The sequence below is a fragment of the Hypanus sabinus genome, chromosome 1 (assembly GCF_030144855.1).
Source record: "Hypanus sabinus isolate sHypSab1 chromosome 1, sHypSab1.hap1, whole genome shotgun sequence".
Classification (NCBI taxonomy): domain Eukaryota; kingdom Metazoa; phylum Chordata; class Chondrichthyes; order Myliobatiformes; family Dasyatidae; genus Hypanus; species Hypanus sabinus.
In genome coordinates, this window is record NC_082706.1 from 213,169,134 (window position 1) to 213,298,491 (window position 129,358).

The window sequence follows — 129,358 nt, forward strand, 5'->3', positions numbered from 1 at the left end:
TCTTGAAATGAATGCTAACACCCTATTGGCCTTCCTCGCCACAGACTCAACCTGCAAATTCACCTTTAGAGTAAGTCCATAAGACATGGGAGCAGAATTAGGCCATTTGGCCCATCGAATCTGCTCTGCCATTCAATAATGGCTGATCCTTTTTATCCCTCTTTAGCCGCACTCCCTGGATTTCTCCCCATAACCTTTAATGCCATTTCCAATAAGGAACCTATCAAACTCTGCCTTAAATACACCCAACAACCTGGCCTGCACATCTACCTGTGGTAATAAATTCCTCAAATTCATCACCCACTCTCCGCATCCCTGTTTTAAATGGATAACCCTCTATCCTGAGGCTGTGCCCTTTTGTCCAGACTCCCCAACTGTTGGAAACATCCTTTCCACATCTACTCCATATAAGCCTTTTAACATTTGAAAGGTTTCAATGAGATCCCCCATCTTTCTAAATTCCAGCGAATACAAATCCAGAGCTATCAAACGTTCCTCATATGATAACTCTTTCATTCCCAGAATCACCCTTGTGACCCTCCTCTGAACCCTCTCGATACCAGCAGATTTTTTCATAGATGAGGAGCCCAGAACTGCTCACAATACACAAGGAGAGGCTTTACCAGTGTCTTCTAAAGTCTCAGCATCACATCCTAGCTCATGTATTCTAGACCTCTTGAACTTCATGCTAACATTGCATTTGCCTTCCCAACCACCACCTCTACCTGCAAGTAAATCTTCAGGATGTTCTGCACAAGGACTCCCAAGTCCATTTGCGTCTCAGATTCTTGGATTTTCTACCCATTTACAATATAGTCTGCACATTTATTTCTTCTACCAAATTGTGTGACCTTGCATTTTCCAACATTGTATTTCATTTACCACTCTCTTGCCCATTCTCCTAATCTAAGGTGACCCCACCTGTTTCCTGAACACTGTCTGCCCCACCACCAATCTTTGCAAACTTGGCAACAAAGCCATGTATTCCATCACCTAAATCATTGATATACAGTATAAAAAGAAGTAGTCCGAACACTGACCCCTGTGAACACCACTGGTCACTGGCAGACAACCAGAAAAGGATCCTTTTATTCCCAGTTGTTGCCTCCTACCAATCAGTCAATGCTCTAACCACGTTTGTAACTTTCCTGTAATAACATGGGCTCTTAAGTTGGTCAGCAGCCACTTAAGTGGCACCTTGTGAAAGGTTCTGGAAGTTAAAAACATGCTACATCCACTGCATCTTCTTTATCTATAATATGTCATCTCCTCAACAACTTCCAACAGGTTTGTCAGGCAAGGTTTTCCCTTAAGGAAACCATGCTGACTTTGTCTTATCTTGTCCACTGTCACCAAGTACTCCATAACCTCATCCTTAACAACTGACTCCAACATCTTCCCAATCACTGAGATCAGACTAACTGGTCTATAATTTCCCTTCTGATGCCTTCCTTCTTTCTTCAAGTGTGGAGTGACTTTTGCAAATTTTCAGTCCTCTGGCACCATGCCAGAGTCCAATGTTTTTTGAAAGATCATTACTAATGCCTCCACAATCTTTACCACTACCTCTCAGAATCCTAGAGTGCAGTCCATCTGATCTGGGTGACCTACGTACTTCTAGGTCTTTCAGCTTTTTGAGCACTTTCTCCTTTCTAATACTAACTCACCCACTGCTCTACTTTTACACACTATGACATCAGGCACACTGCTAATGTCTTCCACGATGACAACTGATGCAGAATACTCAGTTAGTTCATCGGCCATCGTCTTGGCCCCTGTTATTATTTGTCCGGCCTTGCTTTCTAGCGGTCCTATATCTGCTCACATCTCTTTTATTTTTTACATAATTGAGAAAGCTTTTATAATCTCCTTTGATATTGTTTGCTACCTTGCTTTCATATTTCATCTCTCCCCTCCTAATGATTCTTTTCATTCCTCTTTGTAGGTTTTTAAAAGCTTACCAGACCTCTGTCTTCCCATTAGTTTTTGCTTTGTTGTGGGACATCTCTTTTGCTTTTACATTAGCTTTGACTTCCCTTGTCAGCTATGGTTGTACTATTTTGCCATTTGAGGATTTCTTTGTTTTTTGGAATACGTTTGTCCTGCTCCTACCTCATTTTACCCAGACACTCAAGCCATTGTTGCTCTGCTTTCATCCCTGCCAGCATCTTCATCCAATTTACTTTGGCCAACTCTCTCTCATACCACTGTACCTAACTACTACATTGAAATACTGTTACATCAGACTTTACTTTCTCCCTATCAAAACTACCTGACCCTCCAGCTAGCCTCATATTATCTACAAAATTTGCAACAGAGGTATCAATTCCTTTATTCATAATTCTGTTCCAACACAGAGCCCTGTGGAACATCACTAGTCACCGGCAGCCAACCAGAAAAGGCTCCCTTTATTCCCATTCTTTACCTCCTGCCAATCAGCCACTGATACATCCATGCAGAATCTTTCCTGCAATGCCATGGACTCGTAGTTTGTTAAGCACCCTCATCTGTGGCACCTTGTCAAAGACATTCTGAAAATCCAAGAACACAACATCAGCTGATTCTCCTTTGTCTATCCTGCTTGTTAGTTCTTCAGAGAATCCCAACAGATTTTATCATGTGCCTCCATGTACCCCAAAACCACAGTCTTAACAATCGACTCCAATGTCTTCCTAACCACTGAGGTCAGACTAACAAGCCTATAATTTCCTTTTTTCTTCTGACTCTCTTCCTTCTTGAAAAATGGAGTGACACTTACAATTTTGCAGTCTTTCAGAACCATTCCAGAATCTAGTGATCCTTGAAAGATCATTACTAATGCCTCCACAATGTCTTCCACCACCTCGTTCAGAACGTACAACATCTGGTCTAAGTGACTTATGTCCCTTCAGACCTTTTAGTTTCCCAAGAACCTTCTCTCCAGTAATGGTAACTTCACACACCTCATGACCCCTGACACCTGGTACTTCCACCATAAAGACATGCATAATATTCAGTTCATCTGCCATTCCTTTGTCCCCCATTACTACCTCTCCAGCATCGTTTTCCAGTGAATTGATATTCACTTTCACCTTTCTTTTACAATTTATATATTTAAAGAAGCCTTTGATATCCTCTTTAATATTATTGGCTAGATTACTTTTATAATCTATCTCCACCTTCTTAATGACTTTTTAGTTGCCTTTTGTTCTGTTGGTATTTTAAAGCTTCCCAATCCACTAACTTCCAACTAATTTTTCTCTAGGGCTTTTATGTTGTCTTCAACTTCCATTGTTAGCCATGGTTGTGTCACCTTTAGAATACTTCCTCCTCTTTGGGATGTATATATCCTGTGCCTTTGAAATGGTCTCCAGAAATTCCAGTCCTTGCTGTTCTGTAACAATCCCAGCCAGTATTCTTTTCCAATCAATTCTGGCCAACTCCTTTCTTGTGCCTATGATTTACTGATGCATCTGATTTTAGTTTTCTATATACCACATTTATTGCAGGCATTCACAGGAAAATGAACCAATCTTCAGGAAGTTTGAAGTACTGTTGAGGTCCCCACATTGATTTTTTTTTATTGCTTTTTCTTTCCATTTTGTTTAATATTTGCTCTGTTGTTCAAGTCAATGGTGTCTGGCTTGCAACAAAGAAAAGACCAAAGAATCTGGAACCTGGGGCAAACAAATTGGTCATGGAACTCAGGGCAGCTGGCAGGATTGAGTTGGGTTGGGGGAGAGAATTGTTGATGAATGGGTTGGAGATCCTGCATCAGGACAGAGTTTGCTTTGAGCCTTATATTTTCAAGTATACAGGCACTTCATTATTTATATTTACCCACTCATGATTTCTCAGCCATTTAAGCAATGGAAGAATTGCTCAAAAGCCCATTATATCTGATGGGTCATAGCTACCAGTGGTTTGGAGATGGAGTTTGAATCTTCCTTGACCACGGACATGAACAGATTGTATAGCTAATTAGTAAACTCCAAATCATTCATCTCAGTTAGTCTGTACAGAAATTCCTCTGATCCATTGTTACAAATTGGCTGAAAAATGCAGTGAAATCTGGCTGTTTTATCTAATCTGAATTCCTGTTACAAGGTGATGCCCTGCATATTAAATCTGGACATACAGGTAAATGGGTTCATGGTGGCCTTGTTATTGGACATGCTATTTGGTTGGTGGAATGGGGATATGTCTCTCCCTGAGGAAGTCTAAGGCCCTTCTTTCCTACAAGTCACAATTAGCATTTGCTAATCTCTCCCCATCCCAGATAGGGTTGCATGAAGACACGGGAGCAGGAGCAGGATGGCCTTATGAGCATCTGATCCATATTACAAGTTATGCTACCACTGACACCAGGCAGACAATCTGGAGTATTGATAATGGCTGGGCTAACCTGTCTTGTAAAGACATTGCCCAGAAGAAGGCAATGGCAAACCACTTTTGCTGAAAAAATTTTCAAGAACAACCATGGTGATGGAAAGACGATGAGCACCCATGTCATACAAAATGCCACATAATGATGATGATGATGACCACACACAGGAAATCTTGGAAGCTGATTCTCCATTGGCTATTAGTATACGAGGGGCAGGGCTTTGGGAATGGACCCAAATGCAAGACAGAGACACTGAAGTACTGGGAACTGGACTGGACTAGAGTTAGGGATGAGACTGGACACAGACTAGGAGCTGGAGCAGAAACACGGACTTGGGCTAGGAAAGCAGGACCAGGATGAGGAACTGGGAACTAGGAGCCTGGGCGTGGACTCCAAGCCAGAGACTGGACTAGGACCCAGAACCGGGGTCTTGACAGGCTCGGACTCCGGAACTAGGCGAGGACATGATAAGGCTTGGGTTCTTCGAGACTCAGCTAGGCCCTTAAGTACAGAGCCAGGACTCCTTAGAGCACTGGGCCAGGACCGTTCCTAGGACACAGGGCTGGGATGTTTTTGCAGAGCCAAGCCCCTGCCTTGGATACCGGGCCGGGATGCTTACTAGGCTGTGGGACCTGGATGACTGCCGAGGTAAACTGCTGAGGAAGCTGTCAGGGATTCAGATGGAGAGGGAAAGAGAACAGTCCAGCCTCAGGGTAATGGCAAAGATGGCCTGGCTTACCCAACGGAGGCAAGGACAGAAAGGGAGCTCAATCTGGGATGGCTCTGAGTCTTGGGGCAGCCAGCAATCTTGGCTGGCTAAGGAAACAGCCGAATCCATATCTAGCTCAGAGTGGCAGACGGCCACTCAGCTGGCCCCAGAAATGGCCGAATCCATACCCTGATAACTACTCCGACTATAGACAACAAGGCTTCATGAAGCAGTGATCCTTCAACCAGGCCTAGAGATCACGGAGGGCTGCTCTAGCCTTCCACTGGCGGGTTGCTCCAAGGGGATACTGATGAGACAAACCAGCCACCACAATCGACCCCAGGGCCACTTATATTCCCAGCCCCAAGACGAGAATCAGGTACCTATGATTAAACCCAACTGAAACCAGGGACAGCCAGAAGACCCGGAGTCCAGGGTCCACGGACCGGACCATGAACTGGAATGCATTTTTCATGGACCAGACCATGACATTCAGATCCTTATGGAACCTCAATGGCCCATGGACATCAGAGGTGCCTCTGTACATTTAGGCTGTTAGTTCAACCACAGACCATAAAATAGAGAGGCAGAATCAGGCTATTCTAGATTTTATTCTAAAATATTCTATTTTAGGTTTTTATTCTTTGGAGCGTAGAAGGTTGAGGGGGGGGACTTGATCGAAGTATTTAAAATTATGAGGTGGATAGACAGAGTTGACGTGGATAGGCTTTTTCTATTGAGAGTAGGGGAGATTCAAACAAGAGGACATGAGTTGAGAGTTAGGGGGTAAAAGTTTAGGGGTAACACAAGGGGGAATTTCTTTACTCAGAGAGTGGTAGCTGTGTGGAACGAGCTTCCAGTAGAAGTGGTAGAAGCAGATTCGATTTTGTCATTAAAAAAATGGACAGGTATATGGACAGGAAAGGAATGGAGGGTTATGGGCTGAGTGCAGGTAGGTGGGACTAGGTGAGAGTAAGCGTTCGGCATGGACTAGAAGGGCCAAGATGGCCTGTTTCCTGCTGTAATTGTTATATAGTTACATGTTATATGGTTATTCAGCCTATCATTTCTACTCCACCATTCCATTATGGCTTATTTCTCCTGGGAGTGCACATTGCACAGTATTTCCCATGGTCCCAGAACACATCTTACACACTTTCTGAGGAGGCTAAAGAGAGTTGGTCTACACATATCTATGCTGACATCATTCTATGGTTGCACCTAACGAACGGCATCAGTGGATGATATGGAAGGCGCTGCGGCAGACAGGAAGGCTTTACAACAGGTAATCAAAACTGTCCAATGCATTACTGGCAGCAACCTGCCCACCAGTAGGGACATATGTACCAAAAGGTGCTGGAAAAGGGTCAGTAACATTACTAAGGATCTCACCCACTCCTGACGAAGGGTCTCGGCCCGAAACGTCGACAGCGCTTCTCCCTATAGATGCTGCCTGACCACCAGCATTTTGTGTGTGTTGTTATGAGAGGATCACTGCTTTCCCGCCAATACCATTCACGTGTGCACGCCTCGCAGTCTCACCGTTGGGATGGAAAGCACCCCTTTCCCGCCAATACAAGTCACGTGCGTGTGCCTCACAGTCTCACTCACGCCGGTCTCGCATTGGTTTTAGCAAGGTGTGGATGTGCGATCTTGCTCTCTTAAAGTTTCGTTGGTTTTACCTACGGTGCAGGGATTTTGTGCTTGAAATATTTAACTATGCCTCATAAGCGTCTTATGTCACGTCCTGGGCCATCAGAGCACCGCCATCAGAGCGGCAGAGCACCGCTTTAACACTCGAAAAAGTTGGAAATTATAAACAGCGCGGCATCAGCTGAAGGTAACACAGCTCTGGGACGCTACTGCTGGGAACAGAATCTTGCCTTTAAAGTTCTTTCGTTGCTTGACAATGCGCAAGCCCATCCTAAACATTTAGACAGTATTCCTCCTAACATAACAGTGCATTTCCTGCCGCACAACATCGCTGATTCAGCCACTCGACCAAGGTGCGATCCACATTCAAGGCGTATTTTGTTTTACGGCGAACTATTTCTCAGATGCTGCAAGCAACTGACGATTTTGAAAATCCCGGGAGTTTACTAACGGTGAGGGAATGGTGGAAGTTGGAACACTTGGCACAAATGGCGATGGGCATGGACCCAAGTTTAGAACGGAGTCAGCATTTCAGTCGTTCCCTGCTGTCAACCCTTCTTCCCTACAAGCAAATTTATGTTGAAAAACAAAATGCTGCCAAGCAAACAACCCTCACCGTTTTCTTCAAACGGGTGTCATCTCCTGCTGCCGGGAGTTCTAAGAGTTCTGTGAGTCTTCCTTCACCCCTTACTGTGCTTGATGATCCTAACGACCACAACCATCCACCTTATCCTTGCGAAGCTGCCGGACACCACAACAGCCGCTCATCTCCCGGAGCCAACACACCTGCCACTGTTGGTGAGTACAGTACACCCTAGTATGTTAACTTTCTGTGATCTATTACATTGAATATTACCTAAAATGATGAAATATAATGCAAGTGTTACCTTGTGGTATTGGTTTTGTGTCGTATTGGTATGAAAATGTAAATAAATTACAGATAAAACATATTTAGGAAGCCCTCTGGAAAGTATTCCTATTTTCTCCATTTAAATAATTTTACACATTATGCGTCGACTGCGAGGAACGTATACCCCGCATATAACGAGGATAGAGTATCTTAGCACATGATTTATCTTCACGATTAATTGTGTTTGGACTGAAGAAACCCTCAATTTATTTTGCTGATGAGGTTTCACTGAGTGGGAACAGAGGGCGCAGCCTCAGAATAGAGAGGGATCTATTTTGAACAGAGAAGGGGAGGAATTTCTTCAGCCAGAGGGTGGTGAATCTGTGGAATTAGTTGCCACAGATGGCCGTGGAGGCCAAGTCATTGAGTATATTTAAAGCAGAGGTTAATAGGTTCTTGGTTAGTCAGGGTGACAAAGGTTACACAGGGGGAAGGTAGGAGAATGGGGATGAGCGGGATAACAAGCCAGCCATGATGGAATGGCAGAGCAGACTGGATGGACCAAATGAGCTAATTCTTTTCTTATGGTTTTATGACATTAATTACATTTTACTAGTTGTTTTCTGAATAAGGAAGAATCAGCAGGCTCTTAAACCAGAGGAGATAACTTCACTAGATCCATCACTGAACAGTTTCCACAACCCATACACTCACTTTCAAGGGCTCTTTCAACTCATGTTCTCTATATTTCTCATTACACACCAAGTTATGGACACATGGAGCAAGCTATATAGTTGAGAGTAGTACCTTAGGGACTTACACATCTAAATTTGATAGTTATTTCAACACTATTTGAAAAGGAATTTGGCAAGCTTTGTTGGACCAAATGGCCTCTTCTTGTCAACAACTTTCTAATGTTCTAATTTATTGCTTGTTTATAGTTAGTAGTATGTTTTCTTTCTTTCGTTTTATATTTCCACAGTTTGTAGTCTTTTGCATGCTGGTTGTCCACCCTGTTGGTGTAGTTTTTCATTGATTCTATTGTCATTATTGATTTTATTTAGTTTTCCCACAAGAAAATGAATCTCAGGGTTGTATATGGTGACCTACATGTACTTTGATAATAAATTTCCTTTGAACTTTGAAGTTTCTGCTGGATTCTTGGTGCATTTTTTAGTGACTGTCTTATTCTGAAAACATTTGATTCTGACAAGCACCAAAAGTAGAAAAATCTTCCCTTGATATGAGTAACTACAATATAATTCAAATTATAAGGAGTAAAACCAGAAATGCATGGAAATCATCAGTACTTGAGGCAGCATTTGTAGAGAAACAATGTGATTGATTCTGAGTAATTATTACTCGGGTTGAATTCTCGTTTAAGCCTGCACTTCAATGAGGTTCATTAAACCAAGTTCAGTTTTAATTGTCATTCAACAATACATGAACACTCATGAATTCATCCAAATGAAACAGTGTTCCTCTGAGGTCAAGGTGCAAAACACAATACCAACAGTCACACACAGTGCAAGGCATTTGTAAACTACAGTCACACAGGAAAATATAGTCTAACTCCTAGGGCCATGAATGATGCAGCCGTCTGCAGTCAAGTGCCAGGAGGCAGCACCGACTCCAACACCTCTCTCCTGGGTGGCTGCAAACACAACAGCTTGAGGCTTAGTCCTTGCAACAGCCGAGAACATGCAGCTCCCCTGCCATCTGCCCTTGCCGTCTGCCTATAAACCAATGAATCCGACTTGCAGCATTCCACGTTAACAATGTCCAACAAGGTTTAGTGATCACAAGAAAATTGGCTAAGTCACCTTTGTTTAAATAGTATTCATACACACTGATTTAACCAGGGTTTACTCGAGCTGAAACATTATCATGTGGCTCTTGAACTCAATCCCCCAACTAATGAAAGTCAAAATACTCTTGCATAATATTTATCAAATAATATCTATAACATATTGGCGATTTTCCTTCCTGAAAGACCCAACCACTAACCACAGCCACCATTTATAGTGCTGCTAAAATGTTTATGAAGCCTGTATAATTTTCTCAATTTCTGCATAAATGACCTAAAATGTTGTCATGTCTTCACATAAGTCCTAATACTAGTTAATGAGAACCCAGTTAAATAAATAACACAAAAATATTATACTTGTTTGTTTGTTTGTTTATTGAAAAAATGATCCAATATGACATGTATTTGTTGGGAAAAAGTAGTGAACCTTTGCTTTCAATAACTGGGGTGACCCCGCCACCTTGTGCAGCAATATCATCAAGCAAATGTTTCTGAACTGTTGATCAGTTCTGCACCTTGGCTTTGAGGAATTTTAGGTGATATGACTTTACAAAACTGCTTCAACTCTGGGATGTTGCTGGACCTCTTTGTATGAACTGCTTCCTTCAGGACCTCCACAACATTTCAGTAGGATTGGGTCAGGACTGTGACTCGGCCATTCCAAAACATGAAGGTTTCTTTTGTTTTAAACCATTCTGTAGTTGATTTACTCCTGTCTTTCAAATCGTTGTCTTGTTGCATTATCCAACTTCAGGTGATGGACAGCCACCCTGACATTCTCCTGAAAAGATGTCTTGATACAATTTTGAATTCATTTCTTCCTCAATGATTGCAAACTGTCCAGGCCCTGAGGCAGAAAGCCGTCACAAACCGTGATGTTGCTCCCACCATGCTTCACAGTTGGGATGAGGGTTCATTGTTGGTGTGCTGTGCCCCTTTACCTCCAAATATAGCAATGTACAGAAACTTTAACAAATTCTGGAGATTTCTGTAGGTCTTTTGTCATTACCCGTGGTTTTTTTCCACCTCTTTCAGCATTGCACATTGTTGGTATGATTTTTGCAGGATGCCTTCTCCTCTGAGTTTGCTTCATTTACAGACAATTTCTCTTTCTGTGAACTGATAAACACTCAAGTCTTTAGAAATGCATTGACCCTTTTCGAGCTCATGCATCTCTACAATTCTTCTCCTAAGATCCTCTGAAAGTTGTTCTGATTGGGGCATGGTGCACATAAACAGATCTTTCTTGAGAAAAGCAGGCTCTGAGAGTAACCTGACTTGTTGTGTGTTTTTATAGGGCAGGGCACATCTACAATCCACATCTCCAATCTCATCTCTTTGATTGCAACACCTGACTCCAAATAGCTTTTGTGGAAGGCATTACCCCAGAGGCTCACATACTTTTTCCAACAAATACATAGATAATTTTTCTTAATAAATAAATGAACAAGTGTAATGGTTTTGTGTTATTTATTCAGTAAGATACTCTTTATCTAATTTTAGGATTTACATGAAGATCTGATAACATTTTAGGACATATTCATGCAGAAATAGAGAAAATTCTACAGGGCTGGCAAACTTTCCAAGCACCACTGTACACTGCAGCAGAATATTGGATCTCAGATTGGCCATCTGAGGACCCACCAATAGACAACCCCTTAGGAGGACTTCATACTCGACTTGAGATATCTCACTACTACCCTTAAATGTTATCAAATGAAATTGATGGGTTAACTATCCCAATAACTATTTTGCAAGAGATAATTTCCTTTGAAGATGTTTATTTCAATTGAAGTGTAAGGAAGGGAAAACATCAGATAGTGGAGAGCACCCCTATGGTCACCCACCTGAACCATATGTACTCCATTTTGAGTACTGTAGCGGGGGTGATGAAGGAAACATGGAGGTAGTTTGCCTCCCACGTGCCAGGGTCCACAACATTTTTCAATGCAGCCATAACATGCTTTAAAAGGAGAGTGAGCAGCAGAAGTCCTGGTACATATTAGTACCAATGTCATACATAAAAAAGGGAGGAGGTTCAGAGAAAAGAGTACAGGGAGTTAGGAAGGAAGCTAAGTGTCAGGACCTTAAGGATAGTAATCTTGCGAGTGCATCACCCTGGTTTCCATGGCTGCATAAGTCCAGGGAAAACAACCTTTGGCCACGCCAAATTCATGAGATTGAGGTGTGCTTGATCCCACCCGAAACCTCGGTTTGTCTCCATGCTGTGTCATTTGCTACCCTGTTACAAATTAATGCATGAAATAGCAGACAGAACACTGCATACGATTAAAGGAATTATAATTATGAATCTCAACTGAAGGGTTGGTAATGAAGAACAAAAAGAAAAGGGCCCATTCTAATTAAACAGTCAAATGTGCTCAAGTTGGAGCTCATCTTGAACTTCTCTGTCACTCACACGCTGGGCCCTCAGTCAACGTGATAGCTCACATCACTTTTCCAACGTCATTTGGAATCCATCTCGAACAAACAGGTCTCCCACTGGATTGTATGCTACGACTGGTTCTTCCCAGTGTCTTCTCTCTTCATCTACTTTCGAACAAAAAAAAATCCTTAAGCCAAACCTTAGTGTCCCTCACCAAGGAAACCTCCCGCTAATTGGATGGCACACATTCCACATCATCCCAAAACTTCAATAATAACCCAAACAGGCTGAAAGCAGAACAAGCATCTCCTACAGAACTACTAAATGAGATAGCTACAGCACAACAGAAAAAATGTGAACCAGGGCATTACTGGAGGAAAAGAATAGGCATGATCTCAAGGGTAGTAATCTTGGGAGGATAAGAATAGAATGGGGCGGCAGTAAATGTGTGGTGGAAGAATTGGAGCAGGGGGCAGGGATTCAGATTTCTGGATAATTGGGACCTCTTCTGAGGCAGGAGTGATCTGTCCAAAAAGGGTGGGTTGCACTTGAATTCGAGTGGAACCAATATTCTTCCCGCTGGTTTACTGGAGCTGCTGGGAGCGATTTAAACGAATATGGCAGGGGGATGGGAACCAGTATGATAGAGCTGAGGATAAGCCAGCAAGTTTAACAGGAGATGATGGATGTAACTTGAATGTAAGGAAGGACAAGCCAATAATTGGGTACAAATGCAGACAGAGCAAAGATTATACCACAGAGGCAAAATTTAAAAAGGTGAAGAATGTAGGATTGAAGGTGCTGTATTTAAATGTGTGTAGGATTCAGAATAAGGTGGACAAACTTGTGGCGTAATTGCAGATTGATCGGTATGACGTTGTAGGCATAATTGAGTTGCGGCTGAAAGAAGGCCACAGTTGGGAACTTATCATCAAAGGATATACTTTATATCGAAAGGACAGGCAGGAAGGCCTAGGCGGTGTAGTGGCTCTGTTGGTAAGAGATGGAATTACCATAGCATTGGAGAGGGTTAGGAACAGATAAGTTGGGAAAGCGTTTAATTGGAGTAAGGAGAAATAAATTGGGAACAGATGTTCTCAGGGAAATGTATGGCAGAAATGTGGCAAATGTTCAGGAGATATTTGCGTGGTGTTATGCATAGGTACATTCTAATGAGACAGGGAAAGGATGGTAGTGTACAGGAACGGTGGTGTACAAAGTCTGTTGAAAATCTAGTCAAGAAGAAAAGAAAAGCTTATGAAAGTTTTAAAAAAAAACTCAGTTATGATAGAGATCTAGAAAATTATAAGGCTAGCAGAAAGGATCTTAAGAATGGGATTAGGAGAGCCAGAAGGAGCCATGAGAAGGCCTTGGCGAGCGGGATTAATGAAAGCCCCAAGGCATTCTACAAGTATGTGAAGAGCAAGAATAGGACCAGTCAAGTGTGACAGTGGAAAAATGTGTATGGAACTGGAGGAGACAGCAGAGGTACTTAATGAATACTTTGCTTCAATATTCACTACGGAAAAGGATCTTGGCGATTGTAGGGATGACTTACAGCTGATTGAAATGCTCAAGCATATAGACATTAAGAAAGAGAATGTGCTGGAGCTTTTGGAAAGCATTAAGTTAGATAAGTCACCAGAACCAGGCGAGCCTTACCCTAGCCTACTGTGGGAGATGAGGGAGGCAATTACTGAGCCACTAGCAATGATCTTTGCATCATCAATGGAGACGGGAGAAATTCCAGAGGACTGGAGGGTGCAGATGTTGTTCCCTTATTCAAGAAAGGGAGTAGAGATAGCCCAGAAAATTGTAGACTAGTGAGTCTTTCTTCACTGGTTGGTAAGTTGATGGAAATGATCTTGAGAGGCAGGATTTATGAATATTTAGAGAGCCATAATATGATTAGGAACAGTCAGCATGGCTTTGTCAAAGGCACTTCATACCTTATGAGCCTGATTGAACTTTTTGAGGATGTGACTAAACACGTTGACGAAGGTAGAACAGTAGATGTAGTGTATATGGATTTCAGCAAGGCATTTAATAAGGTACCCCATGCAAGGCTAATTGAGAAAGTAAGGAGGCATGAGTTCTGAAAAGCCATCCCTTAGACATTCTACAAATTATCTGGTTTGAGGTCCAATACTGGCCTGGTTTTCCCAGTCCACTTTCATGTTAAAATCCTCAATGATTATCATGAAATTGCCCTTCTGACACGCCTTTTCTGACTTCTGCTGTAATTTGTAATCCACATGCTGGCTGCTGTTTGGAGGCCTGTATATAACTGCCATTACGGTCCTTTTACCCTTGCTATTTCTTAATTCAACCCATAGAGACTCTATACCTTCTGATCCTATGTCATCCCTTCCTACTGATTTAACATTATTTCTTACACACAAGGCCACACCATCCCCTCTGCTTTCTAACCTATCTTTCCGATACACCATATATTCTTGGACATTCAACTCCCAATGGCAGTCATCCTTTGTGATTTTTATAAATGACCTGGTTGAGGAAGTGGAGGGATGGGTCAGTAAGTTTTCTGATGAACAAAGGTTGGAGGTGTTGTGGATAGTGTGGAGGGCTGTCAGAGATAACAGCACGACATTGATAGGATGCAAAACTGGGCTGAGAAGTGGCAGATTGAGTTCAACCCAGATAAGTGTGAGGTGGCTCATTTTGATAGGTCAAATATGATGGCAGAATATAGTATTAATGGTAAGACTCTTGGCAGTGTGGAGGATCAGAGGGATCTTTGGGTACAAGCCAGTAGGACGCACAAAGCAGCTGCACGGTTTGACTCTGTGGTTAAGAATGTGTATGGTGTATTGGCCTTCATCGATCATGGAATTGAATTTAGGAGCCGAGAGGAAATGTTGCAGCGATATATAGTGACATGCAAAAGTTTGGACATCCCTGGTCAAAATTTCTGTCACTGTGAATAGCTAAGCAAGTAAAAGATGACCTGATTTCCAAAAGGCATAAAGTTAAAGATGACACATTTCTTTAATATTTTAAGCAAGATTACTTTTTAATTTCCATCTTTTATGGTTTCAAAATAACAAAAAAGGAAAAGGGCCCGAAGCAAAAGTTTGGGCACCCTGCATGGTCAGTGCTTAGTCGCACCTCTTTAACAAGTATCACAGCTTGTAAGAGCTTTCTGTAGCCAGCCAAGAGTCTTTCAGTTTTTGTTTGGGGAATTTACCCGCATTCTTCCTTGCAAAAGACTTCTAGTTCTGTGAGATTCTTGGGCTGTCTTGCATGCACTGCTCTTTTGAGGTTTATCCACAGATTTTCAATGATGTTTAGGTCAGGGGACTGTGAGGGCCATGGCAAAAACATGAGCTTGCGCCTCTTGAGGTAGTCAATTGTGGATTTTGAGGTGTGTTTAGGATCATTATCCTGTTGTAGAAGCCATCCTCTTTTCATCTTCAGCTTTTTTACAGACGGTGTGATGTTTGCTTTCAGAATTTGCTGATATTTAATTGAATTTATTCTTCCCTCTACCAGTGAAATGTTCGCTGTGCCACTGACTGCAACACAAGCCCAAAGCATGATCGATCTACCCCCGTGCTTAACAGTTGGAGAGGTGTTCTTTTCATGAAGTTCTGCACCCTTTTTTCTCCAAACATACCTTTGCTCATTGTGGCCAAAAAGTTCTACTTCAACTTCATCAGTCCACGGGACTTGTTTCCAAGATGCATCAGACTTGTTTGGATGTTCCTTTGTGAACTTCTGATACTGAACTTTGTGGTGAAGATGCAGGAAAGGATTTCTTCTGATGACTCTTCCATGAAGGTCATATTTGTGCAGGTGTTGCTCCACAGTAGAACAGTGAACCACCACTCCAGAGTCTGCTGAATCTTCCTGAAGGTCGTTTGTAGTCAAACAGGGCTTTGATTTGCCTTTCTAGCAATCCTACAAGCAATTTTCTTGGGAAGTTTTCTTGGTCTTCCAGACCTCAACTTGACTTCCACCATTCCCGTTAACTGCCATTTCTTAGTTACATTATGAACTGAGGAAACGGCTACCTGAAAACACTTTGCTATCTTCTTATAGCCTTCTCCTGCTTTGTGGGCATCATTTATTTTAATTTTCAGAGTGCTAGGTAGCTGCTTAAAGGAGCCCATGGCTGCTGATTGTTGGGCCAAGGTTTGAGGAGTCAGGGTATTTATAAAGTTTTGAAATTTGCATCACCTGGCCTTTCCTAATTATGACTGTGAACAAGCCATAGCCCTAACAAGCTAATTAAGGTCTGAGACATTGGTAAAAGTTATTTGAGAGCTCAAATCTCTTGGAGTGCCCCAACTTTTGCATGGTGCTCCTTTTTTTCACTCTAAAATTGTAAAAAACAAAAATAATACACTAATCTTGCTTAAAGTGTTGAAAAGATTGTTTCATCTTTAACTATATGACTTTTGGAGATTAGTTCATCTTCTATTAACTTAATTATTTGCAGTAACAGAAATTTTGACCGGGGGTGCCCAAACTTTTACATGCCACTGTAGGACCCTGGTCAGACCCCTCTTGGAGTACTGTACTCAGTTCTGGTCGCCTCACTACAGGAAGGATGTGGAAGCCATAGAAAGGGTGCAGAGAATTACAAGGATATTGCCTGGATTACGGAGCATGCCTTATGAGAATAGGTTGAGAATAGAACTCGGCCTTTTCTCCTTGGAGCGAAGGAGGATGAGAGGTGACCTGATAGAGGTGTATAAGATGATGAAGGGCATTGATCATGTGGATATTCAGAGGCTTTTTTCCAGGGCGGAAATGGTTGCCACAAGAGGTCACAGGTTTAAAGTGCTGGGGAGTAGGTACAGAGGAGACGTCAGGGGTAAGTTTTTTACTCAGAGAGTGGGGAGTGCATGGAATGGGCTGCCGGCAATGGTGGTAGAGGCGGATACGATAGGGTCTTTTAAGGGGCTTTTAGATAGTTACATGCAGCTTAGTAAAATTGAGGGCTATGGGTAAGCCTAGTGATTTCTGAGGTAGGGATGTGTTCGGCACAACTTTGTAGGTCAAAGGGCCTGTATTGTGCTATAGGTTTTCTATGTTTCTAACAGCTTGTTGTTGAGCCAAATAAGGGATTGGCTGTGCTGGATTGGGTGTAGTGCAATGATCTGGTGGTGATAAGAGAGGATAAGTTTAAGGAAACCTTAGGGAACATTGATCACAATATGATCGAGTTCATCTTGAAATTTGAGAAGGAGAAACTAAAGTCCAATGTGCCAGTATTTCAGTGGAATAAAGGAAATTACAATGGCATGAGAGGGGAACTGGTCAAGGTTGACTGGAAAGGGACACCAGCAGGAAGGACAGCAGAGCAGCAATGGCTGGAGTTTCTGCAAAAAATAAGGGAACTGCAAGATAGATATATTCCAAATAAGAAGTAATTTTCTAATGGAAGAAGGACACTATCATGGCTGACAAGTGAAGTCAGAGCCAAAGTAAAAAACAAAAAAGAGGGCGTATAAGGAGGCCAAAGCTAGTTGGAAGATAAAGGATTGGGAAGCATTTAAAAACTTGCAGAAGGGAGATTTCCTGGTGGTGGCTGATGGAGTAGCAGCAACCTTCCATTGCTCCAACTCTAATTATCTTACTATTTCCAACCTGTCTTGAAACCTCCTTTTTAAGTGTGATATTTTTTCATTATGGCTACATCAAGGGGTGGCAGAGGTACTAAAAAGGATGATCCCCCCTGCTTCTTTGGATTCTATTATGGATTTGCTGCAAAGTCACACATGAGAAGCTCTGAGAAGTTTCAACAATTCAGCTCTGAACTTAAACAAATAGAGGGTAAATTGGACTCAAACTCTTAATGAACACAATAAACATATAAAAAATAATGATACAATACCTCTGGAAATGGAAGTGGATGAATTGCAAAAGCTTTGTGAAAAGCAATCAAAGTCCAACGAAAAGCTAAGACAGAGATTATCAACATAGCAAGTAGAAGTAGAAGGAACAACCTATGGGTTCTGGGTCTCGAAGAATTAACCAAAGGTAATCATCCTATGGAATTCTTTGCAAACTTTCTGCGAGAATTATTTCTGGAAATTTTAGGGTCTTTGCATATGATTGACTGAGTTCACAGGTCTCTAGTGTTTAGACCTCCTAACAGACATAGACCAAGATCGGTAATAATTTGTTTTTATGAATTTAAAGCAAAGGATATGTTAATACACGAATCTCATTGAAGAGGCATGATTCCCTATCGTGGTGGCCAGATCAGAATTGTGGAAGGCAAGCTGCTGGAGATTATGCAGGAACGTGCTAAGTTCAAAGAAGTCATGGCCGAATTTTTTAATAAGGGATTTAAACCCTCCCTTCAGTATCCAGCCCATCGCAGAATCACACTTAAAAATGGATCTTTCGAATGGTTCCGTTCGATTGCTGAAGCACAAAGGTTTTTAAAATCCAAAGGCTAGCTGCTTAGTCTGTCCTTACATGAAAACACAAGATTAAATGGGAAACTTTCAATTCGCAAATCACATCGAAAGGGCATGATTTGTTATAACTATATAACATATAATCATATAACAATTACAGCACGGAAACAGGCCATCTCGGCCCTTCTAGTCCATGCTGAATGCGTACTCTCACCTAGTCCCACTGACCGGCACTCAGCCCATAACCCTCCATTCCTTTCCTGTCCATATACCTATCCAATTTTACTTTAAATGACAATACTGAACCTGCCTCTACTACTTCTACTGGAAGCTTGTTCCACACAGCTACCACTCTCTGAGTAAAGAAATTCCCCTTAAACTTTTGCCCCCTAACTCACAACTCATCCTCTTGTTTGAATCTCCCCTACTCTCAATGAAAAAAGCCTAACCATGTCAACTCAATCTAGCCCCCTTATTAGTTTAAATACCTCTATCAAGTCCCCCCTCAACCTTCTACACTCCAAAGAATAAAGACCTAACTTGTTCAGCCTTTTCCCGTAACTTAGGTGCTGAAACCCAGGTAACATTCTATCAAATCTTCTCTGTACTCTCTCTATTTTGTTGATATCATTCCTATAATTTCCTATAATCTATATATATATCTTTCCTATAATTTCTTTAGAAGCTAACTCTGTTAATAAATTTTCTACTATTTCTCTCCTTGGATCTTCACTTGCTTTATCTGTAAGTAAACTAACTGATAATTTAAAAGTAATTGAAGCAAGAGGCAGAGGGGGAACAGGTAAAAGAAGCTTGGAAAGAAACTGTTTTGTTTTAACTGATGGGGGCAAAGAGGCTAGACTGCGCAGGCGCGTGACATAGCATGCCAAAGGTTTAAAAGAAAGACCGCCATATACAGCGGCCATTGCCGGAGTGGACTGAGGCAGAGTGGGATGGCTTTGGCTCAATCAGGCTTCGGTGAGAACAGGCAGAGGTGAGGTTGAACAGGGCATGACTGTGCAAGTGCGTGAAGATTGGCCTCTGAGATCAGCGGGGAAATTTGAAAAGCGAGCAGAGGCTGAGTATGAGCTTCACTCCAGGTGAGGTAAGGCTGGGTAAGCTCCTTTAATTAATCTAATTAGATTAGGAGTAGGTAACGGAGGCAGGAGTTAGGGCAGTTGAGTGCTCCGTTTGCAGTATGTGGGAAGTCAGGGACACAACTGTCCTTGATGACTACACCTGCAAAAGGTGCATCCAGCTGCAGCTCCTGATAAACCATGTTAGGGAACTGGAGCTGGAGCTGGAGCTGGATGAACTTCAGATCATTTGGGAGGCAGAGGCAGAAATAGACAGGTGTTTCAGGGAGATAGTCACCCCTAGGAGTCAGGAGACAGATAGTTGGGTGACTGTCAGGAGAGGGAAGGGGAATAGACAGGAAGAGCAGAGCACCCCTGTGGCTGTTCCCATCAACTGTAAATATACCATTTTGGATTCTGTTGGTGGGGACGACCTACCAGGGACAAGTTGCAATGGTTGCGTCTCTGATACCGAGACTGGACCCTCAGCTCAGAAGGGAAGGAGGGAAAAGAGGAGAGCAGTAGTGATAGAGGATTCGATAGTTAGGGGGACAGATAGGAGGTTCTCTGGAAGAGATTGAGAATCCTGGATAGTCTGTTGCCTCCCTGGTGCCAGGGTCCGTGATATCTCAGACTGAGTTCTCAGTATTCTCAAGATGAAGGGTGAGCAGCCAGATGTCATGGTTCATGTAGGGACCAATGATGTGAGTTGGAAGAGTGAGGAGGTCCTGAAAGGTGAGTTTAGGGAGCTAGGTGCCAAGTTACAGGACAGGACCTCCAGGATAGCAATCTCAGGTTTGCTACCAGTGCCACGTGCAGGTGGGTTTAGAAATAGTAAGATAGTGCAGACCAACACGAGGCTGAAGACATGGTGCAGGAGGGAGGACTTCAGATTTATAGATAATTGGGCAGTTATGGGCTGAATGCGGGCCAGTGGACTAGGTGAGAGTAAGCATTCGGGACGGACTAGAAGAGCCAAGATGGCCTGTTTCCGTGCTGTAATTGTTATATGGTTATATGGTTGCACATACTCTGAGGATCTGTATACAATTTAGGAAATACTTTGGTTTATTGAGGTTTTCCCTTTCAAGACCTGTTTATTCTAATTTTTTTAAGCCCTCTATAATTGATTTAGTTTTTAAGGAATGGAACAGATTGGTTATTAAATGTTTTTGGGATCTGTTTGTTGGAGGAAACCTTTGTTCATTTGAGCAATTGTTGGCTAAATATAGTTTATCCAAAACTCGCTTTTTTAGATATTTACAAATTAGAGACTTTTTAAGATCTCAATTATGTACATTTCCTATAAGATCAGATAATAACTTACTAGATGTAATTTTTAGTCTGACATCTTTTCATAATGGTTCAATATCTAAGATTTATGGTATATTACTGCAGACGAGAAATGTTCCTTTAGACAAAATTAAGAATCTTTGGAAACACGAATTACAGACATCAATATCTGAGGAAACTTGGAATTAAATTTTTAAACTGGTTAATACTTCATCGCTATGTGCTAGTCATTCCCTCATACAATTTAAAGATGTACATAGAGCTCATATGACTAAGGATAAGCTATCTCGTTTTTATTCAGATATATCTCCCTACTGTGACAGATGTAATAACGGAGAAGCCTCATTAATTCATATATTTTGGTCCTGCCTGAATTTTGAAAATATTGGAAGGAAGTTTTTCAAACTTTTTCCTTACTTTTTGAAGTCAATTTTAAGCCTCACCCTCTGACGGCCCTTTTTGGTGTTGTTGCAGGACAAAATATTAAGCTGAAGGCATCTGATTTACATAGTTTGGCCTTTAGCTCTCTTATAGCTAGGAGGACACTTTTGTTTAAATGGAAAAATGTTCTTCCTCCTGCTCATGCTCAATGGTTATGTGACGTAATGTCATGTTTAGATTTAGAGAAGATTCGTTGTTCAATTTCTGAATCTCGTCAATACAGTCAAACATTATGGGGACCTTTTCTGAATTATTTTCAAAACCTTCAATCCACTTTTTAAACTCAGATGTTGGCTATTATTAATTTTTATTATATAAGAAGGTATTTACCTTCTTTTCTCCTCAATGAGCAGCTTCGGTCTTGGTAGGGGTTAGATTTGTTTTTCTTTTGTAATAAATTAGTATAGTTTAATATAACTATTGATTAACATATGAATATGGGGTAATGTAATTGTTATTATGAACAGATATAATGTAACTGGTGGCTTTTTTTACCTTTTCTGACCTCTTATATACACTTTCTTGTACGCTGTATTCCTCTATGTAGAAATTAATAAAAACATTGAAAAGAAAACTTGTAGAAGGAAACTACGAAGGTCATTAGGAAGGAGAAGCTGAATTATGAAAGGAAGCTGGTGACTAATATCAAAGAAGATACTGAAGGCAGTTTTTAAGTACCTAAAGTGTAAAAGAGAGTTGAGGGTAGATATAGGACCAATAGAGAATGACATTGGAGATTTTATAATGAGCGATGTAGAGCTGGCAGAGGAACTGAATGCGTATTTTGCATCAGTCTTCACAATGGAAGACATCTGCAGTATACCAGACATTCAAGAGTGTATATGCAGTGAAAATTACAAATGTGAAGGTGCTCAGGAAGCTTAATGGTCTGAGGGTGGATAAATCTCCTGGACCTGATGGGATGCATCTTTGAGTTAAGGAGGAAGTAGCTGGAGAAATTGCAGAGGCATTAACGATGATCTTTCAAGAATCGATAGGCTCTGGCTTTGCTATGGATGTCTGGAAAATTGCAACAGTCATTCCGCTGTTTAAGAAGGGAGGGAAGCAGCAGAAAGGAAACTATAGACCTGTTAGCCTGACTTCAATGGTTGGGAAGTTGTTGGAATTGCTTGTTAGGGATGAGATTACAGAGCACATGAGGCACATGACAAGATAGGCCAAAGCCAGCATGGTTTCCTGAAAGGAAAATCCTGCCTGACGCACCTACTGCAGTTTTTGAGGGAATTGCAAGCAGGGCAGACGGAGGAGATGCAGCAGATTTGGTGTACTTGGAAAATAAAAGCCCATGGAATTACAGGGAATTTACTAGCATGGGCGGAGCATTGGCTAATTGGCAGAAAACAGGGAGTGGGAATAAAGGGATCCTATTCTGGATGGCTGCCAGTTACCAGTCGAGTTCCAAATGGGCCACTGTTAGGACCACTGCTTTTTACAAAGTATGTCAATCATTTGGATTACAGGATTAATGGATGTGTGGCAATTTGCCGAAGATACAAAGATAGGTGGAGGAGCGGGTGGTGTTGAGGAAACAGAGAGCGTACTGAGAGACTTAGATAGTTCAGTGGAATGGGCAAAGATGTGGCAAATGTCATTCACTGTTGGTCATGCACATTGGGAAAGAAATCAACGGGCAGAATATTATTTAGATGGAGAGAGAATTCAAAATTCAGAGATGCAAAGGGACTCTGGAGTCCCGTGCAGGACATCCAAACATTTGCCCTTAGGTTGAATCAGTAGTAAAGAAGGCGAATGCAATGTTGGCATTCATTTCTAGAGGTACAGAATATGAGAGCAGGGATGTGATGTTCAAGCTCTATAAGCAACTTGTGAGAACAAAACTATCCGCCAAAGAAAGCAGGATCTCCCAGTGGCCACACATTTTAATTCCACGCCCCATTCCCATTCTGATATGTCTAACCTCTACTGTCAAGATGAAGCCACACTCAGGTTGGAGGAACAACACCTTATATACTGGCTGGATAGTCTCCAACCTGATGGCATGAACATTGACTTCTCTAACTTCCGTTAATGCCCCTCCCCTTCTTACCCCATCCCTGATATATTTAGTTTCTTTTTCTCTCTCTGCCCATCACTCTGTCTGTTCTCCATCTCCCTCTAGTGATCCCTTCCCCCTTTCTTTCTCCCTAGGCCTCCCGTCCCATGATCCTTTTCCTTCTGCAGCTCTGTATCCCTATTGCCGATCACCTGTCTGGCTCTCAGCTTCACCCCACCCCCTCTGGTCTTCTCCTATGATTTCGCATTTTCTGCTCCCCATCCTACTTTCAAATCTTTCAGTATCTTTCCTTTCAGTTAGTCCTGACGAGGGTCTCGGCCCGAAACGTCGACAGCTATTCTCGCTATAGATGCTGCCTGGCCTGCTGCGTTCCACCAGCATTTTGTGTGTGTTGCTTGAATTTCCAGCATCTGCAGATTTCCTCGTGTTGGAGTATTGTGTGAAATATTGAGTAGTAGGGGACACATTACAGCTTAGGTGACTATGCAACTTCAGGAAAGCGCCGCATTCCACAGTGTGATTCCGTGTCTGTGTGATGAATTAGTTCGACGCTGAATGTCATTCGATACATTCAAATGGAGATATCTATTCCAACTACTAAAAGAAACAGTTGTAAAGATACGCTGAAGGATAATTCTATTTATGCTGGATAATGAATTGCAGTTTGAGGTCATGCATATTGACAGTGGCAGAAAGCGTGAGTATGTGTGTGTGATTGGTGGGTTGATGAGTGAGTGAGTGAGTGAGTGTGTGTACCTGTCTGTGAGCTACTGATTGTGAGTTTGTCGGGGGGAGCAAATGATAGGAGGATAGCGCGAATTGCTGGGGAATTAGCTCAAACGGTAGAGCGCACGCTTTGCATGCGAGAGGTAGCGAGATCGATGCTCGCATTCTCCATGGACATTTTGTATTCGGAGCAATTCGTCTCATCAAGTGCCTGCGAAGCTTGGAATGCACAATAGATGCGGCTGTCGGAGATGGAGCGGGAAGTGTCTCAGTCGAAGGGCAGAGAGAAAATGTCGTAGGTTTGCTGCGTTGAAAGCAGATAGGAGGAAAAGTTAGCTCCCATCAATAATGCATGAGCTGCAGGCGACGATTGAGGCATAAATCAGGTGAGTGGCTGGAAGGACATTGCTCTGGTGAGAAGAGAAAGCTGAGTCACCTTTGATTTGAACGAGCACAAGGAAGATGAAAGGGCTGTGTTGGTATGGTACTGTACCTAGAATTGTCAGAAGCGCGGAGATATGCATCATCCCGTGTCCTGTGGCCCCCAGTGCTGGAAGGACGAGATAGTTGCAATAAGCAGGCTTTTGCCATCGGTCGACAGATGCCAGGCTGAATTTTGCATAACGATTATCGTTAGGAGCCAACGTGGAGAAAAAGATGTCGCTTTTCCTTCGATAGCTCAGTTGGTAGAGCGGAGGACTGTAGAGGAAATGGAGTCATCCTTAGGTCGCTGGTTCGATTCCGGCTCGAAGGATCAGCTCTTCTTTTTACTGCGCCCATCATCAATTACATACCACAGAACTTTTCGCTGGCGCGCACATGAATGCATTCGCTACGACTCTTGACGGGACAGAATAAACAGGCATTTCATCACATGATAGGCAAGGCCAGCAGATCACTCGCTCACATTTCATAACGCAGTTAACACGCAGGCTGCCCTGACAGTACCACATCTCTCACTGCTCCCTGATTAACAGAACGATCGAAATCTTCCCTTCGCAGCAAGTGTACAGAGGAAGAGACTGACACAAAGACCCAGGGGGAACATCGGTGACCTCTTGGGTGGAAGACTTTTTGCAGTCACTCTAGCTTCAGCCATTCCAAAGCGCCAGAGCAAGGGATCCCAGAATCTGAATTTCGGCACATCGTTGGAGGGCACCGTATAAAGCGATGCTAAGTAGCCGTAGTGTTGTCGGTGTGTTCCACTTTACATGTATCAGGTGAGGGGCACGTCTGCCCATTTGTGTGTGGCACAAGTCGGAAGCAAATTCTTCGTATTTTTCCAAGAGGACTGAAGTGTGAGCTGCGAAAGAGAAGAGGTAGCTGTACATGAAGTGACCGGAAGAAGACGTTATGTCTCTCTGCACAAGTGAGCTCTTGTAACAGGTTTGCGGTCTGGTTATTTACACACTGTGTTCTCTTGCCCATCATCCTTCCATGACAAAGGCATATGCTCCGGTAGTTATCGACTTCAGTCATTCCGCTTTTCAGCTGACTAGACATTTGGCTGCAGTTTTCCGGAAATGTCCGAGGATGCTGCAAAGAAATAGGCGGCGATGGGAGATACGACGAAGCTCTCTTTGACGGCAGTATATATTTCCAACAGAATGCTCAGTTGGAGATGGAGTTGTACAATCTGTCAGAAGTGGATGACGCCGCCAACTGAATAGAGAATAGGTGCAGGAGGAGGCCATTCCGCTCATTGAGCCTGCACCGCCATTCTGTCTGAGCATAGCTGGTCATCCACAATCAGCACCCTATCTCTGGTTCCGGCCCATATCCCTTGACTCTGCTATCTTTAGTAGCTGCATCTAACTGATTCAATCGAGAGAATTGGCCTGCTGAGGCGGAGCCTTCCATAGATCCGCAGCTCTCGCGGTGAACAAGTTTTTCCTCAACTACGTTTGTTAGGTGTGTTGTTGTTGGTGAAACCTTGTTTTTGAGGTGTTAGATTTCAGTTGCGGTGACTATGGATGTTCACGACTGCGACAGATTACTCGGTACGTGCCGATGTCTCTGTGAGGAAGCGATGGTAAAGCGAATGTTAGTCGCTACATTGAACTGGAGAGATCATTCGAAACTGCTGTTAACAACCAGTTGTATAAAGGGATGGAAGGATAATAGGTTTCATGGTGGATAATGAACTGCAGATTGAGGTCATGCATATTGACAGTGGCAGAGAGCGTGAGTATGTATATGTGATTGGTGGGTTGATGAGTGAGTGAGTGACTGCGAGTGACTGTCTGTGAGCTGCTGATTGTGTATCGGTGAACAGTGGCAGGCATGCAATGGTGTTTGTCTGGGTGAGCAAATTATAGGAGTTTATCGTGACGTGCTGGGGAATTAGCTCAAATGGTAGAGCGCTCGCTTAGCATGCGAGAGGTAGCGAGATCGATGCTCGCATTCTCCATAGACATTTTGTATTCGGAGCAATTCGTCTCATCAAGTTCCTGCGAAGCTTGGAATGCACAAAAGATGCCGCTGGCGGAGATGGAGCGGAAAGTGTCTCAGTCGAAGGGCAGGGAGAAAACTCGTAGGTTTGCTGCGTTGAAAGCAGATAGGAGGAAAAGCTAGCTGGCAGAGTCGTGTTTTTTCCTGCTTCACAAATGACCAGGAGACGCAGAAGATTCTTCAAGAAGGGTTAAACTTTAATTTGCAAATCATAGCTGAGACAGGCATTGAGCTAGTCGCTGATTGCCCACCGATCCTCGGACACGGCATTTTTTATAGCAATCTCCCGGTCCAGGTGCATTAGCATAAGTAATCGGTCTATAGTTGCGCATTACACGTTCTATACGTACATCATGTCCCTATTTGAGAGAAATGATTCTTAAGGAGTCCATTTAGAATGTGCTGACACAGAAAGAGCGTGGAAAGCAACTTGCAGGGCAACGTATAAACCAATTTGCAAAATCAGGATGAAACAATAGCTTGCTGATTAAAGAAGCGATACGGGTAACGGGAAGACATGCTTAACGGTTGAACAATAACGGTGTTAATGCGCTGAGGCTGATAAGTGGGCCAAAGGGGTAATCACATTTGTAATTTTGTAATGAGATTAAAGAAGAATGTAGGGTATAAAAAACTGTGCAAAGTGTAATTCGGCACTCAATCTAGCAGGAGCTGGTTGGGTCCGATTCTGCAGACTCGAAAAATAAAGTTTACCGTTCTGCAAATTGCTGAGACTCAGTGTGTTTCTGACACTATTGTTCCTATCAATTGGCTTAATCATGTTCTAATCTACATCTCTTAGCTACCTCTCATTAACATACCATTGTCTTCTACATTTTTAAGACTTCAGTCTCCTACAAAATTGGGTACATGCATAGCAAATAATAAACTCAGAACTGAGCAATATTCTAATCTGCATTTCTTTAGCTACCTCTCATTAACACACCATTGTCTTCAACATTCCTAAGATTTCATTCTACTAAAATCAGTACATGCATAGCAAACTGACTACATAGTTTTGGTTACACAGCAAATGATACCAGTTTTATACTCCATAAAATTTTTATACTCCAATATCAGCTGGTGTTTCAGTAATGCAGGAGCTGCAGGCGACGGTTGAAGCATAAATCAGGTGAGTGGCTGGAAGGACATTGCCCTGGTTACTGGGTGAAAAGAGAAAGTGAATCACCTTTGATTTCAACGGGACCAAGGACGATGAGAGAGCAGTGTTGGTATGGTACTGTACCTAGAATTGTCAGACGAGCGGAGATATGCATCATCCCGTGTCCTGTGGCCCCCAGTGCTGGAAGGACGAGATAGTTGTCATAAGCAGTCTGTTGCCATCGGTCGACAGATGCCAGGCTGAATTTTGCATAACGATTATCGGTAGGAGCCAACCTGGAGAAAAAGATGTCGCTTTTCCTTCGATAGCTCAGTTGGTAGAGCGGAGTACTGTAGAGGAAATGGAGTCATCCTTAGGTCGCTGGTTCGATTCCGGCTCGAAGGATCAGGTCTTCTTTTTACTGCGCCCATCATCAATTACATACCACAGAACTTTTCGCTGGCGCGCACATGAATGCATTCGCTACGACTCTTGACGGGACAGAATAAACAGGCATTTCATCACATAATAGGCAAGGCCAGCAGATCACTCGCTCACGTTTCAGAACGCAGTTTCATCACGCAGGCTGCCCTGACAGTACCACATCTCTCACTGCTCCCTGATTAACAGAGAGATCGAAATCTTCCCTTCGTAGCAAGAGTACAGAGGAAGGGTCTGACACAAAGGCCCAGGGGGAACATCGGTGACCTCTTGGGTGGAAGACTTTTTGCAGTCACTCTAGCTTCAGCCATTCCAAAGCGCCAGAGCAAGGGATCCCAGAATCTGAATTTCGGCACATCGTTGGAGGGCACCGTATAAAGCGATGCTAAGTAGCCGTAGTGTTGTCGGTGTGTTCTACTTTACATGTATCAGGTGAGGGGCACGTCTGCCCATTTGTGTATGGCACAAGTCGGAAGCAAATTCTTCGTATTTTTCCAAGAGGACTGAAGTGTGAGCTGCGAAAGAGAAGAGGTAGCTGTACATGAAGTGACCGGAAGAAGATGTTATGTCTCTCTGCACAAGTGAGCTCTTGTAACAGGTTTTCGGTCTGGTTATGTACACATTGTGTTCTCTTGCCCATCATCCTTCCATGACAAAGGCATATGCTCCGGTAGTTATCGACTTCAGTCATTCCGCTCTTCAGCTGACCAGACATTTGGCTGCAGTTTTCCGGAAATGTCCGAGGATGCTGCAAAGAAATAGGCGGCGATGGGAGATACGACGAAGCTCTCTTTGACGGCAGTATATATTTCCAACAGAATGCTCAGTTGGAGATGGAGTTGTACCATCTGTCAGAAGTGGATGACGCCGCCAGCTGAATAGAGAATAGGTGCAGGAGTAGGCCATTCCGCTCATTGAGTCTGCACCGCCATTCTGTCTGAGCATAGCTGGTCATCCACAATCAGCACCCTATCTCTGGTTCCGGCCCATATCCCTTGACTCTGCTATCTTTAGGAGCTGCATCTAACTGATTCAATCGAGAGAATTGGCCTGCACTGCCTTTTGAGGCGGAGCCTTCCATAGATCCGCAGCTCTCACGGTGAAAAAGTCTTTCCTCAACGATGTCTGTTAAGTGTGTTGTTGTTGGTGAAGTCTTGGTTTTGAGGTGTTAGTTTTCAGTTGCGGTGTCTATGGATGTTCACGACTGCGACAGATTACTCGGTACGTGCCGATGTCTCTGTGAGGAAGCGATGGTAAAGTGAATGTTGGTCGCTACATTGAACTGGAGAGATCATTTGAAACTGTAATAACCAGTGGTATAAAGGGATGGCAGGATAATAGTTTTCATGATGGATAATGAATTGGGGAATGAGGTCATGCGTATTGACGGTGGCAGAGAGCGTGAGTATGTATATGTGATAGGTGTGGTGATGAGTGAGTGAGTGCGTGAGTGAGTGAGTGTGAGTGACTGTCTGTGAGCTGCTGATTGTGTATCGGTGAACTGTGGCAGGCATGCAATGGTGTTTGTCGGGGTGTGCAAATGATAGGAGTTTATCGCGATGAACTGGGGAATTAGCTCAAACGGTAGAGCGCTCGCTTTGCATGCGAGAGGTAGCGAGATCGATGCTCGCATTCTCCATGGACATTTTGTATTCGGAGCAATTCGTCTCATCAAGTGCCTGCGAAGCTTGGAATGCACAATAGATGCGGCTGTCGGAGATGGAGCGGAAAGTGTCTCAGTCGAAGGGCAGGGAGAAAATGTCGTAGGTTTGCTGCGTTGAAAGCAGATAGGAGGAAAAGCTAGCTGTCAGCTGCTGTTTCAGTAATGCAGGAGCTGCAGGCGACGGTTGAAGCATAAATCAGGTGAGTGGCTGGAAGGACACTGAGTGGCTGGAAGGACACTGCCCTGGTTACTGGGTGAAAAGAGAAAGTGAATCACCTTTGATTTCAACGGGTAGAAGGACGATGAGAGAGCAGTGTTGGTATGGTACTGTACCTAGAATTGTCAGAAGCGCGGAGATATGCATCATCCCGTGTCCTGTGGCCCCCAGTGCTGGAAGGACGAGATAGTTGCAATAAGCAGGCTTTTGCCATCGGTCGACAGATGCCAGGCTGAATTTTGCATAACGATTATCGGTAGGAGCCAACGTGGAGAAAAAGATGTCGCTTTTCCTTCGATAGCTCAGTTGGTAGAGCGGAGGACTGTAGAGGAAATGGAGTCATCCTTAGGTCGCTGGTTCGATTCCGGCTCGAAGGATCAGGTCTTCTTTTTACTGCGCCCATCATCAATTACATACCACAGGGCTTTTCGCTGGCGCGCACATGAATGCATTCGCTACGACTCTTGACGGGACAGAATAAACAGGCATTTCATCACATGATAGGCATGGCCAGCAGATCACTCGCTCACGTTTCAGAACGCAGTTTCATCACGCAGGCTGCCCTGACAGTACCACATCTCTCACTGCTCCCTGATTAACAGAACGATCGAAATCTTCCCTTCGTAGCAAGTGTACAGAGGAAGGGACTGACACAAAGACCCAGGGGGAACATCGGTGACCTCTTGGGTGGAAGACTTTTTGCAGTCACTCTAGCTTCAGCCATTCCAAAGCGCCAGAGCAAGGGATCCCAGAATCTGAATTTCGGCACATCGTTGGAGGGCACCGTATAAAGCGATGCTAAGTAGCCGTAGTGTTGTCGGTGTGTTCTACTTTACATGTATCAGGTGAGGGGCACGTCTGCCCATTTGTGTATGGCACAAGTCGGAAGCAAATTCTTCGAATTTTTCCAAGAGGACTGAAGTGTGAGCTGCGAAAGAGAAGAGGTAGCTGTACATGAAGTGACCGGAAGAAGACGTTATGTCTCTCTGCACAAGTGAGCTCTTGTAACAGGTTTTCGGTCTGGTTATGTACACATTGTGTTCTCTTGCCCATCATCCTTCCATGACAAAGGCATATGCTCCGGTAGTTATCGACTTCAGTCATTCCGCTCTTCAGCTGACCAGACATTTGGCTGCAGTTTTCCGGAAATGTCCGAGGATGCTGCAAAGAAATAGGCGGCGATGGGAGATACGACGAAGCTCTCTTTGACGGCAGTATATATTTCCAACAGAATGCTCAGTTGGAGATGGAGTTGTACAATCTGTCAGAAGTGGATGACGCCGCCAACTGAATAGAGAATAGGTGCAGGAGTAGGCCATTCCGCTCATTGAGTCTGCACCGCCATTCTGTCTGAGCATAGCTGGTCATCCACAATCAGCACCCTATCTCTGGTTCCGGCCCATATCCCTTGACTCTGCTATCTTTAGGAGCTGCATCTAACTGATTCAATCGAGAGAATTGGCCTGCACTGCCTTTTGAGGCGGAGCCATCCATAGATCAGCAGCTCTCGCGGTGAAAAAGTCTTTCCTCAACGATGTCTGTTAAGTGTGTTGTTGTTGGTGAAGTCTTGTTTTTGAGGTGTTAGTTTTCAGTTGCGGTGTCTATGGATGTTCACGACTGCGACAGATTACTCGGTACGTGCCGATGTCTCTGTGAGGAAGCGATGGTAAAGTGAATGTTGGTCGCTACATTGAACTGGAGAGATCATTTGAAACTGTAATAACCAGTGGTATAAAGGGATGGCAGGATAATAGTTTTCATGATGGATAATGAATTGGGGAATGAGGACATGCGTATTGACGGTGGCAGAGAGCGTGATTATGTATATGTGATAGGTGTGGTGATGAGTGAGTGAGTGCGTGAGTGAGTGAGTCTGAGTGACTGTCTGTGAGCTGCTGATTGTGTATCGGTGAACAGTGGCAGGCATGCAATGGTGTTTGTCGGGGTGTGCAAATGATAGGAGTTTATCGCGATGAACTGGGGAATTAGCTCAAACGGTAGAGCGCTCGCTTTGCATGCGAGAGGTAGCGAGATCGATGCTCGCATTCTCCATGGACATTTTGTATTCGGAGCAATTCGTCTCATCAAGTTCCTGCGAAGCTTGGAATGCACAAAAGATGCCGCTGGCGGAGATGGAGCGGAAAGTGTCTCAGTCGAAGGGCAGGGAGAAAACTCGTAGGTTTGCTGCGTTGAAAGCAGATAGGAGGAAAAGCTAGCTGGCAGAGTCGTGTTTTTTCCTGCTTCACAAATGACCAGGAGACGCAGAAGATTCTTCAAGAAGGGTTAAACTTTAATTTGCAAATCATAGCTGAGACAGGCATTGAGCTAGTCGCTGATTGCCCACCGATCCTCGGACACGGCATTTTTTATAGCAATCTCCCGGTCCAGGTGCATTAGCATAAGTAATCGGTCTATAGTTGCGCATTACACGTTCTATACGTACATCATGTCCCTATTTGAGAGAAATGATTCTTAAGGAGTCCATTTAGAATGTGCTGACACAGAAAGAGCGTGGAAAGCAACTTGCAGGGCAACGTATAAACCAATTTGCAAAATCAGGATGAAACAATAGCTTGCTGATTAAAGAAGCGATACGGGTAACGGGAAGACATGCTTAACGGTTGAACAATAACGGTGTTAATGCGCTGAGGCTGATAAGTGGGCCAAAGGGGTAATCACATTTGTAATTTTGTAATGAGATTAAAGAAGAATGTAGGGTATAAAAAACTGTGCAAAGTGTAATTCGGCACTCAATCTAGCAGGAGCTGGTTGGGTCCGATTCTGCAGACTCGAAAAATAAAGTTTACCGTTCTGCAAATTGCTGAGACTCAGTGTGTTTCTGACACTATTGTTCCTATCAATTGGCTTAATCATGTTCTAATCTACATCTCTTAGCTACCTCTCATTAACATACCATTGTCTTCTACATTTTTAAGACTTCAGTCTCCTACAAAATTGGGTACATGCATAGCAAATAATAAACTCAGAACTGAGCAATATTCTAATCTGCATTTCTTTAGCTACCTCTCATTAACACACCATTGTCTTCAACATTCCTAAGATTTCATTCTACTAAAATCAGTACATGCATAGCAAACTGACTACATAGTTTTGGTTACACAGCAAATGATACCAGTTTTATACTCCATAAAATTTTTATACTCCAATATCAGCTGGTGTTTCAGTAATGCAGGAGCTGCAGGCGACGGTTGAAGCATAAATCAGGTGAGTGGCTGGAAGGACATTGCCCTGGTTACTGGGTGAAAAGAGAAAGTGAATCACCTTTGATTTCAACGGGACCAAGGACGATGAGAGAGCAGTGTTGGTATGGTACTGTACCTAGAATTGTCAGACGAGCGGAGATATGCATCATCCCGTGTCCTGTGGCCCCCAGTGCTGGAAGGACGAGATAGTTGTCATAAGCAGTCTGTTGCCATCGGTCGACAGATGCCAGGCTGAATTTTGCATAACGATTATCGGTAGGAGCCAACCTGGAGAAAAAGATGTCGCTTTTCCTTCGATAGCTCAGTTGGTAGAGCGGAGTACTGTAGAGGAAATGGAGTCATCCTTAGGTCGCTGGTTCGATTCCGGCTCGAAGGATCAGGTCTTCTTTTTACTGCGCCCATCATCAATTACATACCACAGAACTTTTCGCTGGCGCGCACATGAATGCATTCGCTACGACTCTTGACGGGACAGAATAAACAGGCATTTCATCACATAATAGGCAAGGCCAGCAGATCACTCGCTCACGTTTCAGAACGCAGTTTCATCACGCAGGCTGCCCTGACAGTACCACATCTCTCACTGCTCCCTGATTAACAGAGAGATCGAAATCTTCCCTTCGTAGCAAGAGTACAGAGGAAGGGTCTGACACAAAGGCCCAGGGGGAACATCGGTGACCTCTTGGGTGGAAGACTTTTTGCAGTCACTCTAGCTTCAGCCATTCCAAAGCGCCAGAGCAAGGGATCCCAGAATCTGAATTTCGGCACATCGTTGGAGGGCACCGTATAAAGCGATGCTAAGTAGCCGTAGTGTTGTCGGTGTGTTCTACTTTACATGTATCAGGTGAGGGGCACGTCTGCCCATTTGTGTATGGCACAAGTCGGAAGCAAATTCTTCGTATTTTTCCAAGAGGACTGAAGTGTGAGCTGCGAAAGAGAAGAGGTAGCTGTACATGAAGTGACCGGAAGAAGATGTTATGTCTCTCTGCACAAGTGAGCTCTTGTAACAGGTTTTCGGTCTGGTTATGTACACATTGTGTTCTCTTGCCCATCATCCTTCCATGACAAAGGCATATGCTCCGGTAGTTATCGACTTCAGTCATTCCGCTCTTCAGCTGACCAGACATTTGGCTGCAGTTTTCCGGAAATGTCCGAGGATGCTGCAAAGAAATAGGCGGCGATGGGAGATACGACGAAGCTCTCTTTGACGGCAGTATATATTTCCAACAGAATGCTCAGTTGGAGATGGAGTTGTACCATCTGTCAGAAGTGGATGACGCCGCCAGCTGAATAGAGAATAGGTGCAGGAGTAGGCCATTCCGCTCATTGAGTCTGCACCGCCATTCTGTCTGAGCATAGCTGGTCATCCACAATCAGCACCCTATCTCTGGTTCCGGCCCATATCCCTTGACTCTGCTATCTTTAGGAGCTGCATCTAACTGATTCAATCGAGAGAATTGGCCTGCACTGCCTTTTGAGGCGGAGCCTTCCATAGATCCGCAGCTCTCACGGTGAAAAAGTCTTTCCTCAACGATGTCTGTTAAGTGTGTTGTTGTTGGTGAAGTCTTGGTTTTGAGGTGTTAGTTTTCAGTTGCGGTGTCTATGGATGTTCACGACTGCGACAGATTACTCGGTACGTGCCGATGTCTCTGTGAGGAAGCGATGGTAAAGTGAATGTTGGTCGCTACATTGAACTGGAGAGATCATTTGAAACTGTAATAACCAGTGGTATAAAGGGATGGCAGGATAATAGTTTTCATGATGGATAATGAATTGGGGAATGAGGTCATGCGTATTGACGGTGGCAGAGAGCGTGAGTATGTATATGTGATAGGTGTGGTGATGAGTGAGTGAGTGCGTGAGTGAGTGAGTGTGAGTGACTGTCTGTGAGCTGCTGATTGTGTATCGGTGAACTGTGGCAGGCATGCAATGGTGTTTGTCGGGGTGTGCAAATGATAGGAGTTTATCGCGATGAACTGGGGAATTAGCTCAAACGGTAGAGCGCTCGCTTTGCATGCGAGAGGTAGCGAGATCGATGCTCGCATTCTCCATGGACATTTTGTATTCGGAGCAATTCGTCTCATCAAGTGCCTGCGAAGCTTGGAATGCACAATAGATGCGGCTGTCGGAGATGGAGCGGAAAGTGTCTCAGTCGAAGGGCAGGGAGAAAATGTCGTAGGTTTGCTGCGTTGAAAGCAGATAGGAGGAAAAGCTAGCTGTCAGCTGCTGTTTCAGTAATGCAGGAGCTGCAGGCGACGGTTGAAGCATAAATCAGGTGAGTGGCTGGAAGGACACTGAGTGGCTGGAAGGACACTGCCCTGGTTACTGGGTGAAAAGAGAAAGTGAATCACCTTTGATTTCAACGGGTAGAAGGACGATGAGAGAGCAGTGTTGGTATGGTACTGTACCTAGAATTGTCAGAAGCGCGGAGATATGCATCATCCCGTGTCCTGTGGCCCCCAGTGCTGGAAGGACGAGATAGTTGCAATAAGCAGGCTTTTGCCATCGGTCGACAGATGCCAGGCTGAATTTTGCATAACGATTATCGGTAGGAGCCAACGTGGAGAAAAAGATGTCGCTTTTCCTTCGATAGCTCAGTTGGTAGAGCGGAGGACTGTAGAGGAAATGGAGTCATCCTTAGGTCGCTGGTTCGATTCCGGCTCGAAGGATCAGGTCTTCTTTTTACTGCGCCCATCATCAATTACATACCACAGGGCTTTTCGCTGGCGCGCACATGAATGCATTCGCTACGACTCTTGACGGGACAGAATAAACAGGCATTTCATCACATGATAGGCATGGCCAGCAGATCACTCGCTCACGTTTCAGAACGCAGTTTCATCACGCAGGCTGCCCTGACAGTACCACATCTCTCACTGCTCCCTGATTAACAGAACGATCGAAATCTTCCCTTCGTAGCAAGTGTACAGAGGAAGGGACTGACACAAAGACCCAGGGGGAACATCGGTGACCTCTTGGGTGGAAGACTTTTTGCAGTCACTCTAGCTTCAGCCATTCCAAAGCGCCAGAGCAAGGGATCCCAGAATCTGAATTTCGGCACATCGTTGGAGGGCACCGTATAAAGCGATGCTAAGTAGCCGTAGTGTTGTCGGTGTGTTCTACTTTACATGTATCAGGTGAGGGGCACGTCTGCCCATTTGTGTATGGCACAAGTCGGAAGCAAATTCTTCGAATTTTTCCAAGAGGACTGAAGTGTGAGCTGCGAAAGAGAAGAGGTAGCTGTACATGAAGTGACCGGAAGAAGACGTTATGTCTCTCTGCACAAGTGAGCTCTTGTAACAGGTTTTCGGTCTGGTTATGTACACATTGTGTTCTCTTGCCCATCATCCTTCCATGACAAAGGCATATGCTCCGGTAGTTATCGACTTCAGTCATTCCGCTCTTCAGCTGACCAGACATTTGGCTGCAGTTTTCCGGAAATGTCCGAGGATGCTGCAAAGAAATAGGCGGCGATGGGAGATACGACGAAGCTCTCTTTGACGGCAGTATATATTTCCAACAGAATGCTCAGTTGGAGATGGAGTTGTACAATCTGTCAGAAGTGGATGACGCCGCCAACTGAATAGAGAATAGGTGCAGGAGTAGGCCATTCCGCTCATTGAGTCTGCACCGCCATTCTGTCTGAGCATAGCTGGTCATCCACAATCAGCACCCTATCTCTGGTTCCGGCCCATATCCCTTGACTCTGCTATCTTTAGGAGCTGCATCTAACTGATTCAATCGAGAGAATTGGCCTGCACTGCCTTTTGAGGCGGAGCCATCCATAGATCAGCAGCTCTCGCGGTGAAAAAGTCTTTCCTCAACGATGTCTGTTAAGTGTGTTGTTGTTGGTGAAGTCTTGTTTTTGAGGTGTTAGTTTTCAGTTGCGGTGTCTATGGATGTTCACGACTGCGACAGATTACTCGGTACGTGCCGATGTCTCTGTGAGGAAGCGATGGTAAAGTGAATGTTGGTCGCTACATTGAACTGGAGAGATCATTTGAAACTGTAATAACCAGTGGTATAAAGGGATGGCAGGATAATAGTTTTCATGATGGATAATGAATTGGGGAATGAGGACATGCGTATTGACGGTGGCAGAGAGCGTGATTATGTATATGTGATAGGTGTGGTGATGAGTGAGTGAGTGCGTGAGTGAGTGAGTCTGAGTGACTGTCTGTGAGCTGCTGATTGTGTATCGGTGAACAGTGGCAGGCATGCAATGGTGTTTGTCGGGGTGTGCAAATGATAGGAGTTTATCGCGATGAACTGGGGAATTAGCTCAAACGGTAGAGCGCTCGCTTTGCATGCGAGAGGTAGCGAGATCGATGCTCGCATTCTCCATGGACATTTTGTATTCGGAGCAATTCGGCTCATCAAGTGCCTGGGAAGCTTGGAATGCACAATAGATGCGGCTGTCGGAGATGGAGCGGAAAGTGTCTCAGTCGAAGGGCAGGGAGAAAATGTCGTAGGTTTGCTGCGTTGAAAGCAGATAGGAGGAAAAGCTAGCTGTCAGCTGGTGTTTCAGTAATGCAGGAGCTGCAGGCGACGGCTGAAGCATAAATCAGGTGAGTGGCTGGAAGGACATTGCCCTGGTTACTGGGTGAAAAGAGAAAGTGAATCACCTTTGATTTCAACGGGTAGAAGGACGATGAGAGAGCAGTGTTGGTATGGTACTGTACCTAGAATTGTCAGAAGCGCGGAGATATGCATCATCCCGTGTCCTGTGGCCCCCAGTGCTGGAAGGACGAGGTAGTTGCCTTAGGCAGGCTTTTGCCATTGGTCGACAGATGCCAGGCTGAATTTTGCATAAAGATTATCGGTAGGAGCCAACGTGGAGAAAAAGATGTCGCTTTTCCTTCTATAGCTGAGTTGGTAGAGCGGAGGACTGTAGAGGAAACGGAGTCATCCTTAGGTCGCTGGTTCGATTCCGGCTCGAAGGATCAGGTCTTCTTTTTACTGCGCCCATCATCAATTACATACCACAGGGCTTTTCGCTGGCACACACATGAATGCATTCGCTACGACTCTTGACGGGACAGAATAAACAGGCATTTCATCACATAATAGGCAGGGCCAGCAGATCACTCTCTCACGTTTCTGAACGCTGTTTCCTCACGCAGGCTGCCCTGACAGTACCACATCTCTCACTGCTCCCTGATTAACAGAGAGATCGAAATCTTCCCTTCGCAGCAAGTGTACAGAGGAAGGGACTGACACAAAGGCCCAGGGGGAACATCGGTGACCTCTTGGGTGGAAGACTTTTTGCAGTCACTCTAGCTTCAGCCATTCCAAAGCGCCAGAGCAAGGGATCCCAGAATCTGAATTTCGGCACATCGTTGGAGGGCACCGTATAAAGCGATGCTACGTAGCCGTAGTGTTGTCGGTGTGTTCTACTTTTCATGTATCAGGTGAGGGGCACGTCTGCCCATTTGTGTATGGCACAAGTCGGAAGCAAATTCTTCGTATTTTTCCAAGAGGACTGAAGTGTGAGCTGCGAAAGAGAAGAGGTAGCTGTACATGAAGTGACCGGAAGAAGACGTTATGTCTCTCTGCACAAGTGAGCTCTTGTAACAGGTTTTCGGTCTGGTTATGTACACATTGTGTTCTCTTGCCCATCATCCTTCCATGACAAAGGCATATGCTCCGGTAGTTATCGACTTCAGTCATTCCGCTCTTCAGCTGACCAGACATTTGGCTGCAGTTTTCCGGAAATGTCCGAGGATGCTGCAAAGAAATAGGCGGCGATGGGAGATACGACGAAGCTCTCTTTGACGGCAGTATATATTTCCAACAGAATGCTCAGTTGGAGATGGAGTTGTACAATCTGTCAGAAGTGGATGACGCCGCCAACTGAATAGAGAATAGGTGCAGGAGTAGGCCATTCCGCTCATTGAGTCTGCACCGCCATTCTGTCTGAGCATAGCTGGTCATCCACAATCAGCACCCTATCTCTGGTTCCGGCCCATATCCCTTGACTCTGCTATCTTTAGGAGCTGCATCTAACTGATTCAATCGAGAGAATTGGCCTGCACTGCCTTTTGAGGCGGAGCCTTCCATAGATCCGCAGCTCTCGCGGTGAAAAAGTCTTTCCTCAACGATGTCTGTTAAGTGTGTTGTTGTTGGTGAAGTCTTGTTTTTGAGGTGTTAGTTTTCAGTTGCGGTGTCTATGGATGTTCACGACTGCGACAGGTTACTCGGTTCGTGCCGATGTCTCTGTGAGGAAGCGATGGTAAAGTGAATGTTGGTCGGTACATTGAACTGGAGAGATCATTTGAAACTGTAATAACCAGTGGTATAAAGGGATGGCAGGATAATAGTTTTCATGATGGATAATGAATTGGGGAATGAGGTCATGCGTATTGACGGTGGCAGAGAGCGTGAGTATGTATATGTGATAGGTGTGGTGATGAGTGAGTGAGTGCGTGAGTGAGTGAGTCTGAGTGACTGTCTGTGAGCTGCTGATTGTGTATCGGTGAACTGTGGCAGGCATGCAATGGTGTTTGTCGGGGTGTGCAAATTATAGGAGTTTATCGCGATGTGCTGGGGAATTAGCTCAAACGGTAGAGCGCTCGCTTTGCATGCGAGAGGTAGCGAGATCGATGCTCGCATTCTCCATGGACATTTTGTATTCGGAGCAATTCGTCTCATCAAGTGCCTGGGAAGCTTGGAATGCACAATAGATGCGGCTGTCGGAGATGGAGCGGAAAGTGTCTCAGTCGAAGGGCAGGGAGAAAATGTCGTAGGTTTGCTGCGTTGAAAGCAGATAGGAGGAAAAGCTAGCTGTCAGCTGGTGTTTCAGTAATGCAGGAGCTGCAGGCGACGGTTGAAGCATAAATCAGGTGAGTGGCTGGAAGGACACTGCCCTGGTTACTGGGTGAAAAGAGAAAGTGAATCACCTTTGATTTCAACGGGTAGAAGGACGATGAGAGAGCAGTGTTGGTATGGTACTGTACCTAGAATTGTCAGAAGCGCGGAGATATGCATCATCCCGTGTCCTGTGGCCCCCAGTGCTGGAAGGACGAGATAGTTGCAATAAGCAGGCTTTTGCCATCGGTCGACAGATGCCAGGCTGAATTTTGCATAACGATTATCGGTAGGAGCCAACGTGGAGAAAAAGATGTCGCTTTTCCTTCGATAGCTCAGTTGGTAGAGCGGAGGACTGTAGAGGAAATGGAGTCATCCTTAGGTCGCTGGTTCGATTCCGGCTCGAAGGATCAGGTCTTCTTTTTACTGCGCCCATCATCAATTACATACCACAGGGCTTTTCGCTGGCACACACATGAATGCATTCGCTACGACTCTTGACGGGACAGAATAAACAGGCATTTCATCACATAATAGGCAGGGCCAGCAGATCACTCTCTCACGTTTCTGAACGCTGTTTCCTCACGCAGGCTGCCCTGACAGTACCACATCTCTCACTGCTCCCTGATTAACAGAGAGATCGAAATCTTCCCTTCGTAGCAAGAGTACAGAGGAAGAGACTGACACAAAGGCCCAGGGGGAACATCGGTGACCTCTTGGGTGGAAGACTTTTTGCAGTCACTCTAGCTTCAGCCATTCCAAAGCGCCAGAGTAAGGGATCCCAGAATCTGAATTTCGGCACATCGTTGGAGGGCACCGTATAAAGCGATGCTAAGTAGCCGTAGTGTTGTCGGTGTGTTCCACTTTACATGTATCAGGTGAGGGGCACGTCTGCCCATTTGTGTGTGGCACAAGTCGGAAGCAAATTCTTCGTATTTTTCCAAGAGGACTGAAGTGTGAGCTGCGAAAGAGAAGAGGTAGCTGTACATGAAGTGACCGGAAGAAGACGTTAAGTCTCTCTGCACAAGTGAGCTCTTGTAACAGGTTTGCGGTCTGGTTATGTACACTCTGTGCTCTCTTGCCCATCATCCTTCCATGACAAAGGCACATGCTCCGGTAGTTATCGACTTCAGTCATTCCGCTCTTCAGCTGACCAGACATTTGGCTGCAGTTTTCCGGAAATGTCCGAGGATGCTGCAAAGAAATAGGCGGCGATGGGAGATACGACGAAGCTCTCTTTGACGGCAGTATATATTTCCAACAGAATGCTCAGTTGGAGATGGAGTTGTACCATCTGTCAGAAGTGGATGACGCCGCCAGCTGAATAGAGAATAGGTGCAGGAGTAGGCCATTCCGCTCATTGAGTCTGCACCGCCATTCTGTCTGAGCATAGCTGGTCATCCACAATCAGCACCCTATCTCTGGTTCCGGCCTCTGCTATCTTTAGGAGCTGCATCTAACTGATTCAATCGAGAGAATTGGCCTGCACTGCCTTTTGAGGCGGAGCCTTCCATAGATCCGCAGCTCTCGCGGTGAAAAAGTCTTTCCTCAACGATGTCTGTTAAGTGTGTTGTTGTTGGTGAAGTCTTGTTTTTGAGGTGTTAGTTTTCAGTTGCGGTGTCTATGGATGTTCACGACTGCGACAGGTTACTCGGTTCGTGCCGATGTCTCTGTGAGGAAGCGATGGTAAAGTGAATGTTGGTCGGTACATTGAACTGGAGAGATCATTTGAAACTGTAATAACCAGTGGTATAAAGGGATGGCAGGATAATAGTTTTCATGATGGATAATGAATTGGGGAATGAGGTCATGCGTATTGACGGTGGCAGAGAGCGTGAGTATGTATATGTGATAGGTGTGGTGATGAGTGAGTGAGTGCGTGAGTGAGTGAGTCTGAGTGACTGTCTGTGAGCTGCTGATTGTGTATCGGTGAACTGTGGCAGGCATGCAATGGTGTTTGTCGGGGTGTGCAAATTATAGGAGTTTATCGCGATGTGCTGGGGAATTAGCTCAAACGGTAGAGCGCTCGCTTTGCATGCGAGAGGTAGCGAGATCGATGCTCGCATTCTCCATGGACATTTTGTATTCGGAGCAATTCGTCTCATCAAGTGCCTGGGAAGCTTGGAATGCACAATAGATGCGGCTGTCGGTGATGGAGCGGAAAGTGTCTCAGTCGAAGGGCAGGGAGAAAATGTCGTAGGTTTGCTGCGTTGAAAGCAGATAGGAGGAAAAGCTAGCTGTCAGCTGGTGTTTCAGTAATGCAGGAGCTGCAGGCGACGGTTGAAGCATAAATCAGGTGAGTGGCTGGAAGGACACTGCCCTGGTTACTGGGTGAAAAGAGAAAGTGAATCACCTTTGATTTCAACGGGTAGAAGGACGATGAGAGAGCAGTGTTGGTATGGTACTGTACCTAGAATTGTCAGACGAGCGGAGCTATGCATCATCCCGTGTCCTGTGGCCCCCAGTGCAGGAAGGACGAGATAGTTGTCATAAGCAGGCTGTTGCCATCGGTCGACAGATGCCAGGCTGAATTTTGCATAACGATTATCGGTAGGAGCCAACGTGGAGAAAAAGATGTCGCTTTTCCTTCGATAGCTCAGTTGGTAGAGCGGAGGACTGTAGAGGAAATGGAGTCATCCTTAGGTCGCTGGTTCGATTCCGGCTCGAAGGATCAGGTCTTCTTTTTACTGCGCCCATCATCAATTACATACCACAGGGCTTTTCGCTGGCACACACATGAATGCATTCGCTACGACTCTTGACGGGACAGAATAAACAGGCATTTCATCACATAATAGGCAGGGCCAGCAGATCACTCTCTCACGTTTCTGAACGCTGTTTCCTCACGCAGGCTGCCCTGACAGTACCACATCTCTCACTGCTCCCTGATTAACAGAGAGATCGAAATCTTCCCTTCGTAGCAAGAGTACAGAGGAAGAGACTGACACAAAGGCCCAGGGGGAACATCGGTGACCTCTTGGGTGGAAGACTATTTGCAGTCACTCTAGCTTCAGCCATTCCAAAGCGCCAGAGTAAGGGATCCCAGAATCTGAATTTCGGCACATCGTTGGAGGGCACCGTATAAAGCGATGCTAAGTAGCCGTAGTGTTGTCGGTGTGTTCCACTTTACATGTATCAGGTGAGGGGCACGTCTGCCCATTTGTGTGTGGCACAAGTCGGAAGCAAATTCTTCGTATTTTTCCAAGAGGACTGAAGTGTGAGCTGCGAAAGAGAAGAGGTAGCTGTACATGAAGTGACCGGAAGAAGACGTTAAGTCTCTCTGCACAAGTGAGCTCTTGTAACAGGTTTGCGGTCTGGTTATGTACACTCTGTGCTCTCTTGCCCATCATCCTTCCATGACAAAGGCACATGCTCCGGTAGTTATCGACTTCAGTCATTCCGCTCTTCAGCTGACCAGACATTTGGCTGCAGTTTTCCGGAAATGTCCGAGGATGCTGCAAAGAAATAGGCGGCGATGGGAGATACGACGAAGCTCTCTTTGACGGCAGTATATATTTCCAACAGAATGCTCAGTTGGAGATGGAGTTGTACCATCTGTCAGAAGTGGATGACGCCGCCAGCTGAATAGAGAATAGGTGCAGGAGTAGGCCATTCCGCTCATTGAGTCTGCACCGCCATTCTGTCTGAGCATAGCTGGTCATCCACAATCAGCACCCTATCTCTGGTTCCGGCCCATATCCCTTGACTCTGCTATCTTTAGGAGCTGCATCTAACTGATTCAATCGAGAGAATTGGCCTGCACTGCCTTTTGAGGCGGAGCCTTCCATAGATCCGCAGCTCTCGCGGTGAAAAAGTCTTTCCTCAACGATGTCTGTTAAGTGTGTTGTTGTTGGTGAAGTCTTGTTTTTGAGGTGTTAGTTTTCAGTTGCGGTGTCTATGGATGTTCACGACTGCGACAGGTTACTCGGTTCGTGCCGATGTCTCTGTGAGGAAGCGATGGTAAAGTGAATGTTGGTCGGTACATTGAACTGGAGAGATCATTTGAAACTGTAATAACCAGTGGTATAAAGGGATGGCAGGATAATAGTTTTCATGATGGATAATGAATTGGGGAATGAGGTCATGCGTATTGACGGTGGCAGAGAGCGTGAGTATGTATATGTGATAGGTGTGGTGATGAGTGAGTGAGTGCGTGAGTGAGTGAGTCTGAGTGACTGTCTGTGAGCTGCTGATTGTGTATCGGTGAACTGTGGCAGGCATGCAATGGTGTTTGTCGGGGTGTGCAAATTATAGGAGTTTATCGCGATGTGCTGGGGAATTAGCTCAAATGTTAGAGCGCTCGCTTAGCATGCGAGAGGTAGCGAGATCGATGCTCGCATTCTCCATGGACATTTTGTATTCGGAGGAATTCGTCTCATCAAGTGCCTGCGAAGCTTCGAATGCACATTAGATGCGGCTGTCGGAGATGGAGCGGGAAGTGTCTCAGTCGAAGGGCAGGGAGAAAATGTCGTAGGTTTGCTGCGTTGAAAGCAGATAGGAGGAAAAGCTAGCTGTCAGCTGGTGTTTCAGTAATGCAGGAGCTGCAGGCGACGGTTGAAGCATAAATCAGGTGAGTGGCTGGAAGGACACTGCCCTGGTTACTGGGTGAAAAGAGAAAGTGAATCACCTTTGATTTCAACGGGTAGAAGGACGATGAGAGAGCAGTGTTGGTATGGTACTGTACCTAGAATTGTCAGACGAGCGGAGCTATGCATCATCCCGTGTCCTGTGGCCCCCAGTGCAGGAAGGACGAGATAGTTGTCATAAGCAGGCTGTTGCCATCGGTCGACAGATGCCAGGCTGAATTTTGCATAACGATTATCGGTAGGAGCCAACGTGGAGAAAAAGATGTCGCTTTTCCTTCGATAGCTGAGTTGGTAGAGCGGAGGACTGTAGAGGAAACGGAGTCATCCTTAGGTCGCTGGTTCGATTCCGGCTCGAAGGATCAGGTCTTCTTTTTACTGCGCCCATCATCAATTACATACCACAGAACTTTTCGCTGGCGCGCACATGAATGCATTCGCTACGACTCTTGACGGGACAGAATAAACAGGCATTTCATCACATGATAGGCATGGCCAGCAGATCACTCGCTCACGTTTCTGAACGCTGTTTCATCACGCAGGCTGCCCTGACAGTACCACATCTCTCACTGCTCCCTGATTAACAGAGAGATCGAAATCTTCCCTTCGCAGCAAGAGTACAGAGGAAGGGACTGACACAAAGACCCAGGGGGAACATCGGTGACCTCTTGGGTGGAAGACTTTTTGCAGTCACTCTAGCTTCAGCCATTCCAAAGCGCCAGAGCAAGGGATCCCAGAATCTGAATTTCGGCACATCGTTGGAGGGCACCGTATAAAGCGAAGCTACGTAGCCGTAGTGTTGTCGGTGTGTTCTACTTTTCATGTATCAGGTGAGGGGCACGTCTGCCCATTTGTGTATGGCACAAGTCGGAAGCAAATTCTTCGTATTTTTCCAAGAGGACTGAAGTGTGAGCTGCGAAAGAGAAGAGGTAGCTGTACATGAAGTGACCGGAAGAAGACGTTATGTCTCTCTGCACAAGTGAGCTCTTGTAACAGGTTTGCGGTGTGGTTATGTACACACTGTGTTCTCTTGCCCATCATCCTTCCATGACAAAGGCATATGCTCCGGTAGTTATCGACTTCAGTCATTCCGCTCTTCAGCTGACTAGACATTTGGCTGCAGTTTTCCGGAAATGTCCGAGGATGCTGCAAAGAAATAGGCGGCGATGGGAGATACGACGAAGCTCTCTTTGACGGCAGTATATATTTCCAACAGAATGCTCAGTTGGAGATGGAGTTGTACAATCTGTCAGAAGTGGATGACGCCGCCAGCTGAATAGAGAATAGGTGCAGGAGTAGGCCATTCCGCTCATTGAGTCTGCACCGCCATTCTGTCTGAGCATAGCTGGTCATCCACAATCAGCACCCTATCTCTGGTTCCGGCCCATATCCCTTGACTCTGCTATCTTTAGGAGCTGCATCTAACTGATTCAATCGAGAGAATTGGCCTGCACCACCTTCTGAGGCGGAGCCTTCCATAGGTCCGCAGCTCTCGCGGTGAAAAAGTCTTTCCTCAACGATGTCTGTTAAGTGTGTTGTTGTTGGTGAAGTCTTGTTTTTGAGGTGTTAGTTTTCAGTTGCGGTGTCTATGGATGTTCACGACTGCGACAGATTACTCGGTTCGTGCCGATGTCTCTGTGAGGAAGCGATGGTAAAGTGAATGTTGGTCGGTACATTGAACTGGAGAGATCATTTGAAACTGTAATAACCAGTGGTATAAAGGGATGGCAGGATAATAGTTTTCATGATGGATAATGAATTTTAGAATGAGGTCATGCGTATTGACGGTGGCAGAGAGCGTGAGTATGTATATGTGATAGGTGGGGTGATGAGTGAGTGAGTGCGTGAGTGAGTGAGTCTGAGTGACTGTCTGTGAGCTGCTGATTGTGTATCGGTGAACTGTGGCAGGCATGCAATGGTGTTTGTCGGGGTGTGCAAATTATAGGAGTTTATCGCGATGTGCTGGGGAATTAGCTCAAATGGTAGAGCGCTCGCTTAGCATGCGAGAGGTAGCGAGATCGATGCTCGCATTCTCCATGGACATTTTGTATTCGGAGGAATTCGTCTCATCAAGTGCCTGCGAAGCTTCGAATGCACATTAGATGCGGCTGTCGGAGATGGAGCGGGAAGTGTCTCTGTCGAAGGGCAGGGAGAAAATGTCGTAGGTTTGCTGCGTTGAAAGCAGATAGGAGGAAAAGCTAGCTGTCAGCTGGTGTTTCAGTAATGCAGGAGCTGCAGGCGACGGTTGAAGCATAAATCAGGTGAGTGGCTGGAAGGACACTGCCCTGGTTACTGGGTGAAAAGAGAAAGTGAATCACCTTTGATTTCAACGGGTAGAAGGACGATGAGAGAGCAGTGTTGGTATGGTACTGTACCTAGAATTGTCAGACGAGCGGAGCTATGCATCATCCCGTGTCCTGTGGCCCCCAGTGCAGGAAGGACGAGATAGTTGTCATAAGCAGGCTGTTGCCATCGGTCGACAGATGCCAGGCTGAATTTTGCATAACGATTATCGGTAGGAGCCAACGTGGTGAAAAAGATGTCGCTTTTCCTTCGATAGCTGAGTTGGTAGAGCGGAGGACTGTAGAGGAAACGGAGTCATCCTTAGGTCGCTGGTTCGATTCCGGCTCGAAGGATCAGGTCTTCTTTTTACTGCGCCCATCATCAATTACATACCACAGGGCTTTTCGCTGGCGCGCACATGAATGCATTCGCTACGACTCTTGACGGGACAGAATAAACAGGCATTTCATCACATGATAGGCATGGCCAGCAGATCACTCGCTCACGTTTCAGAACGCAGTTTCATCACGCAGGCTGCCCTGACAGTACCACATCTCTCACTGCTCCCTGATTAACAGAACGATCGAAATCTTCCCTTCGCAGCAAGTGTACAGAGGAAGGGACTGACACAAAGACCCAGGGGGAACATCGGTGACCTCTTGGGTGGAAGACTTTTTGCAGTCACTCTAGCTTCAGCCATTCCAAAGCGCCAGAGCAAGGGATCCCAGAATCTGAATTTCGGCACATCGTTGGAGGGCACCGTATAAAGCGATGCTAAGTAGCCGTAGTGTTGTCGGTGTGTTCTACTTTACATGTATCAGGTGAGGGGCACGTCTGCCCATTTGTGTATGGCACAAGTCGGAAGCAAATTCTTCGTATTTTTCCAAGAGGACTGAAGTGTGAGCTGCGAAAGAGAAGAGGTAGCTGTACATGAAGTGACCGGAAGAAGACGTTATGTCTCTCTGCACAAGTGAGCTCTTGTAACAGGTTTGCGGTGTGGTTATGTACACACTGTGTTCTCTTGCCCATCATCCTTCCATGACAAAGGCATATGCTCCGGTAGTTATCGACTTCAGTCATTCCGCTCTTCAGCTGACCAGACATTTGGCTGCAGTTTTCCGGAAATGTCCGAGGATGCTGCAAAGAAATAGGCGGCGATGGGAGATACGACGAAGCTCTCTTTGACGGCAGTATATATTTCCAACAGAATGCTCAGTTGGAGATGGAGTTGTACAATCTGTCAGAAGTGGATGACGCCGCCAGCTGAATAGAGAATAGGTGCAGGAGTAGGCCATTCCGCTCATTGAGTCTGCACCGCCATTCTGTCTGAGCATAGCTGGTCATCCACAATCAGCACCCTATCTCTGGTTCCGGCCCATATCCCTTGACACTGCTATCTTTAGGAGCTGCATCTAACTGATTCAATCGAGAGAATTGGCCTGCACTGCCTTTTGAGGCGGAGCCTTCCATAGATCCGCAGCTCTCGCGGTGAAAAAGTCTTTCCTCAACGATGTCTGTTAAGTGTGTTGTTGTTGGTGAAGTCTTGTTTTTGAGGTGTTAGTTTTCAGTTGCGGTGTCTATGGATGTTCACGACTGCGACAGATTACTCGGTACGTGCCGATGTCTCTGTGAGGAAGCGATGGTAAAGTGAATGTTGGTCGGTACATTGAACTGGAGAGATCATTTGAAACTGTAATAACCAGTGGTATAAAGGGATGGCAGGATAATAGTTTTCATGATGGATAATGAATTGGGGAATGAGGTCATGCGTATTGACGGTGGCAGAGAGCGTGAGTATGTATATGTGATAGGTGTGGTGATGAGTGAGTGAGTGCGTGAGTGAGTGAGTCTGAGTGACTGTCTGTGAGCTGCTGATTGTGTATCGGTGAACTGTGGCAGGCATGCAATGGTGTTTGTCGGGGTGTGCAAATTATAGGAGTTTATCGCGATGTGCTGGGGAATTAGCTCAAACGGTAGAGCGCTCGCTTTGCATGCGAGAGGTAGCGAGATCGATGCTCGCATTCTCCATGGACATTTTGTATTCGGAGCAATTCGTCTCATCAAGTGCCTGCGAAGCTTGGAATGCACAATAGATGCGGCTGTCGGAGATGGAGCGGAAAGTGTCTCAGTCGAAGGGCAGGGAGAAAATGTCGTAGGTTTGCTGCGTTGAAAGCAGATAGGAGGAAAAGCTAGCTGTCAGCTGGTGTTTCAGTAATGCAGGAGCTGCAGGCGACGGTTGAAGCATAAATCAGGTGAGTGGCTGGAAGGACACTGCCCTGGTTACTGGGTGAAAAGAGAAAGTGAATCACCTTTGATTTCAACGGGTAGAAGGACGATGAGAGAGCAGTGTTGGTATGGTACTGTACCTAGAATTGTCAGAAGCGCGGAGATATGCATCATCCCGTGTCCTGTGGCCCCCAGTGCTGGAAGGACGAGATAGTTGCAATAAGCAGGCTTTTGCCATCGGTCGACAGATGCCAGGCTGAATTTTGCATAACGATTATCGGTAGGAGCCAACGTGGAGAAAAAGATGTCGCTTTTCCTTCGATAGCTCAGTTGGTAGAGCGGAGGACTGTAGAGGAAATGGAGTCATCCTTCGGTCGCTGGTTCGATTCCGGCTCGAAGGATCAGGTCTTCTTTTTACTGCGCCCATCATCAATTACATACCACAGGGCTTTTCGCTGGCACACACATGAATGCATTCGCTACGACTCTTGACGGGACAGAATAAACAGGCATTTCATCACATAATAGGCAGGGCCAGCAGATCACTCTCTCACGTTTCTGAACGCTGTTTCCTCACGCAGGCTGCCCTGACAGTACCACATCTCTCACTGCTCCCTGATTAACAGAGAGATCGAAATCTTCCCTTCGTAGCAAGAGTACAGAGCAAGAGACTGACACAAAGGCCCAGGGGGAACATCGGTGACCTCTTGGGTGGAAGACTTTTTGCAGTCACTCTAGCTTCAGCCATTCCAAAGCGCCAGAGTAAGGGATCCCAGAATCTGAATTTCGGCACATCGTTGGAGGGCACCGTATAAAGCGATGCTAAGTAGCCGTAGTGTTGTCGGTGTGTTCCACTTTACATGTATCAGGTGAGGGGCACGTCTGCCCATTTGTGTGTGGCACAAGTCGGAAGCAAATTCTTCGTATTTTTCCAAGAGGACTGAAGTGTGAGCTGCGAAAGAGAAGAGGTAGCTGTACATGAAGTGACCGGAAGAAGACGTTAAGTCTCTCTGCACAAGTGAGCTCTTGTAACAGGTTTGCGGTCTGGTTATGTACACTCTGTGCTCTCTTGCCCATCATCCTTCCATGACAAAGGCACATGCTCCGGTAGTTATCGACTTCAGTCATTCCGCTCTTCAGCTGACCAGACATTTGGCTGCAGTTTTCCGGAAATGTCCGAGGATGCTGCAAAGAAATAGGCGGCGATGGGAGATACGACGAAGCTCTCTTTGACGGCAGTATATATTTCCAACAGAATGCTCAGTTGGAGATGGAGTTGTACCATCTGTCAGAAGTGGATGACGCCGCCAGCTGAATAGAGAATAGGTGCAGGAGTAGGCCATTCCGCTCATTGAGTCTGCACCGCCATTCTGTCTGAGCATAGCTGGTCATCCACAATCAGCACCCTATCTCTGGTTCCGGCCTCTGCTATCTTTAGGAGCTGCATCTAACTGATTCAATCGAGAGAATTGGCCTGCACTGCCTTTTGAGGCGGAGCCTTCCATAGATCCGCAGCTCTCGCGGTGAAAAAGTCTTTCCTCAACGATGTCTGTTAAGTGTGTTGTTGTTGGTGAAGTCTTGTTTTTGAGGTGTTAGTTTTCAGTTGCGGTGTCTATGGATGTTCACGACTGCGACAGGTTACTCGGTTCGTGCCGATGTCTCTGTGAGGAAGCGATGGTAAAGTGAATGTTGGTCGGTACATTGAACTGGAGAGATCATTTGAAACTGTAATAACCAGTGGTATAAAGGGATGGCAGGATAATAGTTTTCATGATGGATAATGAATTGGGGAATGAGGTCATGCGTATTGACGGTGGCAGAGAGCGTGAGTATGTATATGTGATAGGTGTGGTGATGAGTGAGTGAGTGCGTGAGTGAGTGAGTCTGAGTGACTGTCTGTGAGCTGCTGATTGTGTATCGGTGAACTGTGGCAGGCATGCAATGGTGTTTGTCGGGGTGTGCAAATTATAGGAGTTTATCGCGATGTGCTGGGGAATTAGCTCAAACGGTAGAGCGCTCGCTTTGCATGCGAGAGGTAGCGAGATCGATGCTCGCATTCTCCATGGACATTTTGTATTCGGAGCAATTCGTCTCATCAAGTGCCTGCGAAGCTTGGAATGCACAATAGATGCGGCTGTCGGTGATGGAGCGGAAAGTGTCTCAGTCGAAGGGCAGGGAGAAAATGTCGTAGGTTTGCTGCGTTGAAAGCAGATAGGAGGAAAAGCTAGCTGTCAGCTGGTGTTTCAGTAATGCAGGAGCTGCAGGCGACGGTTGAAGCATAAATCAGGTGAGTGGCTGGAAGGACACTGCCCTGGTTACTGGGTGAAAAGAGAAAGTGAATCACCTTTGATTTCAACGGGTAGAAGGACGATGAGAGAGCAGTGTTGGTATGGTACTGTACCTAGAATTGTCAGACGAGCGGAGCTATGCATCATCCCGTGTCCTGTGGCCCCCAGTGCAGGAAGGACGAGATAGTTGTCATAAGCAGGCTGTTGCCATCGGTCGACAGATGCCAGGCTGAATTTTGCATAACGATTATCGGTAGGAGCCAACGTGGAGAAAAAGATGTCGCTTTTCCTTCGATAGCTCAGTTGGTAGAGCGGAGGACTGTAGAGGAAATGGAGTCATCCTTAGGTCGCTGGTTCGATTCCGGCTCGAAGGATCAGGTCTTCTTTTTACTGCGCCCATCATCAATTACATACCACAGGGCTTTTCGCTGGCACACACATGAATGCATTCGCTACGACTCTTGACGGGACAGAATAAACAGGCATTTCATCACATAATAGGCAGGGCCAGCAGATCACTCTCTCACGTTTCTGAACGCTGTTTCCTCACGCAGGCTGCCCTGACAGTACCACATCTCTCACTGCTCCCTGATTAACAGAGAGATCGAAATCTTCCCTTCGTAGCAAGAGTACAGAGGAAGAGACTGACACAAAGGCCCAGGGGGAACATCGGTGACCTCTTGGGTGGAAGACTTTTTGCAGTCACTCTAGCTTCAGCCATTCCAAAGCGCCAGAGTAAGGGATCCCAGAATCTGAATTTCGGCACATCGTTGGAGGGCACCGTATAAAGCGATGCTAAGTAGCCGTAGTGTTGTCGGTGTGTTCCACTTTACATGTATCAGGTGAGGGGCACGTCTGCCCATTTGTGTGTGGCACAAGTCGGAAGCAAATTCTTCGTATTTTTCCAAGAGGACTGAAGTGTGAGCTGCGAAAGAGAAGAGGTAGCTGTACATGAAGTGACCGGAAGAAGACGTTAAGTCTCTCTGCACAAGTGAGCTCTTGTAACAGGTTTGCGGTCTGGTTATGTACACTCTGTGCTCTCTTGCCCATCATCCTTCCATGACAAAGGCACATGCTCCGGTAGTTATCGACTTCAGTCATTCCGCTCTTCAGCTGACCAGACATTTGGCTGCAGTTTTCCGGAAATGTCCGAGGATGCTGCAAAGAAATAGGCGGCGATGGGAGATACGACGAAGCTCTCTTTGACGGCAGTATATATTTCCAACAGAATGCTCAGTTGGAGATGGAGTTGTACCATCTGTCAGAAGTGGATGACGCCGCCAGCTGAATAGAGAATAGGTGCAGGAGTAGGCCATTCCGCTCATTGAGTCTGCACCGCCATTCTGTCTGAGCATAGCTGGTCATCCACAATCAGCACCCTATCTCTGGTTCCGGCCCATATCCCTTGACTCTGCTATCTTTAGGAGCTGCATCTAACTGATTCAATCGAGAGAATTGGCCTGCACCACCTTCTGAGGCGGAGCCTTCCATAGGTCCGCAGCTCTCGCGGTGAAAAAGTCTTTCCTCAACGATGTCTGTTAAGTGTGTTGTTGTTGGTGAAGTCTTGTTTTTGAGGTGTTAGTTTTCAGTTGCGGTGTCTATGGATGTTCACGACTGCGACAGATTACTCGGTTCGTGCCGATGTCTCTGTGAGGAAGCGATGGTAAAGTGAATGTTGGTCGGTACATTGAACTGGAGAGATCATTTGAAACTGTAATAACCAGTGGTATAAAGGGATGGCAGGATAATAGTTTTCATGATGGATAATGAATTTTAGAATGAGGTCATGCGTATTGACGGTGGCAGAGAGCGTGAGTATGTATATGTGATAGGTGGGGTGATGAGTGAGTGAGTGCGTGAGTGAGTGAGTCTGAGTGACTGTCTGTGAGCTGCTGATTGTGTATCGGTGAACTGTGGCAGGCATGCAATGGTGTTTGTCGGGGTGTGCAAATTATAGGAGTTTATCGCGATGTGCTGGGGAATTAGCTCAAATGGTAGAGCGCTCGCTTAGCATGCGAGAGGTAGCGAGATCGATGCTCGCATTCTCCATGGACATTTTGTATTCGGAGCAATTCGTCTCATCAAGTGCCTGCGAAGCTTCGAATGCACATTAGATGCGGCTGTCGGAGATGGAGCGGGAAGTGTCTCTGTCGAAGGGCAGGGAGAAAATGTCGTAGGTTTGCTGCGTTGAAAGCAGATAGGAGGAAAAGCTAGCTGTCAGCTGGTGTTTCAGTAATGCAGGAGCTGCAGGCGACGGTTGAAGCATAAATCAGGTGAGTGGCTGGAAGGACACTGCCCTGGTTACTGGGTGAAAAGAGAAAGTGAATCACCTTTGATTTCAACGGGTAGAAGGACGATGAGAGAGCAGTGTTGGTATGGTACTGTACCTAGAATTGTCAGACGAGCGGAGCTATGCATCATCCCGTGTCCTGTGGCCCCCAGTGCAGGAAGGACGAGATAGTTGTCATAAGCAGGCTGTTGCCATCGGTCGACAGATGCCAGGCTGAATTTTGCATAACGATTATCGGTAGGAGCCAACGTGGAGAAAAAGATGTCGCTTTTCCTTCGATAGCTCAGTTGGTAGAGCGGAGGACTGTAGAGGAAATGGAGTCATCCTTCGGTCGCTGGTTCGATTCCGGCTCGAAGGATCAGGTCTTCTTTTTACTGCGCCCATCATCAATTACATACCACAGGGCTTTTCGCTGGCACACACATGAATGCATTCGCTACGACTCTTGACGGGACAGAATAAACAGGCATTTCATCACATAATAGGCAGGGCCAGCAGATCACTCTCTCACGTTTCTGAACGCTGTTTCCTCACGCAGGCTGCCCTGACAGTACCACATCTCTCACTGCTCCCTGATTAACAGAGAGATCGAAATCTTCCCTTCGTAGCAAGAGTACAGAGCAAGAGACTGACACAAAGGCCCAGGGGGAACATCGGTGACCTCTTGGGTGGAAGACTTTTTGCAGTCACTCTAGCTTCAGCCATTCCAAAGCGCCAGAGTAAGGGATCCCAGAATCTGAATTTCGGCACATCGTTGGAGGGCACCGTATAAAGCGATGCTAAGTAGCCGTAGTGTTGTCGGTGTGTTCCACTTTACATGTATCAGGTGAGGGGCACGTCTGCCCATTTGTGTGTGGCACAAGTCGGAAGCAAATTCTTCGTATTTTTCCAAGAGGACTGAAGTGTGAGCTGCGAAAGAGAAGAGGTAGCTGTACATGAAGTGACCGGAAGAAGACGTTAAGTCTCTCTGCACAAGTGAGCTCTTGTAACAGGTTTGCGGTCTGGTTATGTACACTCTGTGCTCTCTTGCCCATCATCCTTCCATGACAAAGGCACATGCTCCGGTAGTTATCGACTTCAGTCATTCCGCTCTTCAGCTGACCAGACATTTGGCTGCAGTTTTCCGGAAATGTCCGAGGATGCTGCAAAGAAATAGGCGGCGATGGGAGATACGACGAAGCTCTCTTTGACGGCAGTATATATTTCCAACAGAATGCTCAGTTGGAGATGGAGTTGTACCATCTGTCAGAAGTGGATGACGCCGCCAGCTGAATAGAGAATAGGTGCAGGAGTAGGCCATTCCGCTCATTGAGTCTGCACCGCCATTCTGTCTGAGCATAGCTGGTCATCCACAATCAGCACCCTATCTCTGGTTCCGGCCTCTGCTATCTTTAGGAGCTGCATCTAACTGATTCAATCGAGAGAATTGGCCTGCACTGCCTTTTGAGGCGGAGCCTTCCATAGATCCGCAGCTCTCGCGGTGAAAAAGTCTTTCCTCAACGATGTCTGTTAAGTGTGTTGTTGTTGGTGAAGTCTTGTTTTTGAGGTGTTAGTTTTCAGTTGCGGTGTCTATGGATGTTCACGACTGCGACAGGTTACTCGGTTCGTGCCGATGTCTCTGTGAGGAAGCGATGGTAAAGTGAATGTTGGTCGGTACATTGAACTGGAGAGATCATTTGAAACTGTAATAACCAGTGGTATAAAGGGATGGCAGGATAATAGTTTTCATGATGGATAATGAATTGGGGAATGAGGTCATGCGTATTGACGGTGGCAGAGAGCGTGAGTATGTATATGTGATAGGTGTGGTGATGAGTGAGTGAGTGCGTGAGTGAGTGAGTCTGAGTGACTGTCTGTGAGCTGCTGATTGTGTATCGGTGAACTGTGGCAGGCATGCAATGGTGTTTGTCGGGGTGTGCAAATTATAGGAGTTTATCGCGATGTGCTGGGGAATTAGCTCAAACGGTAGAGCGCTCGCTTTGCATGCGAGAGGTAGCGAGATCGATGCTCGCATTCTCCATGGACATTTTGTATTCGGAGCAATTCGTCTCATCAAGTGCCTGCGAAGCTTGGAATGCACAATAGATGCGGCTGTCGGTGATGGAGCGGAAAGTGTCTCAGTCGAAGGGCAGGGAGAAAATGTCGTAGGTTTGCTGCGTTGAAAGCAGATAGGAGGAAAAGCTAGCTGTCAGCTGGTGTTTCAGTAATGCAGGAGCTGCAGGCGACGGTTGAAGCATAAATCAGGTGAGTGGCTGGAAGGACACTGCCCTGGTTACTGGGTGAAAAGAGAAAGTGAATCACCTTTGATTTCAACGGGTAGAAGGACGATGAGAGAGCAGTGTTGGTATGGTACTGTACCTAGAATTGTCAGACGAGCGGAGCTATGCATCATCCCGTGTCCTGTGGCCCCCAGTGCAGGAAGGACGAGATAGTTGTCATAAGCAGGCTGTTGCCATCGGTCGACAGATGCCAGGCTGAATTTTGCATAACGATTATCGGTAGGAGCCAACGTGGAGAAAAAGATGTCGCTTTTCCTTCGATAGCTCAGTTGGTAGAGCGGAGGACTGTAGAGGAAATGGAGTCATCCTTAGGTCGCTGGTTCGATTCCGGCTCGAAGGATCAGGTCTTCTTTTTACTGCGCCCATCATCAATTACATACCACAGGGCTTTTCGCTGGCACACACATGAATGCATTCGCTACGACTCTTGACGGGACAGAATAAACAGGCATTTCATCACATAATAGGCAGGGCCAGCAGATCACTCTCTCACGTTTCTGAACGCTGTTTCCTCACGCAGGCTGCCCTGACAGTACCACATCTCTCACTGCTCCCTGATTAACAGAGAGATCGAAATCTTCCCTTCGTAGCAAGAGTACAGAGGAAGAGACTGACACAAAGGCCCAGGGGGAACATCGGTGACCTCTTGGGTGGAAGACTTTTTGCAGTCACTCTAGCTTCAGCCATTCCAAAGCGCCAGAGTAAGGGATCCCAGAATCTGAATTTCGGCACATCGTTGGAGGGCACCGTATAAAGCGATGCTAAGTAGCCGTAGTGTTGTCGGTGTGTTCCACTTTACATGTATCAGGTGAGGGGCACGTCTGCCCATTTGTGTGTGGCACAAGTCGGAAGCAAATTCTTCGTATTTTTCCAAGAGGACTGAAGTGTGAGCTGCGAAAGAGAAGAGGTAGCTGTACATGAAGTGACCGGAAGAAGACGTTAAGTCTCTCTGCACAAGTGAGCTCTTGTAACAGGTTTGCGGTCTGGTTATGTACACTCTGTGCTCTCTTGCCCATCATCCTTCCATGACAAAGGCACATGCTCCGGTAGTTATCGACTTCAGTCATTCCGCTCTTCAGCTGACCAGACATTTGGCTGCAGTTTTCCGGAAATGTCCGAGGATGCTGCAAAGAAATAGGCGGCGATGGGAGATACGACGAAGCTCTCTTTGACGGCAGTATATATTTCCAACAGAATGCTCAGTTGGAGATGGAGTTGTACCATCTGTCAGAAGTGGATGACGCCGCCAGCTGAATAGAGAATAGGTGCAGGAGTAGGCCATTCCGCTCATTGAGTCTGCACCGCCATTCTGTCTGAGCATAGCTGGTCATCCACAATCAGCACCCTATCTCTGGTTCCGGCCCATATCCCTTGACTCTGCTATCTTTAGGAGCTGCATCTAACTGATTCAATCGAGAGAATTGGCCTGCACCACCTTCTGAGGCGGAGCCTTCCATAGGTCCGCAGCTCTCGCGGTGAAAAAGTCTTTCCTCAACGATGTCTGTTAAGTGTGTTGTTGTTGGTGAAGTCTTGTTTTTGAGGTGTTAGTTTTCAGTTGCGGTGTCTATGGATGTTCACGACTGCGACAGATTACTCGGTTCGTGCCGATGTCTCTGTGAGGAAGCGATGGTAAAGTGAATGTTGGTCGGTACATTGAACTGGAGAGATCATTTGAAACTGTAATAACCAGTGGTATAAAGGGATGGCAGGATAATAGTTTTCATGATGGATAATGAATTTTAGAATGAGGTCATGCGTATTGACGGTGGCAGAGAGCGTGAGTATGTATATGTGATAGGTGGGGTGATGAGTGAGTGAGTGCGTGAGTGAGTGAGTCTGAGTGACTGTCTGTGAGCTGCTGATTGTGTATCGGTGAACTGTGGCAGGCATGCAATGGTGTTTGTCGGGGTGTGCAAATTATAGGAGTTTATCGCGATGTGCTGGGGAATTAGCTCAAATGGTAGAGCGCTCGCTTAGCATGCGAGAGGTAGCGAGATCGATGCTCGCATTCTCCATGGACATTTTGTATTCGGAGCAATTCGTCTCATCAAGTGCCTGCGAAGCTTCGAATGCACATTAGATGCGGCTGTCGGAGATGGAGCGGGAAGTGTCTCTGTCGAAGGGCAGGGAGAAAATGTCGTAGGTTTGCTGCGTTGAAAGCAGATAGGAGGAAAAGCTAGCTGTCAGCTGGTGTTTCAGTAATGCAGGAGCTGCAGGCGACGGTTGAAGCATAAATCAGGTGAGTGGCTGGAAGGACACTGCCCTGGTTACTGGGTGAAAAGAGAAAGTGAATCACCTTTGATTTCAACGGGTAGAAGGACGATGAGAGAGCAGTGTTGGTATGGTACTGTACCTAGAATTGTCAGACGAGCGGAGCTATGCATCATCCCGTGTCCTGTGGCCCCCAGTGCAGGAAGGACGAGATAGTTGTCATAAGCAGGCTGTTGCCATCGGTCGACAGATGCCAGGCTGAATTTTGCATAACGATTATCGGTAGGAGCCAACGTGGTGAAAAAGATGTCGCTTTTCCTTCGATAGCTGAGTTGGTAGAGCGGAGGACTGTAGAGGAAACGGAGTCATCCTTAGGTCGCTGGTTCGATTCCGGCTCGAAGGATCAGGTCTTCTTTTTACTGCGCCCATCATCAATTACATACCACAGGGCTTTTCGCTGGCGCGCACATGAATGCATTCGCTACGACTCTTGACGGGACAGAATAAACAGGCATTTCATCACATGATAGGCATGGCCAGCAGATCACTCGCTCACGTTTCAGAACGCAGTTTCATCACGCAGGCTGCCCTGACAGTACCACATCTCTCACTGCTCCCTGATTAACAGAACGATCGAAATCTTCCCTTCGCAGCAAGTGTACAGAGGAAGGGACTGACACAAAGACCCAGGGGGAACATCGGTGACCTCTTGGGTGGAAGACTTTTTGCAGTCACTCTAGCTTCAGCCATTCCAAAGCGCCAGAGCAAGGGATCCCAGAATCTGAATTTCGGCACATCGTTGGAGGGCACCGTATAAAGCGATGCTAAGTAGCCGTAGTGTTGTCGGTGTGTTCTACTTTACATGTATCAGGTGAGGGGCACGTCTGCCCATTTGTGTATGGCACAAGTCGGAAGCAAATTCTTCGTATTTTTCCAAGAGGACTGAAGTGTGAGCTGCGAAAGAGAAGAGGTAGCTGTACATGAAGTGACCGGAAGAAGACGTTATGTCTCTCTGCACAAGTGAGCTCTTGTACCAGGTTTTCGGTCTGGTTATGTACACATTGTGTTCTCTTGCCCATCATCCTTCCATGACAAAGGCATATGCTCCGGTAGTTATCGACTTCAGTCATTCCGCTCTTCAGCTGACCAGACATTTGGCTGCAGTTTTCCGGAAATGTCCGAGGATGCTGCAAAGAAATAGGCGGCGATGGGAGATACGACGAAGCTCTCTTTGACGGCAGTATATATTTCCAACAGAATGCTCAGTTGGAGATGGAGTTGTACAATCTGTCAGAAGTGGATGACGCCGCCAGCTGAATAGAGAATAGGTGCAGGAGTAGGCCATTCCGCTCATTGAGTCTGCACCGCCATTCTGTCTGAGCATAGCTGGTCATCCACAATCAGCACCCTATCTCTGGTTCCGGCCCATATCCCTTGACTCTGCTATCTTTAGGAGCTGCATCTAACTGATTCAATCGAGAGAATTGGCCTGCACTGCCTTTTGAGGCGGAGCCTTCCATAGATCCGCAGCTCTCGCGGTGAAAAAGTCTTTCCTCAACGATGTCTGTTAAGTGTGTTGTTGTTGGTGAAGTCTTGTTTTTGAGGTGTTAGTTTTCAGTTGCGGTGTCTATGGATGTTCACGACTGCGACAGATTACTCGGTACGTGCCGATGTCTCTGTGAGGAAGCGATGGTAAAGTGAATGTTGGTCGGTACATTGAACTGGAGAGATCATTTGAAACTGTAATAACCAGTGGTATAAAGGGATGGCAGGATAATAGTTTTCATGATGGATAATGAATTGGGGAATGAGGTCATGCGTATTGACGGTGGCAGAGATAGGTGGGTTGATGAGTGAGTGAGTGAGTGTGAGTGACTGTCTGTGAGCTGCTGATTGTGTATCGGTGAACAGTGGCAGGCATGCAATGGTGTTAGTCCGGGTGAGCAAATTATAGGAGGTTATCGCGATGTGCTGGGGAATTAGCTCAAATGGTAGAGCGCTCGCTTAGCATGCGAGAGGTAGCGAGATCGATGCTCGCATTCTCCATGGACATTTTGTATTCGGAGCAATTCGTCTCATCAAGTGCCTGCGAAGCTTGGAATGCACAATAGATGCGGCTGTCGGAGATGGAGCGGGAAGTGTCTCAGTCGAAGGGCAGGGAGAAAATGTCGTAGGTTTGCTGCGTTGAAAGCAGATAGGAGGAAATGCTAGCTGTCAGCTGGTGTTTCAGTAATGCAGGAGCTGCAGGCGACGGCTGAAGCATAAATCAGGTGAGTGGCTGGAAGGACACTGCCCTGGTTACTGGGTGAAAAGAGAAAGTGAATCACCTTTGATTTCAACGGGTAGAAGGACGATGAGAGAGCAGTGTTGGTATGGTACTGTACCTAGAATTGTCAGAAGCGCGGAGCTATGCATCATCCCGTGTCCTGTGGCCCCCAGTGCTGGAAGGACTAGATAGTTGTCATAGGCAGGCTGTTGCCATCGGTCGACAGATGCCAGGCTGAATTTTGCATAACGATTATCGGTAAGAGCCAACGTGGAGAAAAAGATGTCGCTTTTCCTTCGATAGCTCAGTTGGTAGAGCGGAGGACTGTAGAGGAAACGGAGTCATCCTTAGGTCGCTGGTTCGATTCCGGCTCGAAGGATCAGGTCTTCTTTTTACTGCGCCCATCATCAATTACATACCACAGGGCTTTTCGCTGGCACACACATGAATGCATTCGCTACGACTCTTGACGGGACAGAATAAACAGGCATTTCATCACATAATAGGCAGGGCCAGCAGATCACTCTCTCACGTTTCTGAACGCTGTTTCCTCACGCAGGCTGCCCTGACAGTACCACATCTCTCACTGCTCCCTGATTAACAGAGAGATCGAAATCTTCCCTTCGTAGCAAGAGTACAGAGGAAGAGACTGACACAAAGGCCCAGGGGGAACATCGGTGACCTCTTGGGTGGAAGACTTTTTGCAGTCACTCTAGCTTCAGCCATTCCAAAGCGCCAGAGTAAGGGATCCCAGAATCTGAATTTCGGCACATCGTTGGAGGGCACCGTATAAAGCGATGCTAAGTAGCCGTAGTGTTGTCGGTGTGTTCCACTTTACATGTATCAGGTGAGGGGCACGTCTGCCCATTTGTGTGTGGCACAAGTCGGAAGCAAATTCTTCGTATTTTTCCAAGAGGACTGAAGTGTGAGCTGCGAAAGAGAAGAGGTAGCTGTACATGAAGTGACCGGAAGAAGACGTTAAGTCTCTCTGCACAAGTGAGCTCTTGTAACAGGTTTGCCGTCTGGTTATGTACACTCTGTGCTCTCTTGCCCATCATCCTTCCATGACAAAGGCACATGCTCCGGTAGTTATCGACTTCAGTCATTCCGCTCTTCAGCTGACCAGACATTTGGCTGCAGTTTTCCGGAAATGTCCGAGGATGCTGCAAAGAAATAGGCGGCGATGGGAGATACGACGAAGCTCTCTTTGACGGCAGTATATATTTCCAACAGAATGCTCAGTTGGAGATGGAGTTGTACCATCTGTCAGAAGTGGATGACGCCGCCAACTGAATAGAGAATAGGTGCAGGAGTAGGCCATTCCGCTCATTGAGTCTGCACCGCCATTCTGTCTGAGCATAGCTGGTCATCCACAATCAGCACCCTATCTCTGGTTCCGGCCTCTGCTATCTTTAGGAGCTGCATCTAACTGATTCAATCGAGAGAATTGGCCTGCACTGCCTTTTGAGGCGGAGCCTTCCATAGATCCGCAGCTCTCGCGGTGAAAAAGTCTTTCCTCAACGATGTCTGTTAGGTGTGTTGTTGTTGGTGAAGTCTTGTTTTTGAGGTGTTAGTTTTCAGTTGCGGTGTCTATGGATGTTCACGACTGCGACAGGTTACTCGGTTCGTGCCGATGTCTCTGTGAGGAAGCGATGGTAAAGTGAATGTTGGTCGGTACATTGAACTGGAGAGATCATTTGAAACTGTAATAACCAGTGGTATAAAGGGATGGCAGGATAATAGTTTTCATGATGGATAATGAATTGGGGAATGAGGTCATGCGTATTGACGGTGGCAGAGAGCGTGAGTATGTATATGTGATAGGTGTGGTGATGAGTGAGTGAGTGCGTGAGTGAGTGAGTCTGAGTGACTGTCTGTGAGCTGCTGATTGTGTATCGGTGAACTGTGGCAGGCATGCAATGGTGTTTGTCGGGGTGTGCAAATTATAGGAGTTTATCGCGATGTGCTGGGGAATTAGCTCAAATGTTAGAGCGCTCGCTTAGCATGCGAGAGGTAGCGAGATCGATGCTCGCATTCTCCATGGACATTTTGTATTCGGAGGAATTCGTCTCATCAAGTGCCTGCGAAGCTTCGAATGCACATTAGATGCGGCTGTCGGAGATGGAGCGGGAAGTGTCTCAGTCGAAGGGCAGGGAGAAAATGTCGTAGGTTTGCTGCGTTGAAAGCAGATAGGAGGAAAAGCTAGCTGTCAGCTGGTGTTTCAGTAATGCAGGAGCTGCAGGCGACGGTTGAAGCATAAATCAGGTGAGTGGCTGGAAGGACACTGCCCTGGTTACTGGGTGAAAAGAGAAAGTGAATCACCTTTGATTTCAACGGGTAGAAGGACGATGAGAGAGCAGTGTTGGTATGGTACTGTACCTAGAATTGTCAGACGAGCGGAGGTATGCATCATCCCGTGTCCTGTGGCCCCCAGTGCAGGAAGGACGAGATAGTTGTCATAAGCAGGCTGTTGCCATCGGTCGACAGATGCCAGGCTGAATTTTGCATAACAATTATCGGTAGGAGCCAACGTGGAGAAAAAGATGTCGCTTTTCCTTCGATAGCTGAGTTGGTAGAGCGGAGGACTGTAGAGGAAACGGAGTCATCCTTAGGTCGCTGGTTCGATTCCGGCTCGAAGGATCAGGTCTTCTTTTTACTGCGCCCATCATCAATTACATACCACAGAACTTTTCGCTGGCGCGCACATGAATGCATTTGCTACGACTCTTGACGGGACAGAATAAACAGGCATTTCATCACATGATAGGCATGGCCAGCAGATCACTCGCTCACGTTTCTGAACGCTGTTTCATCACGCAGGCTGCCCTGACAGTACCACATCTCTCACTGCTCCCTGATTAACAGAGAGATCGAAATCTTCCCTTCGCAGCAAGAGTACAGAGGAAGGGACTGACACAAAGACCCAGGGGGAACATCGGTGACCTCTTGGGTGGAAGACTTTTTGCAGTCACTCTAGCTTCAGCCATTCCAAAGCGCCAGAGCAAGGGATCCCAGAATCTGAATTTCGGCACATCGTTGGAGGGCACCGTATAAAGCGAAGCTACGTAGCCGTAGTGTTGTCGGTGTGTTCTACTTTTCATGTATCAGGTGAGGGGCACGTCTGCCCATTTGTGTATGGCACAAGTCGGAAGCAAATTCTTCGTATTTTTCCAAGAGGACTGAAGTGTGAGCTGCGAAAGAGAAGAGGTAGCTGTACATGAAGTGACCGGAAGAAGACGTTATGTCTCTCTGCACAAGTGAGCTCTTGTAACAGGTTTGCGGTCTGGTTATGTACACTCTGTGTTCTCTTGCCCATCATCCTTCCATGACAAAGGCACATGCTCCGGTAGTTATCGACTTCAGTCATTCCGCTCTTCAGCTGACCAGACATTTGGCTGCAGTTTTCCGGAAATGTCCGAGGATGCTGCAAAGAAATAGGCGGCGATGGGAGATACGACGAAGCTCTCTTTGACGGCAGTATATATTTCCAACAGAATGCTCAGTTGGAGATGGAGTTGTTCCATCTGTCAGAAGTGGATGACGCCGCCAGCTGAATAGAGAATAGGTGCAGGAGTAGGCCATTCCGCTCATTGAGTCTGCACCGCCATTCTGTCTGAGCATAGCTGGTCATCCACAATCAGCACCCTATCTCTGGTTCCGGCCCATATCCCTTGACTCTGCTATCTTTAGGAGCTGCATCTAACTGATTCAATCGAGAGAATTGGCCTGCACTGCCTTTTGAGGCGGAGCCTTCCATAGATCCGCAGCTCTCGCGGTGAAAAAGTCTTTCCTCAACGATGTCTGTTAAGTGTGTTGTTGTTGGTGAAGTCTTGTTTTTGAGGTGTTAGTTTTCAGTTGCGGTGTCTATGGATGTTCACGACTGCGACAGATTACTCGGTACGTGCCGATGTCTCTGTGAGGAAGCGATGGTAAAGTGAATGTTGGTCGGTACATTGAACTGGAGAGATCATTTGAAACTGTAATAACCAGTGGTATAAAGGGATGGCAGGATAATAGTTTTCATGATGGATAATGAATTGGGGAATGAGGTCATGCGTATTGACGGTGGCAGAGAGCGTGAGTATGTATATGTGATAGGTGTGGTGATGAGTGAGTGAGTGCGTGAGTGAGTGAGTCTGAGTGACTGTCTGTGAGCTGCTGATTGTGTATCGGTGAACTGTGGCAGGCATGCAATGGTGTTTGTCGGGGTGTGCAAATTATAGGAGTTTATCGCGATGAACTGGGGAATTAGCTCAAACGGTAGAGCGCTCGCTTTGCATGCGAGAGGTAGCGAGATCGATGCTCGCATTCTCCATGGACATTTTGTATTCGGAGCAATTCGTCTCATCAAGTGCCTGCGAAGCTTGGAATGCACAATAGATGCGGCTGTCGGAGATGGAGCGGAAAGTGTCTCAGTCGAAGGGCAGGGAGAAAATGTCGTAGGTTTGCTGCGTTGAAAGCAGATAGGAGGAAAAGCTAGCTGTCAGCTGGTGTTTCAGTAATGCAGGAGCTGCAGGCGACGGTTGAAGCATAAATCAGTTGAGTGGCTGGAAGGACACTGCCCTGGTTACTGAGTGAAAAGAGAAAGTGAATCACCTTTGATTTCAACGGGTACAAGGACGATGAGAGAGCAGTGTTGGTATGGTACTGTACCTAGAATTGTCAGAAGCGCGGAGATATGCATCAACCCGTGTCCTGTGGCCCCCAGTGCTGGAAGGACGAGGTAGTTGCCTTAGGCAGGCTTTTGCCATCGGTCGACAGATGCCAGGCTGAATTTTGCATAACGATTATCGGTAGGAGCCAACGTGGAGAAAAAGATGTCGCTTTTCCTTCGATAGCTCAGTTGGTAGAGCGGAGGACTGTAGAGGAAATGGAGTCGTCCTTAGGTCGCTGGTTCGATTCCGGCTCGAAGGATCAGGTCTTCTTTTTACTGCGCCCATCATCAATTACATACCACAGAACTTTTCGCTGGCGCGCACATGAATGCATTCGCTACGACTCTTGACGGGACAGAATAAACAGGTATTTCATCACATAATAGGCAAGGCCAGCAGATCACTCGCTCACGTTTCAGAACGCAGTTTCATCACGCAGGCTGCCCTGACAGTACCACATCACTCACTGCTCCCTGATTAACAGAACGATCGAAATCTTCCCTTCGCAGCAAGTGTTCAGAGGAAGGGACTGACACAAAGGCCCAGGGGGAACCTGAACGGTGACCTCTTGGGTGGAAGACTTTTTGCAGTCACTCTAGCTTCATCCATTCCAAAGCGCAAGAGCAAGGGATCCCAGAATCTGAATTTCGGCACATCGTTGGAGGGCACCGTATAAAGCGAAGCTAAGTAGCGGTAGTGTTGTCGGTGTGTTCCACTTTACATGTATCAGGTGAGGGGCATGTCTGCCCATTTGTGTGTGGCACAAGTCGGAAGCAAATTCTTCGTATTTTTCCAAGAGGATTGAAGTGTGAGCTGCGAAATAGACGAGGTAGCTGTACATGAAGTGACCGGAAGAAGACGTTATGTCTCTCTGCACAAGGGAGCTCTTGTAACAGGTTTGCGGTCTGGTTATGTACACACTGTGTTCTCTTGCCCATCATCCTTCCATGACAAAGGCATATGCTCCGGTAGTTATCGACTTCAGTCATTCCGCTTTTCAGCTGACCAGACATTTGGCTGCAGTTTTCCGGAAATGTCCGAGGATGCTGCAAAGAAATAGGCTGCGATGGGAGATATGACGAAGCACTGTTTGACGGCAGTATATATTTCCAACAGAATGCTCAGTTGGAGATGGAGTTGTACAATCTGTCAGAAGTGGATGACGCCGCCAACTGAATAGAGAATAGGTGCAGGAGTAGGCCATTCCGCTCATTGAGTCTGCACCGCCATTCTGTCTGAGCATAGCTGGTCATCCACAATCAGCACCCTATCCCTGGTTCCGGCCCATATCCCTTGACTCTGCTATCTTTAGGAGCTGCATCTAACTGACTCAATCGAGAGAATTGGCTTGCACTGCCTTTTGAGGCGGAGCCTTTCATAGATCCGCAGCTCTCGCGGTGAACAAGTTTTTCCTCAACGATGTCTGTTAAGTGTGTTGTTGTTGGTGAAATCTTGTTTTTGAGGGGTTAGATTTCAGCTGCGGTGACTATGGATGTTCACGACTGCGACAGATTTCTCCGTACTTGCCGATGTCTCTGTGAGGAGGCGATGGTAAAGTGAATGTTAGTCGCTACATTGAACTGGAGAGATCATTTGAAACTGCTGTTAACAACCAGTTGTATAAAGGGATGGAAGGAGAATAGTTTTCATGATGGATAATGAATTGGAGATTGAGGTCATGCGTGTTGTGGCAGAGATAGGTGGGTTGATGAGTGAGTGAGTGAGTGAGTGAGTGAGTGAGTGAGTGAGTGAGTGAGTGTGAGTGACTGTCTGTGAGCTGCTGATTGTGTATCGGTGAACTGTGGCAGGCATGCAATGGTGTTTGTCGGGGTGTGCAAATGATAGGAGTTCATCGCGATCAACTGGGGAATTAGCTCAAACGGTAGAGCGCTCGCTTAGCATGCGAGAGGTAGCGAGATCGATGCTCGCATTCTCCATGGACATTTTGTATTCGGAGGAATTCGTCTCATCAAGTGCCTGCGAAGCTTGGAATGCACAATAGATGCGGCTGTCGGAGATGGAGCGGAAAGTGTCTCAGTCGAAGGGCAGGGAGAAAATGTCGTAGGTTTGCTGCGTTGAAAGCAGATAGGAGGAAAAGCTAGCTGTCAGCTGGTGTTTCAGTAATGCAGGAGCTGCAGGCGACGGTTGAAGCATAAATCAGTTGAGTGGCTGGAAGGACACTGCCCTGGTTACTGAGTGAAAAGAGAAAGTGAATCACCTTTGATTTCAACGGGACCAAGGACGATGAGAGAGCAGTGTTGGTATGGTACTGTACCTAGAATTGTCAGACGAGCGGAGATATGCATCATCCCGTGTCCTGTGGCCCCCAGTGCTGGAAGGACGAGATAGTTGTCATAAGCAGGCTGTTGCCATCGGTCGACAGATGCCAGGCTGAATTTTGCATAACGATTATCGGTAGGAGCCAACGTGGAGAAAAAGATGTCGCTTTTCCTTCGATAGCTCAGTTGGTAGAGCGGAGGACTGTAGAGGAAACGGAGTCATCCTTAGGTCGCTGGTTCGATTCCGGCTCGAAGGATCAGGTCTTCTTTTTACTGCGCCCATCATCAATTACATACCACAGAACTTTTCGCTGGCGCGCACATGAATGCATTCGCTACGACTCTTGACGGGACAGAATAAACAGGCATTTCATCACATGATAGGCATGGCCAGCAGATCACTCGCTCACGTTTCAGAACGCAGTTTCATCACGCAGGCTGCCCTGACAGTACCACATCACTCACTGCTCCCTGATTAACAGAACGATCGAAATCTTCCCTTCGCAGCAAGTGTTCAGAGGAAGGGACTGACACAAAGGCCCAGGGGGAACCTGAACGGTGACCTCTTGGGTGGAAGACTTTTTGCAGTCACTCTAGCTTCATCCATTCCAAAGCGCAAGAGCAAGGGATCCCAGAATCTGAATTTCGGCACATCGTTGGAGGGCACCGTATAAAGCGAAGCTAAGTAGCGGTAGTGTTGTCGGTGTGTTCCACTTTACATGTATCAGGTGAGGGGCATGTCTGCCCATTTGTGTGTGGCACAAGTCGGAAGCAAATTCTTCGTATTTTTCCAAGAGGATTGAAGTGTGAGCTGCGAAATAGACGAGGTAGCTGTACATGAAGTGACCGGAAGAAGACGTTATGTCTCTCTGCACAAGGGAGCTCTTGTAACAGGTTTGCGGTCTGGTTATGTACACACTGTGTTCTCTTGCCCATCATCCTTCCATGACAAAGGCATATGCTCCGGTAGTTATCGACTTCAGTCATTCCGCTTTTCAGCTGACCAGACATTTGGCTGCAGTTTTCCGGAAATGTCCGAGGATGCTGCAAAGAAATAGGCTGCGATGGGAGATATGACGAAGCTCTGTTTGACGGCAGTATATATTTCCAACAGAATGCTCAGTTGGAGATGGAGTTGTACAATCTGTCAGAAGTGGATGACGCCGCCAACTGAATAGAGAATAGGTGCAGGAGTAGGCCATTCCGCTCATTGAGTCTGCACCGCCATTCTGTCTGAGCATAGCTGGTCATCCACAATCAGCACCCTATCCCTGGTTCCGGCCCATATCCCTTGACTCTGCTATCTTTAGGAGCTGCATCTAACTGACTCAATCGAGAGAATTGGCTTGCACTGCCTTTTGAGGCGGAGCCTTTCATAGATCCGCAGCTCTCGCGGTGAACAAGTTTTTCCTCAACGATGTCTGTTAAGTGTGTTGTTGTTGGTGAAATCTTGTTTTTGAGGGGTTAGATTTCAGCTGCGGTGACTATGGATGTTCACGACTGCGACAGATTTCTCCGTACTTGCCGATGTCTCTGTGAGGAGGCGATGGTAAAGTGAATGTTAGTCGCTACATTGAACTGGAGAGATCATTTGAAACTGCTGTTAACAACCAGTTGTATAAAGGGATGGAAGGAGAATAGTTTTCATGATGGATAATGAATTGGAGATTGAGGTCATGCGTGTTGTGGCAGAGATAGGTGGGTTGATGAGTGAGTGAGTGAGTGAGTGAGTGAGTGAGTGAGTGAGTGAGTGTGAGTGACTGTCTGTGAGCTGCTGATTGTGTATCGGTGAACTGTGGCAGGCATGCAATGGTGTTTGTCGGGGTGTGCAAATGATAGGAGTTCATCGCGATCAACTGGGGAATTAGCTCAAACGGTAGAGCGCTCGCTTAGCATGCGAGAGGTAGCGAGATCGATGCTCGCATTCTCCATGGACATTTTGTATTCGGAGGAATTCGTCTCATCAAGTGCCTGCGAAGCTTGGAATGCACAATAGATGCGGCTGTCGGAGATGGAGCGGAAAGTGTCTCAGTCGAAGGGCAGGGAGAAAATGTCGTAGGTTTACTGCGTTGAAAGCAGATAGGAGGAAATGTTAGCTGTCAGCTGGTGTTTCAGTAATGCAGGAGCTGCAGGCGACGGTTGAAGCATAAATCAGGTGATTGGCTGGAAGGACATTGCCCTGGTTACTGGGTGAAAAGAGAAAGCTGAGTCACCTTTGATTTGAACGAGCACAAGGAGGATGAAAGGGCTGTGTTGGTATGGTACTGTACCTAGAATTGTCAGAAGCGAGGAGATATGCATCATCCCGTGTCCTGTGGCCCCCAGTGCTGGAAGGACGAGGTAGTTGCCTTAGGCAGGCTTTTGCCATTGGTCGACAGATGCCAGGCTGAATTTTGCATAACGATTATCGGTAGGAGCCAACGTGGAGAAAAAGATGTCGCTTTTCCTTCGATAGCTGAGTTGGTAGAGCGGAGGACTGTAGAGGAAATGGAGTCATCCTTAGGTCGCTGGTTCGATTCCGGCTCGAAGGATCAGGTCTTCTTTTTACTGCGCCCATCATCAATTACATACCACAGGGCTTTTCGCTGGCACACACATGAATGCATTCGCTACGACTCTTGACGGGACAGAATAAACAGGCATTTGATCACATAATAGGCAGGGCCAGCAGATCACTCTCTCACGTTTCTGAACGCTGTTTCCTCACGCAGGCTGCCCTGACAGTACCACATCTCTCACTGCTCCCTGATTAACAGAGAGATCGAAATCTTCCCTTCGTAGCAAGAGTACAGAGGAAGAGACTGACACAAAGGCCCAGGGGGAACATCGGTGACCTCTTGGGTGGAAGACTTTTTGCAGTCACTCTAGCTTCAGCCATTCCAAAGCGCCAGAGCAAGGGATCCCAGAATCTGAATTTCGGCACATCGTTGGAGGGCACCGTATAAAGCGATGCTACGTAGCCGTAGTGTTGTCGGTGTGTTCTACTTTTCATGTATCAGGTGAGGGGCACGTCTGCCCATTTGTGTATGGCACAAGTCGGAAGCAAATTCTTCGTATTTTTCCAAGAGGACTGAAGTGTGAGCTGCGAAAGAGAAGAGGTAGCTGTACATGAAGTGACCGGAAGAAGACGTTATGTCTCTCTGCACAAGTGAGCTCTTGTAACAGGTTTGCGGTCTGGTTATGTACACACTGTGTTCTCTTGCCCATCATCCTTCCATGACAAAGGCATTTGCACCGGTAGTTATCGACTTCAGTCATTCCGCTCTTCAGCTGACCAGACATTTGGCTGCAGTTTTCCGGAAATGTCCGAGGATGCTGCAAAGAAATAGGCGGCGATGGGAGATACGACGAAGCTCTCTTTGACGGCAGTATATATTTCCAACAGAATGCTCAGTTGGAGATGGAGTTGTACAATCTGTCAGAAGTGGATGACGCCGCCAACTGAATAGAGAATAGGTGCAGGAGTAGGCCATTCCGCTCATTGAGTCTGCACCGCCATTCTGTCTGAGCATAGCTGGTCATCCACAATCAGCACCCTATCTCTGGTTCCGGCCCATATCCCTTGACTCTGCTATCTTTAGGAGCTGCATCTAACTGATTCAATCGAGAGAATTGGCCTGCACTGCCTTTTGAGGCGGAGCCTTCCATAGATCCGCAGCTCTCGCGGTGAAAAAGTCTTTCCTCAACGATGTCTGTTAAGTGTGTTGTTGTTGGTGAAGTCTTGTTTTTGAGGTGTTAGTTTTCAGTTGCGGTGTCTATGGATGTTCACGACTGCGACAGATTACTCGGTACGTGCCGATGTCTCTGTGAGGAAGCGATGGTAAAGTGAATGTTGGTCGCTACATTGAACTGGAGAGATCATTTGAAACTGTAATAACCAGTGGTATAAAGGGATGGCAGGATAATAGTTTTCATGATGGATAATGAATTGGGGAATGAGGTCATGCGTATTGACGGTGGCAGAGAGCGTGAGTATGTATATGTGATAGGTGTGGTGATGAGTGAGTGAGTGCGTGAGTGAGTGAGTCTGAGTGACTGTCTGTGAGCTGCTGATTGTGTATCGGTGAACTGTGGCAGGCATGCAATGGTGTTTGTCGGGGTGTGCAAATTATAGGAGTTTATCGCGATGTGCTGGGGAATTAGCTCAAATGGTAGAGCGCTCGCTTAGCATGCGAGAGGTAGCGAGATCGATGCTCGCATTCTCCATGGACATTTTGTATTCGGAGGAATTCGTCTCATCAAGTGCCTGCGAAGCTTGGAATGCACAATAGATGCGGCTGTCGCAGATAGAGCGGGAAGTGTCTCTGTCGAAGGGCAGGGAGAAAATGTCGTAGGTTTGCTGCGTTGAAAGCAGATAGGAGGAAAAGCTAGCTGTCAGCTGGTGTTTCAGTATTGCAGGAGCTGCAGGCGACGGTTGAAGCATAAATCAGGTGAGTGGCTGGAAGGACATTGCCCTGGTTACTGGGTGAAAAGAGAAAGTGAATCACCTTTGATTTCAACGGGTAGAAGGACGATGAGAGAGCAGTGTTGGTATGGTACTGTACCTAGAATTGTCAGAAGCGCGGAGATATGCATCATCCCGTGTCCTGTGGCCCCCAGTGCTGGAAGGACGAGATAGTTGCAATAAGCAGGCTTTTGCCATCGGTCGACAGATGCCAGGCTGAATTTTGCATAACGATTATCGGTAGGAGCCAACGTGGAGAAAAAGATGTCGCTTTTCCTTCGATAGCTCAGTTGGTAGAACGGAGGACTGTAGAGGAAACGGAGTCATCCTTAGGTCGCTGGTTCGATTCCGGCTCGAAGGATCAGGTCTTCTTTTTACTGCGCCCATCATCAATTACATACCACAGAACTTTTCGCTGGCGCGCACATGAATGCATTCGCTACGACTCTTGACGGGATAGAATAAACAGGCATTTCATCACATGATAGGCATGGCCAGCAGATCACTCGCTCACGTTTCAGAACGCAGTTTCATCACGCAGGCTGCCCTGACAGTACCACATCTCTCACTGCTCCCTGATTAACAGAACGATCGAAATCTTCCCTTCGCAGCAAGTGTACAGAGGAAGGGACTGATACAAAGGCCCAGGGGGAACATCGGTGACCTCTTGGGTGGAAGACTTTTTGCAGTCACTCTAGCTTCAGCCATTCCAAAGCGCCAGATCAAGGGATCCCAGAATCTGAATTTCGGCACATCGTTGGAGGGCACCGTATAAAGCGAAGCTACGTAGCCGTAGTGTTGTCGGTGTGTTCTACTTTACATGTATCAGGTGAGGGGCACGTCTGCCCATTTGTGTATGGCACAAGTCGGAAGCAAATTCTTCGTATTTTTTCAAGCGGACTGAAGTGTGAGCTGCGAAAGAGAAGAGGTAGCTGTACATGAAGTGACCGGAAGAAGACGTTATGTCTCTCTGCACAAGTGAGCTCTTGTAACAGGTTTGCGGTCTGGTTATTTACACACTGTGTTCTCTTGCCCATCATCCTTCCATGACAAAGGCATATGCTCCGGTAGTTATCGACTTCAGTCATTCCGCTCTTCAGCTGACTAGACATTTGGCTGCAGTTTTCCGGAAATGTCCGAGGATGCTGCAAAGAAATAGGCGGCGATGGGAGATACGACGAAGCTCTCTTTGACGGCAGTATATATTTCCAACAGAATGCTCAGTTGGAGATGGAGTTGTACAATCTGTCAGAAGTGGATGACGCCGCCAACTGAATAGAGAATAGGTGCAGGAGTAGGCCATTCCGCTCATTGAGTCTGCACCGCCATTCTGTCTGAGCATAGCTGGTCATCCACAATCAGCACCCTATCTCTGGTTCCGGCCCATATCCCTTGACTCTGCTATCTTTAGGAGCTGCATCTAACTGATTCAATGGAGAGAATTGGCCTGCACCGCCTTCTGAGGCGGAGCCTTCCATAGATCCGCAGCTCTCGCGGTGAAAAAGTCTTTCCTCAACGATGTCTGTTAAGTGTGTTGTTGTTGGTGAAGTCTTGTTTTTGAGGTGTTAGTTTTCAGTTGCGGTGTCTATGGATGTTCACGACTGCGACTGATTACTCGGTTCGTGCCGATGTCTCTGTGAGGAAGCGATGGTAAAGTGAATGTTGGTCGGTACATTGAACTGGAGAGATCATTTGAAACTGTAATAACCAGTGGTATAAAGGCATGGCAGGATAATAGTTTTCATGATGGATAATGAATTTTAGAATGAGGTCATGCGTATTGACGGTGGCAGAGTGCGTGAGTATGTATATGTGATAGGTGGGGTGATGAGTGAGTGAGTGCGTGAGTGAGTGAGTCTGAGTGACTGTGAGCTGCTGATTGTGTATCGGTGAACTGTGGCAGGCATGCAATGGTGTTTGTCGGGGTGTGCAAATTATAGGAGTTTGTCGCGATGTGCTGGGGAATTAGCTCAAATGGTAGAGCGCTCGCTTAGCATGCGAGAGGTAGCGAGATCGATGCTCGCATTCTCCATGGACATTTTGTATTCGGAGGAATTCGTCTCATCAAGTGCCTGCGAAGCTTGGAATGCACAATAGATGCGGCTGTCGCAGATAGAGCGGGAAGTGTCTCTGTCGAAGGGCAGGGAGAAAATGTCGTAGGTTTGCTGCGTTGAAAGCAGATAGGAGGAAAAGCTAGCTGTCAGCTGGTGTTTCAGTATTGCAGGAGCTGCAGGCGACGGTTGAAGCATAAATCAGGTGAGTGGCTGGAAGGACATTGCCCTGGTTACTGGGTGAAAAGAGAAAGTGAATCACCTTTGATTTCAACGGGTAGAAGGACGATGAGAGAGCAGTGTTGGTATGGTACTGTACCTAGAATTGTCAGAAGCGCGGAGATATGCATCATCCCGTGTCCTGTGGCCCCCAGTGCTGGAAGGACGAGATAGTTGCAATAAGCAGGCTTTTGCCATCGGTCGACAGATGCCAGGCTGAATTTTGCATAACGATTATCGGTAGGAGCCAACGTGGAGAAAAAGATGTCGCTTTTCCTTCGATAGCTCAGTTGGTAGAGCGGAGGACTGTAGAGGAAACGGAGTCATCCTTAGGTCGCTGGTTCGATTCCGGCTCGAAGGATCAGGTCTTCTTTTTACTGCGCCCATCATCAATTACATACCACAGAACTTTTCGCTGGCGCGCACATGAATGCATTCGCTACGACTCTTGACGGGATAGAATAAACAGGCATTTCATCACATGATAGGCATGGCCAGCAGATCACTCGCTCACGTTTCAGAACGCAGTTTCATCACGCAGGCTGCCCTGACAGTACCACATCTCTCACTGCTCCCTGATTAACAGAACGATCGAAATCTTCCCTTCGCAGCAAGTGTACAGAGGAAGGGACTGATACAAAGGCCCAGGGGGAACATCGGTGACCTCTTGGGTGGAAGACTTTTTGCAGTCACTCTAGCTTCAGCCATTCCAAAGCGCCAGATCAAGGGATCCCAGAATCTGAATTTCGGCACATCGTTGGAGGGCACCGTATAAAGCGATGCTACGTAGCCGTAGTGTTGTCGGTGTGTTCTACTTTACATGTATCAGGTGAGGGGCACGTCTGCCCATTTGTGTATGGCACAAGTCGGAAGCAAATTCTTCGTATTTTTCCAAGAGGACTGAAGTGTGAGCTGCGAAAGAGAAGAGGTAGCTGTACATGAAGTGACCGGAAGAAGACGTTATGTCTCTCTGCACAAGTGAGCTCTTGTAACAGGTTTGCGGTCTGGTTATTTACACACTGTGTTCTCTTGCCCATCATCCTTCCATGACAAAGGCATATGCTCCGGTAGTTATCGACTTCAGTCATTCCGCTCTTCAGCTGACTAGACATTTGGCTGCAGTTTTCCGGAAATGTCCGAGGATGCTGCAAAGAAATAGGCGGCGATGGGAGATACGACGAAGCTCTCTTTGACGGCAGTATATATTTCCAACAGAATGCTCAGTTGGAGATGGAGTTGTACAATCTGTCAGAAGTGGATGACGCCGCCAACTGAATAGAGAATAGGTGCAGGAGTAGGCCATTCCGCTCATTGAGTCTGCACCGCCATTCTGTCTGAGCATAGCTGGTCATCCACAATCAGCACCCTATCTCTGGTTCCGGCCCATATCCCTTGACTCTGCTATCTTTAGGAGCTGCATCTAACTGATTCAATCGAGAGAATTGGTCTGCACCGCCTTCTGAGGCGGAGCCTTCCATAGATCCGCAGCTCTCGCGGTGAAAAAGTCTTTCCTCAACGATGTCTGTTAAGTGTGTTGTTGTTGGTGAAGTCTTGTTTTTGAGGTGTTAGTTTTCAGTTGCGGTGTCTATGGATGTTCACGACTGCGACTGATTACTCGGTTCGTGCCGATGTCTCTGTGAGGAAGCGATGGTAAAGTGAATGTTGGTCGGTACATTGAACTGGAGAGATCATTTGAAACTGTAATAACCAGTGGTATAAAGGCATGGCAGGATAATAGTTTTCATGATGGATAATGAATTTTAGAATGAGGTCATGCGTATTGACGGTGGCAGAGTGCGTGAGTATGTATATGTGATAGGTGGGGTGATGAGTGAGTGAGTGCGTGAGTGAGTGAGTCTGAGTGACTGTGAGCTGCTGATTGTGTATCGGTGAACTGTGGCAGGCATGCAATGGTGTTTGTCGGGGTGTGCAAATTATAGGAGTTTGTCGCGATGTGCTGGGGAATTAGCTCAAATGGTAGAGCGCTCGCTTAGCATGCGAGAGGTAGCGAGATCGATGCTCGCATTCTCCATGGACATTTTGTATTCGGAGGAATTCGTCTCATCAAGTGCCTGCGAAGCTTGGAATGCACAATAGATGCGGCTGTCGCAGATAGAGCGGGAAGTGTCTCTGTCGAAGGGCAGGGAGAAAATGTCGTAGGTTTGCTGCGTTGAAAGCAGATAGGAGGAAAAGCTAGCTGTCAGCTGGTGTTTCAGTATTGCAGGAGCTGCAGGCGACGGTTGAAGCATAAATCAGGTGAGTGGCTGGAAGGACATTGCCCTGGTTACTGGGTGAAAAGAGAAAGTGAATCACCTTTGATTTCAACGGGTAGAAGGACGATGAGAGAGCAGTGTTGGTATGGTACTGTACCTAGAATTGTCAGAAGCGCGGAGATATGCATCATCCCGTGTCCTGTGGCCCCCAGTGCTGGAAGGACGAGATAGTTGCAATAAGCAGGCTTTTGCCATCGGTCGACAGATGCCAGGCTGAATTTTGCATAACGATTATCGGTAGGAGCCAACGTGGAGAAAAAGATGTCGCTTTTCCTTCGATAGCTCAGTTGGTAGAGCGGAGGACTGTAGAGGAAACGGAGTCATCCTTAGGTCGCTGGTTCGATTCCGGCTCGAAGGATCAGGTCTTCTTTTTACTGCGCCCATCATCAATTACATACCACAGAACTTTTCGCTGGCGCGCACATGAATGCATTCGCTACGACTCTTGACGGGATAGAATAAACAGGCATTTCATCACATGATAGGCATGGCCAGCAGATCACTCGCTCACGTTTCAGAACGCAGTTTCATCACGCAGGCTGCCCTGACAGTACCACATCTCTCACTGCTCCCTGATTAACAGAACGATCGAAATCTTCCCTTCGCAGCAAGTGTACAGAGGAAGGGACTGATACAAAGGCCCAGGGGGAACATCGGTGACCTCTTGGGTGGAAGACTTTTTGCAGTCACTCTAGCTTCAGCCATTCCAAAGCGCCAGATCAAGGGATCCCAGAATCTGAATTTCGGCACATCGTTGGAGGGCACCGTATAAAGCGATGCTACGTAGCCGTAGTGTTGTCGGTGTGTTCTACTTTACATGTATCAGGTGAGGGGCACGTCTGCCCATTTGTGTATGGCACAAGTCGGAAGCAAATTCTTCGTATTTTTCCAAGAGGACTGAAGTGTGAGCTGCGAAAGAGAAGAGGTAGCTGTACATGAAGTGACCGGAAGAAGACGTTATGTCTCTCTGCACAAGTGAGCTCTTGTAACAGGTTTGCGGTCTGGTTATTTACACACTGTGTTCTCTTGCCCATCATCCTTCCATGACAAAGGCATATGCTCCGGTAGTTATCGACTTCAGTCATTCCGCTCTTCAGCTGACTAGACATTTGGCTGCAGTTTTCCGGAAATGTCCGAGGATGCTGCAAAGAAATAGGCGGCGATGGGAGATACGACGAAGCTCTCTTTGACGGCAGTATATATTTCCAACAGAATGCTCAGTTGGAGATGGAGTTGTACAATCTGTCAGAAGTGGATGACGCCGCCAACTGAATAGAGAATAGGTGCAGGAGTAGGCCATTCCGCTCATTGAGTCTGCACCGCCATTCTGTCTGAGCATAGCTGGTCATCCACAATCAGCACCCTATCTCTGGTTCCGGCCCATATCCCTTGACTCTGCTATCTTTAGGAGCTGCATCTAACTGATTCAATCGAGAGAATTGGTCTGCACCGCCTTCTGAGGCGGAGCCTTCCATAGATCCGCAGCTCTCGCGGTGAAAAAGTCTTTCCTCAACGATGTCTGTTAAGTGTGTTGTTGTTGGTGAAGTCTTGTTTTTGAGGTGTTAGTTTTCAGTTGCGGTGTCTATGGATGTTCACGACTGCGACAGATTACTCGGTTCGTGCCGATGTCTCTGTGAGGAAGCGATGGTAAAGTGAATGTTGGTCGCTACATTGAACTGGAGAGATCATTTGAAACTGTAATAACCAGTGGTATAAAGGGATGGCAGGATAATAGTTTTCATGATGGATAATGAATTGGGGAATGAGGTCATGCGTATTGACGGTGGCAGAGAGCGTGAGTATGTATATGTGATAGGTGTGGTGATGAGTGAGTGAGTGCGTGAGTGAGTGAGTCTGAGTGACTGTCTGTGAGCTGCTGATTGTGTATCGGTGAACTGTGGCAGGCATGCAATGGTGTTTGTCGGGGTGTGCAAATTATAGGAGTTTATCGCGATGTGCTGGGGAATTAGCTCAAATGGTAGAGCGCTCGCTTAGCATGCGAGAGGTAGCGAGATCGATGCTCGCATTCTCCATGGACATTTTGTATTCGGAGGAATTCGTCTCATCAAGTGCCTGCGAAGCTTGGAATGCACAATAGATGCGGCTGTCGCAGATAGAGCGGGAAGTGTCTCTGTCGAAGGGCAGGGAGAAAATGTCGTAGGTTTGCTGCGTTGAAAGCAGATAGGAGGAAAAGCTAGCTGTCAGCTGGTGTTTCAGTATTGCAGGAGCTGCAGGCGACGGTTGAAGCATAAATCAGGTGAGTGGCTGGAAGGACATTGCCCTGGTTACTGGGTGAAAAGAGAAAGTGAATCACCTTTGATTTCAACGGGTAGAAGGACGATGAGAGAGCAGTGTTGGTATGGTACTGTACCTAGAATTGTCAGAAGCGCGGAGATATGCATCATCCCGTGTCCTGTGGCCCCCAGTGCTGGAAGGACGAGATAGTTGCAATAAGCAGGCTTTTGCCATCGGTCGACAGATGCCAGGCTGAATTTTGCATAACGATTATCGGTAGGAGCCAACGTGGAGAAAAAGATGTCGCTTTTCCTTCGATAGCTCAGTTGGTAGAACGGAGGACTGTAGAGGAAACGGAGTCATCCTTAGGTCGCTGGTTCGATTCCGGCTCGAAGGATCAGGTCTTCTTTTTACTGCGCCCATCATCAATTACATACCACAGAACTTTTCGCTGGCGCGCACATGAATGCATTCGCTACGACTCTTGACGGGATAGAATAAACAGGCATTTCATCACATGATAGGCATGGCCAGCAGATCACTCGCTCACGTTTCAGAACGCAGTTTCATCACGCAGGCTGCCCTGACAGTACCACATCTCTCACTGCTCCCTGATTAACAGAACGATCGAAATCTTCCCTTCGCAGCAAGTGTACAGAGGAAGGGACTGATACAAAGGCCCAGGGGGAACATCGGTGACCTCTTGGGTGGAAGACTTTTTGCAGTCACTCTAGCTTCAGCCATTCCAAAGCGCCAGATCAAGGGATCCCAGAATCTGAATTTCGGCACATCGTTGGAGGGCACCGTATAAAGCGAAGCTACGTAGCCGTAGTGTTGTCGGTGTGTTCTACTTTACATGTATCAGGTGAGGGGCACGTCTGCCCATTTGTGTATGGCACAAGTCGGAAGCAAATTCTTCGTATTTTTTCAAGCGGACTGAAGTGTGAGCTGCGAAAGAGAAGAGGTAGCTGTACATGAAGTGACCGGAAGAAGACGTTATGTCTCTCTGCACAAGTGAGCTCTTGTAACAGGTTTGCGGTCTGGTTATTTACACACTGTGTTCTCTTGCCCATCATCCTTCCATGACAAAGGCATATGCTCCGGTAGTTATCGACTTCAGTCATTCCGCTCTTCAGCTGACTAGACATTTGGCTGCAGTTTTCCGGAAATGTCCGAGGATGCTGCAAAGAAATAGGCGGCGATGGGAGATACGACGAAGCTCTCTTTGACGGCAGTATATATTTCCAACAGAATGCTCAGTTGGAGATGGAGTTGTACAATCTGTCAGAAGTGGATGACGCCGCCAACTGAATAGAGAATAGGTGCAGGAGTAGGCCATTCCGCTCATTGAGTCTGCACCGCCATTCTGTCTGAGCATAGCTGGTCATCCACAATCAGCACCCTATCTCTGGTTCCGGCCCATATCCCTTGACTCTGCTATCTTTAGGAGCTGCATCTAACTGATTCAATGGAGAGAATTGGCCTGCACCGCCTTCTGAGGCGGAGCCTTCCATAGATCCGCAGCTCTCGCGGTGAAAAAGTCTTTCCTCAACGATGTCTGTTAAGTGTGTTGTTGTTGGTGAAGTCTTGTTTTTGAGGTGTTAGTTTTCAGTTGCGGTGTCTATGGATGTTCACGACTGCGACAGATTACTCGGTTCGTGCCGATGTCTCTGTGAGGAAGCGATGGTAAAGTGAATGTTGGTCGGTACATTGAACTGGAGAGATCATTTGAAACTGTAATAACCAGTGGTATAAAGGCATGGCAGGATAATAGTTTTCATGATGGATAATGAATTTTAGAATGAGGTCATGCGTATTGACGGTGGCAGAGTGCGTGAGTATGTATATGTGATAGGTGGGGTGATGAGTGAGTGAGTGCGTGAGTGAGTGAGTCTGAGTGACTGTGAGCTGCTGATTGTGTATCGGTGAACTGTGGCAGGCATGCAATGGTGTTTGTCGGGGTGTGCAAATTATAGGAGTTTGTCGCGATGTGCTGGGGAATTAGCTCAAATGGTAGAGCGCTCGCTTAGCATGCGAGAGGTAGCGAGATCGATGCTCGCATTCTCCATGGACATTTTGTATTCGGAGGAATTCGTCTCATCAAGTGCCTGCGAAGCTTGGAATGCACAATAGATGCGGCTGTCGCAGATAGAGCGGGAAGTGTCTCTGTCGAAGGGCAGGGAGAAAATGTCGTAGGTTTGCTGCGTTGAAAGCAGATAGGAGGAAAAGCTAGCTGTCAGCTGGTGTTTCAGTATTGCAGGAGCTGCAGGCGACGGTTGAAGCATAAATCAGGTGAGTGGCTGGAAGGACATTGCCCTGGTTACTGGGTGAAAAGAGAAAGTGAATCACCTTTGATTTCAACGGGTAGAAGGACGATGAGAGAGCAGTGTTGGTATGGTACTGTACCTAGAATTGTCAGAAGCGCGGAGATATGCATCATCCCGTGTCCTGTGGCCCCCAGTGCTGGAAGGACGAGATAGTTGCAATAAGCAGGCTTTTGCCATCGGTCGACAGATGCCAGGCTGAATTTTGCATAACGATTATCGGTAGGAGCCAACGTGGAGAAAAAGATGTCGCTTTTCCTTCGATAGCTCAGTTGGTAGAGCGGAGGACTGTAGAGGAAACGGAGTCATCCTTAGGTCGCTGGTTCGATTCCGGCTCGAAGGATCAGGTCTTCTTTTTACTGCGCCCATCATCAATTACATACCACAGAACTTTTCGCTGGCGCGCACATGAATGCATTCGCTACGACTCTTGACGGGATAGAATAAACAGGCATTTCATCACATGATAGGCATGGCCAGCAGATCACTCGCTCACGTTTCAGAACGCAGTTTCATCACGCAGGCTGCCCTGACAGTACCACATCTCTCACTGCTCCCTGATTAACAGAACGATCGAAATCTTCCCTTCGCAGCAAGTGTACAGAGGAAGGGACTGATACAAAGGCCCAGGGGGAACATCGGTGACCTCTTGGGTGGAAGACTTTTTGCAGTCACTCTAGCTTCAGCCATTCCAAAGCGCCAGATCAAGGGATCCCAGAATCTGAATTTCGGCACATCGTTGGAGGGCACCGTATAAAGCGAAGCTACGTAGCCGTAGTGTTGTCGGTGTGTTCTACTTTACATGTATCAGGTGAGGGGCACGTCTGCCCATTTGTGTATGGCACAAGTCGGAAGCAAATTCTTCGTATTTTTCCAAGAGGACTGAAGTGTGAGCTGCGAAAGAGAAGAGGTAGCTGTACATGAAGTGACCGGAAGAAGACGTTATGTCTCTCTGCACAAGTGAGCTCTTGTAACAGGTTTGCGGTCTGGTTATTTACACACTGTGTTCTCTTGCCCATCATCCTTCCATGACAAAGGCATATGCTCCGGTAGTTATCGACTTCAGTCATTCCGCTCTTCAGCTGACTAGACATTTGGCTGCAGTTTTCCGGAAATGTCCGAGGATGCTGCAAAGAAATAGGCGGCGATGGGAGATACGACGAAGCTCTCTTTGACGGCAGTATATATTTCCAACAGAATGCTCAGTTGGAGATGGAGTTGTACAATCTGTCAGAAGTGGATGACGCCGCCAACTGAATAGAGAATAGGTGCAGGAGTAGGCCATTCCGCTCATTGAGTCTGCACCGCCATTCTGTCTGAGCATAGCTGGTCATCCACAATCAGCACCCTATCTCTGGTTCCGGCCCATATCCCTTGACTCTGCTATCTTTAGGAGCTGCATCTAACTGATTCAATCGAGAGAATTGGTCTGCACCGCCTTCTGAGGCGGAGCCTTCCATAGATCCGCAGCTCTCGCGGTGAAAAAGTCTTTCCTCAACGATGTCTGTTAAGTGTGTTGTTGTTGGTGAAGTCTTGTTTTTGAGGTGTTAGTTTTCAGTTGCGGTGTCTATGGATGTTCACGACTGCGACAGATTACTCGGTTCGTGCCGATGTCTCTGTGAGGAAGCGATGGTAAAGTGAATGTTGGTCGGTACATTGAACTGGAGAGATCATTTGAAACTGTAATAAGCAGTGGTATAAAGGCATGGCAGGATAATAGTTTTCATGATGGATAATGAATTTTAGAATGTCATGCGTATTGACGGTGGCAGAGTGCGTGAGTATGTATATGTGATAGGTGTGGTGATGAGTGAGTGAGTGCGTGAGTGAGTGAGTCTGAGTGACTGTGAGCTGCTGATTGTGTATCGGTGAACTGTGGCAGGCATGCAATGGTGTTTGTCGGGGTGTGCAAATTATAGGAGTTTATCGCGATGTGCTGGGGAATTAGCTCAAATGGTAGAGCGCTCGCTTAGCATGCGAGAGGTAGCGAGATCGATGCTCGCATTCTCCATGGACATTTTGTATTCGGAGGAATTCGTCTCATCAAGTGCCTGCGAAGCTTGGAATGCACAACAGATGCGGCTGTCGCAGATAGAGCGGGAAGTGTCTCTGTCGAAGGGCAGGGAGAAAATGTCGTAGGTTTGCTGCGTTGAAAGCAGATAGGAGGAAAAGCTAGCTGTCAGCTGGTGTTTCAGTATTGCAGGAGCTGCAGGCGACGGTTGAAGCATAAATCAGGTGAGTGGCTGGAAGGACACTGCCCTGGTTACTGGTTGAAAAGAGAAAGTGAATCACCTTTGATTTCAACGGGTAGAAGGACGATGAGAGAGCAGTGTTGGTATGGTACTGTACCTAGAATTGTCAGAAGCGCGGAGATATGCATCATCACGTGTCCAGTGGCCCCCAGTGCTGGAAGGACGAGATAGTTGCAATAAGCAGGCTTTTGCCATCGGTCGACAGATGCCAGGCTGAATTTTGCATAACGATTATCGGTAGGAGCCAACGTGGAGAAAAAGATGTCGCTTTTCCTTCGATAGCTCAGTTGGTAGAGCGGAGGACTGTAGAGGAAACGGAGTCATCCTTAGGTCGCTGGTTCGATTCCGGCTCGAAGGATCAGGTCTTCTTTTTACTGCGCCCATCATCAATTACATACCACAGAACTTTTCGCTGGCGCGCACATGAATGCATTCGCTACGACTCTTGACGGGACAGAATAAACAGGCATTTCATCACATGATAGGCAAGGCCAGCAGATCACTCGCTCACGTTTCAGAACGCAGTTTCATCACGGAGGCTGCCCTGACAGTACCACATCTCTCACTGCTCCCTGATTAACAGAACGATCGAAATCTTCCCTTCGCAGCAAGTGTACAGAGGAAGGGTTTGACACAAAGGCCCAGGGGGAACATCGGTGACCTCTTGGGTGGAAGACTTTTTGCAGTCACTCTAGCTTCAGCCATTCCAAAGCGCCAGAGCAAGGGATCCCAGAATCTGAATTTCGGCACATCGTTGGAGGGCACCGTATAAAGCGAAGCTAAGTAGCGGTAGTGTTGTCGGTGTGTTCCACTTTACATGTATCAGGTGAGGGGCACGTCTGCCCATTTCTGTGTAGCACAAGTCGGAAGCAAATTCTTCGTATTTTTCCAAGAGGATTGAACTGTGAGCTGCGAAAGAGAAGAGGTGGCTGTACATGAAGTGACCGGAAGAAGACGTTATGTCTCTCTGCACAAGTGAGCTCTTGTAACAGGTTTGCGGTCTGGTTATGTACACACTGTGTTCTCTTGCCCATCATCAGTCCAGGACAAAGGCATATGCTCCAGTACTTATCGACTTCAGTCATTCCGCTTTTCAGCTGACTAGACATTTGGCTGCAGTTTTCCGGAAATGTCCGAGGATGCTGCAAAGAAATAGGCGGCGATGGGAGATACGACGAAGCTCTCTTTGACGGCAGTATATATTTCCAACAGAATGCTCAGTTGGAGATGGAGTTGTACAATCTGTCAGAAGTGGATGACGCCGCCAACTGAATAGAGAATAGGTGCAGGAGTAGGCCATTCCGCTCATTGAGTCTGCACCGCCATTCTGTCTGACCATAGCTGGTCATCCACAATCAGCACCCTATCCCTGGTTCCGGCCCATATCCCTTGACTCTGCTATCTTTAGGAGCTGCATCTAACTGACTCAATCGAGAGAATTGGCTTGCACTGCCTTTTGAGGCGGAGCCTTTCATAGATCCGCAGCTCTCGCGGTGAACAAGTTTTTCCTCAACGATGTCTGTTAAGTGTGTTGTTGTTGGTGAAATCTTGTGTTTGAGGGGTTAGATTTCAGCTGCGGTGACTATGGATGTTCACGACTGCGACAGATTTCTCCGTACTTGCCGATGTCTCTGTGAGGAGGCGATGGTAAAGTGAATGTTAGTCGCTACATTGAACTGGAGAGATCATTTGAAACTGCTGTTAACAACCAGTTGTATAAAGGGATGGAAGGAGAATAGTTTTCATGATGGATAATGAATTGGAGATTGAGGTCATGCGTATTGACGGTGGCAGAGATAGGTGGGTTGATGAGTGAGTGAGTGAGTGAGTGAGTGAGTGTGAGTGACTGTCTGTGAGCTGCTGATTGTGTATCGGTGAACTGTGGCAGGCATGCAATGGTGTTTGTCGGGGTGTGCAAATGATAGGAGTTTATCGCGATGAACTGGGGAATTAGCTCAAACGGTAGAGCGCTCGCTTAGCATGCGAGAGGTAGCGAGATCGATGCTCGCATTCTCCATGGACATTTTGTATTCGGAGGAATTCGTCTCATCAAGTGCCTGCGAAGCTTGGAATGCACAATAGATGCGGCTGTCGGAGATGGAGCGGAAAGTGTCTCAGTCGAAGGGCAGGGAGAAAATGTCGTAGGTTTACTGCGTTGAAAGCAGATAGGAGGAAATGTTAGCTGTCAGCTGGTGTTTCAGTAATGCAGGAGCTGCAGGCGACGGTTGAAGCATAAATCAGGTGATTGGCTGGAAGGACATTGCCCTGGTTACTGGGTGAAAAGAGAAAGCTGAGTCACCTTTGATTTGAACGAGCACAAGGAGGATGAAAGGGCTGTGTTGGTATGGTACTGTACCTAGAATTGTCAGAAGCGAGGAGATATGCATCATCCCGTGTCCTGTGGCCCCCAGTGCTGGAAGGACGAGGTAGTTGCCTTAGGCAGGCTTTTGCCATTGGTCGACAGATGCCAGGCTGAATTTTGCATAACGATTATCGGTAGGAGCCAACGTGGAGAAAAAGATGTCGCTTTTCCTTCGATAGCTGAGTTGGTAGAGCGGAGGACTGTAGAGGAAATGGAGTCATCCTTAGGTCGCTGGTTCGATTCCGGCTCGAAGGATCAGGTCTTCTTTTTACTGCGCCCATCATCAATTACATACCACAGGGCTTTTCGCTGGCACACACATGAATGCATTCGCTACGACTCTTGACGGGACAGAATAAACAGGCATTTGATCACATAATAGGCAGGGCCAGCAGATCACTCTCTCACGTTTCTGAACGCTGTTTCCTCACGCAGGCTGCCCTGACAGTACCACATCTCTCACTGCTCCCTGATTAACAGAGAGATCGAAATCTTCCCTTCGTAGCAAGAGTACAGAGGAAGAGACTGACACAAAGGCCCAGGGGGAACATCGGTGACCTCTTGGGTGGAAGACTTTTTGCAGTCACTCTAGCTTCAGCCATTCCAAAGCGCCAGAGCAAGGGATCCCAGAATCTGAATTTCGGCACATCGTTGGAGGGCACCGTATAAAGCGATGCTACGTAGCCGTAGTGTTGTCGGTGTGTTCTACTTTTCATGTATCAGGTGAGGGGCACGTCTGCCCATTTGTGTATGGCACAAGTCGGAAGCAAATTCTTCGTATTTTTCCAAGAGGACTGAAGTGTGAGCTGCGAAAGAGAAGAGGTAGCTGTACATGAAGTGACCGGAAGAAGACGTTATGTCTCTCTGCACAAGTGAGCTCTTGTAACAGGTTTGCGGTCTGGTTATGTACACACTGTGTTCTCTTGCCCATCATCCTTCCATGACAAAGGCATTTGCACCGGTAGTTATCGACTTCAGTCATTCCGCTCTTCAGCTGACCAGACATTTGGCTGCAGTTTTCCGGAAATGTCCGAGGATGCTGCAAAGAAATAGGCGGCGATGGGAGATACGACGAAGCTCTCTTTGACGGCAGTATATATTTCCAACAGAATGCTCAGTTGGAGATGGAGTTGTACAATCTGTCAGAAGTGGATGACGCCGCCAACTGAATAGAGAATAGGTGCAGGAGTAGGCCATTCCGCTCATTGAGTCTGCACCGCCATTCTGTCTGAGCATAGCTGGTCATCCACAATCAGCACCCTATCTCTGGTTCCGGCCCATATCCCTTGACTCTGCTATCTTTAGGAGCTGCATCTAACTGATTCAATCGAGAGAATTGGCCTGCACTGCCTTTTGAGGCGGAGCCTTCCATAGATCCGCAGCTCTCGCGGTGAAAAAGTCTTTCCTCAACGATGTCTGTTAAGTGTGTTGTTGTTGGTGAAGTCTTGTTTTTGAGGTGTTAGTTTTCAGTTGCGGTGTCTATGGATGTTCACGACTGCGACAGATTACTCGGTACGTGCCGATGTCTCTGTGAGGAAGCGATGGTAAAGTGAATGTTGGTCGCTACATTGAACTGGAGAGATCATTTGAAACTGTAATAACCAGTGGTATAAAGGGATGGCAGGATAATAGTTTTCATGATGGATAATGAATTGGGGAATGAGGTCATGCGTATTGACGGTGGCAGAGAGCGTGAGTATGTATATGTGATAGGTGTGGTGATGAGTGAGTGAGTGCGTGAGTGAGTGAGTCTGAGTGACTGTCTGTGAGCTGCTGATTGTGTATCGGTGAACTGTGGCAGGCATGCAATGGTGTTTGTCGGGGTGTGCAAATTATAGGAGTTTATCGCGATGTGCTGGGGAATTAGCTCAAATGGTAGAGCGCTCGCTTAGCATGCGAGAGGTAGCGAGATCGATGCTCGCATTCTCCATGGACATTTTGTATTCGGAGGAATTCGTCTCATCAAGTGCCTGCGAAGCTTGGAATGCACAATAGATGCGGCTGTCGCAGATAGAGCGGGAAGTGTCTCTGTCGAAGGGCAGGGAGAAAATGTCGTAGGTTTGCTGCGTTGAAAGCAGATAGGAGGAAAAGCTAGCTGTCAGCTGGTGTTTCAGTATTGCAGGAGCTGCAGGCGACGGTTGAAGCATAAATCAGGTGAGTGGCTGGAAGGACATTGCCCTGGTTACTGGGTGAAAAGAGAAAGTGAATCACCTTTGATTTCAACGGGTAGAAGGACGATGAGAGAGCAGTGTTGGTATGGTACTGTACCTAGAATTGTCAGAAGCGCGGAGATATGCATCATCCCGTGTCCTGTGGCCCCCAGTGCTGGAAGGACGAGATAGTTGCAATAAGCAGGCTTTTGCCATCGGTCGACAGATGCCAGGCTGAATTTTGCATAACGATTATCGGTAGGAGCCAACGTGGAGAAAAAGATGTCGCTTTTCCTTCGATAGCTCAGTTGGTAGAACGGAGGACTGTAGAGGAAACGGAGTCATCCTTAGGTCGCTGGTTCGATTCCGGCTCGAAGGATCAGGTCTTCTTTTTACTGCGCCCATCATCAATTACATACCACAGAACTTTTCGCTGGCGCGCACATGAATGCATTCGCTACGACTCTTGACGGGATAGAATAAACAGGCATTTCATCACATGATAGGCATGGCCAGCAGATCACTCGCTCACGTTTCAGAACGCAGTTTCATCACGCAGGCTGCCCTGACAGTACCACATCTCTCACTGCTCCCTGATTAACAGAACGATCGAAATCTTCCCTTCGCAGCAAGTGTACAGAGGAAGGGACTGATACAAAGGCCCAGGGGGAACATCGGTGACCTCTTGGGTGGAAGACTTTTTGCAGTCACTCTAGCTTCAGCCATTCCAAAGCGCCAGATCAAGGGATCCCAGAATCTGAATTTCGGCACATCGTTGGAGGGCACCGTATAAAGCGAAGCTACGTAGCCGTAGTGTTGTCGGTGTGTTCTACTTTACATGTATCAGGTGAGGGGCACGTCTGCCCATTTGTGTATGGCACAAGTCGGAAGCAAATTCTTCGTATTTTTTCAAGCGGACTGAAGTGTGAGCTGCGAAAGAGAAGAGGTAGCTGTACATGAAGTGACCGGAAGAAGACGTTATGTCTCTCTGCACAAGTGAGCTCTTGTAACAGGTTTGCGGTCTGGTTATTTACACACTGTGTTCTCTTGCCCATCATCCTTCCATGACAAAGGCATATGCTCCGGTAGTTATCGACTTCAGTCATTCCGCTCTTCAGCTGACTAGACATTTGGCTGCAGTTTTCCGGAAATGTCCGAGGATGCTGCAAAGAAATAGGCGGCGATGGGAGATACGACGAAGCTCTCTTTGACGGCAGTATATATTTCCAACAGAATGCTCAGTTGGAGATGGAGTTGTACAATCTGTCAGAAGTGGATGACGCCGCCAACTGAATAGAGAATAGGTGCAGGAGTAGGCCATTCCGCTCATTGAGTCTGCACCGCCATTCTGTCTGAGCATAGCTGGTCATCCACAATCAGCACCCTATCTCTGGTTCCGGCCCATATCCCTTGACTCTGCTATCTTTAGGAGCTGCATCTAACTGATTCAATGGAGAGAATTGGCCTGCACCGCCTTCTGAGGCGGAGCCTTCCATAGATCCGCAGCTCTCGCGGTGAAAAAGTCTTTCCTCAACGATGTCTGTTAAGTGTGTTGTTGTTGGTGAAGTCTTGTTTTTGAGGTGTTAGTTTTCAGTTGCGGTGTCTATGGATGTTCACGACTGCGACTGATTACTCGGTTCGTGCCGATGTCTCTGTGAGGAAGCGATGGTAAAGTGAATGTTGGTCGGTACATTGAACTGGAGAGATCATTTGAAACTGTAATAACCAGTGGTATAAAGGCATGGCAGGATAATAGTTTTCATGATGGATAATGAATTTTAGAATGAGGTCATGCGTATTGACGGTGGCAGAGTGCGTGAGTATGTATATGTGATAGGTGGGGTGATGAGTGAGTGAGTGCGTGAGTGAGTGAGTCTGAGTGACTGTGAGCTGCTGATTGTGTATCGGTGAACTGTGGCAGGCATGCAATGGTGTTTGTCGGGGTGTGCAAATTATAGGAGTTTGTCGCGATGTGCTGGGGAATTAGCTCAAATGGTAGAGCGCTCGCTTAGCATGCGAGAGGTAGCGAGATCGATGCTCGCATTCTCCATGGACATTTTGTATTCGGAGGAATTCGTCTCATCAAGTGCCTGCGAAGCTTGGAATGCACAATAGATGCGGCTGTCGCAGATAGAGCGGGAAGTGTCTCTGTCGAAGGGCAGGGAGAAAATGTCGTAGGTTTGCTGCGTTGAAAGCAGATAGGAGGAAAAGCTAGCTGTCAGCTGGTGTTTCAGTATTGCAGGAGCTGCAGGCGACGGTTGAAGCATAAATCAGGTGAGTGGCTGGAAGGACATTGCCCTGGTTACTGGGTGAAAAGAGAAAGTGAATCACCTTTGATTTCAACGGGTAGAAGGACGATGAGAGAGCAGTGTTGGTATGGTACTGTACCTAGAATTGTCAGAAGCGCGGAGATATGCATCATCCCGTGTCCTGTGGCCCCCAGTGCTGGAAGGACGAGATAGTTGCAATAAGCAGGCTTTTGCCATCGGTCGACAGATGCCAGGCTGAATTTTGCATAACGATTATCGGTAGGAGCCAACGTGGAGAAAAAGATGTCGCTTTTCCTTCGATAGCTCAGTTGGTAGAGCGGAGGACTGTAGAGGAAACGGAGTCATCCTTAGGTCGCTGGTTCGATTCCGGCTCGAAGGATCAGGTCTTCTTTTTACTGCGCCCATCATCAATTACATACCACAGAACTTTTCGCTGGCGCGCACATGAATGCATTCGCTACGACTCTTGACGGGATAGAATAAACAGGCATTTCATCACATGATAGGCATGGCCAGCAGATCACTCGCTCACGTTTCAGAACGCAGTTTCATCACGCAGGCTGCCCTGACAGTACCACATCTCTCACTGCTCCCTGATTAACAGAACGATCGAAATCTTCCCTTCGCAGCAAGTGTACAGAGGAAGGGACTGATACAAAGGCCCAGGGGGAACATCGGTGACCTCTTGGGTGGAAGACTTTTTGCAGTCACTCTAGCTTCAGCCATTCCAAAGCGCCAGATCAAGGGATCCCAGAATCTGAATTTCGGCACATCGTTGGAGGGCACCGTATAAAGCGATGCTACGTAGCCGTAGTGTTGTCGGTGTGTTCTACTTTACATGTATCAGGTGAGGGGCACGTCTGCCCATTTGTGTATGGCACAAGTCGGAAGCAAATTCTTCGTATTTTTCCAAGAGGACTGAAGTGTGAGCTGCGAAAGAGAAGAGGTAGCTGTACATGAAGTGACCGGAAGAAGACGTTATGTCTCTCTGCACAAGTGAGCTCTTGTAACAGGTTTGCGGTCTGGTTATTTACACACTGTGTTCTCTTGCCCATCATCCTTCCATGACAAAGGCATATGCTCCGGTAGTTATCGACTTCAGTCATTCCGCTCTTCAGCTGACTAGACATTTGGCTGCAGTTTTCCGGAAATGTCCGAGGATGCTGCAAAGAAATAGGCGGCGATGGGAGATACGACGAAGCTCTCTTTGACGGCAGTATATATTTCCAACAGAATGCTCAGTTGGAGATGGAGTTGTACAATCTGTCAGAAGTGGATGACGCCGCCAACTGAATAGAGAATAGGTGCAGGAGTAGGCCATTCCGCTCATTGAGTCTGCACCGCCATTCTGTCTGAGCATAGCTGGTCATCCACAATCAGCACCCTATCTCTGGTTCCGGCCCATATCCCTTGACTCTGCTATCTTTAGGAGCTGCATCTAACTGATTCAATCGAGAGAATTGGTCTGCACCGCCTTCTGAGGCGGAGCCTTCCATAGATCCGCAGCTCTCGCGGTGAAAAAGTCTTTCCTCAACGATGTCTGTTAAGTGTGTTGTTGTTGGTGAAGTCTTGTTTTTGAGGTGTTAGTTTTCAGTTGCGGTGTCTATGGATGTTCACGACTGCGACTGATTACTCGGTTCGTGCCGATGTCTCTGTGAGGAAGCGATGGTAAAGTGAATGTTGGTCGGTACATTGAACTGGAGAGATCATTTGAAACTGTAATAACCAGTGGTATAAAGGCATGGCAGGATAATAGTTTTCATGATGGATAATGAATTTTAGAATGAGGTCATGCGTATTGACGGTGGCAGAGTGCGTGAGTATGTATATGTGATAGGTGGGGTGATGAGTGAGTGAGTGCGTGAGTGAGTGAGTCTGAGTGACTGTGAGCTGCTGATTGTGTATCGGTGAACTGTGGCAGGCATGCAATGGTGTTTGTCGGGGTGTGCAAATTATAGGAGTTTGTCGCGATGTGCTGGGGAATTAGCTCAAATGGTAGAGCGCTCGCTTAGCATGCGAGAGGTAGCGAGATCGATGCTCGCATTCTCCATGGACATTTTGTATTCGGAGGAATTCGTCTCATCAAGTGCCTGCGAAGCTTGGAATGCACAATAGATGCGGCTGTCGCAGATAGAGCGGGAAGTGTCTCTGTCGAAGGGCAGGGAGAAAATGTCGTAGGTTTGCTGCGTTGAAAGCAGATAGGAGGAAAAGCTAGCTGTCAGCTGGTGTTTCAGTATTGCAGGAGCTGCAGGCGACGGTTGAAGCATAAATCAGGTGAGTGGCTGGAAGGACATTGCCCTGGTTACTGGGTGAAAAGAGAAAGTGAATCACCTTTGATTTCAACGGGTAGAAGGACGATGAGAGAGCAGTGTTGGTATGGTACTGTACCTAGAATTGTCAGAAGCGCGGAGATATGCATCATCCCGTGTCCTGTGGCCCCCAGTGCTGGAAGGACGAGATAGTTGCAATAAGCAGGCTTTTGCCATCGGTCGACAGATGCCAGGCTGAATTTTGCATAACGATTATCGGTAGGAGCCAACGTGGAGAAAAAGATGTCGCTTTTCCTTCGATAGCTCAGTTGGTAGAGCGGAGGACTGTAGAGGAAACGGAGTCATCCTTAGGTCGCTGGTTCGATTCCGGCTCGAAGGATCAGGTCTTCTTTTTACTGCGCCCATCATCAATTACATACCACAGAACTTTTCGCTGGCGCGCACATGAATGCATTCGCTACGACTCTTGACGGGATAGAATAAACAGGCATTTCATCACATGATAGGCATGGCCAGCAGATCACTCGCTCACGTTTCAGAACGCAGTTTCATCACGCAGGCTGCCCTGACAGTACCACATCTCTCACTGCTCCCTGATTAACAGAACGATCGAAATCTTCCCTTCGCAGCAAGTGTACAGAGGAAGGGACTGATACAAAGGCCCAGGGGGAACATCGGTGACCTCTTGGGTGGAAGACTTTTTGCAGTCACTCTAGCTTCAGCCATTCCAAAGCGCCAGATCAAGGGATCCCAGAATCTGAATTTCGGCACATCGTTGGAGGGCACCGTATAAAGCGATGCTACGTAGCCGTAGTGTTGTCGGTGTGTTCTACTTTACATGTATCAGGTGAGGGGCACGTCTGCCCATTTGTGTATGGCACAAGTCGGAAGCAAATTCTTCGTATTTTTCCAAGAGGACTGAAGTGTGAGCTGCGAAAGAGAAGAGGTAGCTGTACATGAAGTGACCGGAAGAAGACGTTATGTCTCTCTGCACAAGTGAGCTCTTGTAACAGGTTTGCGGTCTGGTTATTTACACACTGTGTTCTCTTGCCCATCATCCTTCCATGACAAAGGCATATGCTCCGGTAGTTATCGACTTCAGTCATTCCGCTCTTCAGCTGACTAGACATTTGGCTGCAGTTTTCCGGAAATGTCCGAGGATGCTGCAAAGAAATAGGCGGCGATGGGAGATACGACGAAGCTCTCTTTGACGGCAGTATATATTTCCAACAGAATGCTCAGTTGGAGATGGAGTTGTACAATCTGTCAGAAGTGGATGACGCCGCCAACTGAATAGAGAATAGGTGCAGGAGTAGGCCATTCCGCTCATTGAGTCTGCACCGCCATTCTGTCTGAGCATAGCTGGTCATCCACAATCAGCACCCTATCTCTGGTTCCGGCCCATATCCCTTGACTCTGCTATCTTTAGGAGCTGCATCTAACTGATTCAATCGAGAGAATTGGTCTGCACCGCCTTCTGAGGCGGAGCCTTCCATAGATCCGCAGCTCTCGCGGTGAAAAAGTCTTTCCTCAACGATGTCTGTTAAGTGTGTTGTTGTTGGTGAAGTCTTGTTTTTGAGGTGTTAGTTTTCAGTTGCGGTGTCTATGGATGTTCACGACTGCGACAGATTACTCGGTTCGTGCCGATGTCTCTGTGAGGAAGCGATGGTAAAGTGAATGTTGGTCGCTACATTGAACTGGAGAGATCATTTGAAACTGTAATAACCAGTGGTATAAAGGGATGGCAGGATAATAGTTTTCATGATGGATAATGAATTGGGGAATGAGGTCATGCGTATTGACGGTGGCAGAGAGCGTGAGTATGTATATGTGATAGGTGTGGTGATGAGTGAGTGAGTGCGTGAGTGAGTGAGTCTGAGTGACTGTCTGTGAGCTGCTGATTGTGTATCGGTGAACTGTGGCAGGCATGCAATGGTGTTTGTCGGGGTGTGCAAATTATAGGAGTTTATCGCGATGTGCTGGGGAATTAGCTCAAATGGTAGAGCGCTCGCTTAGCATGCGAGAGGTAGCGAGATCGATGCTCGCATTCTCCATGGACATTTTGTATTCGGAGGAATTCGTCTCATCAAGTGCCTGCGAAGCTTGGAATGCACAATAGATGCGGCTGTCGCAGATAGAGCGGGAAGTGTCTCTGTCGAAGGGCAGGGAGAAAATGTCGTAGGTTTGCTGCGTTGAAAGCAGATAGGAGGAAAAGCTAGCTGTCAGCTGGTGTTTCAGTATTGCAGGAGCTGCAGGCGACGGTTGAAGCATAAATCAGGTGAGTGGCTGGAAGGACATTGCCCTGGTTACTGGGTGAAAAGAGAAAGTGAATCACCTTTGATTTCAACGGGTAGAAGGACGATGAGAGAGCAGTGTTGGTATGGTACTGTACCTAGAATTGTCAGAAGCGCGGAGATATGCATCATCCCGTGTCCTGTGGCCCCCAGTGCTGGAAGGACGAGATAGTTGCAATAAGCAGGCTTTTGCCATCGGTCGACAGATGCCAGGCTGAATTTTGCATAACGATTATCGGTAGGAGCCAACGTGGAGAAAAAGATGTCGCTTTTCCTTCGATAGCTCAGTTGGTAGAACGGAGGACTGTAGAGGAAACGGAGTCATCCTTAGGTCGCTGGTTCGATTCCGGCTCGAAGGATCAGGTCTTCTTTTTACTGCGCCCATCATCAATTACATACCACAGAACTTTTCGCTGGCGCGCACATGAATGCATTCGCTACGACTCTTGACGGGATAGAATAAACAGGCATTTCATCACATGATAGGCATGGCCAGCAGATCACTCGCTCACGTTTCAGAACGCAGTTTCATCACGCAGGCTGCCCTGACAGTACCACATCTCTCACTGCTCCCTGATTAACAGAACGATCGAAATCTTCCCTTCGCAGCAAGTGTACAGAGGAAGGGACTGATACAAAGGCCCAGGGGGAACATCGGTGACCTCTTGGGTGGAAGACTTTTTGCAGTCACTCTAGCTTCAGCCATTCCAAAGCGCCAGATCAAGGGATCCCAGAATCTGAATTTCGGCACATCGTTGGAGGGCACCGTATAAAGCGAAGCTACGTAGCCGTAGTGTTGTCGGTGTGTTCTACTTTACATGTATCAGGTGAGGGGCACGTCTGCCCATTTGTGTATGGCACAAGTCGGAAGCAAATTCTTCGTATTTTTTCAAGCGGACTGAAGTGTGAGCTGCGAAAGAGAAGAGGTAGCTGTACATGAAGTGACCGGAAGAAGACGTTATGTCTCTCTGCACAAGTGAGCTCTTGTAACAGGTTTGCGGTCTGGTTATTTACACACTGTGTTCTCTTGCCCATCATCCTTCCATGACAAAGGCATATGCTCCGGTAGTTATCGACTTCAGTCATTCCGCTCTTCAGCTGACTAGACATTTGGCTGCAGTTTTCCGGAAATGTCCGAGGATGCTGCAAAGAAATAGGCGGCGATGGGAGATACGACGAAGCTCTCTTTGACGGCAGTATATATTTCCAACAGAATGCTCAGTTGGAGATGGAGTTGTACAATCTGTCAGAAGTGGATGACGCCGCCAACTGAATAGAGAATAGGTGCAGGAGTAGGCCATTCCGCTCATTGAGTCTGCACCGCCATTCTGTCTGAGCATAGCTGGTCATCCACAATCAGCACCCTATCTCTGGTTCCGGCCCATATCCCTTGACTCTGCTATCTTTAGGAGCTGCATCTAACTGATTCAATGGAGAGAATTGGCCTGCACCGCCTTCTGAGGCGGAGCCTTCCATAGATCCGCAGCTCTCGCGGTGAAAAAGTCTTTCCTCAACGATGTCTGTTAAGTGTGTTGTTGTTGGTGAAGTCTTGTTTTTGAGGTGTTAGTTTTCAGTTGCGGTGTCTATGGATGTTCACGACTGCGACAGATTACTCGGTTCGTGCCGATGTCTCTGTGAGGAAGCGATGGTAAAGTGAATGTTGGTCGGTACATTGAACTGGAGAGATCATTTGAAACTGTAATAACCAGTGGTATAAAGGCATGGCAGGATAATAGTTTTCATGATGGATAATGAATTTTAGAATGAGGTCATGCGTATTGACGGTGGCAGAGTGCGTGAGTATGTATATGTGATAGGTGGGGTGATGAGTGAGTGAGTGCGTGAGTGAGTGAGTCTGAGTGACTGTGAGCTGCTGATTGTGTATCGGTGAACTGTGGCAGGCATGCAATGGTGTTTGTCGGGGTGTGCAAATTATAGGAGTTTGTCGCGATGTGCTGGGGAATTAGCTCAAATGGTAGAGCGCTCGCTTAGCATGCGAGAGGTAGCGAGATCGATGCTCGCATTCTCCATGGACATTTTGTATTCGGAGGAATTCGTCTCATCAAGTGCCTGCGAAGCTTGGAATGCACAATAGATGCGGCTGTCGCAGATAGAGCGGGAAGTGTCTCTGTCGAAGGGCAGGGAGAAAATGTCGTAGGTTTGCTGCGTTGAAAGCAGATAGGAGGAAAAGCTAGCTGTCAGCTGGTGTTTCAGTATTGCAGGAGCTGCAGGCGACGGTTGAAGCATAAATCAGGTGAGTGGCTGGAAGGACATTGCCCTGGTTACTGGGTGAAAAGAGAAAGTGAATCACCTTTGATTTCAACGGGTAGAAGGACGATGAGAGAGCAGTGTTGGTATGGTACTGTACCTAGAATTGTCAGAAGCGCGGAGATATGCATCATCCCGTGTCCTGTGGCCCCCAGTGCTGGAAGGACGAGATAGTTGCAATAAGCAGGCTTTTGCCATCGGTCGACAGATGCCAGGCTGAATTTTGCATAACGATTATCGGTAGGAGCCAACGTGGAGAAAAAGATGTCGCTTTTCCTTCGATAGCTCAGTTGGTAGAGCGGAGGACTGTAGAGGAAACGGAGTCATCCTTAGGTCGCTGGTTCGATTCCGGCTCGAAGGATCAGGTCTTCTTTTTACTGCGCCCATCATCAATTACATACCACAGAACTTTTCGCTGGCGCGCACATGAATGCATTCGCTACGACTCTTGACGGGATAGAATAAACAGGCATTTCATCACATGATAGGCATGGCCAGCAGATCACTCGCTCACGTTTCAGAACGCAGTTTCATCACGCAGGCTGCCCTGACAGTACCACATCTCTCACTGCTCCCTGATTAACAGAACGATCGAAATCTTCCCTTCGCAGCAAGTGTACAGAGGAAGGGACTGATACAAAGGCCCAGGGGGAACATCGGTGACCTCTTGGGTGGAAGACTTTTTGCAGTCACTCTAGCTTCAGCCATTCCAAAGCGCCAGATCAAGGGATCCCAGAATCTGAATTTCGGCACATCGTTGGAGGGCACCGTATAAAGCGAAGCTACGTAGCCGTAGTGTTGTCGGTGTGTTCTACTTTACATGTATCAGGTGAGGGGCACGTCTGCCCATTTGTGTATGGCACAAGTCGGAAGCAAATTCTTCGTATTTTTCCAAGAGGACTGAAGTGTGAGCTGCGAAAGAGAAGAGGTAGCTGTACATGAAGTGACCGGAAGAAGACGTTATGTCTCTCTGCACAAGTGAGCTCTTGTAACAGGTTTGCGGTCTGGTTATTTACACACTGTGTTCTCTTGCCCATCATCCTTCCATGACAAAGGCATATGCTCCGGTAGTTATCGACTTCAGTCATTCCGCTCTTCAGCTGACTAGACATTTGGCTGCAGTTTTCCGGAAATGTCCGAGGATGCTGCAAAGAAATAGGCGGCGATGGGAGATACGACGAAGCTCTCTTTGACGGCAGTATATATTTCCAACAGAATGCTCAGTTGGAGATGGAGTTGTACAATCTGTCAGAAGTGGATGACGCCGCCAACTGAATAGAGAATAGGTGCAGGAGTAGGCCATTCCGCTCATTGAGTCTGCACCGCCATTCTGTCTGAGCATAGCTGGTCATCCACAATCAGCACCCTATCTCTGGTTCCGGCCCATATCCCTTGACTCTGCTATCTTTAGGAGCTGCATCTAACTGATTCAATCGAGAGAATTGGTCTGCACCGCCTTCTGAGGCGGAGCCTTCCATAGATCCGCAGCTCTCGCGGTGAAAAAGTCTTTCCTCAACGATGTCTGTTAAGTGTGTTGTTGTTGGTGAAGTCTTGTTTTTGAGGTGTTAGTTTTCAGTTGCGGTGTCTATGGATGTTCACGACTGCGACAGATTACTCGGTTCGTGCCGATGTCTCTGTGAGGAAGCGATGGTAAAGTGAATGTTGGTCGGTACATTGAACTGGAGAGATCATTTGAAACTGTAATAAGCAGTGGTATAAAGGCATGGCAGGATAATAGTTTTCATGATGGATAATGAATTTTAGAATGTCATGCGTATTGACGGTGGCAGAGTGCGTGAGTATGTATATGTGATAGGTGTGGTGATGAGTGAGTGAGTGCGTGAGTGAGTGAGTCTGAGTGACTGTGAGCTGCTGATTGTGTATCGGTGAACTGTGGCAGGCATGCAATGGTGTTTGTCGGGGTGTGCAAATTATAGGAGTTTATCGCGATGTGCTGGGGAATTAGCTCAAATGGTAGAGCGCTCGCTTAGCATGCGAGAGGTAGCGAGATCGATGCTCGCATTCTCCATGGACATTTTGTATTCGGAGGAATTCGTCTCATCAAGTGCCTGCGAAGCTTGGAATGCACAACAGATGCGGCTGTCGCAGATAGAGCGGGAAGTGTCTCTGTCGAAGGGCAGGGAGAAAATGTCGTAGGTTTGCTGCGTTGAAAGCAGATAGGAGGAAAAGCTAGCTGTCAGCTGGTGTTTCAGTATTGCAGGAGCTGCAGGCGACGGTTGAAGCATAAATCAGGTGAGTGGCTGGAAGGACACTGCCCTGGTTACTGGTTGAAAAGAGAAAGTGAATCACCTTTGATTTCAACGGGTAGAAGGACGATGAGAGAGCAGTGTTGGTATGGTACTGTACCTAGAATTGTCAGAAGCGCGGAGATATGCATCATCACGTGTCCAGTGGCCCCCAGTGCTGGAAGGACGAGATAGTTGCAATAAGCAGGCTTTTGCCATCGGTCGACAGATGCCAGGCTGAATTTTGCATAACGATTATCGGTAGGAGCCAACGTGGAGAAAAAGATGTCGCTTTTCCTTCGATAGCTCAGTTGGTAGAGCGGAGGACTGTAGAGGAAACGGAGTCATCCTTAGGTCGCTGGTTCGATTCCGGCTCGAAGGATCAGGTCTTCTTTTTACTGCGCCCATCATCAATTACATACCACAGAACTTTTCGCTGGCGCGCACATGAATGCATTCGCTACGACTCTTGACGGGACAGAATAAACAGGCATTTCATCACATGATAGGCAAGGCCAGCAGATCACTCGCTCACGTTTCAGAACGCAGTTTCATCACGGAGGCTGCCCTGACAGTACCACATCTCTCACTGCTCCCTGATTAACAGAACGATCGAAATCTTCCCTTCGCAGCAAGTGTACAGAGGAAGGGTTTGACACAAAGGCCCAGGGGGAACATCGGTGACCTCTTGGGTGGAAGACTTTTTGCAGTCACTCTAGCTTCAGCCATTCCAAAGCGCCAGAGCAAGGGATCCCAGAATCTGAATTTCGGCACATCGTTGGAGGGCACCGTATAAAGCGAAGCTAAGTAGCGGTAGTGTTGTCGGTGTGTTCCACTTTACATGTATCAGGTGAGGGGCACGTCTGCCCATTTCTGTGTAGCACAAGTCGGAAGCAAATTCTTCGTATTTTTCCAAGAGGATTGAACTGTGAGCTGCGAAAGAGAAGAGGTGGCTGTACATGAAGTGACCGGAAGAAGACGTTATGTCTCTCTGCACAAGTGAGCTCTTGTAACAGGTTTGCGGTCTGGTTATGTACACACTGTGTTCTCTTGCCCATCATCAGTCCAGGACAAAGGCATATGCTCCAGTACTTATCGACTTCAGTCATTCCGCTTTTCAGCTGACTAGACATTTGGCTGCAGTTTTCCGGAAATGTCCGAGGATGCTGCAAAGAAATAGGCGGCGATGGGAGATACGACGAAGCTCTCTTTGACGGCAGTATATATTTCCAACAGAATGCTCAGTTGGAGATGGAGTTGTACAATCTGTCAGAAGTGGATGACGCCGCCAACTGAATAGAGAATAGGTGCAGGAGTAGGCCATTCCGCTCATTGAGTCTGCACCGCCATTCTGTCTGACCATAGCTGGTCATCCACAATCAGCACCCTATCCCTGGTTCCGGCCCATATCCCTTGACTCTGCTATCTTTAGGAGCTGCATCTAACTGACTCAATCGAGAGAATTGGCTTGCACTGCCTTTTGAGGCGGAGCCTTTCATAGATCCGCAGCTCTCGCGGTGAACAAGTTTTTCCTCAACGATGTCTGTTAAGTGTGTTGTTGTTGGTGAAATCTTGTGTTTGAGGGGTTAGATTTCAGCTGCGGTGACTATGGATGTTCACGACTGCGACAGATTTCTCCGTACTTGCCGATGTCTCTGTGAGGAGGCGATGGTAAAGTGAATGTTAGTCGCTACATTGAACTGGAGAGATCATTTGAAACTGCTGTTAACAACCAGTTGTATAAAGGGATGGAAGGAGAATAGTTTTCATGATGGATAATGAATTGGAGATTGAGGTCATGCGTATTGACGGTGGCAGAGATAGGTGGGTTGATGAGTGAGTGAGTGAGTGAGTGAGTGAGTGTGAGTGACTGTCTGTGAGCTGCTGATTGTGTATCGGTGAACTGTGGCAGGCATGCAATGGTGTTTGTCGGGGTGTGCAAATGATAGGAGTTTATCGCGATGAACTGGGGAATTAGCTCAAACGGTAGAGCGCTCGCTTAGCATGCGAGAGGTAGCGAGATCGATGCTCGCATTCTCCATGGACATTTTGAATTCGGAGGAATTCGTCTCATCAAGTGCCTGCGAAGCTTGGAATGCACAATAGATGCGGCTGTCGGAGATGGAGCGGAAAGTGTCTCAGTCGAAGGGCAGGGAGAAAATGTCGTAGGTTTACTGCGTTGAAAGCAGATAGGAGGAAATGTTAGCTGTCAGCTGGTGTTTCAGTAATGCAGGAGCTGCAGGCGACGGTTGAAGCATAAATCAGGTGATTGGCTGGAAGGACATTGCCCTGGTTACTGGGTGAAAAGAGAAAGCTGAGTCACCTTTGATTTGAACGAGCACAAGGAGGATGAAAGGGCTGTGTTGGTATGGTACTGTACCTAGAATTGTCAGAAGCGAGGAGATATGCATCATCCCGTGTCCTGTGGCCCCCAGTGCTGGAAGGACGAGGTAGTTGCCTTAGGCAGGCTGTTGCCATGGGTCGACAGATGCCAGGCTGAATTTTGCATAACGATTATCGGTAGGAGCCAACGTGGAGAAAAAGATGTCGCTTTTCCTTCGATAGCTCAGTTGGTAGAGCGGAGGACTGTAGAGGAAACGGAGTCATCCTTAGGTCGCTGGTTCGATTCCGGCTCGAAGGATCAGGTCTTCTTTTTACTGCGCCCATCATCAATTACATACCACAGAACTTTTCGCTGGCGCGCACATGAATGCATTCGCTACGACTCTTGACGGGACAGAATAAACAGGCATTTCATCACATAATAGGCAAGGCCAGCAGATCACTCGCTCACGTTTCAGAACGCAGTTTCATCACGCAGGCTGCCCTGACAGTACCACATCTCTCACTGCTCCCTGATTAACAGAGAGATCGAAATCTTCCCTTCGTAGCAAGAGTACAGAGGAAGGGTCTGACACAAAGGCCCAGGGGGAACATCGGTGACCTCTTGGGTGGAAGACTTTTTGCAGTCACTCTAGCTTCAGCCATTCCAAAGCGCCAGAGCAAGGGATCCCAGAATCTGAATTTCGGCACATCGTTGGAGGGCACCGTATAAAGCGATGCTAAGTAGCCGTAGTGTTGTCGGTGTGTTCCACTTTACATGTATCAGGTGAGGGGCACGTCTGCCCATTTGTGTGTGGCACAAGTCGGAAGCAAATTCTTCGTATTTTTCCAAGAGGACTGAGGTGTGAGCTGCGAAAGAGAAGAGGTAGCTGTACATGAAGTGACCGGAAGAAGACGTTATGTCTCTCTGCACAAGTGAGCTCTTGTAACAGGTTTGCGGTCTGGTTATGTACACTCTGTGTTCTCTTGCCCATCATCCTTCCATGACAAAGGCACATGCTCCGGTAGTTATCGACTTCAGTCATTCCGCTCTTCAGCTGACCAGACATTTGGCTGCAGTTTTCCGGAAATGTCCGAGGATGCTGCAAAGAAATAGGCGGCGATGGGAGATACGACGAAGCTCTCTTTGACGGCAGTATATATTTCCAACAGAATGCTCAGTTGGAGATGGAGTTGTTCCATCTGTCAGAAGTGGATGACGCCGCCAGCTGAATAGAGAATAGGTGCAGGAGTAGGCCATTCCGCTCATTGAGTCTGCACCGCCATTCTGTCTGAGCATAGCTGGTCATCCACAATCAGCACCCTATCTCTGGTTCCGGCCCATATCCCTTGACTCTGCTATCTTTAGGAGCTGCATCTAACTGATTCAATCGAGAGAATTGGCCTGCACTGCCTTCTGAGGCGGAGCCTTCCATAGGTCCGCAGCTCTCTCGGTGAAAAAGTCTTTCCTCAACGATGTCTGTTAAGTGTGTTGTTGTTGGTGAAGTCTTGTTTTTGAGGTGTTAGTTTTCAGTTGCGGTGTCTATGGATGTTCACGACTGCGACAGATTACTCGGTTCGTGCCGATGTCTCTGTGAGGAAGCGATGGTAAAGTGAATGTTGGTCGGTACATTGAACTGGAGAGATCATTTGAAACTGTAATAACCAGTGGTATAAAGGGATGGCAGGATAATAGTTTTCATGATGGATAATGAATTGGGGAATGAGGTCATGCGTATTGACGGTGGCAGAGATAGGTGGGTTGATGAGTGAGTGAGTGAGTGTGAGTGACTGTCTGTGAGCTGCTGATTGTGTATCGGTGAACAGTGGCAGGCATGCAATGGTGTTAGTCCGGGTGAGCAAATTATAGGAGGTTATCGCGATGTGCTGGGGAATTAGCTCAAATGGTAGAGCGCTCGCTTAGCATGCGAGAGGTAGCGAGATCGATGCTCGCATTCTCCATGGACATTTTGTATTCGGAGCAATTCGTCTCATCAAGTGCCTGCGAAGCTTGGAATGCACAATAGATGCGGCTGTCGGAGATGGAGCGGAAAGTGTCTCAGTCGAAGGGCAGGGAGAAAATGTCGTAGGTTTGCTGCGTTGAAAGCAGATAGGAGGGAATGCTAGCTGTCAGCTGGTGTTTCAGTAATGCAGGAGCTGCAGGCGACGGCTGAAGCATAAATCAGGTGAGTGGCTGGAAGGACACTGCCCTGGTTACTGGGTGAAAAGAGAAAGTGAATCACCTTTGATTTCAACGGGTACAAGGACGATGAGAGAGCAGTGTTGGTATGGTACTGTACCTAGAATTGTCAGACGAGCGGAGATATGCATCATCCCGTGTCCTGTGGCCCCCAGTGCTGGAAGGACTAGATAGTTGGCATAGGCAGGCTGTTGCCATCGGTCGACAGATGCCAGGCTGAATTTTGCATAAAGATCATCGGTAGGAGCCAACGTGGAGAAAAAGATGTCGCTTTTCCTTCGATAGCTGAGTTGGTAGAGCGGAGGACTGTAGAGGAAACGGAGTCATCCTTAGGTCGCTGGTTCGATTCCGGCTCGAAGGATCAGGTCTTCTTTTTACTGCGCCCATCATCAATTACATACCACAGAACTTTTCGCTGGCACACACATGAATGCATTCGCTACGACTCTTGACGGGACAGAATAAACAGGCATTTCATCACATAATAGGCAGGGCCAGCAGATCACTCTCTCACGTTTCTGAACGCTGTTTCCTCACGCAGGCTGCCCTGACAGTACCACATCTCTCACTGCTCCCTGATTAACAGAGAGATCGAAATCTTCCCTTCGTAGCAAGAGTACAGAGGAAGGGACTGACACAAAGACCCAGGGGGAACATCGGTGACCTCTTGGGTGGAAGACTTTTTGCAGTCACTCTAGCTTCAGCCATTCCAAAGCGCCAGAGCAAGGGATCCCAGAATCTGAATTTCGGCACATCGTTGGAGGGCACCGTATAAAGCGATGCTACGTAGCCGTAGTGTTGTCGGTGTGTTCTACTTTTCATGTATCAGGTGAGGGGCACGTCTGCCCATTTGTGTATGGCACAAGTCGGAAGCAAATTCTTCGTATTTTTCCAAGAGGACTGAAGTGTGAGCTGCGAAAGAGAAGAGGTAGCTGTACATGAAGTGACCGGAAGAAGACGTTATGTCTCTCTGCACAAGTGAGCTCTTGTAACAGGTTTTCGGTCTGGTTATGTACACACTGTGTTCTCTTGCCCATCATCCTTCCATGACAAAGGCATATGCTCCGGTAGTTATCGACTTCAGTCATTCCGCTCTTCAGCTGACCAGACATTTGGCTGCAGTTTTCCGGAAATGTCCGAGGATGCTGCAAAGAAATAGGCGGCGATGGGAGATACGACGAAGCTCTCTTTGACGGCAGTATATATTTCCAACAGAATGCTCAGTTGGAGTTGGAGTTGTACAATCTGTCAGAAGTGGATGACGCCGCCAACTGAATAGAGAATAGGTGCAGGAGGAGGCCATTCCGCTCATTGAGCCTGCACCGCCATTCTGTCTGACCATAGCTGGTCATCCACAATCAGCACCCTATCTCTGGTTCCGGCCCATATCCCTTGACTCTGCTATCTTTAGGAGCTGCATCTAACTGATTCAATCGAGAGAATTGGCCTGCACTGCCTTCTGAGGCGGAGCCTTCCATAGATCCGCAGCTCTCGCGGTGAAAAAGTCTTTCCTCAACGATGTCTGTTAAGTGTGTTGTTGTTGGTGAAGTCTTGTTTTTGAGGTGTTAGTTTTCAGTTGCGGTGTCTATGGATGTTCACGACTGCGACAGATTACTCGGTACGTGCCGATGTCTCTGTGAGGAAGCGATGGTAAAGTGAATGTTGGTCGGTACATTGAACTGGAGAGATCATTTGAAACTGTAATAACCAGTGGTATAAAGGGATGGCAGGATAATAGTTTTCATGATGGATAATGAATTGGGGAATGAGGTCATGCGTATTGACGGTGGCAGAGAGCGTGAGTATGTATATGTGATAGGTGTGGTGATGAGTGAGTGAGTGCGTGAGTGAGTGAGTCTGAGTGACTGTCTGTGAGCTGCTGATTGTGTATCGGTGAACTGTGGCAGGCATGCAATGGTGTTTGTCGGGGTGTGCAAATGATAGGAGTTTATCGCGATGAACTGGGGAATTAGCTCAAACGGTAGAGCGCTCGCTTAGCATGCGAGAGGTAGCGAGATCGATGCTCGCATTCTCCATGGACATTTTGTATTCGGAGGAATTCGTCTCATCAAGTTCCTGCGAAGCTTGGAATGCACAATAGATGCGGCTGTCGGAGATGGAGCGGAAAGTGTCTCAGTCGAAGGGCAGGGAGAAAATGTCGTAGGTTTGCTGCGTTGAAAGCAGATAGGAGGGAATGCTAGCTGTCAGCTGGTGTTTCAGTAATGCAGGAGCTGCAGGCGACGGCTGAAGCATAAATCAGGTGAGTGGCTGGAAGGACATTGCCCTGGTTACTGGGTGAAAAGAGAAAGCTGAGTCACCTTTGATTTGAACGAGCACAAGGAAGATGAAAGGGCTGTGTTTTTATGGTACTATTGTGGCGACCCATTTCCTGGCACATGCGAACCGGCTCACAATTAGATAGCCTCCGGGGGTTTGCGAGTACAGAGCTTTGGAGCCTCTGCGCCACGGGGGGCAGGTTGAGGGAGGCTTGAAAGAGAGGCTGAGGATTTTGAATAAACTTTTTCCTTCGACTGCAGTTACCGACTCCGTGTCGTAATTTTAGCGCTGTTTGTAGCACACCGCTACAATTGGTGACCCCGTCGGTCCCAACGATTTTTGGACCAGAAATGACCGACGCCGCCTCTGTTCATGCGGTTTCGTTGAAACTGCCGGGTTTCCGGACACAGCGCCCGAACCTATGGTTCCAGCAAGCCGAAGCCCAATTCCACGTTCGCCGGATCACCTCAGAAGACACCCGCTACTACTACGTGGTGAGTTCCCTCGACCAGTACACAGCGGCCCAGGTCGCGGAGTTCGTACAGTCGCCCCCGGCAGACGGCAAGTACACGGAATTCAAAGCCCTGCTCCTCAGGACTTTCGGAATCTCACGGCGCGAGCGGGCTGCCCGTTTACTGCACCTGGATGGCTTGGGCGACAGACCTCCTTCGGCTTTAATGAATGAGATGTTGTCTCTCGCCGACGGACACACACCCTGCCTCATGTTTGAGCAGGCATTCCTGGAGCAGCTGCCCGAGGACATACGCCTGCTGCTGTCCGACGCGGATTTCAGTGACCCCCGGAAGGTGGCAGCCCGGGCGGACTTGCTGTGGAACGCCAAAAAGGTGAGCGGGGCGTCCATCGCACGGATCTCCCAGCCACGCTCCCGGCAGCAAACCAGTCCAGGCCCGGCCGCAGAGCCCGCCAACCCCCGGCCCAATGAACACTGGTGCTTCTACCACCAGCGGTGGGGCGCAGAAGGCCGCCGTTGTCGCCCGCCCTGCAAGTTCCCGGGAAACGCCAGGGCCAGCCGCCGCTGATGGCTACGGCGGCTGGCCATCGGGATAACCTCCTGTATGTGTGGGATAGAAGGTCGGGACGCCGGTTTTTGGTCGATACTGGGGCTGAGATCAGCGTTTTACCTCCGACGAGTTACGACACCCGCAGCAGGGCACCAGGTCCCCCCCTGAGGGCGGTGAATGGCAGCACAGTAAGGACCTATGGCACCCGTCAGGTGCAGCTACAGTTCGGCTCCAGCCAGTTCATGTGGGACTTTACACTGGCCGCCGTAGCCCAACCGCTTCTGGGTGTGGATTTTTTGCGAGCTCACAGCCTACTGGTCGACCTGCCCAGGAAGAGACTGGTACACACCGAGACCTTTCAGACGTTCTCCCTGGGTGCAACCTAGTTGCCAGCCCCTCACCTCGGCTCCATCACGCTGTCCGACAACGACTTCACCAGGGTCCTGGCGGATTTCCCATCGGTTCTGGCACCGCAGTTCACAGCAGCCATGCCCAGGCACGGCGTACAGCACCACATCCCGACCCAGGGACCACCCGTCCACGCCCGCACTCGGCGGCTTTCCCCGGACAAGCTCCGACTGGCGAGTTTCAGAGGGTGGAGGAATTGGGGATCATCTGGCGGTCCGACAGCTCATGGGCCTCCCCCCTGCACATGGTGCCCAAAGCGACGGGAGGCTGGAGACCATGCAGCGACTACCGCAGGCTGAACGAGGCTACCACGCCGGACCGCTACCCTGTGCCGCACATTCAGGACTTTGCAGCAAACCTGCACGGCGCACGGATCTTCTCCAAGGTAGACCTCGTCCGAGGGTATCATCAAATCCCGATGCATCCTGACGGATCCCCAAAACGGCTCTCATCACCCCGTTTGGCCTTTTCGAGTTCCTCCGCATGCCGTTCGGCCTGAAGAATGCCGCACAGACGTTCCAGCGGTTAATGGACGCGGTGGGACAGGACCTGGACTTCGCGTTCATCTGTTTGGATGACATCCTCATAGCTAACAGCAGTCATCAGGAGCATCTGTCCCACCTCCGTCAACTCTGCGCCCGACTGAGTGTGTACGGTCTTACAATCAACCCCGCCAAATGCCAGTTCGGACTCGATACCATTGACTTCCTGGGCCACAGGATTACTAAAGACGGGGCAACCCCTCTGCCCGCTAAGGTAGATGCGGTCCGCCACTTTCCCCGACCCACCCCGATCAAAGGCCTTCAGGAATTCGTAGGCATGGTCAATTTCTACCGCCGCTTCCTCCCTTCAGCTGCCCGGATCATGCGCCCCCTGTTCGTCCTGATGTCGGGTCCGAGCAAGGACATTACCTGGGACGAGGAGTCCGCCGCCGCTTTCGTTCTAACGAAGGAAGTTTTGGCGAACGCCGTAATGCTAGTACATCCCAGAATGGACGCCCCTACCGCCCTCACAGTGGACGCATCTAACACGGCAGTCGGTGGGGTGCTGGAGCAACTCATCGCAGGTCGCTGGCAACCCCTGGCGTTTTTCAGCAAACACCTGCGGCCACCCGAGCTCAAGTACAGTGCTTTCGACCGGGAACTGTTGGCGCTCTACCTTGCAATCCGGCATTTCAGGTACTTCCTAGAAGGTCGGCCCTTCACCGCGTTCACGGACCACAAACCGCTTACCTTTGCGTTTACGAAAGCGTCCGACCCCTGGTCGTCCCGCCAGCAACGCCACCTGTCCTACATCTCTGAATACACGACGGATGTCCGGCACGTCTCGGGTAAGGACAATGTCGTGGCGGATGCGCTCTCTCGCCCTACCGTTCATGCCCTTTCCCAAGGGGTAGACTTTGAGGCACTGGCAGAGGCGCAGCAGGCGGATGAGGAGATTCCGAGTTACAGAACCGCAGTCTCCGGTTTGCAGCTCCAGGACCTCCCCGTAGGCCCGGGTGAGAGGACCCTACTCTGTGACGTCGCCACCAGCCAGCCCCGTCCGGTCGTCCCCGCAGCCTGGCGGCGACGTGTTTTCGACTCCATTCATAACTTGGCGCATCCCTCCATCCGGACAACCGTCCGGATGGTTTCCAGCAGGTTCGTTTGGCACGGACTCCGCAAACAGGTCAGTGAATGGGCCAGAACGTGCATGCACTGCCAGACGGCCAAGGTGCAGCGGCACACCAAAGCCCCACCGCAGCAGTTCCACCCCACCCACCGGCGTTTCGACCACATTCATGTGGATATTGTGGGCTCCCTGCCAGTGTCGCGCGGAGCGCGGCACCTCCTGACTATCGTGGACCGGTTCACAAGATGGCCAGAGGCGGTCCCGCTCACCGACACCACCTCCGAATCGTGCGCCGTAGCCCTGATCGCCACCTGGATATCCCGCTTTGGTGTACCGGCCCACATTACCTCCGACAGAGGCGCCCAGTTCACCTCCAGCCTGTGGTCAGCTATGGCCAGCCTTTTGGGGACTCAGCTGCACCACACCACTGCCTACCACCCACAGTCGAACGGGCTAGTGGAGCGTTTCCACCGTCACCTGCAGTCGGCTCTCATGGCCCGCCTGTGAGGAGCCAACTGGGCGGACGAGCTTCCCTGGGTCCTACTCGGCATCCGCACAACGCCCAAGGACGACCTGCACGCCTCGTCGGCCGAGTTGGTATACGGCGCGCCCCTGGTCGTCCCCGGGGAGTTCCTACCAGCCCCACGGGGGCAAGAGGAAGATCCCGCAGCAGTCCTGGACAGACTACGCGAGAAGCTCGGTAACCTGGCCCCCATACCCACTTCACAGCACGGGCGGCACCCGACCTGCGTACCCAAAGACCTACAGAACTGTAAGTTTGTGTTTGTATGAAGGGGCGGGCATCGGCCATCGCTGCAGCGGCCATACGAGGGGCCGTTTATGGTGCTCCGGAACAACGGGTCCACGTTCGTGCTGGACGTTGGGGGGAAAGAGGGGGTTTTCACGGTGGACCGCCTCAAACCGGCCCATGTGGGCCTGGCGCAACCGGCCGAGTTTCCGGCACCTCGGCGCAGAGGCCGACCTCCCAAGCAGGTTCTGGCCCAGACTGTGGACATTGGGGGGTGTATCGCCGGTTCTGGGGGGGTGGGGGGGGGGTTATGTGGCGACCCATTTCCTGGCACATCCGAACCGGCTCACAATTAGATAGCCTACGGGGGTTTGCGAGCACAGAGCTTTGGAGCCTCTGCGCCACGGGGGGGGGGGGGGGCGAGGACGAGGGAGACTTAAAAGTGAGGCTGAGGATTTCGAATAAAGTTTTTCCTTAGACTGCAATTACCGACTCCGTGTCGTAATTTTAGCGCTGCGTGTAGCACACCGCTACAATTGGTGACCCCGACTGTACCTAGAATGGTCAGACGCCACTGAATTGGAGATTGAGGTCATGCGTATTGACGGTGGCAGAGAGCGTGAGTATGTATATGTGATTGATGGGTTGATGAGTGCGTGAGTGAGTGACTGAGTGTGTGTGACTGTCTGTGAGCTGCTGATTGTGTATCGGTGAACAGTGGCAGGCATGCAATGGTGTTTGTTGGGGTGAGCAAATTATAGGAGGTTATCGCGAGGTGCTGGGGAATTAGCTCAGGGTAGAGCGCTCGCTTAGCATGCGAGAGGTAGCGAGATCGATGCTCGCATTCTCCATGGACATTTTGTATTCGGAGGAATTCGTCTCATCAAGTGCCTGCGAAGCTTGGAATGCACAATAGATGCGGCTGTCGGAGATGGAGCGGAAAGCGTCTCAGTCGAAGGGCAGGGAGAAAATGTCGTAGGTTTGCTGCGTTGAAAGCAGATAGGAGGAAAAGCTAGCTGTCAGCTGGTGTTTCAGTAATGCAGGAGCTGCAGGCGACGGCTGAAGCATAAATCAGGTGAGTGGCTGGAAGGACATTGCCCTGGTTACTGGGTGAAAAGAGAAAGTGAATCACCTTTGATTTCAACGGGTACAAGGACGATGAGAGAGCAGTGTTGGTATGGTACTGTACCTAGAATTGTCAGAAGCGCGGAGATATGCATCATCCCGTGTCCTGTGGCCCCCAGTGCTGGAAGGACACGATAGTTGTCATAGGCAGGCTGTTGCCATCGGTCGACAGATGCCAGGCTGTATTCTGCATAATGATTATCGGTAGGAGCCAACGTGGAGAAAAAGATGTCGCTTTTCCTTCGATAGCTCAGTTGGTAGAGCGAAGGACTGTAGAGGAAATGGAGTCATCCTTAGGTCGCTGGTTCGATTCCGGCTCGAAGGATCAGGTCTTCTTTTTACTGCGCCCATCATCAATTACATACCACAGGGCTTTTCGCTGGCACACACACGAATGCATTCGCTACGACTCTTGACGGGACAGAATAAACAGGCATTTGATCACATAATAGTTAAGGCCAGCAGATCACTCGCTCACATTTCAGAACGCTGTTTCCTCACGCATGCTGCCCTGACAATACCACATCTCTCACTGCTCCCTGATTAACAGAACGATCGAAATCTTCCCTTCGTAGCAAGAGTACAGAGGAAGGGACTGACACAAAGGCCCAGGGGGAACATCGGTGACCTCTTGGGTGGAAGACTTTTTGCAGTCACTCTGGCTTCAGCCATTCCAAAGCGCCAGAGCAAGGGATCCCAGAATCTGAATTTCGGCACATCGTTGGAGGGCACCGTATAAAGCGAAGCTAAGTAGCGGTAGTGTTGTCGGTGTGTTCCACTTTACATGTATCAGGTGAGGGGCACGTCTGCCCATTTGTGTGTAGCACAAGTCGGAAGCAAATTCTTCGTATTTTTCCAAGAGGATTGAACTGTGAGCTGCGAAAGAGAAGAGGTGGCTGTACATTAAGTGACCAGAAGAAGACATTATGTCTCTCTGCTCAAGGGAGCTCTTGGAACATGTTTGCGGTGTGGTTACGTCCGCACTGTGTTCTGTTTCCTATGATCCCTCCAGGACAGAGCCAAATGGTCCAGTAATGATCGACTTTAGTTATTCAGCTTTTCAGCTGACTAGACCTTTGGCTGCATTTTTTCCGAATAAGTTCGTGGATTCTGCAAAGCAGTAGACGGCAGTAGCATATACGAGAATGCTCTCTTTGACAGCAGTGTAGATTTCCAGCAGAATGCTCAGTTGAAGCTGGAGGTGTACCATCTGTCAGAAGTGGATGACGCCGCCAACTGAATGAGCAGTAGACAATAGGTGCAGGAGCAGGCCATTCGGCCCATCAAGCCTACATCGCCATTCTGGCTGATCATTCACAATCAGCACCCTCTTCCTGGTTGGAAGGAAATTGCCCTGGTTACTGGTGAAAAGGGAGAGCTGAGTAACCTTTGATTTGAACGGGCAAGGACGATGAAAGAGCTGTGTTGGTATGGTAGTGTACCTAGAATTGTCTGAAGCGCGGAGCTATGCATCATCCCGTGTCCTGTGGCCCCCAGTGCTGGAAGGACGAGATTGTTCCCTTAGGCAGGCTTTTGCCATCGGTCGACGGATGCTAGGCTGAATTCTGCATAATGATTTTCGGGAAGAGCCAACATGGAGAAAAATGTGTCGCTTTTCCATCGATAGCTCAGTTGGTAGAGCGGAGGTCTGTAGAGGAAATGGAGTCATCCTTAGGTAACTGGGTTGAATCTGGCTCGAAGGATCATGACTTCTTTTACTTCGCCCATCATCAATTACATACCGCAGAGCTTCTCTATGGCACAGGAGTGCATTCGCCCCGACTCGTGACGGGGCAGAATACAGAGGCATTTTATCTCTTAATATTCAAGGCCACTAGATCACTGGGTCACATTTCCGAGCGCTATTTCCTTACGCTTGCTGCCCTGACAGTACAGCTCTCACTGGTTCTAAAGTAACAATAGGATACAACACTTGCCTTCATAGCAAGTGTATAATAAGGAGACGGCCACGAAGTCCCAGAATGATCATCGGTAATCTCTTCGTTGGAGGACTTTTAGCAATCACTCCAGGGTCAGCGATTCGAAATCCACACGAGCACGTGATGCCAGCATCAGAATATGTGTACATAGTTAGAAGGGGCCGATATAAGCAAAGCCACCTGGCGGCATTTTCTTATGAAGCAAGGTTAGCAGAGCTGCGACTTTTCTATGAAGCAAGGTTAGCAGAGCTGCGACTTTTCTTATGAAGCAAGGTTAACAGAGCTGTGACTTTTCTAAGAAGCAAGGTTAACAGAGCTGTGACTTTTCTTATGAAGCAAGGTTAGCAGAGCTGTGACTTTTCTATGAAGCAAGGTTAACAGAGCTGTGACTTTTCTATGAAGCAAGGTTAACAGAGCTGTGACTTTTCTTATGAAGCAAGGTTAGCAGAGCTGTGACTTTTCTATGAAGCAAGGTTAACAGAGCTGTGACTTTTCTATGAAGCAAGGTTAACAGAGCTGTGACTTTTCTATGAAGCAAGGTTAGCAGAGCTGGGACTTTTCTATAAAGCAAGGTTAGCAGAGCTGTGACTTTTCTCTTTGGAGAGTAGAAGAATGAGAGTGCACTTGATAGATGTCTACAAGGTTATAAGAGGCATAGATAGGGTGGATAGTCACTACCTGCTTCCCAGGGCGCCAATAGCAAACACTGTCATGGTTACTTGAAAAGACCAGGAGACGCAGACAATTCTTCGAGAAGTTTTAATCTTTATTTTCAAACAAAGACTGAGGCAATCAATGAACCTGTCACCGAAAGCCCACCGAGCTCCGGTGAACAGCATTCTTTATTGTAATTTCTCATCTCAGTTACATTTCGGTTTTATCAGCATACCCAATCAATTTTAGTTGCATATCATCTGTACATTAACTAATCAAACGCTCTTGCCTAGCTCTCGGTGCACCACCAGTATTTCTTTCCAGTTCACATCTTGGGCCTGATTCCTGGCCACGGTTGTTTCTCAGTCAGCCTCCCTTAACTTCCCTCTCATTATGGTTCCTGTTCATACCATCCTGTCTGCCACCGTTATCTCTTCATAAGCCATTCTATTGTTTAATATATGGAGTACATTTCAGCTAATTAGTGCTGCTAATGCTAAACAGGTGTTCTTTAACTGCCAAAGTATGTAGCTAAGAGAATACAAGGTATCTTGTAAAACAATACATAGTAAAATGTGTCTAGTAAAATAATACATGGTGATATTCAGTACATTGGAGTGATTACATAGTATAGTAAATGGCTAGTACATAGCGATTAAATTTCAGGTATATATAGTGATTATGTCAGGTATATTTCTCAATAACACCAGAGGGCATATGTACAAAATTAAGGGAGGGAAGTTTAGGGGAGACATCAGGGGTAAGATTTTTACACAGAGGGTTGTGAGTGCCTGGAATGACTTGCCAGGGATGGTGGTGGAGGCTAAAACATTAGGGGTATTTAAGAGCCTCTTGGACAGGCACATGGATGAAAGAAAAATGGAGGGTTATGGGGTAGTGTGGGTTTAGTACTTTTTTTTAAGGATGATATGGGTCGGCACAACATGGAGGGCTGAAGGGCCTGTACTGTGCTGCAGTGTTCTATGGTTCTATGGCATTGTTATAGTTCTTATGTTGTTTCCATAGATCACTTAAGGTGCCACTTCTGCTTATCTGTGTGGTGGCACATGTCGGGAGAAAAATCTTCGTATTTCTGCAAGAGGTTTAAAGTGTGAGTTGTGACATAGAAGAGGTAGGTGTACATTAAGTGGACTGGAGCAAAAACCTAGGGATCCCTGCACAAGGGAGCTCTTCGAACAGCAGGTTTCCCGTGTGGGTATGTTCGCAGTGTATGTTCCTTCCTGTCATCGTCCAGGAGAGAGGCAAATCGTCCAGTGATGATGGAATTCAGTCATCCAGCTTTTCAGCTGACTAGACATTTGGCTGCAATTTTCCAAAAATGTCAGAGGATGCGGCAAAGAAATAGACGGGAATGGCAGATATGAGAATGCTCTCTTTGACAGCAGTGTGGATTTCCAGCAGAGTGTTCAGTCGAAGATGGAATTGTATAATCTGCCAGAAGAAGTGGATAACGCAGCCATCTCCCTAGTTCATGAAGAAGTTCCGCTTCTGACATATGAGGACCCGCCGGGGCGACATGATCCAGGAAAGGTGAATGCTGAAAGATTGCTGACTGTGGTGGTGTTGATGATATCTGGGTGTTGAGGATACAGATTTCAGCTGAAGTGAGTATGCATGTTCACTGCAGCGACACGTTACACGGTATGTTTCCGTGTGTCTGTGAGGAAGTGATTGTACGCTGAATGTTAGTCACTACATTCAACTGGAGACATCAATTCCAACTGCTATTACAATTAGTTGTAAAAATAGACAGAAGGATAATTCTTTTTATGCCGGAGAATGAATTGTAGTTTGGGGACAATCATACTGACAGTGGCAGAGAGCATCTGTATGCGTGTCTGATAGTTGGTTGATGAGTGAGTGTGCCTATCTGTGAGAGGCTGATTGTGCATCGGTGAGTAGTCGGAGGCATGCAACGGTGGTTGCCGGACGGAGCAAATTATAGGAGGTTTTAGGGATGTGCTGGGGAATTAGCTTAAATGGTAGAGCACTCGTTTAGCATGCGAGAGGTAGCGAGATCGATGCCCTCATTCTCCATGGACATTTTGTATCCAGAGGCATTCGTCTCATCATATTGCTGCGAAGCTTGGAATGCACAAAAGATGCGTCTGGCGGAGATGGAGCGGAAAGTGTCTCAGTCGAAGGGCAGGGAGAAAACTCGTAGGTTTGCTGCGTTGAAAGCAGATAGGAGGAAATGCTAGCTGTCAGCTGGTGTTTCAGTAATGCAGGAGCTGCAGGCGACGGCTGAAGCATAAATCAGGTGAGTGGCTGGAAGGACATTGCCCTGGTTACTAGGTGAAATGAGAGAGCTGAGAAGGCTTTGATTTGAGCGGGTTAAGAATAGCAAAGACCTGTGTGGGAATCGTGACGAGAATTGTCAGAAGCGCGGTGAGACGCGTCGTCCGTTGCGCCAGCGGGCTCCAGTGCTGGAAGGATTAGAAATTTGGAATTGGCAGGCTGTTGCCGTTGGTCGACAAGCACCAGGAACAAATCTCCGTAAACGTTGTCGACAGGAATTTTGCTATCGGTTGTCATTCGATAGCTCAGTTGGTAGAGCGGAGGACTGTAGAGGAAATGGGGTCAGCTTGAGGTCGCTGGTTCGAATGCGGCTCAAAGGATCCCGACTTCTTTCATCACCCAAATCATCAATTCCGTACCACAGAGCTTCAGTAACCTTCTCGTTGCAAGACTTTCAGCCGTCACTCTTGTTAAAGAGATTCCAAATTCACACGAGCAAGGGACGTCAGAATCTGAATTTCGGCACACCGTTGGAGGGCACTGATATAAGCAAAGCCATCTAGCGGCATTTTGCTCGGTTTTATGTCGTTTCCATATGATGAGGTTTAACGTCGGGAGAAAAATCTTCATATTTCTGCAAGAGGTTTGAAAATTGCGCTGTCAAATAGAGGGGTAGATGTGTATTCATTGCACTGGAGATGATCATTAGGGCTCCCTACACAAGTGGCTCTTGGAACAGCAGGTTTTCTATGTCCACAGTGTGTTGTCCTTCCTATCATCGTCCTGGAGGCAGACATATCGTTCAGTGATGATGGACTTCCGTCAATCAGCTGATTGCTGACTTGACATTTTGCTGCAGTTTCCCCATAAGGACATATACGTTCGGATGCTGTTCATAGGCTTCAGATCAGCATTCAACACAATCATCCCTCAGAAACTGATTGGAAAGCTGAGCCTACTGGGCCTGAGCACCTCCCTCTGCAACTGCATCCTAGACTTCCTGACTGGGAGATCTCAGTCAGTCCGGATCAGGAGCAGCATCTCCATCACACTGAGCACGGAGCCCCCCCAAGCCTGTGCGCTCAGTCCACTGCTGTTCACTCTGCTGACCCACGTCTGTGCTGCAACACACAGCTCGAACCATATCATCAAGTTCGCCGATGACAGGACCGTGGTGGGTCTCATCAGCAAGAACGACGAGTCAGCTTACAGAGAGGAGGTGCAGCGGCTAACGGACTGGTGCAGAGCCAACAACCTGTCTCTGAATGCGAACAAAACAAAAGGGATGGTTGTTGACTTCAGGAGGGCGCGGAGGGACCACTATTGAGAGCATCCTGAGCAACTGCATCATTGCCTGGTTCGGAAATTGTACCATCTCGGAAGATCGTCGGGGTCTCCCTTCCCGCCATCACGGACATTTACACTACACGCTGCATCCGCAAAGGAAACAGCATTATGAAGGACCCCATGCACCCCTCATACAAACTCTTCTCCCTCCTGCCATATGGGAAAAGGCTCCGAAGCATTCGAGCTCTCACGACCAGACTATGTAACAGTTTCTTCCCCTAAGCTATCAGACACCTCAATACCTGAAGCCTGGACTGACACCAACTTACTGCCCTCTACTGTGCCTATTGTCTTGTTTATTATTTATTGTAATGCCTGCACTGTTTTGTGCACTTTATGCAGTCCAGTGTAGGTCTGTAGTCTAGAGTAGCTTTCTCTGTGTTGTTTTTTTTAGGTAGTTCAGTCTAGTTTCAGTACTGTGTCATGTAACACCATGGTCCTGAAAAACGTGGTCTCGTTTTTACTATGCACTGTATCAGCAGTTATGGCCGAAATGACAATCAAAGTTGACTTGACTTGACTGGATAAATATAAGAGGATGCTGCAAAGAAACAGATAAGTCTGGCAGGTTTGAGAATGTCCATTGTCACGTACCCTGCGACCGGGTTAAAGAACCAGCAGAAATGGAAAACACTTTGTAGTCTGGTATTGCTATAAACTAATGGTGTTTATTAGTAACTAAGCAATACAGTAATATAAATGCAAATGTATTGAACAGGTTAGCAAAGATATAAATATATATATGTGTGTGTGTGTGTGTGTGTGTGTAAATAGGAACAAAACTGGGCTCTTTCAAACCTAGGGGTAAATGGGTACAGTCTTACGATATGATGAAGAGCGTTCAGTTCAGGTCGAGATAGTTAGTTGAGTTCCCATTGTCTTCCGAAGTCCTGTTGTGGTCACCGACTATGACCTGATACGTGCGACCGTCCTTCAGTGGTGGACCTGTCACCCAGGCGAGGGTGGACACACAAACAGTTCCCCACCGGTCACACCTTCTCACATTGTGAGCCACTGATCGATTTCCCCGAATCGATCCTCCAAAACCCCACCTTCTTGTGGGTGCAGCAAATTTCGTCCAGTTTCCGCACTGTGTGTCTTGTGGTGTGTCTTGCTCTGTCTGTGTAACAGCGGACCTGGCTTTTTATCTCCACATGTTGGACACCAGCTGTCCATCAATCTGCTCCGCCCTCTCTCTCTCTCTCTCTCTCTCTCTCTCTCTCTCTCTCCCCTCCCTCCCTCCCTCCCTCCCTTCCTCCCCCTTCCCCCCCCCCCGGACGCCCCCTCCTCTCTCTCTCTCTCTTAATAGCAGCACAGTTCATAGGGTCTATTCTGGACCCCGTTTCAAACTAGGTTTTCCCCTGACACCATGAAGAAGATCTGATTCTCCCATATGAGGTCCCGCCGGAACATAATGATCCAGGAAAGCTGAAGGTTGAAACGTCGCTAATTGTGGTCTTCTTCATGATACCTGGGTGGTGAGGGGACACATTGCAACGACCAAAGAGGGAAGAACTGTGCAACAGACGGCGCCGTGTGGAGAAAGGCTGGGGGCATTTGCAGCTGATCGTGGCCGTTGTACTCGGTATGGCTATCCCCACTTCCCTCCCGCGGCTCAGTAAGACCTTGCCGCCACGCTTTCGGCAGCTTGTTCGCCTGGCATCACCATTGTCGCTGGATGCGGCGCTGGCCAACGCGGAGAAGCAATTTTAGCCCCCAGGGATTGCAGGATCGACCCGCACGCCGCGAGACCCGGCTTGTGTCTCCGAGGCGGAAGAGCCCGTGAGACAGGTCCGATCCGCGCCGCGCAGACCCCGCCGGCGGCCACGAAACGATTTCTGCTATCGGTACGGTGAGGCAGGTCATTTAGCCGGTGACTGACCCGCACCTGCAACAGGCCACTGCTCAGAATAGCCATCGGGAAACGCCGATCAGGCAGTGCCACCCGAATCCTCCAGCAGAACCCCAGTTATCGCCCCTCCGGGTGGGCCGTTTGGGTGAAGAGCAAAGGATTGTACGTGTAGTGTACCATGGACGTCGTGGAGGGCATCAGATGCCTTACGTTGGTAGACACAGGGTCAGCCATCACTATCGTCCGTCCCGGTGTTCTCCTCAACACGGATTAGCCATTCCCGCCTGGGTGGACAACGACGATGGTCCAGCTGGCTGCGGTCGCCGGTAACTGTGCCGCGATGCGAGGGGAGAGGAGGCTGCGCATCGCAGTGGGGGAAACACCGTGCAGCTCGAGGTGTAGCTCGCCGACATCTGACAGTCCCATATTCTTCGCCTGGACCTGCTGTCCCGCTGAGGGGCCAGTGTGGATACCTCAGCGCTGAAGCCGTGGCTCTCCGGCACTCCAGGAAGCAGTCTCAGCCGGAGCTGCAACCACCACCGGTTTCACAGCCACCCGCGGCGTTGCAGCACACCACGCAGCGGCCCACCGCAACAGAGCTGGATCAAGGGAAGCGACGGTGACAGCGCTTCAGGTGACAGCCAGCGATGATCTCCCGGTTATGGAACACGAGCAGCTACGCAGCCAGCAAGTGCGCGATCCCGTGTTGGCCCGGTTAAGGGAATGGCTGAGTGTGGGGTGACGGCCGGACTAGGCAGAGGTCTCCGCCCTGGACTCAGAGTGGGGAACGCTGGAGGTGCGCGAAGAGTTGCTGTTTTAGCGGTGGTAGTTGTCCGATGGTGGCAGACATCTCTTGCAGCTGGTGGTCCCCGGGGGTTCCGCGCCACGGTACACGGGCTAATAGGGGCCGGTCATTTCGGAGTTGCAAAGACATTGGGCAGGCTGCGTGAACGCTTCTACTGGTCTGGATACAGGCACGATGTGGAGCTGTTCGTGCACTGATGCGACGCTTGCAAGTTCCAGAAGGGGCCGGGCCGCCAGTCTAGGGCACCAATGAAGAAGTACATGGTGGGGGGCCCATTATGTGTCTACTGCCCCTCCCGGAAGAAGGGACTATCTCCCAAGCTGGGAAGCCACTGGAAGGAGGCAGAAGAGTTGCTCGACCGCATCTCCGATGTGGTATATCGGGTGCGGTAGCCTGAGTGGCGGAAGGTTAGTATTAATATACCGGTACCGGCTGGCACGGTGTCAGACATTGGCCACCACGAAGCTGAAGGAAGGAAGTGACACTCCGGGCGCCCTGCCTCTTGCCTCACACAAACTGGCAGCGGTGTCGACGTCCACCGGAACTTTTGACCTTCGTTTTGGATTCTGTGGTTGCTGGGGACGGTGACCCTCGGGTGGGGTCAGTGTGACATTTTAGCTTGGGTTATACATTTATTCGCTTGTGTATTTGTGGGTCACAGTAACTGTAATCGGGGTGTGTGATGGTCACCTCCCCGGTCGGTATGAGACTGGTTGCGTCCACTCTCCGGGCTATGTTGCCCGGTCCGGTTTGTATGTATCAGAATAAAACGGTTGTTAAGTTTAACAAGCTTCCTCGTCTGTCATTATGGACCAAATGCCACAGTATTTCTGTGCTCTGCGACACTGAATGTACCTCAAGCGCTTCAATTTCACAGCACGTTGTTCAGCTCCAGGCGGAGCGAAGTTAAATTGGCACTAAACGGCGACTCCTTTGCTTGCATCTTCGGAAATACCTCTACTTCCATCTTTAATATGTTTATCTTTCCCTTTCGGGGTCCTTTTGAAGACCCTGAACTGGAGTTTTACACTAAGTACGGTTCTTTGCGGGAATGCGACCCGCTGTCGGGGTTTCAGGACTGGCAGTTGTTTGGCACGTCAGGAGCTCGGCCTAAGTATTCGGCTCGGCGTTGGAAGACTAAGATCTCGAGCTTAGGGAGACGGGCGGATCGAGGGTCGGTGTCATGACAGGAGAACCGTCTGCCGTCGGGGAAGTTAGAATATCTGTGGCTGTGAGCCCAGAGACTCGTTATCTTTGGGCATAGAGCCTGAAAATAGCGACTTGGCTGACTTTTAACATCGTAAACCAGCGAGTTGTGAAAACAGAGACATCTCTTTCTCCCCTATACGGGAAAGAGAGAACCTGGTGTATGATTTACTCCTTGCGGCAGAATAGGATCCCTTTATTCCCACTCTCTGTTTTCTGCCGACCAACCAATGTTCCGTCCATGATAGTAACTTCCCCGTAATACCATGGGCTCTTATCTTGTCAAATGCCTTCTGAAAATCCAAGTACACAACATCTACTGCGTCTCCTTTCTCTACACTGCTTGTAATTTCCTCAAAGATTTGCAGTTTGTCAGGCAGGATTTTCCTTTCAGGAAACATGCCAACTCTCGGGTAACCATGCTGGCAAGGCACAAGGAGGAACGAAAGACAAAACAGAAACACACACCCAGCAGCCAGCTATTGCTGCACACGTTCTGGTGCTCTGTGCTAGTATGGTTTTGCAACAGTGGAAACTGGAATTCAGTCCACATGCTGACGAATAGTATTCTTGCGTGTATGTGGAGAACGTTGGTGTTGAGATGTGGAATTGAATGTTGCAATTCTGATTCAGGTTCAAATTAAATTATCACATACACATGGACGCATACAGAGAAATGTGTTTTTTTTTGCGTTAACAACTAACCAACCAAATGCGACAGTGTGACGGTGGGAAAGTGTGTTGGGAACTGCAGGAAATAGTAGAGGTACTTAATGAATACTTTACTTCAGTATTCACTATGGAAAAGGATCTTGGTGATTGTGGTGATGACTTGCAGCAGACTGAAAAGCTTGAGCATGTAGATATTAAGAAAGAGGATGTGCTGGAGCTTTTGGAAAACATCAAGTTGGATAAGTCACCTTGACCGGATGAGATGTACCCCAGGCTACTGTGGGAAGTGAGGGAGGAAACTGCTGAGCCTCTGGCGATGATCTTTGCGTTATCAATGGGGATGGGAGAGATTCTGGAGGATTGGAGGTTTGCAGATGTTGTTCCCTTATTCAAGAAATGGAGTAGAGGTAGCCCAGAAAATTATAGACCAGTGAGTCTTACTTCAGTGGTTGGTAAGTTGATGGAGAAGATCCTGAGAGGCAAGATTTATGAACATTTGGAGAGGTATAATATGATTAGGAGTAGTCAGCATGGCTTTGTCAAGACCTGCAAGGGCAGGTCATGCCTTACGAGCCTGATTGAATTTTTTGAGGATGTGACTAAGCACATTGATGAAAGTAGAGCCATAGATGTCGTGTATATGGATTTTAGCAAGGCATTTGATAAGGTGCCCCATGTAAGGCTTATTGAGACATTAAGGAGGCATGGGATCCAAGGGTAAATTGCTTTGTGCGTCAAAAACTGGCTTGCCCACAAAAGGCAAAGAGTGGTTGTAGAGGGGTCATATTCTGCATGGAGGCCGGTGACCAGTGGTTTGTATCAGGGATCTGTTCTGGGACCCCTACTCTTTGTGATTTTTATAAGTGACCTGGATGAGGAAATGGAGGGATGGGTCAGTAAGTTTGCTGATGACACAAAGAGTTGGGGTGGGGATGTTGTGGATAGTGTGGAGGGCTGTCGGAGGTTACAACAGGAGATTGATAGGATGCAAAACTAGGCTGAGAAGTGGCAGATGAATTTCAAACTAGATAAGTGTGAAGTGGTTCATTTTGGTAGGTCAAATATGATGACAGAACATAGTATTAATAGTAGGACTCTTGGCAGAGTGGACGATTAGAGAGATCTTGGGGTCCGAGTCCATAGGATACTCAAAGCAACTGCGCAGGTTGACTCTGTGCTTAAGAAGGCATACGGTGCATTGGCCTTCATCAATTGTGAGATTAAGTTCAAGAGCCGAGAGGTAATGTTGCAGCTATATAGGACGCCGCCCACATGGAGTACTGTGCTCCATTCTGGTTGCCTCACTACAGGAAGGACGTGGAAATCATAGAAAGGGTGCAGAGGAGATTTACAAGGATATTGCCTGATTTGGGGAGCATGCCTTATGAGAATAGGTTGAGTAAACTCTGCCTGTTCTCCTTGGAGTGAAGGAAGATGAGAGGTGACCTGATAGAGGAGTACAAGATAATGAGAGGCATTGATCGCGTGGATAGTCAGAGGGTTTTCCCCAGAGCTGAAATGGCTAACACGAGAGGGCATAGTTGTAAGTTGCTTGGAAGCAGGTAAAGAGGAGACGTCAGGGTAAGTTTTTTACGCAGAGAGTGGTGAGGGCATGGAATGGGCTGCTGGTGGCGGTGGTGGAGGTGGAAACGATAGGGTCTTTTAAGAGACTCCTGGATGGATACACGGAGCTTAGAAAACTAGAGGGCTATGGGTAAGCCTAGGTAGTTCTAAGGTAAGGACATGTTCGGTATAGCTTTGTGGGCCGAAGGCCTGTACTGTGCTGTGGTTTTTCTATGTTTCTAAGAGATTCCGGTGAGGAGTCAGTAATAAATGAAAGAAGTGGTAAGAAGGCAATTGTCCTGGACACTGGGTGAAATGAGATATCTGACAAGGCTTTACTTTGAACGGGCAAAGAAGAGCAAAGAGCTGTGTTGGAATCGTACTGTATCTAGAATTGTCAGACGCGCGGTGATATGCGTCATCCGGTGGTCTGTGGCCCCAGTGCTGGAAGGACGAGATAGTTGCCATAGGTAGGCTTTCGCCATCGGTCGACAGACACCAAGAACAAATGTCCATGAACATTGTCGCATGAACAACGAGCAGTTGGTGCCAGAGTTTGAATTTTGGCATACAGGTGGAGGGCGCTTTTCAAAGCGAAATAACCTAGCGGCATTGTGGTCTTTTAAGAGATTCCTGGACAGGTACATGGGGTTGAGTGAAATAGAGGGCTATGGGTAACTGTAGGTAATTTCTAAGGTAAGGACATGTTCAGCGCAGCTTCGTGGGCCGAAGGGACTGTATTGTGCTGTAGATTTTCTGTGTTTTTATGTTTCTCTGAAATGGTGTCAGTGTTAAACGGGCGTGGCGGTAGACGAACCCAAGTGCAGAACACGGGCGTGAAGGCAGAGTCGGGAGGCGTTATTAACATAACGAGTGTGGAGTCGGTATCCAGGAGCAATGCTAGACTTAGCCCTAAGAACCATGAAATGAAGTTACTCACATCGGAGTCGACCAACAGATTGGCAGCTCCTTGTTGTGATCACAGGGTGTTTATACTGCATTTGCTGATAGAAAGCAGGTGTTTGTAGTTAGTGGAACCTCTGAATGATTGGAAACTAAACGAGGTGATTGAAGCCAAATTCCAGAGGTAAATAGCCGGGTGGGCGATTGCCAGAAGGGACCATGACAGTCAGTTAATGGAAAGGAGAAAATATCGTGTTAGGCCTGCTGCTTTGAAAGGAGATAGGATGAAAAGCTAATCGTCAGATAATATTTTAGTAAATGATGAGCTTCAGACGAGGAGTCAGTAATACATCAGGTAAGTGGTAAGAATGAAATAGCCCTGGACAATGGGTGAAATCAGACAGCTGATAAGGGTTTAATTTGTACTGGCAAAGAATGTGAAGGAGCTGTGTAGGAATCGTACCTAAAATTTTCATATCCGCAGTCAAATGCGTTCTCCTGTGCCCCACTGGTCACCACTGCTTGAATGATGGACTGCTGCAGGTGGCAGGGTGCTGCGGCAGATCGACAGACAGCAGTAACAAATCTACATGAACATTACAATAGGACGAGATCAAGTTGCTGCCAATGTTTAGACCTCGGATGTCTCCATGACACTTTGTGCTGAGGCTTGGTATTGAAGAAGGTGTTGGTGATACAGAGGTCGTCTTGGCAGCAGAGCTTAAGGAGGCGCTGGCCGTTTTCATTCATCTTTCTGGTTTCGAACTGTTCGAAATAAGAGGTCCATCTGTGGTGGTCGCTGCCTATTCTTGAGTGAAAGTCGTGGAGAAAGAATAGTGGCTCTTGAGAAGGGACTTCTCTGATGGGAGCACTGAGTTCATCATATAACTTGTCCTTAGCTTCATGGGTAGAGCTTTATGTCGGCGTGTAAGCATCGACTGTGCTAACCAGCCCCACAGACGTTTGAAGCTGAAACCTGAGCAGTCTTTCAGTTCCTTCAGTTGGTGATATGATGGCGCCAACTAGGCTGTTTCTTACGGCGAAATCAGCACCATGTGCCCTGGGCTATTCTGGTAGCTTTCCATGCCAGATGATGGAGATGTCTTCTTCTCGGAGGCTTCCAGAGGAAGAGAGCCTTATTTCTTGAATAGCGACAGTGGCCATCTGAAGTCTGTTCACTTCGTTGTTGATGACTGTAGTCTTGCGGACGTCGCTCATATCTTGCAGGTCTTCTGTAAGGCCTGATGTCCTGGTCCGTACATTCCACGTACCTAGCTTGAAGGCTGAATACTTTTGACGTTTCCTTTTCTAACCAAGTGTGAGGTTATCGATTCACCTGTCGGGGTTCCCTGAGCCCCACACACCCAGTGGAGCAAGTGGACCGTGGCGAGGCAGCACCTATTTGACTGCGCACAGCCTAGCTTGAGGCGGGCGGTAGCCGGCCTGCGAGGTCCGAGCACCTCTCCCACCATTAGAAGCAGCCCCCGGCGCCTCACTGTACGCCAATCGAGTGCAGTGGCTTATCACTGCTGTTTCCGGTGTTGTGTCAACGCTGAGTAGCGATGCTGGAATGTCCTCTCCAGTGCGCTAGCTGCGGCGAGAAGATTTGAAGAACCGGCTGTTGCTTATGCAGTGGGTTCCCTCTCTCCACGTCAAGGGAAGGGCAAGCGCCGATGCAGCTTGACATCAGTGTCGTAGCAGAGGTTGCCAGAGTGAAGTTGAAAACAATATCAACCTGCTTTGGGAACCCGGCTCCGGATTTCTTCCTCGGGGTTTACTCCCGAAGCCTTTCCCATGGATGGGTATGGCCGTAAGGCAAGGGAGATTTAAAATCAGAGCTTCCTTCTTCTAGACAGGATGCTGTCCAAGGCTGCCCGAGGCAGCCGGATTTGAGGCGCCAGTGGTCCGCCTTTGCCCCTTCTCTTGCCAGTAAAAAGAGTTCCGACGGGCATAGTAGCTAAGCCACACGCGAAGGCCAAGAATTGGACTTCGTTGTCAGAAGCTGTAAGAGACGCACGCCATTTGGAGCACTTTATAGGCAGTGGGAGCTTATCCGAGCAACACACATAAAATGCTGTAAAAGGCCTCGGGGAACAGTAAAGTCGACGTTTCAGGTTGACGATAAGTCCTGGCGAAGGGTTTCGGTCCGAACCTTTACGGTTTCCTCTACGGTTATGCAGATCATCGATTGCGTTCACTGAGCTACTTGGCAGCATGAGACTGTGCTCTATAGTCTTCCTACACGTGACCAGATGGAGTTCAATAGAATCAAATCACAAAATATCCAAGGAATGCTTCTCACAAGCTCGCATTCCAGAGCGCTAATTCTTCACACCTGCGGCTTTCTACCAATCTCACACTTGATTGGTTTCCAAGGACAGGGAAGATAGAACTCTTGCCTTCACAGCAACTGTACAACAATACAGGTTGCCGGAAAGGCACCGAGATAACTTGCTGCAAGTCTGAGTTGGCAGCCTTCAGCAGTCACGCTCAATTCAGCAGTTCCAAATCCACACCAGCAGGTGGTGCCATGATCTGAAGTTTCGGCACTCAGTTGTCGGTCACTCCAAGAAGCAAAGGCATCTTACCGCATTGTGTTAGGCTTATCCCACTTGTGTAGCTCAGCTAAGGTGCTATTTGCTGACCATCTATGTACTGCCACTGTCTGGACTACAATTATCTTTCTGCATGAGAACGTTGAAGTCGAAGAGGTAGATGTGCATTCAGTGTTGGAGTATTGTCAGTGACCGCGGTATCTTTTCCTGTTCCTCATGATCATGGGCATGGACAGATCCTCCAGTGATGGTGGACTGCAGCCAATCACCTGTTTGTTTGATTTTTTTTTTTGCTGAGCAGGCAGTTCGCTCTCGTTTCCGTATATTGTCAGCGAACATTGCACCAAACAGGACAGTTATGGCTGCTGAGAGAACGTTGTCTATGCCAGCTGTATAGAATTACACCAGTATGCTTCGGCGAAGATGGGATTTTACAAGAATATATCCTATGGCAATCGCTTTTGTTAATGAAGGAGTTCTGGCTCTCCACATCAGGTCCTGACCTGAACGTAAGGATACCCAAAAACTGAATGTTGAAACAATGCTAACTGTAGAGTTGTTAACTGAGCTGAATATGCATTTTCAGGGTTGTTGCTCGTTTGGATGTTGAAGGAACGTATTTCACTATATGTTTCCATATAAATGTGCGAAATCAATTTAAACCTGGATCGAAATCAGAACATTCAACCTCAGATCTCAATACCACCTCCTATAGCAGTACAGTACGTTGTCCAAAAAAACACAAGGACAACATTCTTTACCCTGTAAAATGAATACCAGTTTCAGGACTTTCGATTCCACATCAGTAAAGAGTTCAGAAATGTGTGCTGTCATAAATGTTAGATGTATGAGAGTTTATCGGCACGGCTTTGTGGGCTGAAGGGCCTGTATTGTGCTGTAGGTTTTCTATGTTTCCGTTTTTTCTTCGTTCCTTCTCGTAAGTTCGGCTGTCTTTGCAGGCATGCAATAGTGCTGGAGGCGCAGAGCGAAGAAAAGAATGCGAGAGAACTTGCTCGGCGTTCCCGTCGCTTAGCATGCTGGTGGTAGCGGTTTCATGGCGGCATACACTGTTGATATTTTGGATGAAGAGGCATGCCTGTAATTAAATTGCTGTGAGGCCTGTCGGTGCTGGAAGGATGAGAGAGAAGGAGAGGGAAAGGTGCCATTTCCTGCAAAGATGAAATTGTGGTGTCAAGCCGGCTTGTTTGAATGGAGTGTAGAGTAATAGATTTCTGGTAGCTGATGCCGCATTGAACAGTGAGCTTCAGGTTGGGAGTGAGTGATAAATCAGGTAGGCGGTAAGAACGGGGAAGCAGGGTGAAAGAAGGCAGCTATCTGCTACAGGAGTGCATAAGAAAAGGGCAAAGGATACCAGCGAGCCAGGTAGGAGTCGAACCTACAATCTTCTGATCCGTAGTCAGACGCGTTATGCATTGCGCCACTGGCCCACACCGTCTAGAACTCAGGACAGCTTCAAATGGCAGTGCTCTGCAGTCGATAAACAGAGATTAAGATGAATAAATAGAGTGGACAGCCAGTGTCTCTTCCCCAGGGCAATCCTCAGTACAAGAGGACATGGCTTTAAGATAAAGGGAGGAAATTTCAAGGGGGATATTAGAGGAAGGTTTTTTTCACTGCCCGAGTCAGTGGTGGAGGCAGATACGCTAGTGAAGTTTAAGAGACTACTAGACAGGTATATGGAGGAATTTAAGGTGGAGGGTTATATGGGAGGCAGGGTTTAAGGGTCGGCACAACATTGTGGACCGAATGGCCTGTGCTGTGCTGTATTGTTCTATGTTCTATGTAGATTTGTAACTGCTTGCCCTGAATATTGATGGCAACCGCCGATGTGCAGTACATTGCAGTTGGCTTCCCTACAAAGTTCAGTTTTTAGAATGAAGGACTGTATTCAGAAATGCGTCATCCTTCAGTCGCTGCTTCAGTTCGGGCTCCAACGATTGGTGCAAGAGAGAGTTAGATAGAGCTCTTATAGGTAGCCGGGTCAAGGGATTATAGGGAGAGGGCAGGAATTGGGTACTGATTGTGTATGATCAGCCATGATCACAGAGAATGGCGGTGCTGGCTAGAAGGGCCGAATGGCCTACTCCTGCACCTACTGTCTATTGTTCCTCTTTCATTAGGCAGATCATCAATCGCGTATCACAGCTTCTCGGCGGCATGAGACTACGCTCATTAGTGCTCCGACATGAAACCAGATGGAGCTCAAAACAGTCAAATCACAAAACACCAAAGGATATTGTTGCAATGAACGAGGCGAACCTAAATGCAGGACACAAGCACGGAGATTGAGTTAGGATGCTTATGCAGGCGTGAGCGTTGAACAGCAAACAGGAGGGATCTTGACACGAATCCTTGACACGGAGAGACGGAGTTTCACCGTAAATCTCGGTACTGGAGCAAAACTTAGAACACACGATCCTCAGCGGCCGGGAAACGTCAATTACCACACAGGCAAAACCAACGATATGGCAACTTGTGTTTGTAACGTCGTAGTTCTTATGCTACAGGTCCTGATGGAAACCAGGTGTGCCATCATCAAAGAGAATTAGGAGCAAATGGAAAATTAACGGTCGGAACCTTGGCACAATCAAAGGAAAGTAGGGGAAAATAGGGAATTAACTATCCGGACCGTGATAATCCCCCCCCCCCCCCACCCCAACGGGAGTCTCCAGTCGAACCACCAGGCTTGTTTGGATTGTCTCAATGGAAATCATGGATGAGGGAAGGGTCCTTGATGAAGGAGCGAGGAATCTAGGAGCATTCCTCCGGACCGTATCCCTCCCAATCGACCCAGGTACTGGAGACCCCTGCCTCGGCAGCGCACATCCAGTATTCGCCGGATGGTGTACGCTGGGTACTCGTCAATGATCCGGGCAGGTGGAGGGGGTTCGGCAGGAGGGCATAAAGGGCTGACAGACATAGGTTTCAATTGGGAGACGTGGAATGTTGGATGAATGTGCATAGATCTGGGCAGTTTGCTCTGACCACCGAGGGGTTGATTATACTCTCAATTTCAAATGGTCTCAGGTAGCGAGAGGCGAGTTTCTTGGGTTCATTCTTAAGGGGGATCTCGTCTTTTGACGAGAGCCAAACCTGCCCAGGCCGATAATTGAGTGCACGAGTCCGATGGCGACCGGCAATCCTCCGGTTGCGGTCGGCTGAGCAGAGCAGGGCGGCACATGCATCCTTCCAGATCTTGCAGCACCGC

General features: G+C 47.7%; 46 non-coding genes across 46 annotated transcripts; 45 read left to right on the forward strand and 1 right to left on the reverse strand.

Moving 5' to 3' along the window:
- The first annotated feature begins 24,405 nt into the window (after positions 1–24,405).
- On the forward strand, positions 24,406–24,491 carry trnay-gua (transfer RNA tyrosine (anticodon GUA)). The gene is given in 2 exon segments: positions 24,406–24,442; positions 24,456–24,491. It is a non-coding gene; the product is annotated as a tRNA-Tyr (tRNA).
- Positions 24,492–26,074: 1,583 nt separating this feature from the next.
- Positions 26,075–26,147, forward strand: trnaa-agc (transfer RNA alanine (anticodon AGC)). The gene has a single exon. It is a non-coding gene; the product is annotated as a tRNA-Ala (tRNA).
- Positions 26,148–29,902: 3,755 nt separating this feature from the next.
- Positions 29,903–29,988, forward strand: trnay-gua (transfer RNA tyrosine (anticodon GUA)). The gene is given in 2 exon segments: positions 29,903–29,939; positions 29,953–29,988. It is a non-coding gene; the product is annotated as a tRNA-Tyr (tRNA).
- Positions 29,989–35,418: 5,430 nt separating this feature from the next.
- On the forward strand, positions 35,419–35,504 carry trnay-gua (transfer RNA tyrosine (anticodon GUA)). Its single transcript is given in 2 exon segments — positions 35,419–35,455; positions 35,469–35,504. It is a non-coding gene; the product is annotated as a tRNA-Tyr (tRNA).
- Positions 35,505–39,966: 4,462 nt separating this feature from the next.
- Positions 39,967–40,052, forward strand: trnay-gua (transfer RNA tyrosine (anticodon GUA)). Its single transcript is given in 2 exon segments — positions 39,967–40,003; positions 40,017–40,052. It is a non-coding gene; the product is annotated as a tRNA-Tyr (tRNA).
- Positions 40,053–42,227: 2,175 nt separating this feature from the next.
- Positions 42,228–42,313, forward strand: trnay-gua (transfer RNA tyrosine (anticodon GUA)). Its single transcript is given in 2 exon segments — positions 42,228–42,264; positions 42,278–42,313. It is a non-coding gene; the product is annotated as a tRNA-Tyr (tRNA).
- A 3,876-nt stretch (positions 42,314–46,189) lies between these two features.
- On the forward strand, positions 46,190–46,262 carry trnaa-agc (transfer RNA alanine (anticodon AGC)). The gene has a single exon. It is a non-coding gene; the product is annotated as a tRNA-Ala (tRNA).
- A 2,787-nt stretch (positions 46,263–49,049) lies between these two features.
- trnay-gua (transfer RNA tyrosine (anticodon GUA)) lies at positions 49,050–49,135 on the forward strand. Its single transcript is given in 2 exon segments — positions 49,050–49,086; positions 49,100–49,135. It is a non-coding gene; the product is annotated as a tRNA-Tyr (tRNA).
- Positions 49,136–51,310: 2,175 nt separating this feature from the next.
- Positions 51,311–51,396, forward strand: trnay-gua (transfer RNA tyrosine (anticodon GUA)). Its single transcript is given in 2 exon segments — positions 51,311–51,347; positions 51,361–51,396. It is a non-coding gene; the product is annotated as a tRNA-Tyr (tRNA).
- Positions 51,397–52,998: 1,602 nt separating this feature from the next.
- Positions 52,999–53,071, forward strand: trnaa-agc (transfer RNA alanine (anticodon AGC)). Its single transcript has one exon. It is a non-coding gene; the product is annotated as a tRNA-Ala (tRNA).
- Positions 53,072–53,584: 513 nt separating this feature from the next.
- On the forward strand, positions 53,585–53,670 carry trnay-gua (transfer RNA tyrosine (anticodon GUA)). Its single transcript is given in 2 exon segments — positions 53,585–53,621; positions 53,635–53,670. It is a non-coding gene; the product is annotated as a tRNA-Tyr (tRNA).
- A 2,175-nt stretch (positions 53,671–55,845) lies between these two features.
- trnay-gua (transfer RNA tyrosine (anticodon GUA)) lies at positions 55,846–55,931 on the forward strand. Its single transcript is given in 2 exon segments — positions 55,846–55,882; positions 55,896–55,931. It is a non-coding gene; the product is annotated as a tRNA-Tyr (tRNA).
- A 1,602-nt stretch (positions 55,932–57,533) lies between these two features.
- trnaa-agc (transfer RNA alanine (anticodon AGC)) lies at positions 57,534–57,606 on the forward strand. The gene has a single exon. It is a non-coding gene; the product is annotated as a tRNA-Ala (tRNA).
- A 2,169-nt stretch (positions 57,607–59,775) lies between these two features.
- trnaa-agc (transfer RNA alanine (anticodon AGC)) lies at positions 59,776–59,848 on the forward strand. Its single transcript has one exon. It is a non-coding gene; the product is annotated as a tRNA-Ala (tRNA).
- Positions 59,849–60,361: 513 nt separating this feature from the next.
- On the forward strand, positions 60,362–60,447 carry trnay-gua (transfer RNA tyrosine (anticodon GUA)). The gene is given in 2 exon segments: positions 60,362–60,398; positions 60,412–60,447. It is a non-coding gene; the product is annotated as a tRNA-Tyr (tRNA).
- A 4,449-nt stretch (positions 60,448–64,896) lies between these two features.
- Positions 64,897–64,982, forward strand: trnay-gua (transfer RNA tyrosine (anticodon GUA)). Its single transcript is given in 2 exon segments — positions 64,897–64,933; positions 64,947–64,982. It is a non-coding gene; the product is annotated as a tRNA-Tyr (tRNA).
- A 2,191-nt stretch (positions 64,983–67,173) lies between these two features.
- trnay-gua (transfer RNA tyrosine (anticodon GUA)) lies at positions 67,174–67,259 on the forward strand. The gene is given in 2 exon segments: positions 67,174–67,210; positions 67,224–67,259. It is a non-coding gene; the product is annotated as a tRNA-Tyr (tRNA).
- A 3,876-nt stretch (positions 67,260–71,135) lies between these two features.
- Positions 71,136–71,208, forward strand: trnaa-agc (transfer RNA alanine (anticodon AGC)). The gene has a single exon. It is a non-coding gene; the product is annotated as a tRNA-Ala (tRNA).
- Positions 71,209–71,721: 513 nt separating this feature from the next.
- On the forward strand, positions 71,722–71,807 carry trnay-gua (transfer RNA tyrosine (anticodon GUA)). The gene is given in 2 exon segments: positions 71,722–71,758; positions 71,772–71,807. It is a non-coding gene; the product is annotated as a tRNA-Tyr (tRNA).
- A 1,598-nt stretch (positions 71,808–73,405) lies between these two features.
- trnaa-agc (transfer RNA alanine (anticodon AGC)) lies at positions 73,406–73,478 on the forward strand. Its single transcript has one exon. It is a non-coding gene; the product is annotated as a tRNA-Ala (tRNA).
- A 513-nt stretch (positions 73,479–73,991) lies between these two features.
- On the forward strand, positions 73,992–74,077 carry trnay-gua (transfer RNA tyrosine (anticodon GUA)). The gene is given in 2 exon segments: positions 73,992–74,028; positions 74,042–74,077. It is a non-coding gene; the product is annotated as a tRNA-Tyr (tRNA).
- A 1,598-nt stretch (positions 74,078–75,675) lies between these two features.
- trnaa-agc (transfer RNA alanine (anticodon AGC)) lies at positions 75,676–75,748 on the forward strand. The gene has a single exon. It is a non-coding gene; the product is annotated as a tRNA-Ala (tRNA).
- Positions 75,749–76,261: 513 nt separating this feature from the next.
- Positions 76,262–76,347, forward strand: trnay-gua (transfer RNA tyrosine (anticodon GUA)). Its single transcript is given in 2 exon segments — positions 76,262–76,298; positions 76,312–76,347. It is a non-coding gene; the product is annotated as a tRNA-Tyr (tRNA).
- Positions 76,348–77,949: 1,602 nt separating this feature from the next.
- Positions 77,950–78,022, forward strand: trnaa-agc (transfer RNA alanine (anticodon AGC)). The gene has a single exon. It is a non-coding gene; the product is annotated as a tRNA-Ala (tRNA).
- A 513-nt stretch (positions 78,023–78,535) lies between these two features.
- On the forward strand, positions 78,536–78,621 carry trnay-gua (transfer RNA tyrosine (anticodon GUA)). The gene is given in 2 exon segments: positions 78,536–78,572; positions 78,586–78,621. It is a non-coding gene; the product is annotated as a tRNA-Tyr (tRNA).
- Positions 78,622–80,219: 1,598 nt separating this feature from the next.
- Positions 80,220–80,292, forward strand: trnaa-agc (transfer RNA alanine (anticodon AGC)). The gene has a single exon. It is a non-coding gene; the product is annotated as a tRNA-Ala (tRNA).
- A 513-nt stretch (positions 80,293–80,805) lies between these two features.
- On the forward strand, positions 80,806–80,891 carry trnay-gua (transfer RNA tyrosine (anticodon GUA)). Its single transcript is given in 2 exon segments — positions 80,806–80,842; positions 80,856–80,891. It is a non-coding gene; the product is annotated as a tRNA-Tyr (tRNA).
- A 1,595-nt stretch (positions 80,892–82,486) lies between these two features.
- Positions 82,487–82,559, forward strand: trnaa-agc (transfer RNA alanine (anticodon AGC)). The gene has a single exon. It is a non-coding gene; the product is annotated as a tRNA-Ala (tRNA).
- A 513-nt stretch (positions 82,560–83,072) lies between these two features.
- Positions 83,073–83,158, forward strand: trnay-gua (transfer RNA tyrosine (anticodon GUA)). Its single transcript is given in 2 exon segments — positions 83,073–83,109; positions 83,123–83,158. It is a non-coding gene; the product is annotated as a tRNA-Tyr (tRNA).
- Positions 83,159–87,019: 3,861 nt separating this feature from the next.
- Positions 87,020–87,092, forward strand: trnaa-agc (transfer RNA alanine (anticodon AGC)). Its single transcript has one exon. It is a non-coding gene; the product is annotated as a tRNA-Ala (tRNA).
- A 513-nt stretch (positions 87,093–87,605) lies between these two features.
- Positions 87,606–87,691, forward strand: trnay-gua (transfer RNA tyrosine (anticodon GUA)). Its single transcript is given in 2 exon segments — positions 87,606–87,642; positions 87,656–87,691. It is a non-coding gene; the product is annotated as a tRNA-Tyr (tRNA).
- A 1,598-nt stretch (positions 87,692–89,289) lies between these two features.
- trnaa-agc (transfer RNA alanine (anticodon AGC)) lies at positions 89,290–89,362 on the forward strand. Its single transcript has one exon. It is a non-coding gene; the product is annotated as a tRNA-Ala (tRNA).
- Positions 89,363–89,875: 513 nt separating this feature from the next.
- Positions 89,876–89,961, forward strand: trnay-gua (transfer RNA tyrosine (anticodon GUA)). Its single transcript is given in 2 exon segments — positions 89,876–89,912; positions 89,926–89,961. It is a non-coding gene; the product is annotated as a tRNA-Tyr (tRNA).
- Positions 89,962–91,559: 1,598 nt separating this feature from the next.
- trnaa-agc (transfer RNA alanine (anticodon AGC)) lies at positions 91,560–91,632 on the forward strand. Its single transcript has one exon. It is a non-coding gene; the product is annotated as a tRNA-Ala (tRNA).
- A 513-nt stretch (positions 91,633–92,145) lies between these two features.
- trnay-gua (transfer RNA tyrosine (anticodon GUA)) lies at positions 92,146–92,231 on the forward strand. Its single transcript is given in 2 exon segments — positions 92,146–92,182; positions 92,196–92,231. It is a non-coding gene; the product is annotated as a tRNA-Tyr (tRNA).
- A 1,602-nt stretch (positions 92,232–93,833) lies between these two features.
- On the forward strand, positions 93,834–93,906 carry trnaa-agc (transfer RNA alanine (anticodon AGC)). The gene has a single exon. It is a non-coding gene; the product is annotated as a tRNA-Ala (tRNA).
- A 513-nt stretch (positions 93,907–94,419) lies between these two features.
- On the forward strand, positions 94,420–94,505 carry trnay-gua (transfer RNA tyrosine (anticodon GUA)). The gene is given in 2 exon segments: positions 94,420–94,456; positions 94,470–94,505. It is a non-coding gene; the product is annotated as a tRNA-Tyr (tRNA).
- Positions 94,506–96,103: 1,598 nt separating this feature from the next.
- trnaa-agc (transfer RNA alanine (anticodon AGC)) lies at positions 96,104–96,176 on the forward strand. The gene has a single exon. It is a non-coding gene; the product is annotated as a tRNA-Ala (tRNA).
- Positions 96,177–96,689: 513 nt separating this feature from the next.
- Positions 96,690–96,775, forward strand: trnay-gua (transfer RNA tyrosine (anticodon GUA)). Its single transcript is given in 2 exon segments — positions 96,690–96,726; positions 96,740–96,775. It is a non-coding gene; the product is annotated as a tRNA-Tyr (tRNA).
- Positions 96,776–98,370: 1,595 nt separating this feature from the next.
- trnaa-agc (transfer RNA alanine (anticodon AGC)) lies at positions 98,371–98,443 on the forward strand. Its single transcript has one exon. It is a non-coding gene; the product is annotated as a tRNA-Ala (tRNA).
- A 513-nt stretch (positions 98,444–98,956) lies between these two features.
- Positions 98,957–99,042, forward strand: trnay-gua (transfer RNA tyrosine (anticodon GUA)). Its single transcript is given in 2 exon segments — positions 98,957–98,993; positions 99,007–99,042. It is a non-coding gene; the product is annotated as a tRNA-Tyr (tRNA).
- A 2,173-nt stretch (positions 99,043–101,215) lies between these two features.
- Positions 101,216–101,301, forward strand: trnay-gua (transfer RNA tyrosine (anticodon GUA)). Its single transcript is given in 2 exon segments — positions 101,216–101,252; positions 101,266–101,301. It is a non-coding gene; the product is annotated as a tRNA-Tyr (tRNA).
- Positions 101,302–102,871: 1,570 nt separating this feature from the next.
- trnaa-agc (transfer RNA alanine (anticodon AGC)) lies at positions 102,872–102,944 on the forward strand. The gene has a single exon. It is a non-coding gene; the product is annotated as a tRNA-Ala (tRNA).
- Positions 102,945–103,457: 513 nt separating this feature from the next.
- trnay-gua (transfer RNA tyrosine (anticodon GUA)) lies at positions 103,458–103,543 on the forward strand. The gene is given in 2 exon segments: positions 103,458–103,494; positions 103,508–103,543. It is a non-coding gene; the product is annotated as a tRNA-Tyr (tRNA).
- A 7,069-nt stretch (positions 103,544–110,612) lies between these two features.
- Positions 110,613–110,698, forward strand: trnay-gua (transfer RNA tyrosine (anticodon GUA)). Its single transcript is given in 2 exon segments — positions 110,613–110,649; positions 110,663–110,698. It is a non-coding gene; the product is annotated as a tRNA-Tyr (tRNA).
- Positions 110,699–127,504: 16,806 nt separating this feature from the next.
- trnar-acg (transfer RNA arginine (anticodon ACG)) lies at positions 127,505–127,577 on the reverse strand. Its single transcript has one exon. It is a non-coding gene; the product is annotated as a tRNA-Arg (tRNA).
- Positions 127,578–129,358: the final 1,781 nt, after the last annotated feature.